Below are 115,962 nucleotides of genomic sequence, written 5' to 3' on the forward strand. Positions count from 1 at the left end.
ATGTGGCTTATGATAATTAACTGTGGGTGTGTGCTAATGGTAGTGTGTATTTAAAAACACATTTATTTTCGTGTGTGAGCGCATCTGAGTGTGCGCATGCACACGTCTGTTTGAGTTGGGGAGAGCATCTATCTGTACAGATGTACGTGTGTGTGAGTGAGTGTGTGTGTGTGTGTGTGTGTGTGTGTGTGAGTGTTTAACTACTCCACACACGTAACCCCATCTCTGCGTCCCTGTTTCTCATTTATTGAACGAGCGGCAGGGAGAAGGTGTGTGGGGAAATGAGAAAACAAGTGATGGGGGGGGGGGGGGGGCGCGGAGTAAGAGAGATGGTGAAATAAAGGCACCGAGGTTTATACAGGAAAAATGAAGTGAGGCTAGAAGGCTTGAGTAAAAATGAAGAGAGGAACATCAGAGAAACGGGGAAGGTAGAGAAGCTGGACGATGGGGGGGGGGGGGGGGGGGGGGGCAAAAGAGGAGGCAGCAGATTTATGAGGCCATTGGAATGTAATTTGGAGGCAGAAATTACTGTCAGCCTGAGCAAGGTTTAAAGTCACTGAAGCCTAAATCCAGGGCCTGCCTCTGTGTGTGTGTGTGTGTGGCAAGTATCACAGACAAATGGAGAGTAAATGTGACTCAGAATAATACCGCCGACGCTCTGCAGTTACTTGTCTTCACTGAAGCCACACCACATGTGTGCATGCACATTTTAACCCCTCCATGCGTGAGTGATGTGACTACATGGCATCGGAACCAAACCCAGCATTCATATTTAGTAGCTCATATTTCATCTATGCGTGGACACACACACACACACACACACACACACACACACACACAGGCACTGCATTCTTGTCAGGATCTACAAGGCTGTGACTCCGGCAGATTCAGTCGAGGGCGTCGGCGTGGACAGAACGAAGGCTGGAGGGAGAAGAGCGAAAAAGACAGAGAGCAAGGTAGAGATGGGGGGGGGAAAGAAAAAAGTGAGGGAGAGCCTCTAAGAGGGGCTAAAAAGAAGAGTAAAGAGGGATGTGACTAGCTTTTTAACATAGCAACACACAGCTTTCATTTAGCGTGGTAGGGAGGGGCAGAGAAGCAGAGAGACGAGTGGAATCCACAGAAGAGGGATGAGCAGCAAAGATCTGAGGAGAGGTTTGAGGCTGTAACACACACAAGAGGATGTTAATATTTACTTGCGTTCATCAAGACTTGAGGAGATGACGAACACAACGTCGTATTTTGTACACGCACTGTCAAAAAAAAGAAAGGGGTGGAAATAAAGAAGCATTTCTAACCTGATAAACCTGCCTTTCAAACTGAAGCCCAAAAATATACCGATGAGTTCAACATAAGAAACAGGCATCGACTATGTTCGCAGTTCATAAATCTACGATAGGACTGTAATGCTATTGCTAGACTTTGTTTAAGTGATGGGCATTGTCATGATTTTTAGCCTGATCCCAGCTCAGTGAACACTTCCTCTGCACAGGGAGTGGAATTCCGTGACTGTTTGCATTAAACCTACGCCTAAGTGCTTGATGCATCATTCAGCTCTGGAAGAAGTAAATCACAAATAAAACCATGAGCTACCTCTTGTAAATGAATTATTTTGTCGCTTGCAGGCCACCATTGGTGACACAATCCTGTACGGAAATGTTTGTGCTAAACATTAGTTTCGGTATTGCATCCTCTGGAGCACCGGGAGGCGTGCAAACATAGAAGTCAACGAGAGTTAGCAGAAGAACATCATTATTCAACACGCTTCATTCCATTGGGAAGTCTGGTGCCTGAAGCCTGGCGGATAAGTAACTTTTATCCTTTCAGGAGAATATTAATAAGTTTGCAAGAATATGCAGAACCTCTTCTTCCACAATGCGATAATGAACACATTCCTTCTGCCCTGTTCTTGACAAGATCTGGAGACATTTCCTAATAATGGTCTAAAGCCTTTTAAGCAGCAGGACATATTATATAAATCTGCCCTGGGCATTCACACCAAGGCTTTCGTGATCCAGGCGGTTTCAACATCCAGCACTTTGTGTGAGACTTGGAATATTTAGCTTGTTCATGGAATATGCTGAACACAACCCTTTCATAAACAAAAGCTTTTGATTTCCACCTGGTCTCGTTTGCACGCGTGTAGAGATAGTGACGCGGATCAAAAGATAAAATAACACAGAGAGGAGATCGCAAGTCCTTGCTTTTGGTGGATAACGCACCCAGAAATTGATGGTGAAACGATGGAGAAAAAGGCAATAAAACTAGAATAAAAACCCAGCTTTAAAGACACGGGAAATGAACTGCAGAAAGAGCAGAAGTGGGGAAGTATAGGCAACCGTAATAAACTCCAACCTGCTGCCAGACGTTACATTTGTGTTTACCTCCAAATGAAAATTGTTGGTAGCCTCTGGCGTTTAATGAACTGGGCCAGTTATCCCAGCGCCGCTAGAGCTGGTCAGACCATTTGTGTTTCCACTTGCTCTCCATGCTGAAATGAAACGCAGCTTTAATCTGCCTTGTCTCAGTCATTCAGCCGGTATATTTTAAGAAGCAGCAGTGATTTAACATAGCAGTACGGTATGCTTTACAGACAGCAGTCATGTAGTATCGTTTGTATCGCTTTTATCCAATATGTGAACCTTTTGATGACTTTTGTTTCGGTTGGCAAATATAATCTGCAGTAAATGTTTTATTTTTATTTTTTAAGAAGGTTAAAAAATGGCAACTCATGGAGTATGACTACATTAATGTAAGGCAGCACTCTGGAAAATACAGCTTCATGACAAACAGGTTGATCATCGGATAAGACATGGAATGCAGGTATTTTTCCCCTCTTCCAGCACGACGCTATGATGCACATCGATGTGAAGGACGTTACATAAGTACATTTACATCCTTCTCTGTTCAGAAAGCTGCATTACGTTTGAAAAACACACTGAAGTCAGAGATGTACATAAAATCTCCTCCACCGCCTCCATGTCAGTTCCTACTCTGCATGAACTGAGCTGGGAAAGAAACAAGATGATCTTCCTTTAGCTACGTCCGCTGCCGGCATCACCTCGCAGCAGCAGTAAAATCAGCTGATTTCTACTCTTCCCTGAGTGTGATACACAAGAAGAGAATCCAAAGCTAGTTCATCTGTGGAAAATGAGTTACTTTTTAACATGCATATGCATCAAAGTCGCTGTCTGAATTTGTTCAAACCAATAAAATGTATCTTTGGAATTATCAGAGGTAGAAAAAAGTAAATTCACTTAATGACTTCCATTACATTGCATATGTATAAATAACTAGCACGTAGTCCAGTAGCTTGATGCCAAAACACGATGGACGTTAACACAATAATTAGTATTTATCTTACTTAAAATACTTATTTATTTTTTACACTTCAGGTGATTAATATTTAATGATGTGTGCTGCAGGTATAGCTTATTCATGCTCACTTTCCAATCTACAGGCCTGCTGCTACACGTTCCATCTACCGCAACCTCAAACGATCAAATCAAAAAAGCCCCGACTCCATTCCCCAGTGGGTTTCAAAATACAGACACTACTTGGAGGCTGGCGATTGCAGGCCAGAAGAGGACAGCACATGCAGAATGTATATCTTTAAAGTCACTGTTTTCTTTAGGAAGGGGTTGTAAAAATAAAGTGTTTTTTTATATTTTGATATCCGATGAAGGATTTGAGTTCAAAGACTGTGTAAAGCAGGAGGGAAAACTGTTCCCCGTGGACGGAGAGCCACAAGGGACATAAAAGACCTCATAGAACAATTACTCTGATCAAACACGCAGTACCAAGTGAAGAGAGAGGAGGCGTCTAGATAACTGCAAATACTAGTGGGACCACGATGAAATATTACAGATGAGTATTTCATATCTGGAAACTGACATGGGGATTCCTGCTGATGACTCCGGTTACTAATTGGCTGCATTTTCTTTAGCTGATCATGCGGTTTAGCCTTACAACGGGTTCTGACCTGGACTGGCTTCATGGTATTTGAGGGTTAGGGTTTCTGTTTGATGTTTGATGAGTAGAACCCCATAGATAGTAACGTTAGTTCTTCTGACTAAATAGCCGTAGCAGCTATGGTATCATTTGCCTTATTTCCTTCAACACATGTTGGTACTTCATTTTCTCTCTTTGTCATCATGTTCCATACTCTGCTTTGGGGTAGCTCTTGCCTTTTGCCATTAAACTATTCAATTGTTGATACTTTAAAGGCCATTACTGCGTTGGAATTAAATTAATCATTGAACCTCTTGTTCATAAGGGGTTTTTTTATTATAATTTTTTGGACATATTATACTGACAATATTTTTAATCAACCTCATTGATTTCAAGAGGTGCATGTTTTTAATTTTAAGTCAGAAATATTCTAATAGTTAATACCTTTACACAAGAGGGTCTAAGGCCAAACAAACAGTTTTTTTTAAACAGCTTTTAGATTGTCCAGTGATTAAACTAAACCATAAACTCTCTGATCAGATCGATTAACTATCGGTAATTAATAATGTCAACGGCACAGCCAGACCTATTACACATAGACATATAGATACGGTAGTATATATCAGTTACTTTTTGCTGAAAAAGCATGATAATCAAAGGTAAATCTTTACATTACACCTTTTCCACGCTTGCCCCATCCTCGTGCAAATATGTATGGAGGAAATCTCTCTCGCATTACTTTCCTTATGTCTTTGTCTCGTTCCTGAAAAGCAAAAGGGAATAAATTTCAACAGCGATGAGATGAGCGCAAACCGCGGAGAGGCAAGCCGAGTGAATGTGAATATTTATTGGATGTGCCCTGAAACCCACTGTAATGTGAAAAGCAGAAGAGAGGGGAGAGAATAGCGATGGAAAGAGAGGAGTATACCGTAGATGGAGGCGGACACCGAGACAAAGTGAGCGCTGGAGTTTTAGCCCTGGAGGAAGTCTGTTCAATGAGTGAATGAACAGCAGAGGAGTGAGTCAACGAGAGAGAGAGAGAGAGAGAGAGAGAGAGAGAGAGAGGGGAAAAAACAGCTTAGCAGTGGGGATGACAGAGAAAGTAGAGGAAATGATAAGAAAAGAAGTGACGACGCCCACACTGAAGGTGTTTTGCATAAATATGGTGCGAATAATGAAAATGCTGGCGGCTTCATTTTAAACACAGCAGCTAATAATTACAACAGTCAGACCTCATACTGTGGGCAAGAGAGACAGCGAAGGGATTTTTATGCAAAAGTGTTAAATAAACTCTATAATCTCCGTGGGGGGGGGGGGCTTGTGCGCTGACAATATATTCACAGCGCTGCAGGTGTAAATCAAGCTTCTTCACACACTTGCTTTCACCTTCAATTAGGTGTAGACAAATACGCAGGTTTGATGGTGAGCATTGCTAGTGTGGCTACTGACCGAAAAATCCTTCCAGTTAAATACTTTTAAAGGTGGATAGACCTCGGCTTGAAAATAATTCACTGTTCCTCTCGCCACCTATGCAAAGCAGCATTCTGCAAAGTCATTGCAGCCGGCGGACTCCTGAAAGTCAGCGAAAGCGTCGTGGATGAAGGCTTTTAGTTGGGTTGGCAGCTGCTCCTGGAAGGGTGAGGTGGCTTTCATTTCACGTTTTACAGACTGACACCCCTGAAGCTGTGAGTGTAATCCTCCCACACCATCCTGGAATGGTTTCTCTACAGAGACGTCCGCGATGAATAAATAATATTCATAGAAACATATTTGGTAGCTGCAGTAAAGAAGCCTCCATCACACCAACGGTGGCTAGTGTGACCTGGTCAGCACCCGAATGACGCGTGAGCAGCTTTAAGGCGGACCCACTACAGCGATCTCCAGCAGTACCGGAGGATTATTTTACATTTACAGCACACATAAAGAACAACACCAATCTGCCTACAGTATTATATGCCGGGAGATGCTCTGATTCACCGCATCGCTCAGTAAAACGCTCTTTTCCGGACACGCTGCAGAATGCAGACACACTGTCTCATGACAGTATGTGGATAAATATTCCCATTAAATATGACTGAGGGTTTTTCCAGCTCAGAGCGTTTACACTCTGCTGCAAATGAGGTATGCACAGGAAGTGTCTAAAGACAAGCAATTACCCCCCCCCCCCCCCCCCACACACACACACACTCTGCAGTCCACTGGAAAACACTCTTAAGATGGGTCACAACTGTTTCTAGCTTCAAATTGGTGCTAATGGTTTTGGACCACATTGTGCGTGTGTGTGTGTGTGTGTGCGTGCGTGCGTGCGTGCGTGCGTGCATGTGCCCTCCTGGTGACAGTCTCAGGCATGCTAAGGCCGGGCTCCATGCTAGTCAGAAGCTTTGCTGCTTCTCTTCCACCATCACTTTATCATCTTTCTCTCACTCTCCATTTCATCATTATCTCTAGAGGAAAAACGGTGATTTCATAGGAGCTAAACCTGTTTAAAAGAAAAGGCGGTGTGTGTGTGTGTGTGTGTGTGTGGGGGGGGGGGGGGGGGGGGGGGGGACTTGTGTCAACTCTGCAGAATGTGCCGTTGCTGAGTAAAGCGTCTGAGCGAACTCCTGCCAGTGTTTCCTTCAGCATCTGTTCTGTTCTGGCTGTGTTTACCTTTGTTCCTCATTATGAAGAGACTAGGAGCACACGCCGAGAGAGCTATAGGGTAATTATTGAAGCTTATTCAGGCATAGACTGAAGCACGATCCCTGCATACCTGAGAGATCGATTGGAATTCAGCACATCAAGTCAAACCGATGTCTCTGCCGGCCCACGGTACAATAAGCTACCATCTTGTCAGACGCTGACCACTGTGCCGTCCTTCTTGAACACAACTCAGTAGCTGGCTGCACATGTTTCTTTCACTCTTTGATCATCCAGATGAAGTGACTGGAGTGATCGTTGCGTTTCACTCATTGGTGCCTTGGTAATTGCTGGAACATTGGCATTTAAAACCAATTAGACACGAGTTAAGATCCAAATTTAGGGATTTGGTTCAGTGCAGCTCGCGATAGCAGTTCTATAATTCTACTTAATTGCTATGTTTTCCTGCCATCGTGTTCAACTGGTTAAAAAAAACATTTGAAGCGCAGAAAAAATGTAGAAAGACGGCTGATCTCTGTGACGCCCAAAGAAATGAGACACAGAAAGCGCTGCCACATACAATGCAGGCACTAAACCACGTGCAGTACATCGTCACATCTGAATACGCATGATATGTCATTGGACAGTGGCTGAGTTAGGAAGTATTTGCTAGCAAAAACATAGTTTTTAATCCCAAAATCCACAATTTAAGTTTTTTTTTTTTAAACCAGCAGTACATTTTGTTGCAGACGAAACAGTCAAACTGCTGAAACAGGCGGGAAGTCGGGAACTATAGTGTAAATTATACAGAATGTAAAAATGTGGACAGCCTTGGAGTTTGTTGCTCATTAATGCATTTTCCATTTAAGTTGAGACGAGACTTAACTTGCGGCCTTGCTATAATGGTTGGACATTTGTTCTATTATTCTGTTTGTGACTCCAATTACAGCTCGTCCAAATTATTATTGGAGAGGGAAATATTTTACAGGTTAATATCCTTTTTTCATGCAGCTATAGAAACACTGACAAAAGGACAAATGTAAGGCAACGTAAAGCATCCACGTTCCAAGATGAGGTTTAGTCATTAATACTTTTACACTCGGTCCCTCTAAATCAGCTTTCTCCTAGAAACACTTTGTTTTACATGAACCCGTCCAGACAAGCAAACCTTTCTCTTCGCTCTCCTTCCACCTCTGGGCTTGTTTCCTCCATAAATCGTCTCTCTCTGGGTTAGATATCTGTCATTAGCCTGCAGTGTGAATGATTAATGACACAAAACTATTTGTTTGTCCCATGAATGTGAGGCGATGCAACTAAATGTTTCATTTGTTCTTGCAGAGACGAAAGCCCAGTATTCTTTCCCCAGCTTGCTTTTCTCATTTCTACAGGCATTCGGCTCATTTTAACTTTCAGTATTCATCTAACGGTGTCTCTGCAGTCGGTGTAAAGGCCGGTAAGGGAACAGTGCTCTGACGTAAACGCGTCTTTGAACCTCTTTCTGTGTGACTCCTACACTCTGACCTGCCTGCATCTCCCACACGTTTCCTCTGCTGCAACAAATGGACCATAACACACACACACACACACACACACACACTTGAAGTGATAATTCAATCTACGATGGCCTAATGCAAGGCCGTTGTGTTTTTCTGTGTGTTTGTTCGTGCCTGTGCGTCAGAAAACCTCTTGAATGTGTTCTTGTGTAACACATTTCTTTCAAGTTGTCTTTTATGTTGTGTACTATGGGATGTTCTTAATGTTTGTGTGTGTGTGTGTGAGTGCATTCATTATCTCTTTTAAGGACAACCTCAGCCGAACACGACAGAACATCAATTATATAAAGGCACAGTGGGTTTTTGAGACATGCAAAAGGAATAAAATGGGACAAGAATTACTGCAGTAATACATGGAATATTTTCTTTAATGTCTGAATACATATGCTGCCTTTGCATCGTAATCTTTAGTGCAAAAAGGAAAAGCAAAAATGGCAAAAGGGGATTTTAGACTTGAAAACATTTTGTTTTTTGTGGGTAAGATATTTATATTAATAATACATTACCCATACGTTGTATTCTTTGTACACCTCCTTGGATCTGAGTTGTTGTATTGCCCCAAACATTTACATACAATGTGTATCTGTCTGTGTTGAATGGTTGCATTAAAAGCTCTTGCAAGCCCAAGAAAAGCTTTGGAGTTTCATCAATATCCATAGTAGATCTGGCAAAAATGAATTTCATTTGAGTGTTGCCCATCTGTAACTGACACCTCGGGATTACGCTGGAACACAAATATATATTCTGCCTTTAATTGGTCTGTTCTGCTTGCGTCTTCTATTTGTTGCAATCATATATCCAGATTGATTTTCACCAATTCCAATATTGGATCAATAATTAATTAAATGGAAATGCTCACAGACAGTCACCAAAGTTGACTGGCATTGATGTACCTGCTCGGACCTGATTTTTCTTATAATGCTGGCTTCTACTGAATTATTTACATCCTGTAGAGAGACATTAAAGTAGAATGTCAAGACCGTAGGCTTGAAAACAAAGCTGAGGGCAGCCTTTGAAAGTTACTAATACTTGGATGATACACTGGGAGGCTCTAAAGATCATGACGTTGGAATTTTGTGAATAATGAATTAATGGGTGAACGGAAATCATTTAGGAATGCACATTAGATAAGGTCACACAGCCTCAGGAGAGTAGACCCACTGCTCAGATATATAAAGCCTAGTCTGCGCCTTCTTCTTACACCAGCTGCTCTGGCACAGAGCGATGACCTAGAGTCTAGGTCCTAGACTCTTGCATACATGCTGCTAAACTGAACACAGCGGTGCACGGGAATAGTGCATTCAGCGGTGAAGGAAAGCGTCGCACAAGCAGGGCATATCGCAGCGGTTTACATCTGAGAATAAGGCATGGGTTGCATGCGTTTGTGCATTCATTCATTTGAAATGAGGTTTTTTTTTTAGTGTTGAATGGACAGAAAATGATTACAATTCTTTTCATTCGGCATCTCTCAGCTACCTGAGTAGATATTTCCCCACGGCCAGGCCCAGAACAGAGCGAAAGGAGAGTAGATAATGGGTTTCATTCACCACCCCGCCAGATACCAAGTCATTGCTAATGCTGCTCCTAGTCTCTTAGGCGTGGAATTCATTCACTTTCATATGAAGACAATGCGCTTGTTGCTCCGCATCAGTGGAAAAATATGAACTTTGCAAGGTTGAAAATCAAATGGATGTCAAAACGACACGGAACGAGGATATTCTTATCAATACACATCACCGTTCCCTTCCAGTAGAAATAAAGTCTCCACTGAGAACACTAGCCGACTTCCCTACCGGTTTACCCGGATATAGTACCATGGAGAAAGATTCAAAAGCGTAGTTGTTTAAAAAGGCACGTAACAAGTGTGGTATTGTCTTTATATTTGCATCGGCAGCCTGCTTGCACATGCTAAGTCAGCAATTCTGATACGCAAGGACTAAAAGCTGCTTAAAAGATTGGATTAATTGGTTTTAGTTCAATGAAGGACCACACGTTCTACTGGACTGAACATGTGATTTAAAGCTGACTGAAGCTCTGTCAGCTGCGGGTTTCTAGCACGCTGCTTCTGAGGTGTAAGCAGCGGCCTTTCTTCGGATGAATGACGCCCATAACAGATCGCAGGAAATGAAAAATACAGCCTTGCAGACGCAGAGGCGACACTGACGTCTGTTTGACGACGAACACCTCCGCTGTTTTTTTCCAATTTGCCAATCTATTGTGTTTTTGTGTGTGATTTCTTTTTTTTTAATCTTCAAACCCATTCCCGGTTTATTGTGTTTCAAATGGAGAGTTATATAAGCATCGCTCCTCTCCTGCTGCTGGATGGGTGAATATGAGGAGATCAAAAGGGAGGCAATGGAGAATGAGTGTCTGGAGCCTTCTCCTCTTCTTTATTCACTCCACATTGTGCCAGTGTGCGGTTCCCTGTAGCTCTACGCCATGGCCTGGATTCTCAGCCTCCCTCCCTCTTTGGGACATCACACTGTAATCCCATGGTTTTTTTTTTTGTTGCTTTCTCTCTTCTTCTAGCATTTCTTTGCCTCACAATCTCTTGTCTGTCATCCATCCATCCATCCATTCCTGCCTTTCTTCTTTAATCCCATGTTCCGTAGCACTTTGGCCCTGCGATTCTCACTCTAATCTGCTGGCTCAATATGGCTCTAGTAATCCTGTACTTGTATGCTTACATATTTACTGTAGGTAGAGATGTTAGGGTGATGCAACATTTTGTTGGTGTACTGTACGACATGGAGCATGAAAACACATAGGCCCTTGTGTGTGTGTGTATTCAGAGGACACGTCCACTGGGGAGTCTTGGCCCTTCTGACAAGCGCGCACACACACACACACACACACACACACACACACACACACACGCCACTGCTTGCATGAGGGATACAGGGAGGCAGCAGGAAAGAGCGATGGGAGACACAGGAGAAAACATGCAAGTGGGAATTCCGTCTCTTGACAAAGTATAATCTCTCCCTTTGATCTCCCCCCCGACTGAAGCCCTGCTGTTTAAATCGCTCTCTGTTTTGGCCAAGTAGCTGCACAAATCAACATTCATACAAAAAAAAGCGCGCACATTTTCCAAGAATATAAAACCTGGTAGTTACGAATATCCCATCAGCAGGATCAATCAGAGTCATGTCAGCCCCTCGCCATAACCGGGATTAAACCGCGAAGCTCTCTCTCCTCCCGGTCCTCCCGTCGTCGACCCGAACAGATCTCGTACCTTCGTGGTCCGTTTTCCGCCTCTCTCCAGCTCGCATCCGCCGCGACATCCTCGTCAAACCATTCGATCAACTTAACGGCTGTTTCCAAGTCCCGGTCAGCCGGTGAGCGCTCCGCGGACGCGCTCGGTGCGTGTGTGTGTGTGTGTGTGTGTCGGTCTGCCGCACCGGAGCTCCGCGATGCGCGCTCGTTATCTCCCAGCGTGTTGGTGCGCTCTGGGATCCACTGTGGGTTAATGAGTTGTGTGTAAGTGTGTGCGTGTGCGTGAGAGAGAGAGAGAGAGAGAGAGATGGAGAGAGAGAGACTAACCCGGGATAAAGTCACGTGTTTCTGTCTTCTTGCTCGCGGTACTCGCTGTCACCCCCCCCCCCCCCCCCCCCCCCCCTCAGTCGACATCTAACCTTCGACAACTTTCCCTGCTTCAGCCCCAGAAACGGCTCGTAACGTTAAAATCGCGCGCCGTGCGCGTTTCTCTTGCCGTCGGAGGCTCCGGACTCTCCCGGAGCGCAAACCAGCGGCGGGCGGTGGCAACTAATCTCCGCCGAAGCCCCCCCGAAGTGTCCGGGGCGCCGTAGACTTTAAAATAAACCGCCTGTGTTTAGTGCCAGCTTGACAGGTGTCGCCTCCAGCGCGCGCGCGCCAAGGCTGTGCGCATCGTTCTTTTCGTGTGCGTGTGTGTGTGTGTGCGCGCGCGCGCGCGCTGGTGCAGTCTGGTCTTGTACAGAGGCGCTCTGAGCTCTGTTACAGGGGTTCAGCAGGTCACCACGGTCCACCAGGCATTTAGACTGACGCACACGCCCACGCACACGCACACGCACACGCACACGCCCACGTGCTGCCAGTTTAGGCCTTTTAGATGGAGAATTAATGGATTTCAGTCCGAGCAGAGAAGTCTCCTCACTCTGAACTGGAATGGTGGAAAAGAACCCCGGCTTTGCTCTGTAGGCTTATGTCAGAGTCGGTTTGAGTTAAAACACGCAGGCCGTGCACAGGCCGTGCACGTTCACACTGAATGCAAAGTAAACATTTCCTGTGGCCTAATTATATATTTAAAACAACAAATTATTCAAGAAGCATGCAGAGACACAAATCCAAGCTGTGCTGTGTTTGGACTTTGTGAAGTAAAAAAAAAAAAAAATTCAACTTGGGCAAGAAATGTGGGCAACACAAATCTGCAGAAGTCTCAAGGTCAGAGGGAAAAGAAGGAAAAATTCACTGAGCTGTGGGCTCCTATGGATGACGTTGTGACCCCAGACATAAAGACGTTAGTCGTCGTGTTTGCTTCAGTGATCGCTGACGCTGAAGGAATAGTAGGAAGACATTTGTCGGGCTTTTTCCATCTCGTTTGGGTTTGTTGCTTTGTTTCCCGGAAGAGAAAGGCTAATCACTTGTACCAGTGATGGGATGAAACTCAAATGATCCGTCAAAGACATTTATCGGAGTAAAGCAGAGTATATAAACACGCCAAAGCGGCTGGATCACAATGTCTGTTAGCACATGGCTGGGAGTCGATGCCGTTTCTACTAAACTAACAGACCTACCACAGCTTAACCCTTTATGTGCTGCGTAAACAACAGTATTACATTTAGAACAATTGCTGCGACTCACTCTATCTCCATCCAAGCACACACAAACAGAGCAATGCACCCAGATTTGTGTGCACAGGTGTAAAGGGCCCCAGTGGGGCCTCTTGGAGCCCTGGTTGCAAGTGCAGCTGCCCTACTAGCACCCTTTGACTCTCTTCCAAAGATGCCTTTCCAAGATTTGGTTTGATTCGGGGGAAACTCTGGAACCTGACAGATTTTCTTTTTAATTCAGCAAATATGGAATATTGATATTTCAGACAATATTGGCTTTTAAACAGATACACAAGCCTGTATGTATAATTATTGATTGTTTGGGATATGACAGTGAAGTGTTTGAATAGTAATGATAATCGCATACTGTCATGATGGGGGGATGCTTTTGGAGGATGATTTTAACATCAGTTTGAGTTTCCTTAATGAAAATAGCAGTCATATTCCTTCTGGAGCGATTCGTGCATCTGTGTTAAATGACTGTAATTTATGGTGTAGCTTTCCCTCATGGTATCAGTTTAAAAACCCTGCACAGGCAATTATGGTCTAAAAGCAAAAGTCGGTTAAAGCTTGCTATCCTTTAGCTTTCTATCTTTAAAAAAAGGTAAAACATTATATAACAGATGACTATGATGATGATCATCATAGATTTACATAAAAAAAAAAACCTGTGCAGTGTCGCGCTTGAGTTTGTGTCCCTTGACTGAGCATCCAGCCTCGTTCTTGGACCAACCTGAACTAAGTATTTGGCCTAGCCACTGTATAATAGCATTATAGGAACAGCAATGTATTACTTATAATATAACAATAAACGAACGGAAGCATACCGACCATAATCAAATAAACTATCAATATGCCTGCGCTGTGGGCCTAAAGCGGTATAGAGTTCTCCTGCCAAAAAGAAACTCTCTCTCTACGGGGAGGAAATTAAAACAGCAGGAACGTGTATGGAATCACGCAGATTTCCATCCTTCCTCCTGCGTGAGCAAAGAGGTACACTCACAACAGATTCTATGTTCAGTTCATTACTTGATGAGCTGCTCTTGTTCAGAACCTGCTGCATCCTTTTCCCCTTTTTTTGGTGCAGCACCCTGTCTGATAATGCATTGCTGCCTACATTGATATAATTTAGAGCAGTTGGACTTTTAGACCCATGCACAGTGCTGCACAATGTTATGTTAATTGCTGCAATGCCTGGTTTGGCCTGATTGAAGCGTAATGATGAGCATGAGTTAGAAACAACGGCTAAATGCTTGGGATGATCAAATACTGATTTGATACGATGACTATGTTACAATCCTGATCAGACTGTTTGTAAAACATTAAATATCCTGTACTTGATATCTGTTTCTCTTTTGAACAATCCAACCGCAGTCCTCATTGTTCCAAGTTTGTAAGTCAAATACTGTGGGTGTTTTCCATTTGTCCAGCCACATCATGTGTTTGTTCAACCCTCAGCCACAAACTAGTCAGAACACAGAAGGCCAGCAAATGGTCTCCGCCACATATTGTCGTCTGCAGAGTTCAGAAAAATGTATTCAGTTGTGAAGAGATAATCCCAACACAAAGATGAAGCAATTTAAAATTCTCAAGTGCAATGATATGCAATTTACGTTTAAATCCAACTTGAGTAAAACTAAAGCATCTCTTAGGAGCTAAAGTTATTCATTATGTATGAAAAGGCCAAATCTCTAATTAAATATTTACTTGAACTGGAAGGGAACTTAATAGAGCATATTCCCAAGTCAAAGGCCCGGCAGTCCCTTTTGGTTAAATTAAGGCCTCATCCAAATTCCAGTAAGATGTGTGCAACACTCAAATCTTTGCCAACACGGTTCAGAATTTAGGATTTTTTTGGGGGGGGCACATGCTCCATTCGTCCATCGAGTTTCATGACAGTCTGTCATGTATCATATACGTAATTTAAAAAAGAAAAATGCTTGTAATGGCCAATGAAAATCACTCCCTTAATAGAGGATCCATCCCAAAATGTGATGAATTCTTCCATGAAAGATGGTTGAGCCGTCCACCCAAATGGGACTTGATGAAATGTTAAAGAATGTCGAAAAAAAAATCCTTAATTTGTGCCTAGACCCAGTTCAATATCTCTTAACATCTTCTCTGTCATTTGACCAACCTCTGAAGGTTTCATTCTGAGAAAGCACTTTTTTCACTTCCTCCAGAATTATGTGTTGTTTTTTTCACCATTTCCATCATAATGGATGAACTCCCTGATGGATTTTGAGGAAAACTAGTGGAAGGGAATGTACCCCCCCCCCCCCCAAAAAAAATAACCCATTTCCTTTCCTTTTCGGAGTGGATCTGGAGGGGCGGCAGAGTTGTTTCCTGCTTCATGATCATTGCGTGGGTTCATGACGAAATTGACGGATTATCTTATAACTGGGTTTTGGGCTGGGGTGTGTGCCATGGAAGAAATCATGGTCAACGCTGCAAATTAGCAACGTTGGGCTAATCACTCCTCAAAGTCTTATTTTGTCAGTTTATCAGCATCGTTGCTGAAACTGAACACAGTGAGATGTTTGCGTCGTTGTGAGGAAACAACTTCTATTTGTGCACTGTGTGCTCTCAGTACGTCAAAGCCGCAACCTTGGGTCTATTTTATTAAAGTGGGACTGCAGGAAGCTTGAAAGCTGTGAGATTTTCCAGCTACATTTGGCGCCAAAGAAAAGCAATAAAACACGGATCTTAAAAATCCAGAATATCCTCATCTTTTAGCCTTTCAGGAATAAGAAACCTCTACATTGATCTCTGTGGGTGGAACAGCCAGAAGTTAATGCTTAATGTTCTTAAATGCTTCAGAAATACGGTGAATTGGATTGTTTGTCATTGAACACAAACATGTGTCATTTTAAGGCTCAATTACGCGGTAATATAATCTCATTTAGTCTCTAATGCAGCTGTAGAACCGTGCTCCCATTGGGGGTCTGCCTTTTCAGTAGCTTTCTCCCTTTTTTCCAAAAGGACTCCAGCAAATTGATCGGCATTGTCATGTGAAGCAACTAAATGTCTAGAAATTAAATGAACCCAAAAAAAGGGCATAATGGTGGTTAGGATGGATGGTGTGCAGAGAGACGGGGTGGGAAGGGCTGTGGAGAGGGAGGAATACACAAACAGGTTGTTCTGGGGCCTGGGGAATAAGGGGGGGGGGGAGGGGGGGTGCACAGAGCAGCGAGAGGAAAATAGGCTGGAGGACGACAAACGGGAGCAGGCTTATCACAGAGCTTCATGCAAAAGGAGATTCTAATCTTTTTATCATCATCATTACTGTGCCTGACCTTTACTGGAACATAATTCCCCCCCCCCCCACAACGATGCGTTAAAGTGCTTATTTGCTGTTTAGCTCTCATGACTTTTAACCACCTGTAAATGTGTAAAAAAAAGAAACGTCTGTAAACTCTTTTATCCTTGCTTTAATGTCACACTCAGCCTCTTCCTCCCTTTTCCCCTCGTCTGTCCGGCTTTTTAGCATTGAACTCCGTTCCTTTACTCATGCATCAGTCCATCCATCCCTCCATCCTTCTTTCTTCCCCCCCCCCCAATGCGATTTGACTTACCTTCCAAGAAAAAAGAAGCGTACACTCCACCTTGTTGCTTTTTTGGTCTCCAGCAAATTTAGTCCTGCGCCTCACTTCTCCACCCTCAACTCTCTTTCACTTTGTGTCTGTCTCTCTCACTCAAGCGTTGTCACCCCTCCCTATCTCTCTCTCTGTCTCCCTCCCAGTGCCATCTCTTCATTCCTCTGACACCTCACGCTTCTTCTTCCCCCATCATCTTACCCACCCTCCTCTCCGTCGCCCTCTCTCTGTATATAGTTGTGTAAGTTATCACCCTGATCCCATCCTCACTGTCTGTCTCTCTCCTCTCTAATTAACGAGGTTTCAGTAACAAACCTTTGGGCTTTTTGTCGTTGCCATGGTTACCCAAACTCCATTTACACTTCCATGTGTGTCATTTGGCAAGTATGGAGTATATCCGTGCACATCTTAGCGATCACATGCTCTCTTGTGTGCCGCCACGTGTGTGAGTGTGAGCATGTCTGCGTGTAAGTGTCCACATCTGCATAATTGTGCACACACATGTGTTTTGGCTGCTTTGATGCCTTTGTCTGCACAGGGCTCAGAAGCTCATTTATCATCGATCGACTGCTCCTTACATGAAACAGTCGATGATTTTATAATCTGAAGAATAAAGAAAGCAAGGTTCATGTAAAATGGGAGTGAAAATAGAGGATTCTGTATTGGTATCAGGAAAAGTAAAATTTGAGAAATGAAAATGATCAGGATCCCTGCTTCTTGATTTTCTTGTGCACCCAACCATTAATTATTATGAACTCATTACGCAGTGTTCATAGCCGCCCACCTATGTCCTTACGTGTCCTCTCACTGAGATGTCCAGCAGCTACAACGGAGCGTGATTACAGAAGAATCTACTCCTGCCAGGCTTTTTGGGCCGACTGGCCTTGCTTTAGATGCCCGTTGGATGCCTCGTGTTAAGCTTAAAGTAGAGCCAAGCACCCTCCAGTAAGAATCTAGAGACAGCTTGACCTTCATTATTATGGCTAACTTTAAATTAAGGACATTTCTCCATCTTAGCAGTGATAAATAAATAAATATTACATTTAGACCTACATTTCTTCCCATAAGAAATAAAAGTTATGTTTAATATTGTGCCCTATATCCTTTTGTAGTTATGCCACAGCTCTCTAACACTAGTGTAACTCGTTATCCTCTACGTGAAGTCTGAAGTTTTAACACTGTAGCTCAAATTACAAAATCAAAACTATGAAATCGGAAAGCTTCTCAGTACCAGGGGCTCAAGTGGGATTTGGCATCTGGGGGAATATTACGTTCTTGCGTAGCAGCGAGAGCCAGATTAGGTCCAGTGTTTAATCAATTCATATTTTGCTGCTGCAGTTTAATCGTTGATAGTGAAACAAGTCTGGAGTCTAGACTTCGTAAAGTAAATGAATGATTTATTTATAACTAACCCGAGTTGGCTGACTGACTACTCCCTGCTGCTACTTAAATGATAGATAGATAGATATACTTTATTTATTTATCCTGAATATACAAGATGGAAAATCACTGTTTTTATAACATTAAATTCCCATCATATTGAGATGCACACTTTCAAATTAGGGAGAGGACGTATTGATTTGATGCTAGAGAGTGCTTGAATTGCAGAATTTAGTGCATTAAAGCCTAAAGCTGTGGGATTTACCTTTTGATGAGGCCGTGATGGAAGGTTACCTTGTTGAAGAGAAGGGGATTCCTGAGATGAAAAGCTGTGGGATAGAGTTTCAGTGTTTCCCTCCCTAAATCAACCTGCCTGATATGCTATCTGAATGCCCACTGGCAAAGAGGAACTAAAATAAGAACCCCACCGTGTGTTTGGACGTAACTCGCAGAACGAGTATGTGGGCGACAGATATTTCCAACATGATCGCAGCTTGCCAAAAAGTATTTTTGTGTTGGTGGTCATGTTGGATATTTCTGGAAGCAGGTGAGAAAACACTTTCATATCACATATGTCAGAAGCAGTCACGGCTTTGTCCCTGCCAGGAGTGTCATTCTTTAAACATATGTGGAGGTTGGTTCAAGCGAGGATTTGAGACGCTGCTCAGCGTGGCTTCCAGCTTTCATTTTCAACTTCCCTTCCTAGAAAAAGAGGTTCTTGTTATTTCATTCACGCCACTTTCCCTTTGTTATCCAGGCAGAGAGTGGTTTAGAATTGACTATCGCTAGAAGGCAGATTTGACCATGCTTCTTTTCTTTTCTTTTCTTTAAAATTTTGATTATTGAGCACCTGATTTGCTGCTGCCAGAAAAAACTAAACTACTGTTCAGATTTCCTTTTCCATTCATTGCTGAATTTAACTCTTGCCGAGATGCTTTTTTTAGGCGTGGTTTAATAATTTTTCCTCTTTCTTTTAGCCAATAAGACTCTGCTGGGTGGAGGTGGAGGTAAGTCACAATCTGTCTGATCTATTTGTGTGTCTCTGTTTGTTTGTCAAGCTACTTGTTGATTAGTAACACAGCTTTGTAGTGCAAATGGATCTTTCTGGACACCAAACAATATAACATCTTCTTTTAATCAAAGGATGTAGTTCCGTGTGCTATCAGAAGCGTGTTTGTGCGTTGTAGGTCTTTATTTTCTTTGGTGTTTGTTGCTGTTGTGGGCAGCTCTTTGTTGTGACAGGTGCTCACGATGCTTTTGCATGCACTGTGCTTTGCCTTTGCGGTTTTTTTTTTATTTCTGCTAGCGGGTGTGACAAAGTTGATCGTTCATCATTTATAGGTGTTTGGTGTTGTGCACCCATTTTTCAATGTTTTGTTTGTTCAGTGCTTTGCTGCCTGTGTGTAATGTGAACTTTTGCTCCCTCAACATTGTAATCGAGGAACATTCACTGACATATGTAAACACACATGTTTCCGCCTGCACTGTGTGTGTGTTTATTTTGTGTACTTGTACATCTTTGCAAATTTCTGTGCTGTGTTTGCCTGTGGTTGTTTTAGTTTTCTTGCTTTGGGCAAATAGCTTTTGCCTCGCAGACCGACTGCCACTTTCAACCTTTGAATGTGTGTGTGGGCGTGCGTGTAGTTTTCCTTTCCAGTCTCCATGGTGACACATCTAGTGACACACCTGTATGCTTGTGTGTTCTTATGCATCTGTTTGTGAGTCAGTTCAAAGCAGCATCTCTTCCCTCCTTCAAAAGTTCATTTGTTTGCCTGAAGCACCGACTCCTTAGCGTGCACACACACACACACACACACACACACACACTCACACACACACTCACATACACACTCACACACACACACACACACACACACATGTCATCAAGCCCCTGATGGCTCGACAGAGACAGCTGGTTTTTGGATAGGTGTGAATGTACTGTACATGTCAGAAGGTGAGCAGTCGTTCTTTTTAAAAACCCTGTTACATTTTTCTTTTTTTTTACTTTACTTAAAAAAAAAAAGTCAAATCAAGCTGAACCGTTGCACATAGTGGAAACACGACATGGGTAACATCTGTGAAGGCACCATTAATGCTGAAAGGTGTGTGCAGGTTTGTATTCCATCCAGATCATCTTGTTATTTCGGAGATGACAATGGCAAGCCGTTTCCTGCACCTCTCAACGGTGTGACTTCAGAGTACACGATTTGCGGTATTACACTGGGCAGCCTGCAGTCCAGACTTGTCCCCCATTCAATGTGTGTGGGACATTATGAAACAGCAGATATTAAAACAGTGACCTTGGTCTATTGAGCAACTGAGGACCGAGGAAATGCAATTCCTGTTTGAGAACATCAACAATTATCTGCTCCTCTTCTCAAACTGAGTAAATAACAAACAAACTCACACACATTTCGTAAAACATAATGGCAAATAATACAACTACACCCACTTTATGAAACTTGTTACAAATCCATTGAAAATATATTTTTTAAAATTACTAGAATGTATCAGTTTGACATTGAGAATCTTGTCTTTGTACTGTATTCAATTGCATTTACGTTAAAGAAACAAATCATTGCTGTGACATAATAATAAAGATTACGATAGTCCAGTTCAATCCCAGAATGTGTTTATCGTTTAATTCGATCTGCATTGGTTGGAGAAGACTGCACAACAATCGCCCTCTTTGACTGTTCCTCTGTCTGTCACACTATACCAGCTTCTCCATTACGTTTATTCCCTTCATCACTCTCTTATTATATTTCCTTCTCGCCATCTCTTTTTCAAGCTCTGTCCTTGGGGAGTTTGCTCGAGTAGGAAGAGCCTGCAGAAGGGTGTTAATTAGAGAGGATAGAGGAAGAGTGGAACAAAGACGAGAGGGACTAGAAAGACCGAGAAGACGAGAAAGAAAACAGCGATGAAGGTTCAAACGATACAAGAGCCGATTCCTTTTTCCCCAAATATTAACATTATACACCGCCATTCAACAAAAACACACAACGCTTTGAGTCGCCAAGCATTCATTCATCTCAAGTGAGTCGCGCTTTTCATCAGAGACGAGGAAAGAGAAGGTCTTCACAGCACTTCTCCTCGGTCCCGAGGCTTGTGTGGTTAAATGTCACTCAGTTCCACCTGTGCACATTGAGCCTGGAGGAGTGCGGCGCTCGGGCTGTGCCTCACCAACACGCTCAGACAGAAAGCATTCACCTCTGTTTAATGCGGCTGCAGTCACTCACAGAGTACGAGAGCAAACCTTCATTTATGTGTCAACACACACACACACACACACACTAGAGGAATCAAAAACTCACCACTGTTTTTATTTGAAAATCAGCTTGTGAGTTTGTGTCACATCAAACCAATAGCTCCGTGCTAGTTTTATATGAACTTTTAATGATTATTATAATTTAATCAATAACAAAACAAACACGCATGAAATGAAAGCACCACGAATTTCTCAAGTGATGCAACTGGAGCACAATCAGCCGTCAGTGTGTCCTCCATCGGCATTAATTACAGCTGCACTCCTCCTCCTCCTCCTCGTGCTCCGGCGCATCCTCCAGATGTCATTCTGCAAGGCGGCAGCCCCCAGTCCTCAGTCAAAGCTGCCCCCACTTGCTGCTGAGTGAATGGAGGGATGTTCACGCTGCACGTTCACTCACTCAGCCAGCACCATTGGTTTTTAATGGGGCCTGAAGGTCAGGGCTCATCACTGGCCATCCTAGAACTGTGAGGTCGTTCTGCTCACACACGAGTCCTGTGATGGCGTCCCAGCAGCACAGCACTAATGTGGGTGGGGTCAGACGCTATCATGTCTCAGAGGAGTGCTTACTTCTTAGTTATGTAAATGGCCTCTGTGATGATGTTGCCCTGGTGGGGGCTGATCAGAACCTATTTCTGGGGTGCAGACGTGTGAATCCTGATTTGGGTTTGTTGTTTTGTGGAATGGCGAGCGTTCCGCTGCCTTGTTTCCAGCTTGTCAACAGAATAATCATGCCATGTCACCCTGGCTGAGACGTTCTTGCAGAGATGATTTTTCTCAACATATACATAATGTAAAAGTTTTTATTCTGACTCCAGCGACGATGGATTTTATCTGCTGAAGCTACCAGCACAAGGATAGACAGGAGTATTAGACAGAATCAGGCTGCATGGTGGTAATTATACCACCCCCCCCCCCTATTTCACCTTGTGTCTGTTACCTAATTGGAGCCACCGCGTCTCTATTCATTCATTCATTAGAGAGTAGAGAGTCACGATTGCAGCTCGCACCACTCTGCAGTGGATGGCTTTTTCCAGATATGTTGCAGAAAAGGTGCAACATTTCTTCTTCAAGTATCTCTTTCAAAAGAAGAAAAAAAAGCAGCAAATGCAGACCAATCACAATGGTTGCTGTCCATGTCGTAGTTCTGTAGTTAAAGTATAAATATATCTTTGAGCAGAATTTGATTTAATTGAATGCAAATAACACATGCAGCATTTTATGAAAAAGATTTGAAGTAATCCTCACAGCAACTCCTCACCTGCTATGATGTATTGTACATGAACAATAACATCTCACTGATCAAACAGAGAAGCAGTGTTACAAACGAAGGAAGCTGCTATCAGAGAGTCTGCTCAGGGTCTGTGGGGACAGAGTTCACAGGATGTGAGACAGCCATGAAGACGATGCCTGTCAGTTATCGGTTTAACGGTTTCGAGACAGAGCGCAGAACACACACACGCACAATCGAAATTAAAATTTCATTCACTTGCATTTTTCATTTTTATGTTGAAAGATAAATTCCTCACACACTTGCAGAGCTACAAAGCACCACGCACTGAAATGAAGCGTCCTGACATCTTTAATCAATCGTCCGACATGAGGACGGGCTTAGATGCCCTGTATTGACAGTCCTCTGCCCCCCCCCCCCCCCCGTGTGTCTGCAACCCCTTCTCTGCTTTCATCTTGTCTGGATGAAGAGAAAATTCAGGCTGGTCTGCTTGCCTTTCAGCACAAGTGAACAAGAGAGCATGAATTGTGAATAAAGGGTGAGAGCAGAAGATTGCTTTTGGGGAGGCGACATGAGATGAGCAGCAAAGAGCACTTAGTATGTCCTTCACAGCTGCTGCCAGTGTCTCGGCCACGTTCGCTGTTTCACTGGCAGCCGCTGTGCCCATGCTAAGTTCACAGTAGCATTTACCAGGTAACGGGCTGCATCTTGCATGTACACAAGGGCACATACAACTGTGCAGGAAGCAGTGTGTGTGTGTGTGAATACATCTACCAACAAACCCATCCTAAATGTTGCCTAGGCAACAAGCTGACTGAAGTAAATGAGTCTTCTGGCTCTGCTGAGGGATTGTAGGGAAGCAATATGCCAGCGTTCCGCCCCATTTGTTTGACAGACAGCCTGTTTGGCCTATGAGAGGTCAGCTGGCAAGGGCAGCCATATTAGTATTCCACAGGAGAGACCTCTGGATTGGTTTCCTGTAATGTCAACCTACCTGCCTGTGTGTGTGTGCATGCGTGTGTTTGGAACAGGAGGTGGAGGAGGCTCACAGGAGGGGCAGCGTGCCCTGCCATGTAACATTGCACTTAGGTGTGTATGTGTGCATTCCACTTTTTGTTTCTTGGTGGGGGTCACAGGCTCCTTGCCAGGTAAGCATTTCAGCAATTATCACGTCTCCCTCCTCCTCCTCTCTGGATCCCTCCTTCAGTCAATGCAGAGCCTGTGGAAGGGGGGGGGGGGGATAATACCTCGACTGGTTGCCTGCCTGTTTAGCTGGCTGGTGAACGGTATAAAGAAGCCAAAATACACATTTCTGTCACACCTCCATTCATCCATTGCTTTTTTATAATCAGTACTCTGATTAATATTCATTTTCCCTTTTGTTTACCTTCCCCTCCTTCTTTTCAGCTACAGATCCACTTGCTCTCTCTATCCAAAAACAATTTCTTTGTTCATAGCTGCTCATTCATTCCCATCTCATCTTCCTCGGTCTCTCTCTCTCTCTCTCTCTCTCTCTCTCATATATATATATATGAGTTGTTCCACCGCTTCTTTATGTCTTTGTCCCGTCTCTTGATCTGTTATATCTTATTGTAATGAAAACTAAATGATTGATGCTGGGTTTTTTTGTTTTTTGTTTTTACATGGAAATTACTTCCTAACGGATTTTTGTCTCTAGTAATATAAATTATGTTGATGAATAATTCATTATAAGCTGTTGATGTGTGTTGGTAGCGTTAGTCACTGCCAATAATGGCTGATTGTTGAGTTGTCCAGGAACTCTATTTGCATGTGTTGGGAGTCAGTGAAGTATGAACAAGTATCTTTCGACACGGCGTCGGTGCTAATTTGGATGGGGCTTCCCTTGTCTCCACTGTGTAACTGAGGGATGCATCAATACTGAAAGTATACTGAGTCAATGTGAGTTTTTTATAGGCTTTATTTATAGATTATAGACTTTATTATATCCAAATGGATGTTGATTTGCAGTGAAGGCACAGATAAAAGAACCATGCACACTAAACAATTTAACAAGACAAATCACAAGCACATCAGAGAAGTGCAAGTGTCACACAAAAGGAGGATATTTCATACATTTCCCAAATAAGAATGAGCTACTGCTGTATGCTGTCTGTCATACTGGGGTGTTTAATCACTCAATGACTCATTTCCAACACAGCGTACAGCCATTTTAGCTGCGGAATAATTAGACTGCACTTTGACATGCTCGTCTCATTTATGCGGCCTGTTGGAGATGGCAGCTCGCTGCTCTGCATTACAAAGCCGTAATAGAGCATCACTGTTGTTCCATCTCAGCGCGAACAGGAAAGGAGCAACACTCAATAGGTTTCTGTGTAGAAGCAGAGAACAAGAGATGCAGTAGCAAAAACGGGGACATTTTGACAATTGCGTGTGCTACCCACAAGCAGGGCATTTAAGTAGCTGCTCGTAGCAGCGAGCAGCCCAGCTCACAGAAGAGGAAGGTCAATCAAAGATGACTTCAAATTAGTTAAAGTTAAAACACATTTAGAACCTGTCATGAACACAATCACGCTCACACGAGTTCATTTCATTTCCCCAGTGCGTTATTAAAAACATATCGCATCATGTTCAGGCATGTGCCTCTTGTCCAACTAACGCCTGATCATGATTGCTAAAAAGCGGCAGCATGGAAGGCATGAAAGCGAACAGGTCTCAACCAGAGCAGTCGATATGGCGTTTACATTTTGTCGCCTCTGCCGCTTCAGAGTTTTAGGAAACGTCATTCCAAACGTTGCAGGAAGCATCGATAGGCGGGACAAGGGCCAGGATTTTCTTTTTGAAAAGTGGCTGAGGAAAGCTCATTATAATTCATGAGGAATGCATTACATGAATGTTTCACAATCAGTGTTGGATATTTTTATGTTTGAAGAGCACTGGAGAAGAAAACGCAGAGACAGACTTTGATTGCTTTTATGATAGGCCTCCCTGTAGCAAAAATAATTCATCTGCCATGTATGGCGGGAAACACACGACACTGCCTCCTCCATAAATAACCGTTCTCTTTGCTTTTTTTTAAAAACAATTTAAAGCAATATGCAGCCAGTTCAACGAGCAAATTGCAAAAAAGTAAGAGCTGTCAGTAAAAGGAAAATGATCTTTAAAAAAATTGTCATTAATCATCCAACTGCACATGTCGGGAGAACGTTATGGGTGGATGAAACAAGCAAACTTTAATTCAGGAGTGCACACAGCCAGCATTCGTGACATGTGCATCTTAATGACCGTTCTCCCAAATGAACTGTAAAATAGTTAGCAGTTAGCAGCATAAAGCAAAACCTCGTCTGACATTCCTGCTGGAGTTGATCCATAAGAGCTGCTTTGTTTCAGTCTAATGATTTAAATCCGTGAACCCACTAATCTGAGCAGCCGCTTAACTAACTTTGCCCTTTGAGCTGTAGTAATCATTTACTGTAAAAGTTGCAGCTATTACAGCTTCTCCCATTCACAGGCCGTCCTTAATGAATTCAACTGTACTGTGCCTCCACTGACGAAGTGCCGCAGGTGGAGCTTTGCTTCTTTATTTTGCACTTCCTCAGCTTGTGAATTCCCCTTCATTTTTCTGACTGCACTGAAGTGACAGGACAGTGTCTAAAGCTGCTTAGCAGCATGCGGCGCTCATGCTGGGCTATTACACCGGCTCCCACTGAGTCAGAAGGTACCATGATGTAAAAGAAAGCCTTCAGTGGATGTAGTTAGAGAGACAGCTTTATAGAGTTTGAGAGCATGGAGGAAATGAATGGGTGTGTGGATGTGGAGTGTGGGGGGGGGGGGGGGGGGGGGCTCTTTGTCATCTCCACTCCTCTCTAAAGTGCATAAAATGCAATTCACCTGAAAGGGTTCATGCTGGAGTTTAAATTTAAAATAATGTCATTTGCAGGTAAAAGAGTCAGTTGCATTTATAAGTTGGTCATCACTTGAGCTTTTAAACAACATGAAGGAGAACGCTGTCATATCTCAAATTATATCCGAGACCCCCCCCGACAAAGAACATTAATGGAACACCCTATAATAACTGAAATGCACTTTCAGTTGACAGAGAGTGTGGTAGTACTATAAAGCAGCACACACACTGAGGAAAGCAGCCGGGTGATTTTGTAGTAGAAGCTCGAGCACGAATTGAAGCTCCTTGCATTGGTAGTAAAACTGAGGATAACATTTTGTGAGTATTACAAACTTGTGTCTGCTATAAGGATAAGGTTTATTTCAGATATCTATTCCCATTAAGAGAGAGACAAACCTAATTACCAAAGGAGGGAAGCATCAAGCTGTACCAACAACACATTAATCAGGTTTTTAGATTTTATGGTTCCGTGGTTTAGACGTCTGTTTGACTAATGTCGTGAAATCTAAATTTACCTTCTTCAAGACAAGTTGCCTGTCCTTGACTGAATGCAGCACTGCCATTTTTAGAAAATAACTTTAAGCAAAGAATGTAAGACTTTGCATACAAAAGTCTTATTCCCTTCAGATTTCCGTTACAAATTTGTTTGTGAGCATTTGCTAATCCATCCAGACCAGGCAGATGTAGCACATCAAGACGCTGATGGAACAACATCATTGTTGCGCAGGTGCGCATTAGGATGGTCACAATGAAAGGACAATCTAAATTTTATCATTCGTCGTTATGGCACAGATGTTGTAAATTGCACGGTGCACCAGAGCTGGTTTCCATGGGCTGAATGTTTATTTCTCTACCATAAACCATCTTCAGCAACATTTCCAAGTATTTGGCAGCAGAGCCATCCGGCCTCGGGTCACGTGTAACCATCCAAACCCCGGACAACTGCGTCCCGCCTCTCCTTGCTGTCTCATGAACTCATGCAAAATTGGAGCAAAAACAAGTTGTTGATGAATAATGTGCACATGCGTGTGTGTGTGTGTGTGTGTGTGTGTGTGTGTGCAAGCTTCATTGTGCGTCTGTAACTGCAACCACACATGATAGTACAGCAGAGTATTTGCTGAAATAAGCAGAGCTGTCAGTTCAAAAAACATGTTTCTATAAAAACAAAGAGTAAATGTGAAGATGACCTCCTCCTCATTATACACACACACACACACACACACACATGCACAGACGCACACACAGTCAATCTCACGTCACACATGAGACAAGAAATTAGATAAAATTCTGTTGGTTCGTATTTTGGGTTGAATTTCCCTTTCCTTATCTCCTTCTCGACCGTTTTTACATCAACAGCTCTCCCCCTTTCTCCCTTATTCCTCTCCCACCCTCCCCCCTTTCCCTTCCAATCTCTCTGGCTTATCACGCTTACGCTCTTTTTCCGAGTCTTTTGCAAAGTTAATTTGTGCACTGCGTGTGTGAAGAGTCCTTGAGGTGACACACACACACACACACACACAGAGAGAGCTTTATTTGTGCCCTGAAGAGCTAACCGGCATGTCAGAGCTCACCTTTCACAGCCTTGCGCTTGTGTTTAGCTCACAGTGCGGCCCAGTTCAGGATGACGCAGCGTGACATGGCTCACTACAGTTCAGCGCCGCATGCGATGCGTTGGCTTAAAGGGTGACGTTCAGATAACAGCCGGCCCCCCGCTTGGAGCGGCTCGGTTTGATTAACAGCTTGTTCCTATGCAGTCAAACTGCGATAGGTGCCGTGGGTCACCACACCGAGCTACAGCATATGCATGGGCTGTCGTGTGATTTCAACAGCGATGCGGTCAGATCGTCTACAGTGACTTTCACGTTGTCGATAATTGAGAGGAACTGGAAGATATTGTTGTACATGACAATCCAGAGCGTCCCGAGTGCTGGCTCTGTAAGACAGTTCCAATAGTTTGCCTCAGGGCCTTCTCACGCTACATACAATACAATACAACACTGGCCTCAGCAACTAATTGACCAAATAGTCAAAGCCAGCTGATTCCTTAATAAGACATTAAAGCAAGTCATTAACTAAAGCAGTGGCCCTAAAATCCATTAAGCACACTGACGTAACGAGGCTGCTGTGTTGGTCATTTAACAAATGAAAGCAGCATTTGGGGTTAGAAAAAAAGAGGCCTGCTCGAGATGATGAATTTAATTAATTATATCATCCAGGTCCTTGTAGTGCTATGCTTTGGCGTTTGTGATTATGTCTGCTGAAATTCACAACATTTGGACTCAGTATAAGTTGTCATATTGTAGTAAAGTAACGCACGTAGGCCAAGTTTGAATCGTCTTTCCTCTTCTCTTCAGTGGACGGAGCGGTCCACCGTGCTGCAGGCCCGTTGCTTGTAAAGGAGTGTGCTTCCCTCCATGGATGCCTGACTGGCGAGGCCAAGACCACCTGTGGCTATGGCTTACCAGCAAAGTGTGAGTACAGAAATGTGCGACTGCGTGCCCAGTATTCCAGCTTCTCCGTCGAGGCTTGCTTGATGTGAGTTCACTGGGCGGCTTCCAGGTGTCAGAGAGTGTCACGGTGACACAAGCTGTTGCTGAATAAGACCAAGCTGCACAGCTACCTTTCCCTGAGATAAACAGCCTCATGAATAAAATGGAAGAAAAAAATAATAATAAGGCAATTCTGTTGTCCGAGAGTAGAAAGCAAGTAAATCCGAGTAAATAACATCGTGTTTTGTTTCTCAAGAAAAAAACGGATTTGTTTAACATGTCTAACATTTTTGTTTAACATATTACTGTTACTGCCAACTGGCAGTGGAAACTTGGCTGGATATCCATTTAAAATGTCGCACGGCCGCCTTCTATTTTTTATAAACGTGAATGGCCTTCAATTATTAATTGGCACTCCATTCTTCTGAGTGTAACATGATGAAAACCGAAGATTAAACATGACAGCAAAAAAGCTTTTCAAGGTGTTTTCCTTCAGAATAAAAATGCCTGAAACCCAACCCCAACACGTGACTGCTTCAAGTGTGCGCGATGAGTGCACGACATAGACATGAGTAAGAAGAGATGAAGAGCAGTTGTGAAAACCAAGTCTGTTCCTGTTTCTAGACAGGAACAGTTTCTCTCTTGGCTCTAAAGCTGTTGAGGTCTTTCATTTAGTTTCATCATTCTTGTTGCTACTGATTTTTTTCTTTTTCTTCATTTTGTTTATCTTTAGCAGAGTAAAATATATAATATAACACTCTTGTAACTTAGAAAATTGTTCTGACACTTTGAAGGGAAACTGTGCAGGCAGCAAGCGCATTAAAGCTGTCAGACCTTGGTTGGCAAGATTAAAGGAAGGCTGCAATTATTTATCGTGCTTCTGGTTTACTAATCTGCAGAATATACTCATTCATTTTCTTGCCCACTTTATAAAGCTAATATCAGGGAGGCATGATGGAAATGGTGACTGAAGAAGCTATCTCAACTGAAATGTGGGATCCCACGGTCAAATGTTATAGGACCATTGGATTGTAATTGTATATTATTGATAGAGAATCTGGTGAGGCCAGCTATGATGCCAGTGGCTCTGAGGAAAAGAAAGGAGGTGGAGCTAGATGTGGAGAAGATGAAGGTGCTGAGGTTCTCCTTGGGAGTGACCAGGTTGGAAATGAGACAGTAATAGGGACAGTGAAGGTTAGACGTTTTGAAGACAAGGTCAGAGAGACCAGACTTCGAGACAGGGACTATATCGGTAGAAGGATGCTGAGGATGGAACTGCCAGGGCTAGAGGTTGACCCAGGAGAAGATACATGGATGTAGTGAGGGAGGACATGAGTGGCTGGTGTTGGGGAGGACGATGCAAAGGACAGGGTGATTTGCTGTGGCAACCTCTCACGGGACAAGCCCAAAGTACAGTATAGATTGATACAAAATCTGCCTGATAATATCTCTACATAGAGATGATTCTGCATCATTTACGTCTTACAAAGATAAACTTGACGTTTTAGTTCACTCTTATTCAAGGTTAGTAGATGCAAATGAGTCCGTCCGGTTGAACAACATTACCTCTGTAACGGAAGCGTTCTCGCAGCTCATTTTATCAGTCTTGGATGACTGGCTCGATGTTTCGCAAATTAAAATGTGTCTATTTTACAAGATTGTTTGTAATGATCTCCCAAAGTACTTGAGTACCTACTTTACTGGAACTAGAGAATACCATAATTACACCACAAGAAGGATTTCAGCTGATTTGGGCCCCTGTGGGTTCAGTAGTTGAATTAGAGAGGACACCTTCCTGTGCTCAGCAGCCATTCTGTGGGCCACCATCGAGCATTAAGATGATTAACTCTGTCGGTAGCTTTCAGCCCTCTTTGAGAAACAGCCAAGCTGCTGTCTGCCCTCCAAAAGGAGCAAAATAAAACAATAGTTACTAGGCTGATGATTCAGTGCGCAGCACCTCATCATTGTACATTGTTATTATGATTTTATGGATTCATTTTTTTATATATATTCTTTTTGTAAGATTCGCATCCAGATGTCTCGTTAGGATGGCGTTTCCAGACACGTTTCGACTGAGGAATCTGGGATCACACGTTGTTATTGCGTTGCATTGGCATTAACACTACAATAAGTCCCCGTATGCGTCTCTATATTGTACAGTCCAGCTCAGACTGGTCACCCAGGTGTAGCGGAGTCGGCTGCAGCGTGCAGGAGCCTGTGAGTTCATGAGAGCCTCAACAAGCTTTGCATGTTAAAGTGACCACCCAGGTGTGTGTGTGTGAGAGAGAGAGAGAGAGAGAGAGAGAGAGAGAAACTGAAAGAACAATGATGCTGATGTCCTATGCATTAGTCCATGGATTTTCTTGCAGACAAGACGTCTGCAATCGCCTCGTCTACAGACGCTTTATCCACCTAGAAGTGCTACAGGTGTACCCGGAGTCTATCCCAGCTTGCTACAGGCGAAAGGTGGGGTACACCCCAGATGAGACGCCAGCTCATTGCCGGGCAACACAAAAGACAAACAAACACACACGTTCGCACATACCTTCAGACAATTTGGAGTGATCTATTCACCTAAGCTGCGTGCTTTTGGACGTGGGAGAAAGCCAGAGAATCTAGACTCTGTAGGTCCTAGAGAGAACCCATGTAGACCCGGGGAGAACATTCAAACTCCATACAGAAAGGGATGGGATCGATCTTGCTGTGAGGCATCAGCGCTGCACACACTGCGCCACCGCGCCCATCTTATGCATCATTAACGTAAAGATGGAAAAAGAAAGTGATGATTTAAGGCGGGGGTAGAAAGAGAGGGGTGGGGGAGGGGTAAAAATAACCAAAAATAACATGAAGTATAATGAGGAGCAGCGATGGTTGTGAGGGGAGCTAAAAACACAACGGAAGAAATGAGTTCTTACATTGCCGAATGTCCATCGTTGGTTCAGCTGTTTAATGTTGAGGACATTGCTGTTTATGCGTGGATACTGCTGGCCCGTACGTGCATTAAGTTTTATTTGTGTGCACGTGTATTTATCTCTGACAATTTTCCTGATTGTAAATGGTGGTAGCGTGCCTCTGCTTGCTTGTGTCTATGTGTCTGTGCTACCTTTCAGGTAATTCTCTTACCTGCACTATCAGCGTGCGTTCTGGGACTGACTGTCTAACTTGCACAAATTCTCTGTGTAATTGTATGTTTGTTGCATTTGTGCGTGTGCTTGTTACCCAGCATGTGGTGCAAAATGTTAAGTCCCAAGACTAATATCTGCACCGAAGCTTAAACACTCACAACAGGACTTGATTACCTCTCAGCAGGAGGGAGAGATGTGAGACAGCAACAACAGAGGTAAGGAAAAAGGAGGGATAGCAAAGCAGGCAGACAATCATGTGAGGTATTGCTGTGCGTGAAGGGGAGAGAAGAAAATGATGCTCGACAGGAGAGAGGCAGGAAGGTTGAGAGACAGGTCCGTTCTCAAAACCAATACTTTGATCTTTATTTGTACGGGTTAGTCATCAGAAGTGGAATTTGAAGAGTGCCTGAATCACAAGTTGCAAAACAGTTCAGAAGAGCTGCTATCATCAGTCCCCAGAGAGTGTCCATCAATGATTCTGCAGCCACTTAGCCAGCAGCAACCCAGTACTGTAACCTAGCAACATCCACTGCGTTCTCTTTTGCAAGAGTCACATGCAATTTGGGGATGTTGACAAATGGCAGCTAGAAAATTCTGAGCAGACCCTTGCTAAATTCAACTCCACTGGAACTTCAAGTCGTTTAATTAGCAATCTGGCAAATGTTGGGTGTATCAGCTGCTATAATTAGAGGGATTTGAATCGGTGTGTTGTTAGTCTGTAAACATGTGCATACGATGAATGTGTTGCTGACATGTAAGCTGGCTGCATTCTGTGAGAACATGCACATTTGTAGGTGTATAATTTTGTCTCGCTGTCAGAGAAGGGATTGTGAACCGTATGCGTTGTCCCGACGACACGGCGTCTCAGAGCTCACCTGTGTACCGACTAAAAACCGCTGCAACCACGCTCACCTGTTCCCCAGCCAGCCCTTGCTCCCCTGCGAAACAGGAAGAGATACAGCATCTTGTCTCTTTGGGGAGAAAAGGGGCCGTTGGCAGGTCTAGAGAGACGGGGACACATTTTTCAACAACAAGAGATTGGAGCCCTAATTACTATATCTGGTAAAGACAGCACTCTGCTTTATTTTCATTTCATTTATTCGTTTATTTAACAAGGACAGCGCACATTAATAAACATTTCTGTAAATGTGCCAGAATTAGCCAAAAGGCTATTAGTGACAGAGACCTTTATAACAGAGACTTAAAGGCAAAGACAACCTTTAATTATTAGCTGATCAACTGATGTAACACCATCACAGCGCTGCAAATACAGTGTAGAAATCGAAGACAGAAAGTGCTCCAGACAGCACAGGAGTTTTTCCACACACATAAATAGAGGAGAGATATTTTTCTGAATGTCATGGTTTTGAAGGTTTTAATGACAAACATATAAAAAGAAGAGGATCTTAACACAGATCAGTAAACTCAGTTCAAAACTAAACATTTTATCGGTCACAGTCAAAACGCGAGACCATTTTTATGACAGCCATTTACCTCCAGAAGCTTTACAAAAGCCACGAGTGGCGTTCTGGCCCGTCGGGACTGTCATCGACTCGGCATCTATGAAGGTATGATGAACTCGTTAGCAAAGAGTTCATGATTTACACATGCAGCAAGACGGATGTCTCATTCATTCCTGATTCATCTGCAGCTGCGGCCACTTGGGGAATGTAATATTGATTTTTGACATCGTACCTTTGTATTTGTTGTTGATCAGTATCCTGAGGCCAGTATCTGGCTCCTAGCAGCTAAATACTTCACTACTTTCAAAAGGTTTTTGGCAACTGCGTCTGTGCGGTGAGTTTTTAAAGCTTCTTTCTTCAGAAAGTAAAAATAGCTGCAGGTGAACACAATGCCAAGAGGAGAGGTGATAATCACATCACCTCAAAAAGGTAGAGGATGGAAAACCAAAACAAAAGTGTTGATTATTGAGCAAACTGTGTAATTTCAGCTTACACTATAATAAATTCTGCCTGAAGGTTGTCTATAGATGATACATATGTTTTCCAATTTCTTTTTATGTTTTGAGCCCAAAAGATCTAAAGTAATGTATCCTGAGGCTCAGGCTTGAGAAGCTTTCATATTTATCGCAAATATTTCTCTCCGTCATCCTATATGCAGAACTTTTTATATACTGCGGTCTCTGGTGTTGAGGTGGAATTGGAGGAGTGGAGGAAACTGTGAGGATAGCAAGAGTAACACAGTTAGAGGTGGAAAAAGATGGAGGGAAAACAAGATGGAGATGAAAGGCGCAGATAGAAAAAGTGCTGAAGGAAATAGAGAGGTACAAAGCAAGAGATATCACTCTGTCAAATACTGGCTGTTGTGCTCTCTCCCTGCCTCCGAACTCTGTTTCTGTTCCCTCAGTGGCCAATTACTGCTAATTAAAATCCACACTGCAGCTCGCCCAGACTCCTCTTCCTCTCCTCCAAGACCTCCATCTCTCTGCTTCACCTGTCACCCCATTGCTCCTTCTTTCTCTTTCTTTCTTTGAAGACATCGTGCGTGCCTGTTGCCATCAACAGCTTCGGGGTTTTGTTTCCTTTTGTTCTTCCCATCCTCTTGCTCACCTTTCTGCCTCGTTTCACCTTCTCCCTCGTTTCCCTTTTCTCCATATCATATTTGCCCTCCCCCATCTTCTGCCCTGATTTTCCTCTCCCTCCCCATCGCACCTCTTCTTCCTTCCTCCCATCATCAGCATTGAGGTTTCTTTGGTTGTGCAGACACTAGACAAGGCCCTGAGCTAAAGACTGTAACACTCAGATGGTGATACCTTGCTAGTTCAGGAGCTCCCCCCCCACCACCTTTTTTTTTTTTTTTTTTGACAAGGCTGTCGACATCTCTTGCGTCTTCCTGCCTCGGCGTCAGCAGTGTGAACCTCCTAAGTGTTGAAAAGCTTCATCAAAGCTGCTGCTGCTGCTACTGATGATGATGACGATCACAGCAACAGCAGCAGCAGCAGTCCTGGTGTTAATTCATTCTGTTAATTCATTTGCCTTGAAGCAGCTAAAGGGATTAGAAGGAAAAAAAAGTTCCAAGTGTCGCTTGGCTCTTGGAAGTAGAGTTGGAAAGAGAGAGAGGGACTAAAGAATGTTGGTGCCGCTCTCTGATGTAGAGAATTATGTCAGCTCCCTGCAGCAATGGCGTCTTCCCTTCTCCATCCAGTCTTTTGGTCCTGCTAAGAATTACCGCCCCTCTGTCTTTTTCACAGAAAGGTGGACAGAGATAGGGTGAACTGTAGGGGGCTTTACAAGACCCGAGCCTTCCTTTTGTGCCAAAGCCAGAGCTTGGATTTAAGAGCTGTGTTCGCTTGGCTGAGCGCAAACTGAGGCCGAGCCCACAAAGGACCAGCTCGCCTGTTTCCTACGTCCTGCTTTAAAGGCAGATAAAGAAAGGCGAGGGACAGATGGGAGTCAGAGAAAGGAGAGTGAAAAAAGGGGTGGGATGGGAGGATGGATGGAATGACGGAATTGGGAAAAACAGGAGCGAAGACTCGTTTCCCTCCCAGGTAAGAATAGTGAGAGGAAGGAAGGCGTGGCCGGAGCCTAAAAGAGCACCATAATGACAACGAGCACAAACAAAGAGGAAAGCTGGGCCGGGCTCACCAGATGGAACTCAGTCAAGTTCTGTTAAGGTTCGTTCTAGCTTGACGCCCGTGAGAGCAGGTCCACACACTGTAGATAAATTAACTTAGCTTACCTCTGTGTTACTAAGCGTTTCCCTTCCTTGTGGTGTTATTTTTTCCCATGACTGCGTTTCCTTTCATTATGTTGGTCACCCGCTTTATTATTGTTTATGCCAAAAAGATCTTACAGTGTGATTGGGACCTAATAAATCAAGTGAAGCATTATGCTTTATAAATGCGTCTTTATCTAATCTGTTACAAACAAGCTTTTTGTCTTACACCGGTGATTGTGTCAGACTGAATTTGTGTTTTCACATGTTGATGAAAGAAGCTTCTTATCGTATTCTAATCCATCTGATAAAGAGCTGCAGGTGGAAAACAAGATAAACCCAGAGCGGGCTTTAACAGTCTGCGAAGAGAAGCAATGTCTCAGAGAGGAGAAGACTGAAAGGGAGATACTCCTGCACAACTTGAAATTATTCTTTTTATAACATAACATATTTTTATCACAACTTCCAAACAAATATGAGCGTTGGATCCACAGGAACCTGTTTTATTGCACCAGAAATATTTCCATTGTTTGAAACCAAATAAAGAAAAATTCACATGTGAACCGCCTGTGGTGGAAAGCAACAAAACACATTTAATTACCTCCACCATTGAGAGCTGGAAGAGGTAATGTGATCAGTTCTCTCTCTCTCTCTCTCTCTCTCTCTCTCTCTCTCTCTCTCTGTGTGTATTTGTAAGCAAGGTAACTAAAAGTTTTGAATAGATTTCAATTAAATTTGGTGGAAAGGTGAATACTGGGGACAGGAAACAATGATTAGATTTTGAGGCTTAGCTAGATGATGGTATGAATCATGGGATTTTTATTTATTTTATTTTATTAAATTTACTAAGGCAACACCAAGACCTGTTCTAACCTGCTTTGATTGTCCTGTTGGGCAATGACATTTCTCCCCGAGTCAAAGTTCTCTATTTAAGACATGTCATCTTCAGGCCCTGTCATGATGTTCAAAGTAGAATTTTGCCTGGCATAAGTATTCACTCTACGAGGCTACATTTACATTTTGACCACCTTCTTAATCGTGTAGGCCTCCTTTATGCAGCTACAACATCCCACAATTCACCTGAAGGTGTTCTTATCAGGTAGCAAGAGGCTAGCAGCAGATCTGTTAAGTCTTGTAAATTGCAAGGCACCTCCATGGAATGGACTTGTTTTTCCAGGACATTCCATAGATGGTCGGGTGGAGTTACATATCGTTAGCCTAATAGCGTAATTGCCTGAGTCTTGACGATGGGGAATTATGCTATGAGGCTATGGGAATGCTTACAATCACCTGATTGGGTCACTCTGCAGGTAAACAGGTTAATTTGTGACAAGCAATAGTATCATGCTTGCACATGAAAGGGGGAGGGCTTGAGTTCATTCACAGGAAAATACAGTCAGGTGCCAGAAATTCGAAATTGTAATTGAATATTGGGTAAAATATATATATGTGTATATATATATATATGCACAATTGAGGCTGAAAACATTTGACAAAGGACAAAAAACAATGGGAAGAAAGACTGAAGAAATGGTTTCTGAGATATGTCACCTGAAAGCTCACTCAAGCGGCTAAAAATAGAAGCAGACTAAAACATTAGATCTGTGTGGAGCCATGAGAAGACAATTAATTCCCTTAATGACACCATCTTGTTACATCCTTTTATTTCTGCAGAGGTTTAACAGCACCCGATCGGAGAGTTAGTGGAACCAGCGCTTCATTTGGTGGCAAATGAAAATGTGTCTGTTCTGGAAATTCTATAAAATGTGTGCCACATTTAAATGGAAACCAGTGGCCGAGTAACTCAATTAATTCAACCAAAAAGACTCCTGGAGATGCCTCATGACCCCCATGGAACACCTCATACGTCTAGCATCAGCGCATCCTCACTGAAGCCTGCAGTATGTGGCTAAATGGAAGGAAGTCGCTGCAGACAGATCTCAGGGTCGTGTGGAAAAGTAATGCTTTTTACTCTTTAAAAGAAATGTACAACTAATATTCATATTACTCTAATGTTTTGAGTGTCCATTTACTCGTGTACAATCTGCACATTTGAAAATCATTGAAAGAAGATAAACAACCTTCAATCAACAACCTCTGAAAAGCTAACTGTGTTGTATTCGTCATTAATTCTGATATTCATATTATAGTCACGCTGTTAGCTGTCCTGCCTAGTAATGTTTAAGCACTGATTTTATTTCTCCAGAGCTTCTATATCATTTATAATGATGAATTAGAATCATCAAGATAACCAAATCTGATCCAAAATTGATCTCAACAACCACGAGATCCAATTTTAGTGTCAGTTACACACATTTTCAGAACACACACATGCACCTTGTCACTTCAACAGTGCTCCTCATATACTAGCTTCTACTGCTCCATAATACACTATGCAACACACGCTGTCCTTCACACATAAATCCCTCTCACATTCTAACATGTCCCACTCGCTTGCCATCTCCCCAGTGCTCCCCCCCCCCATCTCTCCCTCCCTCCCTCCCCCTCCGTGTTTCAGGGTAATTTCAGCCAGCAGCCATAACACTGGGCTGGAGAGGAGGTGCTGTTGATGTATGGTGGAACTAAAGCAACCCTGCCGATCGATAATGTAAACAGCAGTGAAGAGAAGCCGTAAATAAGGCGGAACTGTCTACCTCGGGTGACGAGGAGAGGAGAGGAGACATGGGGGAGCGGGGCGAGAGGAATGTGTTATGAAAGGAGGAGAGGGAGGAAGTAAAAGTATGAAGGGGTAAAGAGGATAAGGCAGGGATGGAAGTGACAAGGTAGGAGAGAGGGATGATAGAAGGAAAGGATAGAAAGGAGGTGACAGAGTGATGGAGGGGATGAGGATGGGGGGGTAGAGAAGAGGAGGGATGGCAGGATGACGTAATGGTTATGGAGGAGGTAGGGAGAAGAGTGTTGACCAAGGACGCTGAGAAACAGAAAAATGAAGTGAAGAAGCATGGAAGGAATTTCACAGCAGCGTTATGGTGACATTTAGCTGATGAATGACCAGCTAGTGACCCGCTGCAGACACACACCAGTTCTGAACCTGGCCTCCGCTGCGCGCTCCAATGCACCAGCAAGGCTGAGATCACATGACCGCTCTGGGCTCCTGCCTGAGAAGCTTGGACCTGGTGGAGCGTAAACACACGAACAACGCTAGAGGGCGCTCTGAGAGTACAGGCCCCCTCCGCGCCAATTTACGAATCCTACTGTGGCGATGCTGTAACCTATTGGGTTGGCATGGCGATGATGTTTCTCACGTGTCCCTCAATGAGAGAACCTTGACTACATAACACTTTTTACGTTTCGTTCCTTCAAGCGTAACGGGCTGTTTCTGACGTATGTCGTAACATCGCACGATTATATTTTCTCAACCAAATGGAGTTATTGATGACGAAGATGGCGCATTGTGCTTTTAATTTGAGAGAACGATGGCTGGCTGTTGGCAGATGTCAGGCCTTCAGTTAGTGTCTGTGGTCCCACACTTTGCATCGCTTGTCAATGCACTAAGCATGTTGAGTTGTTGGTGGAGCCTTTTTTTGGGGAAACAATTCTGTCGACTGGCTTTTCAGCGACAAGTCAATGAGTGAGAGGCGAAATCTTTTTTTGTTGTTGTTTTTTGTTGGATGTCGATCCAGCATCACTAAAACGTGGATGAAGGAGTCCATTGTTGTACAGGATTAACGCTTGATTGGGAACGAGCATTTGCACTGACACTCGGCATGGGATCAAATCGGGACATGAAGGAGAGTCGCAGAGCAGCGACAGCGAATCTCCGCTTGTGTGAATTTCAGTGTAAAACCTGTCACACGGTGTTCCCTTGCTGGACCTCATCCATCCCTGAATATACGACGGATATGGTTATGACGGAAAAATCCATAGCAATCATGGAAGAGGCTGTGCTGTTAAAGTGTTCTGCTGTTAATGTATTGAGCATGTGGTTTAATGCATGAATATTTGATAATCCGAATGCGAGAGGTGGAAATCATTGTCTTATGGCTATCTAAGTGTAAAGCAGGGATCACTCTGTCCTTCATCGGCAAAGTGTGATTCACACAACGCTCTTCGCATCCTCCTCTGTGGCGCCGACATTCATCCACGACGTCTGGCCTTAAGAGGCGACACGGAGGCGGATGCCTTTCTGGTGTCCTGCTGTTGCTGCACAGCGTCTCGTCTCCTGTTTGATGATGGGATGTGGAGAATATTCTGCTTAATGTGTGGCAGAACAGAAGGAAATGCACGATGGCACGCATCCGCTGTCTGGAACGCCCGGCCTCACAGGCTGCAATGCATATTTTTGTCCACTTTTTAAAACTGCCATGTTGTCATTCCATCAACATTGAATCAAATGATTGAAAGGGCTTGCTTAGAGTCATTCACTGACAGAACGATAATAGTTCAGCTCATCGTTCTGGTTTTACATCCTTAACTGTTATCTTGCGCTCTCATTAGCATTTTTAACCACATCAGGCAGATGTTTTTCCAAATCTGCTACAGTTTACCTTTGCATCGGCAAACGGCAGACACACACAGCAAGTGGTTGGAGAATATTGTGAAGTACTTAGCAGCTAATGGGCCACGTATTTCTCTCAGCAGTTGGTGGTTTGTGTGTGTGTATGTGTGTGTGTGTAGGTGTGTGTGTGTGTGTGTGTATGTGTGTAATGAAATTTTCAGGAAATGTTGGGAATTTTACCAGTAAATTTTGGTGACGATCCAGAAGGGATTCTGGATCACTTTAAATTCTTTGTTAACATTGCAGTCAATAGAGCTTCAAAAATTGTATCTCAATATCTCAGTTGATTATTGACCGATGTTTATCGAATTTGACACAGTCGCGTAGGGCGGGGACCTCTGGCTTACCACCGAATTTCATGGATCGGATTCCGACTGATTTTAGGCAAAAATATTCAATTTTACTTTTCATGGTTGGTGTATAAAGATACCAAGAATGATTTAGAACCTTTTGGTTGACCTTTGTTGTCAATACGCTCATGTCTACTCCCTGTATTAATTACTAACTTAACAGGTAGATTTAAAAATGTCTCTGTGCTGAAAATGTAAAAGTTTTACAATTGGATTTTAAAACTGTCATAATCAACCAGAAGTACTCGTCTCCTTTCAGACAGAGGTATCAGTCATTTCTGTTTTAGTGGGAATATTTGTAAACCATCGGATGAATTTGTGTAATTAAAGAGCCCACCGAAAATTACTTTGGCCTTACGGAATCTGAAATTCTGGCACTGCGCCTGCCGTGTTGGTGTCCGTCTTAATCCATAATTAATCATGGAGATAAAACTATGAATTGTAAAAGAGATCAATCTGCTCTGGCACACAAGGTGACTGCTGATGGAGGGACTTGAAACAACACCACTGCCTGAGCTGGGGTGGCGGGTCCATTTCAGCACTGAATACAACAGGAAGTAGATTATTGTCCGGGTTATTTGGCATTGATTTGCCCTGGCCACTATGATGGTGGAAAATTAAAAGTGTGCAGCTCATGGTGTGAATTTCCAGAGGATATTATCTCTGGTGTCTACTGCAAATTGCCTCCGATAATTATATGTAGGATAATTATATGTTGGCAAAACGTAACTAAAAATGGACTAACGTCATACGTAGTCTCTACATCCCTCAAAGATTCATGGGATCTGTAACACCAAACTGCATTTCACTGAAAAATTCATTAATCCACCCCGTAATCTGGATCTACGCCAGCACGACTATTACAAGCAGCACTGTAATAATCGTTAGGCAGGTGCCTAGTTGCCTAGCAGCACCAACCAAGTTATCCTAAGCAGTTAGGGTAGTTTACTTTTCAAAAAATGACTTTATATTTAATGACAAACACCCATAAGATTATTTTACAGGCATCTCAGGCTTTCCTGCCCAATTATACATTTAAAAATAATTTGCTTGCAGCCTCTGAACCAGTGACAGCAGTTCCTTTATGGCTTCCCCGGAGTGTAGTTAAAATCAAACACTAAATGCCGTTAGTGTTCTGTGTACAGTGCCGGTTATAAGAGAAGGAATTATTTGCTGATCGGTAAGTTCATGTTATCTGTTTTGGACCCTTTGAATGTCTTCCCTTTTCTGCAGCTTTTCTTTACAGCTACCTGCATGAAAATAAATCATGAAGTCAAAGCAATAAGTACAGTCTCTTGTGGGTGAAACAATACTGCCTGCAATGTGGAAAAACATGGCCTGCCTCCCACATACCCTGCTCACAACAACAAGAGAGCAGAGAACAGGGGTATCTCCCCTGATGGCTGACGATCCCTTGACATATCTACAACTAAAGTTTACTGTCATTAAATGACAAACGCACTGTTTTCACTCCCAAGATTTCTTTTTGACCCGAAAAGCATTCACCAGGACAGATCAGCATTCATGGTTCATCTGTGGCTGCAGGATGCGGCTCGCAGGCTCCCGCTGAGCCCAGCCAACTTCTCTCTGGTGTTGGCAGGTTTTATTTAATGGCTTAATGGATGGATGAAATTTCCAAAATGATTCCACCATCCAAAACAGTAAATCAAATAGTCCACTCCGCTGAATGTTCATCTGGGTGTGGCGCAGTTCACGCCCACCATTGCTCTCAAATCAGCCGGCAGCCATAAAAAAAAAAAAGAATCATCTGTTATCCACAAAGGTCGGGTTTAATTTCAAGAGCCGTATGTCAGGTGACGCATTCACGCTTGAAAATGTTACATTTAAGTTACATTTAATCATTTCTTTTTGAAATTTTAGTCACATTTTGACTTGGATGCTGATGCGAACGCTGCTCACACATGAATATGAGCACATCAAAAATTTAGTTCCAGCTATGATAGCAGTTTCACAATTTCTAGTATTTCCAAAGACTAGTGGAATGCCAGTGTTGATACAGGAAAGAAAATGCGTCATTATCACAATTATTCCATTATTGTATTCATCCTTACTTCACATTGGGGACACCATGGTAAGAAAGTCTTATTTCTCACTGTCTGCAGATGTGATCCACACAGTGGGACCGATTGCACAAGGAGGAGTGGGAGAGAAGGAGAAGAAGGCCTTGAGATCATGCTACAGTAACAGTCTGAAAGAAGCCACTGAAAGTGCTGCACGTTCAGTGGTGAGGACAAAGGGTCAAGGTCAGACAGGCGTCAGGACGAAACAGTGGGGGGGCGGGGGGGCAGTACAAATAAGAGTAAAGAAAGTAAGAAGGAAAGAGTGAGAAAATAACCGTGAAATCTGTGCCTAAGAAAAAAAAACATTCATCACAAACATTTTTCAAAGGCAGAAATTTTCTAACCGAGATTGTTGCAGAGAGGGAAACAGGTGCTGCTGGTAGCGCTGTTGAGTTCTAAGCTTTCATGAAACACGCCGGGCAGGCGGTTTCACAACTGAATGAGGTGTTAGAGTCAAAGGAAGGCACCACAGAGAACGGAAAGGAAAGTCAGAGGCGTGACAGAAGATAACAGGCCCATGCTGGTTGTGTGAAGATGAAGGTTTTTGTAGTTCTTGAGCTCGAGTAGAACTACAAAGAAATTCTCTTTTCAACAGTCATTTATTTTCACTTATTTTCTATTGCACTCAAAATAATGTCAAGGTTTATTTGAATGTGTAATCAAGTTTCACACCTGAAACCTGAAGGATTAATTTTTTTAAACTGATCAAGTTTGTTAATTAAAATCCGACTTGTCGAGGACAATCGGGCGGGTTGTTGGCACCAGATAAACGGGACTTTTGTGGCCGGTCAGACATTTATTGCTGTTTACACACGACGGTCAGCAGAACTCTAAATCTTGATGTGGGCTCGGTAACCTGCCGTTAAAGACAACCTTACTGTTGTTGTTAGTTTATTTTTCATTTAGTTTAATGAGCACCTTACAGCCTGAGGAGTCATGACTGCTCCCGCCGTTAGTTGCCAGCTCTGCAATCTGGTAAAACAAACAGATCGGGAGACGCAGAGAGCGTCTTGGCATCTGCTCGCGCTGCAGTATTTGACAGCAGGCTGAGATTCTGCCAGATTTGATTTACTTTGAAGTTCCCTGACTTTTTTCCTCAGCCAGTAGTGTGGCATAAGGCTGCCTGACATGGCTCTAGACTACTTAATGTAAATCGACCATGGATTTTAAATCAAAATAAATAAATATTTTTAAGGTTGAGGTTTACAGCAATGTATTTTACATCTTACCCGAGTGTAGTTCAACTCTTAGGGTTTAGAATTATTCGAATCATTAAACATTATTCGAAGAAAACAAAGAGTTCACAGGAAAAAAGACATGCTATGTTATTGTTATTGATATTTAATTTATAAAATTGCTGTATCAGCATTGTGTTGATTTACGGCCACTGCAAAAAGTTTACATTTAATTATTTGTGCCTCGCACTAAAGGACTTTTTTTCTAGCGCTTTGAAAAAGTTGTTGGTCTCTGTAATTGTTCCAGCGAGCCGTCCTGGCAGCTTGCCTAACTTTCTAATTCAATTTTCATGTATAAAACAAAACAAAGAGGAAAGGCTTGTACTATTTATAAAGCTCTCCAGTATTCTGGAAGCTATTGGGAAGCTTTTTAGAGACAAGCAAGCTCTTTGTGTTTCTCTGAAATGTGTGCATTTGAGACGCAGTGACAAAGAAATATCAAATTAATATATTTAGAATGAGAAGACGTTTGCTTGGTGTATGTCACTGACAATGAAATTATTGTGTCAAAGTTTCCCTTATCACAAATGTTAGGTATATTTATTTATCTAACACTATATGCACAAAAGTATAAAATACGTGTATCAGCTGGTCGTGACCAACCACCAGTAAGAGCAGAGAACTGGAACTAGGACTGAAACGAGACACAAATGGACATGGACATGAGCAGATAGAGGACGTCATGAAGAACTTGTGCAGGTGGCTGCGCTGAAGGACAGCACGGAGACCATGGCAGCGTCTACCGCAGCAGACAGGACCCACGGTGCAGGCTGTGCAAAGCTCCCCCTGAGACAGTCCCACACGTAGTAGCATGCAGTAAGGTGCTAGCTGGGAGGCACACACCGAGTGCACACGGACATCTGTGCCGAGTATTAGTCCCGATGGGACGCGCCATCAAAAGCGGTTGGGAATAACAAAGCCGAGATCCTGTGGGACTTCAGGTTCCAGAATGACAAGCAGCCGCTGGCTATTCTACCAGACACGCTGGTTGACAGCCCGCAGAGGAGGGCAGTTGTGATAGATGTGGCGATCCCCGCTGACAGTAACATCAGGAAGAAGAAACATGAAAAGATGGAGAAGTACCAGAGGCTGAAAGAGCAGCTGGAATAGCTGTGGAAGGTGAAAAGCATGGTGGTTGCAGAGGTTGTCAACATCTCTGTCCAGAAACAACTAAGATAGTACAAAGTCTCCCAGGACTGGGGGGGGGGGGGGGGGGCAAGAATGTTACCATTTTAAGAATATAAAATATTTGCTGATGAAGGCGCTGCTTCCCCGTCAGGACTCTATGACGAAGGATGATCTACCGTTGGGTGTCAGAATATAACGACGGACAGAGGAAAAAAGCCTTCCATATATATATGTGTGTGTGTGTGTGTGTGCGTGTGCGTGTGTGTGTCAGAGGGCACGCCTGTTTGCGTGGAATAAAAGGTGGCTGTTAACTGATCAACGACAGGCGGTAAACACATTGTCACCTTTTCTCTGCAGGCTTTTCCTTGCATCTCAACTGGAATCTACGGTCAGTGACGTGTGTGTGTGTGTGTCATGCTGTTTTCATGTTGTGCGGTGTGTGCGACGCATCTTCGTATTATTTAAAGCGTTTACATCTCAAAGATCTAATCTCAAACTAATGGTTTCTCTTCCACGGCACGCCTGTTTCCAGTGTCAGTCTCTCTGTTTTTAACCAGCGTGCCCAGACGCTCGGGCCATTCCCATTTGTCACATTATCTCCTGCAGCCCAGAGGTGGTTCTCAGATTAAGGTCTTGGATTAAAACCAGCAGATTAAGATAGATTAGGCTGTAGATTGTGTCAGGCTAACTGTAATCCCTCTTCACACTAGCAGGAGAGGGAGTTGAGAATAGTGCTTACACACTCCCTGTGGTGGGTTTGAGTGTGAGGGCATGTTGTTGACTCTCCTCCTTGCGAGATAGAGGAAAGGGCTCGCTGTGTTTTCTGTATCTTCTTCTCGACTCCGCCGCTTTCATTGGGAGTGATTTTAATGAGGATGGATTAACAACATTGTCAATCCACCTCCATGTTGCGTTACAGAGGTTAAATCATGACGCTGGTACCTCCATTTATTTATTTTAACTCGGATCGTTCTCCCGCATTAATCACATTTAAAATTCCCCAAGCGCAGCCGTATTTAACGTGACTCATTCTTTAGCTGCCGTGTGTGGATAATTGAAGAATTCCAAAGAAGCTCTTTAAATAACATTTTGAGACCCATAATTTAGCTTCTCTGTTAAATATTTGTTGTTGTCCTCTGTTCAAAGGTTCAGTATCTCCAAGATATCAAACCAGAAATGAAATCAAATTCCCGTCTCTGTAAATCTGCATGTGATAAAGCTGACTACCAGATAATCTGACATCCTGCGTTTGTTTAATCTTGACTTTAATCCACCGAGGTCAGGAACAACAATAAGAAAGAAACGGTCTTTCTCTCTGTCTTCCTTGTAGCTACAGGTTTGTTGTGTTGTGTCTCGCAGGAATATGCGACTTGTGATGAGCCGCCCCGGACGTATCGTGTTAGAACAGTGTCGACAGCGACCTTACTCAGACACACAACTCTGTCGCCACACCTGCTCTCGCAAATTGTGTGTTTATTTTCTCTGCCGCCTCTGTGATCGTGCAGGATATCCACCTGAGCAGGCTGTGCATGAAGCGCTGGCAGCTGTGAGGGAGTATCTGGATGATCATCACGACAAGGTAGGTGTGTGTGTGTGTGTGTGTGCGTGATTGCCAATTTCTCCCTACCGTTTCCTCCAGGTATTCTTGCTTTCACAGCTGTTGTTTTTGTTTTCAGGTGGGAAAGAGGAGCGGGGTGTACGGATAAAAGATCTACACACAAAAGCACACGGCGACACACACACACACACACACACACATTGACGTTCATGTATTCAAATACACACTCCCGAGCTCCTACTATCATGCTCACGGCCAAGTCTGCGTTTTAATTGGCTCCTTGCGGGACTACAACCAACTAACACAACCGTGCACACACATGCGCTGCCCCTCCGGAGAGAAGGCAAATACAAAATGATGGAATAGATGACTGGAGGCGACGGCCGGGGGGTGGGGGCAGCGGCAAAAAGGGAGCCGGGGGCAAAAAGGAAACTTTCCAATCTGCCGTTTGCATGCTCTGAACTGTCCTTTTTCTACCCGTCTGAATACCCTGCTGTACGGCCTCCCAGAGAGGGTGTTGACAATGTTATTGTTAGCGCTGGAGTCTCCAGAGTCTTTCTGGCAACACCAGCTGGTTTATGTCATCAGCAGCAGCAGCAAGCTAACAAACCAATGCTAACCGTCACCTGCCTCACGATGGAGGGAAACAGCCGAGAGTCTTTCAAGGGCTGAGAATGAGAGGCGTTCATTTACATTCTTCGCCGTAATCGGTTTGCCGGTTTTATAGTGAAAACATCTGACGGTTTATTTGCATACATACAATAGTGCGTGCTCTGTTTTCCTTGCTGCTCAGTGTAAGACCTTTACTGTGACGTGCAACCACTTGTTTAGAGAAAAAAAAACAATTATTGTGTTTTATTTAAGGTTTTAATTATCCGTGTTGTTTTTGTCCTTTTTTATTAATATTTTATTCCTTGCTGGCTTCTTTTATTCATACGTACACATTTATCTGTAGTTGCAGTGACTTGATATGACTTGATATGGTTGTGCTATGTACGTCCATCTTTGTAATTTTTATTGGTGTTTAATAGATGACCTCACCGGGCTACTGTCTTTACACTGTTTGAATTGTACCGTCTTAATGGCTGAGTCTGGACTTACTTGAATATTTCACGTACAGTAATGTGAAAAACCTTGCCCCTTCAGTCTCACACACACACACACACACACACACACAATGTTTCGTTCTTCACTTCATTGATTGAAATGCATTGCCTAACCTCTTACATCAACCCACCATTAAAACTGTATGTCCAACGCCAAACCTTAAAACCACATGAGAATGTTCAAACCGACTCGTATACTCATTCTCTCTCTCTCTCTCTCTCTCTCTCTCTCTCTCTCCCCCCCCCTCCCTACATCTATAGCAATCTATCCTGAATATGTAGAGTAATAAATAGTGCATAGTGGCATGATCACAATAGGCAGCTAATAGAGGACTAATGGACTGATCCATTAGCTGCTTCCTCTAACGCGCCGTTACATTGTCCTCCCTGCCGTTGATGATTTCACAGCTATTGAATAAGGTCATAATGTCAGACATGATGCATTTGTCGTCTGTCTGTTTGTCTCAGCTGGACAGAGTCGTCTTCTGTGCCTTCTTGCCAACGGATAAGGAGCTGTATCTGCAGTATCTCCCTCTCTACTTCCCTGCTGGTAAGCCTGCCTCTCTCTCTCTCTCTCTCTCGTCTCAATCATCATCATTTTTTTCCCTCATTTTTATTTCTGTCCATCTAGCCTGACCAATGACAGCAGCTTGTTTTTCAGGTAACCAGCATGGCTTTATCAACAGGAACTAAATGTGTCAGATGCATCTGAACATCTCCCCATTCTGTTTTTGCCACCGTTGAATCTGCAGTTAAACCTAGAATGTTGATGAGGGACAATTTTATATACACAGTATATTGTCTTTACGCTGTGGTCCATTGAATTGAATGGAAGATAAGGAATTGATCTCATTCCATTCTAATAATATTGAAGACCGCGTCCCAACTCGTTTAGAATCAGGGCTTTGGTCAGATTTAACCCCCCCACCCAAAGTGAAATATAAATACTTTGTGTGAAGTGATCAGGAAGGCAAACCCTGGCCTTTCCTCTATCGAGTACTTTTCATATTTTGGTTATAAATTGACTGTACTTGAACTTCAGTTAAATGAAAATGACTTTTTGTCTTCCTTCCATTCCTAATGAGCGCTGCTGACCTTTAGTTAGCTAGTTTAGATACTGTCACCATTATGATGTGGAGAACCCTCTTTCCTGCAAAGGTGAGAAGGTTCTGGTTTATTTATTTATTTCGTTGTTTTTTTTAAACAGCCATGTTTCAAGCCTCCAGGGCCCCCCAGTCAGTCTGCAGTCCCCGTCCCGCCTGCTTTTCAAATTAAAATGGAAAGAAAGTCATTTTCCATCGGTTCAGATTGATGGGTGTGTTTAAATTAAGTCTAGTAAATACGTAAATGTTATGTTGGCTGGAGTTGTGACATGATGACTTCGCCCATTTGTTTTGATTGCACTCTTGATGGATAGTGTTGTAATGCCAGGCAGGCTGGGCTTCTAAGCATGATCAGTCATTCACCCAATTATTCAAATCAAGCATCGGTATTACAACTGCAGCTTTAACCTCTAATGCCTTGCTTTACCGCAGCTATAAATCAATCTCACTTCCAGATTACATAACACTTGAGATCTTTTTTTTTTTCAACAATGTGATACTTTTTTATTTTTTACCATTAAATGTTTTTATTTTATTTAATGGTAACTGCTGCAAAAAAACCATGTACAAACAACAAAACTGTCAAGAGATGCTATAAATGTTTACCTCATGAATGAGCTTTTTTTTTATATCAACTTCCAACTTACTTAATCCTTACAAAGCTCTTAGAATCCACCGATCATTTCCATGTTTCCTCTTAAGCGAGTTGTGAGTCAGAAAAAAATAGTAATGTATTCATTGAGATACGAACAAGCGCCAAAGATTTACCACAAAAATCAAACCTTCACACACTAAAGTGTCAAGAAACCCTTGGCAACATAAAGAAAGGCGTCTTAGAGCGGCAGCAGAGGATTATGTTTAATGTTAACTGAAAGAGGAAATGTCGTGCTGGAGGCAGAAAAAGTAAGCCAGAAGAGCAAAGCATCAATAATGTACAACTTTAACGGCGTGGTGTCCACAGTTCAGGGGCGATTCTATAGGTAATGAATGACCGTTAAAAAACATTATGCTTGCATTCTGAAAAACAGGAGTGGAACTAAAAATCTGAAAATGAACTGACAATTTGAAGCATTTTAAGGAGCTAAAGAAGAGAGCTGAAGCCAATAAACTTTGCACCCTTCTCTCTCACATAAAAACTCATCGTCTTCGTTTTCATGACTTCTTCCAGACGGAGCTGAGCCCATTCCAGGAGGGAATTTCTCTCTCATATCAATGCAACCCTCAGGGAAAATCAATTACCACATGATGGGATCTTAAACTGGGATGCGGCTGCGCTGCTCTGTCCTTATAAGAAAAACCTCCATTGTTATTGTAGGGAGGGTTTTGGAGATTGCTTTTAAAAACAATAACTAAGCTGGAGCAAATCTTGAAATACAATATAATTTCCATTTGTGAATGAAATTAAAAACAATGTTGGCATTATTTAGTTTTTTATTATTGTCAATAAATCAAATGCAAATGCCAGAAGCAACAATTAACTGACAGACTGACAAGTATAGCCTGTGTCTGAGCTATAGGTGTGCTCTGCTGTCCAGAAATGATCACTGCATTTTCAGCATTGCAGATGTAGATTTTTAAAATGTTGTGCCTTCTGCTGGAAAAAGAATAAGACTGGAACGTTAATGAGTATAGAAAGACGGACCGCTACGTTGTTGGTTTTTGGTCTCGTCATGCTTTGTTGACAGTAAAACTTGAAGCAAGAGAAACTGGGTCAGTCAACAAAAGAACTGTTATTTCCCCAAAACGCACAATGTCGTTTTAATCAGTGTGAGCTACAGTAGCTTGTATTTTTCTCCACTAACGGACATTCAGCAGATTATCTGCAGCATTCAGAGCTGCTCTCCAACCCGTCACTATAAAACATTATGCATCCGCAACACCTGGCGTGCATGCGCGTGTGTATGGTGTGTGTGTGTGTGTGTGTTGGACAGAGAGTGACTAATGCTACCAGATCTCTCTGAAGCTAGCAAAAGCAACGATGCCGTTGCTTCGGCAGGGCCGCTGTAAACTCGCCTCTCTTGTTTGACACGTTTTGCATGTTTTCTCCCACAGATGCCGCAGTCAGGAGTAAGCTCTGAGGTGATTGGTTAGATGTGGTTGCTGTGGACACAATCACCAGAAGGATCAACATCCAGATTACTTCCCTTCTTCTCTGCCTTCACAGGCTGAAACCATCTTTAGCAACAAGTTGACTCCTAAATGAACACATTTTGATAAATGTGCTCTGGCTCTTGTGCAGATTTTGAATAGCTGAGGTTAAGAGCGGTTGCACGATCAAGGTGTGAAATGATATTCCTAATTGTCCGCTTGCACCTTAAAGGGCTCTGTTCATTATCTGTGAGCAGTAGCATCAAGCTAGCGGCACCTTGTGAATTATTTGTTGTTTGAATAAAGCGATTTCAGTGTGTGTAAATGCACGTGAGACCGTGACGAGGCTTATTAAAATGAATCATGCATGCGTCTGGTGTTCATGAATTGATTATTATTTCTCTGCTTGCGATACAAGCCAGTGAGTTGCGATATGAGGGAACGTAGATAGAAAAACCCAAAACTGCTGCTTCTAAATATGATTGAAATCATTGACTGGATACTTTTTTGGCCTAATCATATTATCTTCAATGAAAACGTAATCATGCATTTCTGTTTATATGTTGGTTCCCTCTGAGCCTGCGATTGATTAAAATACATCTTCCATTAATATTCACGGTTTTTCACTTTCGGAACTTCATTTTTATTTGACAGCCGCTGCACCTGTTCCTTTTTTAACGAGCAACAACCAATGCGTTCCCCGTATTTATCTGATTTTATATCATATACTGTCCAAATTCCATCTACCTTGTCCGCCTGCCTGTCAGAATGCACCATATGTGTTTAAATGTGATACTGCAGTCTGCAGTGTATTTGCATTGGAGGTAGCTGCCACGTGTCAGTGGGACTCAGGCTGTGATTTATGTGAAGCGAATTGAGTGTTTAGCGAGCCGCCGTCCCGCCCCACAACTGTAATCTGCCAACAAACGTCATTAACGATTCCAAACACTCTGCCACAGCGACGCAGGCGCACGGGGGGGGGGGGGACAAAGGAAGCAGAGGGGTAGCTTGGGGAAAATACACTACAAAGAATAGCGAGAGGAAATTGGGAGAAAGATCCTTTTTCTATGAAAGCTTCATCTGTCGCTAAGGGGATTGTCTTTCCCTCTCTTGAGCTCTTTGATTCCCTGGTTTCTGCTTCCTCTCTATCTGTATTCCTCCCTGTTTCACTCTACAGGATGGTGGAAAAAAACTAAACAGATGGGAGGGAAAGAGACAGAGGAAGGATGTAGGAGTTTAAACATAGAGGGTGAGGGGAAAAGGTGAAGGGATGAGAGGATGCGTAGCCGGCGGGAGGATGGAAAGATGACGGGAGAAGAGTGGTGGAGAGCCTGATGAACTCATCTAAGGGCGCTCTGGGTTATTTATTTATTTAATAAGCAACAGACTGTGAAGCTTCTCTCAAACCAGTCAGTCTGAGTAATGAGAGAAAGACGGTAAGAGAGAATGAAAAGACATGGAGACTCATTATTCTCTGAGTTTCATCACTGTCCCCATTTGTACTCTCTCTCTCTGTGGGACTCAGACATTCCACAGCTCTGTTTGAGATGACAGATGAAGACCAATTACACTGTTTGGTTAACTTGAAGGCTGATTTGCTGCCATCTTCCAGAATGTACACTGATAATCCAGTTGGTCTAAGAAATGACTCGCTTCACATAGCGCTCAAATCCGTTTTCGTATGTCTGTGTGGAACTTCATCACAAATGTTAACTATTGTGTGAAAAGTGTGTGTCTTGGACAAATGTCCTCTACTTGTTACGTTGGAATGATCTGACTGCAGTGAACAGTCACTTCAACATAAATGTGTGCTTCACATTGTTCATTTTACTGAAAAGACACCGATAATCACGACTCGTCTTAAGTCGTGATTTGTCATAATTAACTTGACTGTTCTACAATAATTAAATTAAGCGCACAATTACAATGAACCCAGATAAAACTCTGGGATAGATCCTAGACAGGATCCCACACAAAAATGTCTTCTAATAAAAACAAATAACCTGACTATTAAAGATGATCAGCTTGGTGCTTGCATCAAATGAGGCACAGAGTTCAGTTTTGAATAAGTAAATGAGAAATGAGAATTTCCATCTTTGACAAAGTCAGCTAGAAATTCAACTAATAACCAAATAACTTAAAACACATAAAGCTTTCTGAAAAAAGCGTGCACATATAAGCTTTACGATATTTCCTCTTACTTAGATTTCTGTTTTTGTGTCAGGTTAAGAATTATTTTAGGCTGATTACTGCTGTTGCTGACTTTGTTCCTTCAGCCTGAGACTTTACTGCCCTGTCAACATTTTCTTGGCACTCGAGCATCTTTGTTACTCTTCCGCTTGAGTTTCTTTCAGCTTGGGCACGGAGCACAATCTTCAAGTTGTTGGTCCATCTTTTAGTTTATTGCTTTTTCATTGTGTCTTTTTAATCTAAGTGGCTCCTATTTAGAGACTGTGCCATCTCTGGTTTTGCTGAAATGTTCTTATGATGAGAATGAGGAGAATCTGTGCTTTTGTGATGTTGCTGTTCGTTGTTTTGAAATTGCTTTGTGTTGTTTCTTGCAGCACACGGTCTGGTTTTCATCGTTCTGCTCAGTTTATTGTGTTGTTGCACACCTGAGCACTGCTGCTAATTGTAGTGTGGATTAATCTTCTTTACAGCTTTTCTCCTCCACGGCAATGTTTAAGTTACTTTTAAGCATTAATTATGCACTTCACCCAACCAACTGCTTAAAGATCGGAATCCATTCGGAGGATTGTAGTAACAGTCCATAGAGAAGTCGTTCATATCGGGGAAAACTCTGCAGTATAATATATGTTGTAGAACAATCGATATTTCTGGACTTATATGTTAACCCATCCATCCATCCCAGCTGTCAACAGTCATCCAGTGCGTGATATACTGTGTCTGACCGGCTGTTTGCTCTGGCCTGCAAGCCTCTGAATCTGCGGTTATGGGCTATTTCAGTATCTCACTGATGGAGCTCAATAACTTGCAGGGTCTGCGGGCGCAGGGTTGTGGCTCTCCTTCAGACTCAGGCCGTCACACATTCAGGGCGTGACCTCAGTGGTTGACATTTCAAACTAAGGGCTACACGTTGAATCAACACTTCAATAAAAGTGGCAGAAAGAGGTATTATTGCAGCTTTGATGTGCATTAAACCACAAAATAAATGATGGTTTAGGGCACAATTACTTATTCACTTTTAATCACAATCATAAACACACCACAAATGTTGCTTCTATCAAACAAATCATCATCTAGCAGAGACAATCACCACCGTAGGATGTGAGGGTTTCAAGCAACATGATAAAACTAATGGGGCGACACAATTTTAAATACTTTCCAGAGAGAAACATTGGCCAATTTGAAACCGACAGATATATGGACAATTTCCTGTGCAAGATGTTTGATTAATGGCTTCTGAAAATGGCATTCACTATGTTCCACTTGTGTTTTCAGTCATATTTATTCAGAGTGGGTGAATGAGCCAAATAAAATCTGTGTGAGAGGTTTAGCGTTCACGCCTGTCATTAATGTCACCAAAGAATTTTATCAGCAGAAAGAAATGTGCCTATTTTCATCTATATTCTCTCTGATAACTTTGAGGACTTATTCTTCTCCGTAAATGTAAAAAAAAAAGAGCTTTAAAGTTTATTTTCTACCCTGGAAATACCAACAGTGGAAAAAACTCTGAAGAAAAAGTTCATCTAAAAATGCATCATCTCTAAGTAAGATGGTATCCATTGCCTCAGCACACTTAGGGAATGCTTGTGTTAAAACATGCAGTATACTACTGCCCACGAGTATTTGAACTATGACTCATCTGGCTCTTTACTCCACTGCATTCGATCTGAAATGAAACAACAATGACCTTTAACTATAACTAAGAGGTTTTAACGGATGCTGAGTGAAATGTGTAGCAACCATAACCACATAATTTTTTATTTCATGGGCCATAGATCAGGATGAATCTGACCACTGAGGTGAGATTCTCACAGAAGCTCGCTGGTTGCCCATTTATTTTATTTTTTATGTGAACTCTTGAGGGTGTCTTATGTCACAGGATATATTATGTGTTTTCCAATATAGCTAGCACACATGTGAGCAGCCTCAGCCACTATTCATTACACAAAACAGGAGAAAGTGTTGGAAATGTTACAACCGATGGTCATATTAAAATGTCAAAATACTGCATCGCTGCGCTTTCAGGGACGAGAGAGAGATGTCAGATATTGAATATTTCTACGATATGTAGCTCTACTCTGGAACATAAACATGTCTCCTGGCTTCATTCTCCACAACATTCCTTCCAGATTAAAATATGGCTTCCTAGAAACATCTCGGGAAGGTATAGAAATCACGTGAGGGAAGAGATCTATTAACAAAGTGGTCATACACAGCGCTCCATTGGGCTGATGTCAAACAGATTTAAGGGGGGGGGGGGGGGGGGGTCCGTGTTGTGTAAGAGCATCGACACTTATAGAAAGACATCAGCCAGCAGTCTGGGTGGAGGAGAATGTGGCTGAGAGGCAGGAAGGGTGATAGCGAGACAAGAGAGGGGAGGACGACGTTTACGGGCGGGGGTTGATGGCGAGGCTAGTAAACGGCTTGTGAAATGAAAATGGCTCTTTAGAAGAAACCAGGACATTTGGGAGCTGCGCTGGATCAATGTCTCTGATTTACCATCTGAAAGCCTGTCAGGGGGAAAGAGAAGCAGAGGGTGGAGGAGGAGGAGGAGGTTGGACAGACAGGTGTTAGAGCTTAGAGGTAGAAGCGTCTTTTGATGGAAGGAGAAAGAGGAGGGACACGGAGAGGTTTTGGGGGGTAAGGGAGACGGGGGCTTTGGACGCAACTCATTTTACTTTGCAGCAGCAGTTGATTGGCGCAATTTCAAAACACTGTTAAGCTCGCTTATTTACATGCTTAACATCCAACAGACTATAGTTGGATTCTGTGCTTGTTTCTGTGCTTTTTCCTACAAGGGGTCGCTTGGGATGCTCGTAAACGAGAACTCGTTCTCAAACATCTTACCTGGTCAAATGAAGGTCATAATCTATCCACTAAAATCAGTGATTTGTGTGAAGATGGGCGCGACTGCGTGCAAGATGGTCACACACACACACACACACACACACACACACACACACAGACGACGTTCAGGGACGTCAGGCTGGACGTCTCAACAAGAGTGTGTTCCTGCATCCTCGAGATACAGAGTCTGGGGTTGAGGGTAGGGGGGGGGGTATTTTTTATTGTGAGTGTTTAATGTATTAAAAGGGGCCGTGGTAATGAATTATAATCTTTAATGCAGAAACCGATCGATACCACCAAGAGAATAAATCAGCTTTTACTGAGAGCGTCAAACCCTCTTAATACACTGGGGGAGAGAGAGAGAGAGAGAGGGAGTGCAAGAGGGAGGTGGAGAAAGAGAGAGGCGAGCAACTAGGACAAACGGTTTGGAGAGAAGGACCAGTCTCAAGTGAAGCAGGAAGAAAGGAGGAGGAGGAGGAAGTCGAGGAGAGTGGAGTGTGGACTAGAGAGAGCAGAGTCACCTTTGGGCTAACCTCATTGAGTAAAAGCCTCCTGAAAGCCCAGCGATGGTGACAGCTTTGTGAGGAGGCGAGGTCAAAGGGTCAGCCGGTGTGTGTGCGTGTGTGTGTGTGCGCGCACACACACACACTTCCGACTTGCTTGTCTTCCTCTCAATGATCCCTCCAGGATTTCTGTTGCCTCGACCTACTCTCTTGTGTCAACAACGGTCCAAATGCAAGCAATGAATTACAACTTTTTAATTATTCAATAAATGTGGCAGACTTCAAAGACGAGCCTGGCTTGATTTGAACTCTGACAATGGTTGCTCAGATTCCCCTCACAGAAAAGCACCGTGGCTGGAAAGCAGTCTAATGCACCTGTTAGGGTTCAGGATGCCTGCCCTGTTCAGTTTAAGCACTAAGTGGTTTTTATCCTGCAGGAGACTCTTTAGTCAGACATGCTCTTTAAAATTTGACAGAGGAGGACTGATGAGTGGGGGTAAAAAAAAAAAAAAAGAGACTAATTGAGAAAGAGGAAATGGAAAACCCTCGCAGAGAGAGAAGGGTTAAAAAAAAGATTAAAGATTTGTGTTAAAAGCCTTAAATACTCAAAAATAAAGAAGATGAGCCAACTGATCCAGCTGTGACGTCAACCGAGGCGTCATTCGTGGCTTTAATCAGGCGTGAAGATCACACTCGTTTCTGCCAAAACTTCTTCTCTCACCAATGTTCTGGCTCATTTTGTGTCGCTTCTGCTTGTGTTGCTCAAGGACAGGGAATAATAGCTTCCTCAGCGAGAATATGTGACGGCTAAATCAAAAAAAAAAATGCATGTTTCTTTTTAAGTGCCCAACATTCTGAATTTCCTGATGATGCTTTGGTACCAGATTATTGTGAATGCTTTTGAATTGAAGGCCTTGCTCTCAGCTGTTTGTGCTGACTGACTGTGTCTGACGGCGTGTGATTGTTGCGTTGTACTCATAATAAGACTGTGAGTGACTAGCAGAACCGGCATCTCGCTATCGCTCTGCTCCCCACTCATTCGGGCGGCTTGGCGAGCAGCGTCCCCACCATGCATCACAATTCCACAAACGCAATGTTCAGAGCCCAGAGAAGAGACCTGCTCTTGATTAATGTCGCCATGACAACTACATAATTCATGAATTGTATTAGCGATCCATTTGTCATTTCACGATCCTGAATCACGATTCAGGATGTGTGTTTGGGGAGGGCCTGGTTGGAGAGAGAGAGCTATGGGCCTGCCATTTCCCTTAGAGTGTTATCTTCAGTGCTTACACACACACACACACCCTCTACTGGAAATGCTGACATGTCCTCATCCAAATTTTGGAGGCGGTGGTTCTTCGGACGCTGCCTCTCTCCTAAGGGGGCCCTTTAAGCATCATGATGAACTCTCCGGTCTGCTCATTTGGAAAGCTGCATGCTAATTGGCTGCTCTTCATCCACCCGTCTGTCTACTGGCAGAGAGTCCTCATCGGCTCAACACGAGAGAGACAGCAGTGAAGGAGGACTCTCATTAAAGCACTGCCGCAGATCATTTGCTTTTATATCCATGAGTCGATATTTACAGAAACTCTAAAATGAAACCGGAGTTTCAACCGGATGGGAGACGGATGGGGGGCGTCCTCCGTATTTGTCCTGCTGCACACACATCCCATCTAAGGTGGACAAAGAATTATCATTTATGCATTTGTTTTTTTGGACACATACAGCCAAGCGCAGGGGTCCCCAAACTACGGCCCGCGGGCCGGATCCGGCCCATTTCCACATTTGGCCTGACCCCCTGAACAATACCAGAGACCCAAAATAGAATTTGCTTATTTTCCTTTCCATACAACACGAGTAGCCTCCCTTTTATTTGGGACAATTTTAATGATGGTCACATACGGCCAGAAAGTTAATGTTCCGGTGCTCTGTAATATCAACTTATTACATAGTAATTACTTTGTAATAACAGGGCAAGTTTCCTCACCTCCACGGTGGCATAGTTGGCAGCACTGTAGAGGGGGGCAAAATGGCCCTGGTATCGAATCCCACTACGGGAATGAGATGGAGCAGGGGCAACAGGGTAGGCCCAGGGCACACCTGAGCGGAGTGGAGTGGACCAGTGGTCCAGTTCACTCCGCCCAGGTAAGGCCCTGGGCCTACCCTGCCGCCCCTGCTCCACCCCCACTCCCACAGCTGGATGCGAACCCAGTTCCTCTGGCAGTAGACCGGTAACCCTACCGACTACGCCACCGTATAGGTGAGGAAGCTTGAGGTATTCTCAGACCACAGCGTGTTGTTGTGTTGTTCTGTGTTGCTATGTTGTCGTGTCGTTATGTTGTGCTTTTTCCTTTTGTGTTATGTGGAGTGGGCGTGTCTCCGACCAGGTGACGTCGTACTGGATTCAAAACCGGTGCCTCTGGTCTAAAGTCAACAATGCTACTGTCTATTTATCCTAACGCCTGATAGGGTAGCCTCTAGGTGGTGTAGTGGGTAGTGCACTTGACTCCCTGCTAGAAGATCCTGGGTTCGAAACCAAGGCGTGCAGCGTTCGGGTTTTTTACAAGAATTTGAGGTTTGGTCCTCTGCAGCTGTATTGGATCAGCTTATCGATCCAGTCGTTCTTCGCCTCTGCACTTCGTGATAATGCTGGAGAAAGACTGAGTTTGGGTGTGAGAGGCATTGCGTGTGTGACACTCGATTCATGTCACTGTGTGCAGTTGTGATGGTGAGATGAAGCCTAAACTACAGCCTGCCTCCGCATTCGGCCCCTAAATGTTTAGGCACCCCTGCCATCATCACACTTTTCCTACAAACTGGCCCCGGCCCTCCATCAGAGAAGGGAAAAGTGATGTGGCCCTCACAGGAAAAAGTTTGGGGACCCCAGGCCAAGCGTCTACATTTCACGGGTCGCCACAGCAAGTAATCGCAACTCGCACTGCAGGCTAGTTTTTACAGCACACAACTGGGTTCCACACTTTCACCGCTTTATTATGAGTACCTGGCATCGAATGCATCTTCCTTTTCACTTTTTCCGGTGTCATCGGTTTGTATTCTTTTTTAGACACTTAGTGAACTAACCTCAAGAGGAGGTGGCTATCAGGAATACAGGATTCTTTTGTTCAACCTACAAAGGTTTTATAGAAAAACTCTCCGAGTTGATGAACAAAATAATATGAGATGATCTGCAGTTAGAGCGATCCGACAATGTGAATGTAAGAAGAGAGCCTCTGGTTGGATGGAACGATCCATCCTTGTTAGTCAGAAGAGTCTGTGGGACGGGTTCCTAACCAGTGCCTCTGGCAGCACCTGGGCTCAGTGGATCCAGATTACAAATCTAGACCTTGTTGCACATTCGCTCCTTTAGTCTCCCGACACACACACACACACACACACACGCAGCAGCTGTCGTTTATCCTGGGTTATCTCTTTTGCGCACAGCTCTCCCTAATGTTGTGATCTTTTATGCATAAATTGCTGTTGGTTTTATTGGGTAATTTATTTTTGTTTAACCCTGTAGAGCCTGCGCACAGCTCATTTGTTCATGGCCCCAGAGTCATCTTGTGACACTGTCTAATAAACCTTTATTACATTTCATCACTTTTGGGGCTCCTCACTAGGGAGTTGGTTCATTCCTCTCAGTTCAGCTTCAGACGGAATGAATTAGTCCTTTGCAATGAATGAAGAATGTCATACTCACGAACAAAACATATATATAAATGTATATTTTTTAATTAAGTCGATTGATACTTTCTTGGCGCATTGCATTGTTGTCACCTGAGGGTTGATTGTCTAATTATAAGCACGATAGATTTATCATAAATAATGTCATCTATATTTTGAGCGTGCCGAGACCGTGCACAAAGCTGAGCACGCAGCGAGTTAGAAACGACAGTCTTTCCATCTGAACACATTGATGATCACTATTTCATCTCTTTGCTATTTTCCGTGCTTTCTGAAAGTAAACACACAAAGAAACATCTTCCTCATTCCACTTTCTCCTCCTCGCCCCTGCCTTGAGCCTCCGTAAGGCTCTCCTGATTGGCCAGTGGTGCTTCTGCTGCCCTTGGTGCACTTGCCTCGCCTTTCCCTCCCTCCCACGGGACAGCGGAGGTGTTGTGGTTGGAGCGCAGCCGCAGGCGGGCCACTGGTTTGTGGTCACCTGGACTGAAGGATTGAGAAACCCCTTTTGCCAACCCAATCCCCCAACCGTGACGGGATCCGAGCTTACGGCGGCCCCCTGAGCCGGAGCGCCTCATTGAGTTCACGGGAGCTGAGATGTCCGGTTCAGCGTTTCTCGTGGGAGACGGAGAGACTGGAGCGCTGCGGGGGTCTGGATCTGTATGAAATTAATTAAAGATGGTTATTATTTACATTTCATGTGCATACAAAATGCATTGTAATATTTATAATCAGTAAATTATTGAATAATCAGGATAGAAATCTGAGAATGCTGATACAAATCTGTATGTAGAATCTGTGTTTGACGCATCAAAGTGATAAACAGTCACATTGTGAGTTTAAAAAGCTTAAATAGTCATGAACGGTTTCAAAGCAATGTGAAAAAATAGCACAACCAGTAACATTCTCATCTCCAGCCGCTTTATCCAGATAGTTTTACGCTGGAGCCAATCCCAGCTGATTACTAGCAGAGGCCAGGCACACCCTGGACAAGTCACCAGTTTATCGCAGGGCTACACATTTTATAGATCTACATAGACCATTAGGGGTCCTAATGGTTTGGACCCCTTCTTTTGAGGGATGCACCGCTGTGGCGACCCCGTGATGAACAGCAGGGCTGCAGCTACGTATTGATGCGGCCCGCGCAGACACACCGGGGGCAGGCTCTGAGCCTATAAGCCGCTAGCTCAGCTACAACAAAGAGATGGAGCGTCTAGCAGAAGCTGATCATGGCGGCTTGGCTCTGACTACCAGTTCCTGGAACGCATCTACGTCCCTGACACAAGCTTGTTCCATGCTGTCGTGTAAGGCATGTCTCATTAATCTGTGCACTTTAAATGTACATTAGCAAATACAGCCTGCTATACGTGCACAGACCTCTATTATTATTACACTACTCTACAGTAATGTCTGCATTAAATTGTATTTATCATTAACATATTTTGAATGCAGCCCTTTTCATAATTCAATTAAATAGTAATTAACTTTGCATTCATGGCATAAACATAAATATTGTTTAATGCATGTCTGATCAACAAGTGTGCAAGAGAATGAAATAATGCCACACACTGCAAGCAGTTACACAAAATGGCTGCTACAAGACAAAAGCCCCCAATCATCTAATTAATTTAGAGTAGTTACACTGGAGTATGAATTATGTTATTGTTATATGTATTGGCTACACTCATCTTTATCGTATTGGATTAAAAACTGGACTCATTTTCTGCTCCATCCTCTCAGTGTATGTTTGGGTCCCTCTTTAGGATTTGTCCTCTTGGTGAGGAGGCTATAGAGCTGCCAGTTTTTGTCCTGACACATTTTAGCAAAGCTGGGATTTAGGTGGAATAATAGAAAAACACAATGACGGGGAAAAAAATTAATTAAATCGGGACACTAACAGTGGGTCAAAGAAAGAGAGAGAGAGAGAATACCCCCCCTAAATGCTGGCTGTGGCTTAAATACTGGCTTTTCAGATGTCTGCAGGGACGTTTTCTCCTATCGCAGCCAGTAAATTCATTCACCAGTCAATGTGCATGAAAAACAGAATGAAGCCTGGCAAATCTTTTCCTTTCAATATGTGTGTAGCAGCGAAAGCCCACCTCAGACGGCGTTCATGCTGCACAGAGAGATCTCAGGAGAAGAAAGTGGCATCAACGCTGACCACACTTGGTAGTCATGAGATGATTTGTATGCATGCCAGTAGCCTCGCTTGATGGCTTGAGAATGTGAGCGTGTCTTTGTGAAAACCAATTGGCTGTTTGTGTGTGTGTGTGGGGGGGGGGTCTCACCAGAGTGAGTTGTGTGCGTGTCTGGTGTAAATTCAGCACCGTCGGCCAGGTTTTCCACACTGCCCGCGGCGGTGAAGAGGGCACGTCCCTGTCTTCCTCCTCCTCGGTGTTTGATTAGCTTCTTCATTCTATCTGCAATCCAGTTAGATTTCCTCGGAGGACAGAGAGGACAGAGACCGTTTACAAATAGGCATGAGCTGGAAGACGCGTGATATGCAGGAAGAAGAAGAATCTAATTCAGGATCATGCCAAACGTGAGAACGGCTGCATCTTGTTCGCAAAAATTAATTTTGTTTGTTTCCTGACATGAAAATTCACAAAGAAGGTGCTAACTGTCAGGTTTTTTTTATGAGAAATGAAGCACATTTTGACACATCAATGGTAACAATTTGGCAATGTTATAATTAAAATGTCATTACCATATTAATTTGCAACACTTGGGGGGGCAAAATGCACAGTGTGAAATCCCGTGAACAATTCCTTCACAACAATATTCATAATTTAAATATAATTTCAGTACGAAATGCCTGACAAAGCAGGTGCATTTCCTCCAAGGGAAATAATCCGCTCTGTTGAAGTGGTAACAAGTTACGGACTGGTGGCTGCACCTCCACAACAAAACATCTTTATTTTATCTTCTTGTCCTGGACTGGATTGGATTAGCAATATAGTGACCTTTAAAATGTACCATCCTGAAACCAGAGTTTTTAGAGGAAGAGAAAACTCAATGAAGGGAACATTATTTGAAGTGATGATAAAACTATATATCAAGACAGGAAGCAAAAAAGCAGGTGTTAACTCCCTCGTAATACAGAAAGCAAGTCATCATCCACTTGGGCAGGTGCTGACCACGCTCGCTACGATGAAAGATTATATACAATTGAGACTTTTCATTGCTTTTTATTGCACTGTGAGCTCAAATCCTTTGCGACTTTGAATTGTTTTTATGTATGAACCATGCTGCATAAACACGTCTAACTTTACCCTATCTAATAAATCATTGCCTCTGTGCATGTGTATTTTTATTAATATACAATACTTGGCCTTGCTGCCTGGAGATTGCACGCTGGGCTCGAGAACTCTGTACTGATCCATGATCTTTTCCACCAGCTTCTGCTTCTCCCTGCGGAGCTCGTTCAGCTTCTCCCTGAGGGAAATCAGAGGAGCCATCAGAACAAAACTGCTAAGATGAAGATGAAGAAAATGAACGTACCGGGAGACGTGCTTTATTCATTTCATGCATTTATCATCCTTGCAAGGTGTGCATGTGGCGTGGCTCGTCTTGTACGAACCAGCTGCTCGTAAACCAGCCCGCTGCGCTGTTTGAAATGGATTATTTTTCAACCCGGCCGATCAGAAAAGATGCCGCATGAGGAGTTTTAATGCACATGAGCAGAGGGTTGTGTGTGGAGAAACGGCAATGCCGAGCTGAATGAAACCGGAAGCGCAGCTGAAGTCCGTATGAGCCGCCTGATGATCGCTCACACACAGCTGGGAGCTGAAAGGTTTGGGAAGGTTACTAGAAATGAGCAACAGTCATTTTCAAGGCTCGTGTCATTTTGTTTTTGTCATGCCCGCTGCTCTGGGGAAATCGTGTTAGCTGATGGGCACACAGTCAGTCTGCCACTAAAACACAGGAACAGCTCACATCTGTTTGAAAGAATCCTAAATTAAATTGAAAGTTCTGCACGCAACACTTTGAAATATCACACAGTAAATTAAGGAGATTTTTTTTTTGTTCATTTCTGTTTTGTTTCATTTTTTTCTTATTGTTATTCTGCTTTTTTCATCTCATGGTCAACTAGGTTTAGCGTGTTAGCATGTTAATATAAGCATTGAGCTCTAAGCCTCAAGGATGTTAACAGCTATAGTTATAATGGAGGCTTTAAAAGTTGTAATGGAGGCTTTAAAAAAAAAAAAGCCTCACTCACCAGAAATCACAGTCATAAAGGGGTCTGATATGAACTATCATGCAAAATGTCTTCTGGATCTGATCCAGAATGAGGTCAGAAAAAAATATTTAATTTTAACATTGAAAACCCATTTATGGATTAAAAAAATCTGTTAAAAATACACATCAACTCTGATTCACTTTCACTTTTCATGGTTGGTGTATAAAGAACAATTTAGAACCTTGTCGGGGTTTGTCAGGGTTTGTCGTATTTTTGCGTGATGAATTCCCCCCAGAATTAGTTTGGAAGTGCAGAGTGGCTGCATCATTCGATCAGCATCCCTCACAACAAAAGGGGTTTGTGAATCAAATTATCTAAACTTCTTCAGGGAAAATAAAGAGATGAGAGGACGGAAGCCCAGATGTCTGCGTAGTGTGTGGAGTCTGGCTGAAGCAAGTACGATTATGCTAAAACTGATCCAGACTGGACATGTGATGTCAGCATTTTCACATTATTATCCCGTTCCCAACTTTACCTTCATGAGATTGTGTTCATTTTGCCACTGAATGACAAACAATCCTCGTTTGGATTCATGCGCTGGTGTTATTGTGGACTAATGCTATAATGCCATTCTGTGGTTAACCACATCCCAGTTACCCTGGTTCAGGAGAGACGCCCTCTTCCTGCTCAAACAGCCTGAGCTGCAGGAATAAACGACGTCAGTATGAGTGAGCTGCTCTAAAAAGCTTGGATTGTTAACCTTAATGCTTCATCAGAAGACTCAGAGAAAAGGTCTGATCAGGGAACACAAAACCTTTTTGTACTCAGCGGTGCTTCTTGGAGCCCTGCTGTGCTTATCCTTTCATCATTTTGTTCCTTACAATGACAATTTTTTTCTGAATACTAATTCATGTCTTTAAAAAGGCTTCAATAATATTCACGTTTTGCACCAATAACTCAAAGTGTCTAGAGGTCTGCCCCCCCAGCGCGCTTCAGAAATCCTCGCCATTAACCTTGATGTTAAAGTTGTTTCTCTTATCCTTCATGTTGTTACCCTCGCCGAAGCGGAGGCGAGGGTATTGCAATTGGGTGCGTTTGTCTGTATGTTTGTTTGTCTGTTTGTCTGTCCGAGCGCCTAACGCAAAAACTAGTAACCCAATCGACTTGATTGGGATTTTTACACAAGCAAGGTTCTGTCCGTGGCTCGGTCCTCCCCGAGAATGGCGTTGATCCGGATCTGGATCCAGATTCTATTATTATTTTTACATCTGGAATTGTGCCTGTGCTGTAAACTGCCACTTTAAGAGGGAGGGACACGAATGGCATGATGGGAAAAAGAGTCCAGAAGGAGTCTTGTAGTACGTTCCGGAGCAGCAAGCTAGAGCAGGTTTGGCCCCTCTGATCCGGAAGCCCCGTTTACTGTCTCACAAGATCGAATAGTCTTTTGGAGGCGAGGGTCTGCAATCTCTGATTGTCGTTTTCTAATTGTTTTTAACAACCATATGTACACATAAACAACGAGCGCACCCCAGGAGTCTTAAATAGTAAGGGAGGCCGCTCAAGATGTAAAAACAGCAATGACATCTTATCACCTTAACATTTTATTGGGTGCACTTGGCAAATCGCTGTTAATTTCTGCAGCAGACAAATGAAAGCATTAGTATTCCTTTGAAACCATGTCTCTGGCCGTCTGATTGATCCAGAGCTAATATTTACTCTTTTTATTGCTCCTTTGGCTTTTCAGCAGCTAAATCTTCGGCTTCGCTCAGCGTCGTCTCTGTCACTCGGTGCCGGTGAGCTCGCACACACACATCTTTAACAGGGTATTGCTGGAAACCGAAAATGATGACGATGACTTGAAGACCCTCAATCGCTCTGTATCGTTCAGAGAAGTGGCAGTCATGTGCGAGATCACATGACATGTGGTCGCTCCTCCCCCAGTGAGATCGTCGTTCTGGTGCTGAAATGTGAGTTCATCTAAACTTTTGTAGAGTTGTAGTTTGCCCTTCAGCAGAATAGCCAAAATCCCATATTTTGGAACCACCCTTGTTTTTAATTGTATTCTGGGTTGATCTTCTTTCATTTTGACAATGGAGTTTTTGGTTTGCCATACACACATAAGTTAAATTGAACAAACTCCAATCAGCTGTTTTGTTCTGTCGTCATCTCAGGGTTACTCTCAAAGTTTCAGCTTCTGAAACAGATCCCTTGTGTGTGTGTGTGTGTGTGTGTGTGTGTGTGTGTGTGTGTGCGCGTGTGAATATACACTCACTGATACTCCCTCTGCTGTGAGTAGTGCTGGTCGCGGGACTCCAGGCTCTGCTCTAGTAAGGTCCGGTTCTCCTTCAAGAGACTCTGGTTCTGTTCCGTTAAATGCCGGTTCTCCTCCTCCATGTTCCCCTTCAGCTGGGTCAGCAGCTGCACAAGAAGCACACTTGTTTTCGTCGTGCTCATCTCATTACCAAATTAGCCGTTAAAGTTGCGTCAAGTAGAGTCATGTCACATGACCCAAGGTTACAAACAAAATATTTGCCTTCAGGTTCTTTACGATCTACAAACCTTATGCCTCCATATCAGACACAGTACAAGGATTTCTATTTTGGCTTGGTAAGCGTAATTTTAATCCGGTCCCTTCTGCTGACATAAACTAATGATGTTTGCCTGCCTTTTACTGTTTCACCCTACGGTATCACTGTGGAAGGTGACAAGTGTAGTTGGTCCATTATCACAACATCAATATTGAGATATAATATTTGCTCAAGTCATGGCAGAAATGAAAAATTGTCCGTCATATTTTGTGCCGTGGATTGTGTAGAGTCGGCCGTTGCATCCAGCCATTGAGAGCACGTACAGCTTAATTATGTTTAAGGAAATCCCGTCTTGTTTGTTGATCGCGTTGGATCATTAGGGTTTCAAACCGAGTGGCTGAGCGACACCACTGAGGGTGGGCTGGGTTGACTTTTGTTATGAGGGCGAGTGGAGCTGTCATTTCATAAGCATGTCTGAATAGAAATGGTCTAAATGCATTTATGGTAATAGGGGGGGGGGGGTGTTTTGATCGGGAATGCATTTCCAGCTATGAAATTAAGCGACTGCTTCTAACATCTCTCTCTGATGCACACCTTCTGCACAGGTGGAAACCAGCACGATTATTAAAACCCCATTTTAAAATGATGAGGGTATTTGTCTCTCTTTGTCTGAACTGCAGCTTCAATGCAATTAAGGAGCTAAATTTTAATGTGGTGCTTCAGACAAAGGAGTAGAATATGGTGTTACACAAAACAAATGCTACAGTTCAGTGTATGAAGCTCCTATAAGATCATAAAGTCGTTTTTACATTGAGCAAAGTCATCTCCAGTGTTATTCTTCACCTTTCAATAAATACACCGGTGAATAATAAAAACTGTAGAGAACACAAAAGCCTCAGTTTGTGTGGTTTTAGTTTTTACTTATTTATCCGGGTCTTACAGGATTGGCGTTTTGGTGTCTCTGGCCATGTCTGGGATTTCACTGGTAGATCTCTGTGTTGAATAAAGTCAGCCGGACTTGTAGGGAATGTTCCGCGTTCTCACAACTGAAGCCTCTTGGATGAGAGAAGAAATGTATTCGCGCTTTTCCGACAAGTCCAGTTCACTTTATTCGACACTGAGATCCACCGTGACCTGGATGATAGAATCTTCACTGGTGTTTTGTTCAACACCCGCAGGATCGCACGGCAGCTGAAATGATGAAATGAAGTCTAAACTGAGAAAGATGTTTTTCGCACATGGCACAGCAGCCATAGGTCAGCTGGTAATAACAGAGTCCAGGCTTATAATAAATAACCCCTCCAGCACGAACGCCAACAGAGGTGCCAGGACATTGCTGTTTAATGTCTGCATGAAAACTTCATCCTCGCCCACCCCATGATTAGCTCCACTGGAACAAACATCCTCAAAAAAACAAGGCCTTGAGGATTTGAAGCTAAAGTAACTTACAATCGTGTACATTTCTTACATTTATTCTGATATAAATTGCCGAGTGTGCTGACCACTGTTAAAACTGTTGTGTATGTTACAGTTTAACTGGGGAAAGAAAGATAGGCTAGAATTAAAATGCACGTCATGAGTAACGGCCTCGATTTTTACTTTCCAATTATTTTCCCCTTCTTAGCCAAAGAGCCTGTCCAATCTGGCCCCATCATAGCGTCGCTGCAGCCAAAGGTTAATTGTGAGAGCACGCCGGCTCCAGCTGCACTTTTGATCTCGTCCTTTCCATTTTCCCTCCACACAAAACAGTCTAATGGAAAGACTGAGCATCTGATTGAAATATCAGCAATATCGCATTTTGATTAAGCTGGTTCTTGATTTTTAGCAGCGTTTTGAATTAGCAGACATTTTAAATGTAATGGATGAAGGAACGAAAAATACAAAAAGAAATGTTGCACGCTGTGAGAAATGGTGTATTACCCATTAGCATTAATCTGCTACTACTTTGACATTTAAAAGAATGGCTCCATAGCTTGGAAAGTGAGTTCATTTATTTTCTTGCCAAGAGTTAAATGAGAAAATCAATGCCATTCTCATCTCTGAATGGTTAATATGAAGCTACTCAAAGTTAATGTTTTGCAATTAGTTAAGCAAAATGACAGAGCGGAGGGGAAACTGCTAAACTGCTTCTATCTCTATGTAACAACCCTCCTGCCAACACCTGATTATACAATGCATTGCCTTTGTTTAATGTGGGCAAAAACTCAAATGTGTTTTGCGCTAAACTATTTCTGGCAGGTTGCGGTAACTTCCTGGAATCTCTTTTGGTTGACAGCCAACTACTCTGAGTTTAAAAAATAAAAATAATAAAAATAAAAGTCCGACACATAAATCACTTGTAAAACTGCACAAATATGATAAATGTGTTAATTAGTGAATTTAAAAGGTGTTGGTTAGAGAATTGTTACATTCAGAGAGACAAAATCTGTTTCACCTTCTGTCCAGCCCATCAGATGTTAAATTAGTCTGGCTCCAGCTTCACTATACAGACATATGGCAATAAAAATTGTGCAACATCATGGCGTAAAAGGCTTTAAAGGATCAGATAATTGTGTTAACAAGCAGCTGAACAAAACGGCACAAGGTAAAATCTGCTGCTTAACTTCTTAAACTCTGTACTGGAAGCAACGTTCCACTTGCTGCGGGCACATTTTGTTAAAATATTTAATGCATGTTTGACAGCACCGCATGGAAGACTTAAGCTGTTCTGAAGGCAAATATTCTCATACAGTTCATTCAGTTTCTGTGTAGACCGAGAGACATGGGACCTTCAAGGGCTTTAAAAACACCTTATTTAAAAAAAAATAATAATAATACTTTTCTGTGTTTTAAAATGAGAAAGAATCAAAGATCAGGTCTGCCGGCTTGCTGCAGGCTGTTCTGGAGTTTTGGACCCCCCATCTGACACCCCATTAAAAACATGTGGACTTGTTATGACTGTAAATTGAGCAGGATGACATCAGTTCTAGCCCTGGAGGAGAGTTAATGCTGTAATGAATGCTACTGGATAGGATGAAGAAGTTGGTTCAGTAGTTTGCGTAATTGAGGGTCTGCGCTGTCTGACACCGCATCCTTCCACCAAGTAGCTTTTCTCTCATTTTGCTGACAAACCAACCAACCAATGGATACGGATGGATGGAAACATAACCTCCTAAGTGGACTTGATTAGCACAGCGGTGCATTCTTTTAATCCCTTGATTGCATTTTTGATATGTCAAGCTTAAGTTGGCTTTAAATCAAGTGTTGGAAATCGGCCATGTACTGTTGGCCACTAATGATATGATAGTTGCTGCTCCCTGACCACAGCTATGGAAAATGCTCTCTTCAAGTCAAGAAGTAATAAATTTGGTTTAATTGCCCAATAATACCTTACATCAATTTTGTATTTTTATCTCTGCATGTACTCTAATGTATCTCCATTGTAAAGAACTAAATTCCATTGTTTTGCATGTCAATACATGATTCTCTGGGGACTGCAATACAAAAAAACACAACCATGTATTTGCATGTGTGAGTACGTGTGTCTGGTTAATACCTGGTACTGACTGGTGAGGCGAGCGCTGCTGAGGTCCAGGCTCTGATTGGTTTCCCTCAGGGCACTGAGTTCCCCCTCCAGTCGCATCCGTTCCAGCTGGGTGGCGCTCAGCTCCCCCCTCAGAACAGAGCCCTGAGCGAGCAGCTCCGCCTGCATCGCCAGCCACTCCGTCTGCTGGGCCCGCAGCCTGCGACGGCGACATGCAAGGGCTATGTTTGTCACTGCCGCTGTGAGGTGGCCTGTATAGCGTGACTGTAAATATCGTTGTTTGGTTAGTCCGCTCTCACTGAAACTCAGCAACCTCCCACAGAACGACTGGTTTCAAAGCCGGATGTGAACCCACAGGAAGAGCTGCCATTTTCTCAAACTAAATGGTTAAAGGAAGTTGTGCAGGGTCAGTCAGGTCTGTTTAGTTTTGTAATGAGAACTGTAATAAGATTAAACTCTTAATGAGCGCTGTGAGCATCAGTTGGTAATATTCAGTAATAAACTTCGGGCATTTTATGTTCCCAGTGTGGATTCAAAGTGTTCTGAATTAAAGCATTTTTTTTTTACAAGTTCAAAATGAAACTGTTTTTATTATGATCCATAAGAAACCAATAGAGACAACAGAGTTTCCCTGTATCTAAGCTACTTTCCTGAACTCTGGCTATTTACACAACAGAACTCCAGAGCAGGGTGAGCTGGGGCAAAACGGTATATAGTGCAGTTACTAAATGTAGGCCGCTGTAGCACAACCACGACAAACGGGTCTAAGGAGAAAGCAGTAGCTCCTTAAGCCATGGCGCGATCCCAACCCTAAACCTCAATATGTAACAGTATAACAGAAATGCAGAGAGAAAGACGGCACAAAAGGAGGCCATCCCTCTGCACACGTCACCAGAAGGCAGCATTCTCCATGCAGGATTTTTCTATCAGTTATGTATCCTGTACTGAAAAAGGAGATGCTTCCCACATGCAGCGACAAAGACGAGGTCCCACATCCCCACTCTCGGCATCCATTTATAAAAATGTGATTATAGCAGTGTGAGACATTTTGCAGAGAGCGGGTGATGGATGGGAGGCTGGTGGTCCCACGTAAGGTCTGGAGCGCTGCAGACTGACTGAGGGCTTGCATAGCAGAGTAGAAAGCCACTCACTCATTTTCCACACATTCTCTGAAGATCACCACCGACGACAGCCTCACTCATCCATTCTCCCTTCACGTGTGTTTATGCAGCCATCTGCCCTGTTCTCAAGCATGATGGGCAGGAACAATATCGGAGTGCTGTGGGCGGAGTTATCAAAGGCTGCCGCCATTGCTTTCGGCATAGTAATTGTGCAAGCTGGTGCAAAGGCTGTTGTGTTGTTGTTTGACTTGGGAGATTTGACAATTTTTGCTAAGTGGAAAATGTGACTAGGATAGGAATTCGCTAATAGAGCCGATGTGTTCACAATCAATGGGTGTCCTGTCCGATTGGCCACGGGCGTAAGTTGTGAGTAAATAATAAAAAGGAAGCACACCCCTTTCTAGTGGTCAAGTCATTGAGGGTAGTTGTGATGTGTACACACGCACAGGCTTTCTGTAGCTATGGTGAGGTTTAGCTTTTTGTGATATTGTGTACATTTGGTCTCACAGTGTAGTTTTCCAAGTGTCCAAAATAACTTTTCAACACCCACACCCTGCCATCATCATCTGATGTGGACTGAGCGAGGATAGATTTCCCAGAATGCCGTCTAGATCATCATAACAAGGAAGACCTTTTTTGCGGGTGCACCACTTTTTCTGATGACATCACACACCTTTACATGCTGCTGTTGCAGTTTCTTTACATTCAGTTAGTCTCTCTCTCTCGCTCTCTCTCTCTCGTAAAATATATTTCAGCATTTTTGGGTTTTGCCCAGCTCACTTTTTATTTCTGTCAGATCACTATTTTGGCTGGCAGTATCTTAGACCTAGAGGACTTGGCTTGGGTACCGGAGGGTGGCCAGTGAGCAAGAACAGCGCAGACCTGGTTCTTCTTCTTCATCATCATCTATTTAATACCTCTGCCCTCATGTTAGTGTGGCTTATTTTTAATTTAATTTAATTTAATACATGAATCTGAGATTTATCATATCGTGTGTAGAAATTGTATACGCTTTTTGAATAGTATTTTAGTTGGGTACTTTATATTATTTGTGTTTAACTGCAATGTTAAATGCTAAATATTGTTGCAACCTCTTGGAATACGTTGACCTTTTTGTTCCCTTTACCGAGTTGTCTGACTACAGATATCGGAGCGGTAGCAAGAGAACAAGCCAACGGGGGGGGGGGGGGGGGGGGGCTGATGAGTTATTTTCAGCCCCCTGATCTAAGTACAGTCATCAGAGTGACACAAAGTCTTACATCCTGAACATAAAATATAATTTATGAATTCCCATTTACATTTACTGACTTTCATGTACCTGTGATTCATAAGGAGTCTTTAAATGTATTACTGCCTACGTTCAAAGCGATGATCAGATCTCATGAACGTGACGCTGGTATCGTATTTGTTACCTCTCATTGTCTTCTTTCAGTTTCTCCAGCTTTCTTTCTCTCTCCAGCGTCCTTTGAGACTCTGCCTCCATTTTCCCTTTCTCCATCTTCATCTCCCTCTCTCTCTCCTCCAGCTGGGCTTTACCATCCAGGAGCTCCTTGTACCTTGAGAAATCAAACACATCATACAACCCAATATAATAGATATGTATATATATGACATGAATCTACCATTTTTGTTCCTTTAACACAGAATCATGCAGTAGCCGTCATCTGCACGTTTGGGTTTCTCTAGATCGCTTTTTCAACCATTTTGCCTGCCATTGGAGATGCAGTCAGGTCTGCATTATACAACAAATGATGAATGAATTCACATCTCTGCCTCGGGTTGTTGGGCGTACTTAATCCAAGGCAAACAGACAATGTCTAGCTGATTGCAACAGAACCTACGACAATAATAGCCCCTGGAAAAGCAGAGAGATTGACTTGTCTATTTCCACCTGAATATGTATTACATTAGAATCTTAGATAAATACACACTTTTGTTAACGTGGTTAGTGCGTTTTCACCTGGCCTCCAGCTCCCTATGCTGGACCTCCAGGCTGCGGTTGCTGCTTCTCAGCTGAGAGTGTTTGTCCAGCAGCTCCTCCAGTTCCACCTCCTGCCGCTGCTGCAGCAACACCATCCGCTCGTGGTCTCTCCTCAGAGCCTCCATCCTGGCCACTGAATCCTCTCGTTCCCGTGCCCATACCTTGGACTCGGCCTCCTGAGCAGCCAATCGTGCCTCACTCTCACTGCAGCGTGCCTGCACTGCTGCATGCTGGGAGTTCAGGGATGCTTGCTCGACCTGTGTGTGTGTGTGTTTTAATCAACGTTGTCACTGTCGTGTCACATATACGTCTAAAGTCTAGCCGCCGATGGATTTGTGTGTTTGGCCACCTGCAGCTGGGTGTTGAGTGTCTGTAGTCTGGTGCAGGACTCCTGCAGGCTGAGGGAGTGTCGGCGCATTGCCTCCAACTGCTCCTTCAGATGCTCACACGCCTCCTGGGACTGGGACAGCCTCAACAGCAAATCCTCCTGTCCTGCAACCGCCACTGCTTTCTGAAGGAGAGACATTTCATGAGGGAGACCACAGCCATGTGACTGGCAGCTGCATTGGGGGGGGTTTACATGGATTTCACATTATGCACCAAATGTCCTTGTGTGTCCTTGCCTGGTAATCGCAATACTTTCAAATATTTATACAGCATTTAATTTATAAAGGTCAGAAAATACAAAAAGGCTTCAGATATATATTACTAATCAAAGTCTGTTTGAGTATTGCATGTTTTCAGTGGATGAAATATTTACAAAGACTTCTACAATTCAATAATTAAAACTGCACATATTGTTATAAGTTACTCATGACAGAGCAATCTGCTCCGTGGAATAAAGGAATGTGTTGATTTGGCATTATGATGAATAAATAATAAATGAAATAGCGAAAACACATTATATTCCAAAGAGTCTGGAGCTCTTCTATTCTATACCACAAATCATTACATAATTATTTATTTTATTTTGGACAGATGATGTTATTATACATATTGAGGCAAACCTACATGCAGCGACAGCCGCATGAATAATTTGAATTTCAGAAACTAAAAAAGTATTTGTCATTTTCCTGGTTCCAATCTCTAAAATGTGAGGGCTGCTTGATTTTAGGTTTTAATAATTCTGTTTGAATTTAGTTGTAATTATTTTGAGTTTCCTGAAATAAGTGCGTCTGCTTTTCATGCTTTAAGTACAAACAGATGCCTGGAGGTGTTATTGCCTTGCTTCATCCAGCCTAATCTAAAACTTTCCTCCTGCAGCTTCCTCCTTATCGTTTGATGTTTAAGTTTATATTTGTGTGTGTGAGAGAGAGAAAGAGAGAGAAAGTTTGAGAGAGAGTGAAAGAATAAAAAAGAAAGAGCCACAGCACGAGAGCAGCAGAGGAGATATGGGAGATTAACAGTCGGCGAGGTGACATTATAAAAAATGATGAGCAGAGATAAAGCAATAGTTCTGGAAATAAAGTGCTGCACTCAGGGAATTAGGAGCCTTCTGTGAGCTGATGGTTACGAAGCATCCAACAAGATTTTCAACATAATAAGGACTATCTACTGAACGATGCATAAATCCTACAAAGAGATGCTCACAAATATACACGCAGAGAATACATTCAAACAGATACACACCTGCTTTTTCAGCTCTATCAGCATCCCGCTCAGCTGCTTCTCTGTCTCCCCCGCATCATCCTCAGGGGTCATAGAAAGGTCACAGCCTTCGCCAGCTCCAGGCGATTGATCCAAATGTGAAGTCTCGTGGGTTTGTGTCTGTAAAGTGTGTGCTTTGTTTGAGGAGTCTGAATTTGAATTAGATGTAGCGTCCACCTCCGCACTTCCTCTACTCGTTCCCACCTGCAGAAGAGACTCACTCCTCTTAATGCACAGGGACAAGGACTCTATTCTCTCCTGTGATTGGTTGAGAGAATCAGTTGTTGTCTGTAGTTCAGCCTCGGCATGTTGTAGTCTCTGTATCAGACGCTGAACTTCAGCAGACAGTTCCTGGGACAGTGCCTGTTCATTGGACAGTTCCTGGTTAACAAAAGAGATTTGGTGTTCAAAGATTGGAAAAATGTTGCGATGTCCTCTTCGGTAAGAATACAAACAGAATTCATATAACTTGGAAAGTTTCCTGATCTGCCGTCATGTGCTCAGCTAAATACTACAACTGTGGGCCAATCTCATCAGGAATACTAAGTGTTTTTATGGAGGACAATCTGCTCATCGTCACAGTATAATAAATTGGTCATCAGGATTTAGTAGACAGAAAGAAATTCATGTGTTCAAACAGGAAATTATTCCCCTGCACTGTGACACGGGTTACACTCAATTAACCTTAACAAGAAGAAGGTTGAATGCCCAACAGATGTTTCACGTGTCTCACGCGAGAAGCCAGAAGTAGCGTTCATGCTGTGGACTCGGCCTTCTCCTGCTTCGTCGTGGGAATTGTTCAGTGAATTTGATTTTAGACACAGCCGTTGTAAATCTGGCGCTGGTTGCATTTTTAAATTCGCTTCTGAGAGCACATGAGCTTTGCGTCATGTTACAGTCAAACAAAGAACTGAATGCTGGAGTATGCAGAAGCTCGAAGTGCATGTTTACAGGAAACATCACTGACTATAAATATGTCTCCTGTGAACAGATCTCAGTTTGTTAAAATAACTCTGCTATACGAGTGAGATTATTCTCTTCAACATTCCTGCAGCGATGATTACTGTCAGTGACTAAACGGTCACACACACACACACACACACACACACACCTGGGACAGGGAGTTCATCTCGGCCTGGCTGTCTGCGCACTGCTCCTGGAGCTGCTGTTTACTCTCCTCCATGCCTGCTAATTGACTGCTGATTTGTTTTTCCAGGTCTTGCAGCCGAGCACAGAGCTCCTTGGATTCAGACAGCTGTTGATGCATGCATCTGCATACACACACATACATGTACGCACAAACACACACACGTGCCAGCAGTAACATAAGTCAGACACAGATTAAGTTAAAATTCAATTTATAGATAAATTCCTGCAGTGTCCAAACAGCTGTCTCTGATATCTGAGGTTAAATGCATACGTCGGCGCGTTGCTGAGGTTAAGTGTGTGAGCATGAGTGTGTGTGTGTGTGTGCACCTGTGTTCAGCATCCAGAGCCCGAGCTCTCTGGTTGCTATGCTCCAGGGCCAGGGTGGTGCTCTCCAGCTGCTGCCTCAGCCTCGTCGCCTCCCTCTCTCTCTGCCTCCCCTCTTTCCTCTGGGTGTCCAACTCTGACTGACACACGTCCTTCTCCTGCTCCAGCCTCGCAGCCTCCAGCAGGGCCTGGTCTCGCCCCCTGGCCAGAGATTCAGCCTCCAGGGTGGCCTCGCGGAGTTCTGACTCCAGCTCCTCCTCTCGACGGCGAAACGTCTCTACAGTCCGACCCTGGCGTTCCAGCTCCGCCCTGAGAGTCTGCACGGTGAGCTCTAACTGGTTTCCCTGACAAAAGAGAGATGGGTGACTAAAAGAAGCCCAGAGAGATGTTGACCTCTAGCAGGACTATGCAGAGAACAATATTTACCTCCGTCAAGGAGGTTATGTTTTTGACGGCGTTTGTCTGTCTGTCAGGTGGATGGATGGGTCTTGATTTTAAAAAATCTGAAGACGGGCCTTGGTCTGACTTAGATCCCATTAATTTTAGAGAGCAATGTGGATTCAAAAATCCACATCCATTTATTACAGGAACTGTTCAGATCATTTAATTACAGTAATTTAACGTGTCATTATCTTAGATAAATAAATAAAAATATATTATCGTTAGAAAAAAGAACTGAATACATTTACATAAAATAATGTTTTGCAGTATTGTGTGAATCGATTAAATTAGACTTCGACTATTGTTCAGTGATTAGTTTTGGTTTCTCACCATATCTACATAATGTAGATGAGTTGCACCTTGGCCTTTGCTTTTCACCTCTAAAATAATGAAAAACATACTGAATAGGTCTACCTCAAGCACAGCTAGGAACTAAGTGAATGATTTTAACATTTAAATTAGTTAGCTGACATGCATCTATAAACTGAATAGATTTATCTACAGATTGAACAGTGTGTTGTCATGTGCAAAACTAGATTTCACTTGCTCTGACATAAAGACACGCTGAAATATGCATGCTCGCAGGCACGCGCGCGCACACACACACACACACACGATACGTGAATGGAGGTATTCATGAATTCCTTTTATCACATTTCCTTAGTGCTGACACAGCACTGCTTCTGTCCCTTCGTACCAATTTGTGGGATGACTGCAAACGGCACAATGAACACAGACCACAGAACTCTGCATCCTACTTTTTTGTCTGAAACTGAAAAAATCCTGCAAGGATAAAGGGAAATTTCATCTTTTTAAAGGCTTTAAATATTTAAGTTACAACAAGATTTTCACTCCTGATTTCTTCTCTGCCAGTCTCTCGTCTGTATATTTTGCAGGTGAAATAAAACTCGTTCTCTCAATCGTGGCGGAGTGAAAAAGAAATTTCACTCTCAGACACTTGAATGACCTGTTTTGCTTCACACTGTCAAACCCACCTCTTGCTGAACAAAGTTTCCTCACATTACATGATAACATTGTTGGAAAAGAACATGCTTATTTAACAAGTAAGGCCTGAATTTAATGTAATGAATTGAATGCAAGTAAAATGACAGAACAGCTGAAGCTACAGAAGATTTTTATGTTCCAATTTAATAACTCTTTCATAACCCATTCATCTACCCCCCCCCCCCCCCCCCCCATCTGTTTTCCCTCAAGTAAAATGACATCTGCTGTGGTCATAAATATGTTGCTGTCACAGCATAATGTGCATGTTTGTGTATTTCGGTGCATGTGCAGGCTCCAACCTTGCGCTGGGCGCTGCGCATGGCGTCCATCGTGCCACGGAGCATGTCCCGGTCTCTCTCCAGGGCAGCCCGCTCTCCCTCCAGGGTGGCGATGACCGTGGTCTGCATCCTGTGGAGATCCGCTTGGCTCCGCAGACGGCACAGTTCCTCCTCCATTACCAGACCCTCCAGCTGAAAAGCCTGAGAGAACAACGTTTGTATATGTATGTGCATCCACTTTTAACATTTTAATTCTGTACTTGATATGCAGCATTTATATGGGTCCCTGGAAAGGTCTGCATGCGCTGCATATAAAATGGTGCTTATTAAAGCCCAAACATTTAACGGACAACGATCCGTCTGAATATGCAATTGAGTTACGTTTGATAAATTGCAAGCATAACCTAAAGAGCCTTTTGTCAATAAATGTGTCTATAAGCAAGGGTACAGTTCAAATACAGTCTGCACAAGTGATGCCTTGAGCTATAAATTCTACCTTCAGCCTGCTAACTTGCTCCCAGGAGTGTTTTCCATCTTGTTTTTGTGTGTTCGTGAACAAACATTTGCTAATTAACACTTAACAGTGGAGGCCGATGGACATGTAATGTCTCAGAGCTGGTAAGCAGTCCATCCTCAGGGAGACATTTTTGTTGTTGTTCTTTTAATGCTTCTATTAGATTTTGAGATTATTTAGAGGATAAGTGTCAATGAAAGAGGAAAAGAAAATGGATCAACAACATCAGCAGGCTTCATTGTAAAAAATAAATAAATAGAAAATTAGAAGTTGATATTGCAGCAAATCAATGTCACTCCATCCATCAGCCATCCAACCATCCATCATCCATCCATCCATCCAACCATCCATCCATCCATACCTCTATCTGCCTACGGGCAGCTCCTAAGCCCTCTGCAGTTTTCTTCATGTGCTGGAGCTCAGCCTCCAGAACCATCAGCTTCTGCTCTGCTTCCCAGCTTCTCTTGCTCTGCTCCCCCAGCTTGAAGCGCAGGTCTTGGGCCACCATCGCCTGTCTGTCAGCCTCCTCCTGTGCTTCGTGGACACTCTTCATCAGAAACTCCACATCAGGCCCAGAGTGGAAGCATATGAGCTGATCTGCAGAGGCGGTCCCTGAATCGTCTTGAAAGCTTTGTGGAGGTTTTTGGGTCTCTGATCTTGTTGTTACTGCAGTCTCTTCTACCTTTATTCCTCTTTCTGCCTCTTGTTTCTCTCTGTCTTTCTGCCCTCCCTCTGCCTCTCCTCGCATTTTGGACTCAACCTTCTCATCTCCATCCCATTCCTGAACTTCGATTCCCTCTTCCCCAACTCCTGATTCCCTAGGGATCCCAATGAGCTCTCCCTTACTCTCACTCGCCATCATCACTCTCACCTTTCCCTCCCCCTCTTCCCCATAAGATTTGAAATCCTGAACTACTTTTTGCACCTTCTCCTCCTCTCTTTCTCGCTCCTTGATTCTTTTGTCTTTTTTCCTGTCTTCTCTGTGTAGCATTTTGCTTAGCAGTTCTTCCAGGTGCTGCTTTAAGGTGGTATTTTCGTTCTTCAAGTTTTGAAACTGAAAAACAAATTAGTGGTAAAATGAATGTATTTTGGCTTTTAAAAAAGTAATTGCTAAAAACTCCAGACAGCCCATATTAAGCAGTAGTCATAAATGAAAGTAAAACAAAGACAATATAATGTAATGCACTAAAAAAAATCACTTATTCATGTTGGGCAGGGGTCCCGAAACTACGGCCCGCGGGCCGGATCCGGCCCATTTCCACATTTGGCCTGGCCCCCTGAACAATACCAGAGACCCAAAATGGAAATTACTTATTTTTCTTTCCATACAACACGAGTAGTCTCCCTTTTATTTGGGACATATGGTCACATACAGCCAGAAAGTTAATGTTCCGGCGCTCTGTAATATCAACTTATTACATAGTAATTACTTTGTAATAACAGGGCAAGTTTCCTCACCTCCACGGTGGCATAGTTGGCAGCACTGTAGAGGGGGGCAAAATGGCCCTGGTATCGAATCCCACTACGGGAATGAGACGGAGCAGGGGCAACAGGGTAGGCCCAGGGCACACCTGAGCGGAGTGGAGTGGACCAGTGGTCCAGTTCACTCCGCCCAGGTAAGGCCCTGGGCCTACCCTGCCGCCCCTGCTCCACCCCCACTCCCACAGCCGGATGCGAACCCAGTTCCTCTGGCAGTAGACCGGTAACCCTACCGACTACGCCACCGTATAGGTGAGGAAACTTGAGGTATTCTCAGACCACAGCGTGTTGTTGTGTTGTTCTGTGTTGCTATGTTGTCGTGTCGTTATGTTGTGCTTTTTCCTTTTGTGTTATGTGGAGTGGGCGTGTCTCCGACCAGGTGACGTCGTACTGGATTCAAAACCAGTGCCTCTGGTCCAAAGTCAACAATGCTACTGTCTATTTATCCTAACGCCTGATAGGGTAGCCTCTAGGTGGTGTAGTGGGTAGTGTGCTTGACTCCCTGCTAGAAGATCCTGGGTTCAAAACCGAGGTGTGCAGCATACCGATGTTTTACAATAATTTGAGGTTTTGTTGTTTGGTCCTCTGCAGCTGTATTAGATCAGCTTATCGATCCAGTCGTTCTTCGCCTCTGCACTTCGTGATAATGCTGGAGAGAGACTGAGTTTGGGTGTGAGAGACATTGCGTGTGTGACACTCGATTCATGTCACTGTGTGTAGTTGTGATGGTGAGATGAAGCCTAAACTACAGCCTGCCTCCGCATTCGGCCCCTAAATGTTTAGGCACCCCTGCCATCATCACACTTTTCCTCCAAACTGGCCCCGGCCCTCCATCAGAGAAGGGAAAAGTGATGTGGCCCTCACAGGAAAAAGTTTGGGGACCCCTGATGTAGGGTTTTCACATTTCAACAATTCAATGTTTTTTTGTCATTAATATGGAGATTGGTCCATTTGCTCATTATTTATTTAATACAGCGCAGCTGCATTGTCGCTGCTGTGTTATTGTCTCACGGTTTTTAAGTAGAAAACATGTTTGTCTGTGGCGCCGGTCCGTTCATCCAGCATAAACTGTTAGTTCAAACAAAAGGCCTTGAGCTTGTCTTATACGGCTGCAATCGTTAATTATGTTAATTATTTATATTATATAGTTCATCTTTAAAATATCCATCACATGTTTGTCAGGGTGAAAACTGAAGTATGTTGCTTTGAGGCACCTTTTAAATGACAATTAAATAAAATAAAATAAAGCAATAATGAATTTTAATTGGACTAACTGATAACACAAAATAGGATATAATGAAATAGTATCCTGCCATGATTTAACATTGTGTCTCATTTCAAAGGACAGCCTCTAAAGCTTGTATATTTTCTTCATACGTGTTGAATTTGTGTCTATTTCAGCCTTTTTTTTCCTCTCAGTTCACCTCTCTGAGTGTGTTCTGGTGCTCCACCTCCAGGCAAGCCAGCTTGTCTTTTGCATCCAGAGAATTGACCTGCAGCAAACAGAAAATCAAATTGGACAAGGCAGATAAATTAAAAATACAACCAAAGGACATGGGCACAAAGGAAGCATTAGCAATGAAATAAATGAACAAAACTGCATCAAACCAAAAACAAATCAAGCATTTCTTAAAACCTTCACAGAGATTGGTGTGTCGGAGTTTAGTGCCATAATGTGGTTTCTCTTATAGCAGAGGCTCAATCACTTTCAATGTTGCCAACTTTGACATGGGAAAAACCCTCATGGCTCTCACCATCAGAGAAGTCACATACAAAGTCAATAAATCTGAGATCGCATTTTGGGACAAGGCCATTTAAGACCTTTAACGTTAGCAATAAAATGTTTAAATCAATTGGATATAGAACAGGGAGCCACAAGGGAGACGTGATCGTGCATCTTTGTCCTGGAACTTAGTCAAGCAACAATCCAGCAGGTTGCTTAATGTTATCCGACACATCGCCAAGATTAGCATCAACAGAGTAGATGGAGTCTGGGAGACAAAATAGAATGACATCAGATTTACCATTGTTACATTTTCAGATATTCAGGGACATGCTAACTGTCGCTCTGCTATGGCACAATTCTTATGTGAGTGCTTGTCTTAATAATGTTTGATTTTGAAACAATAGTTTGCATCCTTAAAGTATTCTTTCTCAGGGCACAAGGGTTTATTCCAGACTTCCAAATCACTTTATAAATTCTTTATAATACAAAACAACAAAATCAACAACATAAAGAGTTTGCTGTCAATCTGAAGTATTGGAAACGTGACTGCGTAGTATGTGTCAATCTGGACCTTAGAATAACAAGGAGAGATACATCATTGACTCTCAGAGCAGTGAGCTTTGGATAAATAACGTAGCATGTGGCTTCTCTGGGCTTTAAAGGTAATCAATATCATCTTGAAATTAATTCTAAAAGCCACAGGTAGCCATTGTTGTTATTCAGCCTTTCTGTAGCTACTGCAGATTTAAATCGATGGATTTCATTTTTTCATGTTGGAAACCCAACATTCAGCTGGAGGACCAGAAAGCTGGTTGACATCACACCGGCCTTCGAATCACTGCACTGGATGCCCATGTTTCAGATTTGGTTTTAAGGTCCTTGTAAGGGTTTTCAAATGTTGTAATGGTCTTGAACCTTCTAATCTTTTAAGATTAGAAGATCAACCCTTACAGACCTTGAGGTCTGATTAAAATATATATATATATTTTAAGGCAGCCTTCCAGCATCATGGCTCATGTTTATGTAACAGCCTGCTGGAGAACCTCAGGGCTGCAGAGAATATTGATATTTTTAAAAGCAGGCTCACCCATATTGTCTGTTAGCTCCTTTTTTTTTTTTTTTACTGATTTGACTTTTATTTAAATATTTTTGCCTGTTTCATAATTTTGCTTACTTTTGTTATTTCAATTAGGACTAGGAAGTGTTTTTTAAATTTAATCTCATTATTTTGTATTTTATTTTATGTTCTTTATTTTAGATTAGCTTTTATCTAGACCTAGACCAAATTATTCATATGAGATAGTGGAAAGTATATTATTTACATAATAACTTGTTGTAGTTGAATATAATCTTCTAAAGGCCAGTCATGTCCTGTTAGCTATGATCCTACATCAACATTTAACCTCAGAGAACTCAACTGCTATAGATTATTTCTGCATGTTATAACTCTGCAACCCATTGAACCCTGACCTTCTGCAGGGCCTGCAGCTCCTCCAGGCATCTCTTTAGCTCTGTGTTCTCCTGTTCTGCCCCCAGCAGCCTCAACACCGAAGCCTCGCCCACTTCTACGCTCAGCGGTTTCTGATCTGAGACGTAGAAATGGAGAATGGAGCATGGAAAAAACACAAATCAGAAGTGAAAGTAGCAAAGGGCATAGGGAAAAAAAATAATACGTTTGACTTATTATTTAATTAAAATGGCTTAAATAACAAGGGGAAGAGAGGTAGGTGCTCTCACAAATCAGCTCACGCATCTCCTCCTCCTCAGAGTCCAGTTCTGACTGGAGGAGGCGCTGGTGAACGGGCACGGGAATGATGTCGCTGCTCCTCAGGTCGGCCTCGAGGGTCATGTTCATCTCCAGCAGCTCATCAACTCGCTGCCTCTCGGTGTCCCGCTCCTACACGCACCCACGCATGCAGACAAACACACATTTACTCATCGCAAGAAAAACACATTCAGTATACAAAATGCAATGTATTTCTTTCAGTAGATGCTTATTCAAAGCTTTAAAAATACAAGTGCAAGTTTAAATCCAAACCATTGGCAGACAGACGCTCGCATACCCCCAAAACAAAAAGACAGTTGCACTCACATAAGCATGGTTACATTTAAACATTCAATAATAGTCACCGCTTCAACATCTATGATTCTCTGACGCAGCAGAAGATTGTCCCTCTCGAGCTCCCTTAGTGAGGAGCAACGCATCCGTGCATCTGCCAGCTGTTCTTCCAGAAGAGCTTTGGTCTCCTGCAATGCTGCACACAGCTGCTGCGGCTCCTGCAGAGACAGACAGTTCATTTCTTCATTTTTCATGCAGGTGGAATGGATTTCACCGATGGACAGTCTTAGGCTAGCTATTTCCCATTGTTTATAAGTCTTTAAGCGTAGCACAGATTTAGCTTTATATTTGCCATTAAGAGTCAAGAGTAGCACCTTCTAACGTGACTCTTGTCAAGAAGGTAAAATAAAATAAATTCCAAAATGTATGAAACCTGAAGCAACTCCAGGAAACTAAATGTAGAAACAAACACAGCATCTGGGATATATGCTAAAGATTGTTTCAAAGTATTATTTTAACACATAAATCAATGACTCTTATTTTACTAGGTTTTTTATTTTTATTTTACAAATATTTCTAAAGTCCCAAAAATCTTTGCAGCATAGGTGATTACTGATAAAAACAAATCCAACAGGAAAACATGTGCAAATAATTAGATGACCAAACAAATAGTAAACACAAGATTTATATAATAAACCAAAATTAGCCTTTTTCTTAGCAGCATCTCAACATTTCCAGTTCTCTGCAATTAACTTGTGCCATGTTGCCATTCAGAAAGAGTCTCCTTTGCAACAGACCACCACCAAGTATTTAGTACTGCCTCCCCTGGTTTCTACAGCCTCACACAGGTTAGCAGTTAATTTCGGACAATAAATCATGAACCAAAATCATAAGTAAAAAAAAAAACCCCGGCAGACTAATTTAAAGTGTCACTAGGGCGCAGTGTGAAGGCAGAACAAATCAAATACGACTGAGAAGGTGACAGTGAGGACACAGCGAGGTGTTTTACAAGGATACGGGCACATTTCCTGCCTCAGAACATTTATACTACCTCAGAATAAATCTCATTTGGGTGTAAGAGCTCCGCTAACTGAAGCCATACTCCTGCTCTTTGTCAATGAAACAGCTCCAGGGTGTAAATCCTGGCGACATCACACGGTATCATCTCCTTCTCTGGCTCTCAGATTCCCTGTTATTCATACGCACTATTGATTGAAATGCTCAGGGCCGCGAGAGGGTAGGCAGCAAAGCACTTCATTTTAATAAAATAAAAAATAGCTAGTCAGAAAGAGGGGGATCTTTTTCATCTGACCGTGTGTGTGTGTGTGTGTGTGTGTGTGTGTGTGCACCTTCAGCTGAGTGTGTGTGAGCTCCAGCCTGCGTAATCTGTGTTTACAGGTCTGAAGCTCAGTCTGGAGCTGCTCGGCTCGTGACGCTCGTTCTCGGGTGCAGTCCAGCTCGTCCCGCAGGGCGCGCATGCCCCTCACTTCACCCTGCAGAGAACGGTTCTGCAGGCACAAACACACACACGCACACGCACACACACACACACACACACACACACACACACACACACACACACACAGTGTTTTTGAGGTCACAAAAATTATGTAAACACATTTGGGAAATGCAGCAACGCAAATGAAAAAAGGTGTATGTGTGTGTGTGGGGGGGGGGGCTTATGAAAATAAAATTTCTGTTTCCTTCTATAAGGTCTTGGTTAAAAATACAAACAAATCATTGAAAGGGGGGCTCCTCTGTGGGAACATGTGACATTATATGACCCATCTGTTGTCCTGCATCAGTTCATTTGGGAGAGAAGTTTACCACCATGTTTGTTTAGGACAGAAATGCAGTTAGCTTCAAGGTTTGCAATGTAGTTCCTGCTAAATGCATAACCTTAGAGGAATTCACCTCCTGGCTATTGAACGCCACCTGTGCTCTGTGCTGTTGGCTGTGCTGTAATGTTTTTAAGCCCTGATATAAACTCTATTGCGATCGTTGCCAATCGAGTTGACTGTGTGTAATTAAGTCTTTCAGTCGACGTATGTCTCCTTCTCCTTGACAGGAATCCAGCCGTATCAGTCAGGCTGTACCTCTTTGTGAAGTTTCTTGAGCTGCTCCTCCATGGTGTGAATCTCCTGTTTGTAATCCAGTATCTGCTCTCCTTTATCCTCCCTAGAATGCAGTAAAAATACAATAAATGTTATTTGTTTGGCATTTTAACCTTTAATTGATAGGATATCTGGAAAAGTAGAGATATTCTGCAAAGGGCTAGGGGAAAAATCAAACCTGCACCGATTGAAATATGGAGTGTACCAACTCGTAAATAATTTATGGTTAATTTTAGAAATGCTACCTTTATAACACTGTTTAATTTAATACAATGACAGTGACTTCTATTACAGCATTTAGTCCCTGATTTGTACTAACTTGTTGCTGAGTAAGAAGTCACATTTTTGCATGTTTTGTGCCAAAATCTTCGGAAAAAAACTTTCAGGTTAATACATTGTAACTTTTGTTTTGACATTTTCCTTAAATAGTACAAGCACACAAGCACACACACTCACAGTTGTTGTTTGAGGCGGCGGAGTTTGGCCTTGCTATCCACCAGCAGGACCGCCACACTTTGGGGCGGCTCCTCCCTGCGGCCACCAAGGGGAGCCACGGTTGAGTCAGCGAGACCCTCCCGCTCTTGCCACAGCTCAGCCATCCTCTGGGAGACAGAGCGGGAGTGATGGATATGGAAGCGGACGCAGAGGATGGAGGGAAAGAAAGCGTTGGACAGGAGGAGAAACAAATGGGATTGTGAGAAGGAGTCAGTTAAATGTTAGACGCTCAAAATGATCAACCTTTTGATGGGAAGTTTTGTTTGCCAGTTCCTTCGCCACTGACGGCTGTGGTGCTTTTAAAGTGCACACGAAGAAGCTTTCAAACTATTTCTGCTGTCAAAAATGAATTTTTAGTTTTCTGTTTTATTTTATTTAAGCAAATTGTCTTTCAAGTGGTTATTGAATGCTTGAATTGAACCTTCGTATCATCGTTGCTTTTTTTGAGTAAGCCGAAGGGTTCTGAGCTAAATCCAATATCTTGAACTCTAATATTAGAGGTGTGCCTCAGAGCTTTGAATATTCTCCTCCAAACAGGTGCCTTTTTCTCAATAAAATATAGTAAAAGATTTCAGTGGGCCCACTGTGGGATTCAGGATGCAGTACATACTTGAATAAAGTAAATAAGCCTAAGACCTTATATATGGGGAAATGAAAAAGTTTATAACCAAATAACAAAATCACAATTTTCTTTATAGTAACTGCCACAACTGCATTCCACTCCCATGCAATATTTCTTCAGTGAAAACTTCCAAAGCCATTTATTCCAACCTCAAATCCCAGTGTACCCATGTTTTCAGAAACGTAATCTGTCATGTTGTGATACCATTTCTTATTAATAGCTGTGAGATGTGAAGAGTTACTGCAAACTGAATAAAAGATCTGAGATGCAAGAAATATAAAATGTTCATTAACTATGTGATAAAATTGCTCAGAAGAAATAACATGTCATATTTTCAGTAAAACTATACGAGTTATTTAAAAAAAACATTTTATCAAATGTCCTTTGCGGGATTTCAAGTGGACGCATCGCCGTTGAATTATACAACATGGATATTAATCTGCAAAGATTCATATTAAAAGCACTTTAGCACAAAACAGAAAACAGTATTGTGCACATGAATGTGATGCACCACTAACGGGTCTGTGTGTGCTCCATTAAGCCCTTTCCATTCAGTTGTTACTTAATGTGCCAGGATGGAGCATCTCACATTAGTGTAAAGCATTAAAACATGATTTAAAAGAATAGTCTAACAATGCAATGCACTTGCTGAAAATATTTAGATAAGGGGATTTAAGATACCCTCATGTCTCTCTACTGGCTTTATGCCAAACTACAACAACTTAGTGTTTTAATGTACAATCATGGGATTGGCATAAATGTTCTCGTCTTGTTTTCGTTAAGAAAGCCGCTCCATATATTTCTAAAAAGGGTCAAAGTGTTCCTTTAAATGTGTGCATGCATACCTCCAGTTGTGAGTCTCTTTGTGCCAGCAGGTTTTGAATCTGTTTGGTCATGGAGCTGAACACCAGCTGCAAGTCTGTGCCCTCATCCTCCACCAGCTCCTCCCACCGCAGCGGCAGCACCACGCGAGGATCCTGAGTTACCTGCAACAAGGACGGGTCAGCAAGCTGTTAGAATAAGATCGATTTGTGTCTGGGAAATCTGGCAGGAAAACGGCAGATCTGGGCACAAGCAATCCAGGCAGTGGGAAGACTGCGGAAATACTAACTAGAGATGCACCTGTGTGCAAATTGTTGCCACATTAATTTAGGAAGCTATTCAAGAACTATGCCCAAAAATGCTAAACAAATTTTCATCTAACAGAATTCTCCTCAAATGGATGATATATGAGCAGCAAGCTGGGATGCATGATCCACGCAGGAAGGACACCGCTCGCCTCTGTGATTTATGACGCCGAGGAACCGAGCACAAGAAACATGCTGATACTGTAATTCAGCCACACCGAGATGCAACACACTGTTTTTGTAATGTCTGCAATTATTCATGGGGAGTGTATTTAAACAGTACAATTTAGCATTTAGGCCCTACGTGAAAGAAAAGTGGGGAAAAGCAGACGACGTGACAGAGGTGGAGGTGGAGCGGTGGAAGTGAGGGGTGGAGGATCCAGCCCACGGTGGCAGCGGGGGACACTCAGACGTCCTTTAAAGGCTGCAGGCAGAATAACAAGCAGCTTTTCACTCTCACTTGAAGTCTCAACAGAAGCTATAACAGTTTCACTCTCTCTGTCTGCAGGTCAGCAGTGAAGGAATCAGAGTAAGGAACAAAAATCCTCTCAGAAGTGAATTCCTTGGATGATTCCTCAACGCGTTGATGGTCAGTCTGTGAGGATGATTGAAGTCATACCTGCTGGATGCAGCTGGCGATCGCTGCCTGAGTTTCAATGTCCAGAGACTGGATCTCCTGAATGAACGTCTCCTTCTTCTCACACTGCAGACACAGAGCGAAGAGATGAATGTAAATATATGCTACGCTCGGAATGATGAGTTGATCAAATCATGATTTTCATTCATTTTCAAGCAACACTGAACAGTAAATTGCTAATCAGCGCCTCTGAGACGGAGGTGATGTAATTGCCGGCGTTCGTTTGTGCGTCCGTCCGTTATTTTGCAAGATAAGAAAGTTCCAGACGGATTGTGATGGAGTTTCAGGAAATGTTGGGAATGTTACCAGGAACAGATGATTACATTTTGGTGATGATCAAGAAGAGATTCTGGATTATGAATCACTTTGAATGTTTCTGTAACATTGCAGTCAATGGAGCTTCAAAATATTTCCCTCAATATCTCGGTTGATTATTGACCGATGATTGTGGAATTTGACACATTTGTGTAGCGTGGTGACCCCTATCTCACCACCAAATTTCATCTGGATCGGACAAGGGGAAGATGAAGCTTATAAAACCTGGTCCTAAATGTAAAGTGAAGGAGTGAAGGATATGTCATTCAGGAATTATTTTTACTTTGAACCTAACTGTTGAATGACCAGACCGACCATAGGGTCAGCGTATATCCTGAATGCTCATCGAAGGATCACTGTGTGTAATTGTAATGGCCCCTCAAACACGACATGTTCACGTGTGACATCACCTGCACAGCACATCCTAGCAAGAGCAGCAACAGTCGCCGGAGTTCTTCCACAGCCGCCTCTGAGGATGGAGAAGTAACTGCCATCATCATCATCACCATTATCATCATCGTCATCATCATCTCCACAGCCCCGCCGCCATCCTCGTGCTATTGTCACCTTAATGTGTTTTACAGCTAGCAGAGATATGGACTCGTATTTAAAGTATAATTACTCTGCTGTTGGGAGACATGATAGGATGGTGTTGGTACCTGTTAGGGGGTCCTGCCCCAGTAGGGCAACATTTGGGAGGGGCATCAGGATCAACTGCTGCAGATCTTCCTGGAGGAGAAAATATGAGGTGAGCAGTGGGTGGGGGGGGGGGAGGGGGGGGGGGGTTCTCAAGTGACTGGCCAGCCTGTCCTGTCTGTCTGTCCACAACAAGCCCAAACGTACAACAGAAGAAACTTTCCACCCGCCTCCTGCAGTTGTGTAGTATAAACAAAGAACTGATATCTGATCAAATGTCAAACTGTAAAGAATCTTTGTTTGAATTGTGTTTCATGTGTTTCAGCATTGTACTCAGTATTTTATCAGCGTAAAAGAACAATTTGAAAACATGAGATAAAAGAATGACAATGCAGTAACGAAATCTCATCACCGTTTCAATTTGCTGCCCCGACTGTTAGATTGTGTACATAATATTGGTAATGTGAGATAAGTGTGTAAAAACATCCCAACTGATGTCAAAGACAACTCTAACCCGTTGCTGCCAGTCACCGCAAACCGGTCATGCTATCATGGCCATAAAGGCACAATGAGATTTTGACTTAGAAGCAAATTTAAATATGGTTTGATTCCATTTGGTTGAGTCATGCTGGGATGAAAAACTCATGTTTTTCTCTTAGAATTACAATTCAAAAAAATTACGATTTGGCTAATAAATATCATTCTCTGAACTTTCTTTACCCTCAAAATATATCTTTAAAAAATTCTACTGACTAAACTCTCAGCCCCTAAACATCCAAAAGACATTTTTATTAAAACAGAGCAGATTATTTCAAAGATCATGTGATGAAATTCTAAAAACCAAGCAGAATGTGCCCCCTTGATTTAGATGCTCTTAATTCCCTTTCTGTGGATTAACTGAACAACCACCAAACCTGCGGTCAGCTTGTTCATTGACCTTTAGTTTCTGCTTCAGGACAAACATCCTGGCAGATTTAAATTTATGCTGAATAAAGCTGGATGACGGACACCTCAGACATTCCCCACTCAAAAGCCTGGCTTACTGGCAGCAGAAACAAGAATATGCGAGGTGGACCTGCCGTGCTTTGCTCCTCCAGCATCGACATCTAGACCAATCAGACCACTTCTGCCTCACACTTTATTCATTTGGTTATTCTGAAAAATACCACGACATTCTTTTTCTCCTGTTAATTAAAAATGTTTCTGTCAGCGAGCCACAGTCTGGCATTGGCTAGCTCCCGTCCCAACTGTTCTGAAAGCCTGTTCGCGTCCTCCTGCGATCCACCAATGTAAGCAATTAGCAAGTCACAATTACAACGCTCTCTGTCACTTGCTGTAATTTGCAAATTGTACAAAAATACCATTTTTACAAAAGGGCTCCAGTGAGTTTGGTGTCAGCCTGATGTTTCGGTGTCTGTGGGGCACATAGCATGTTAGCCACTGTGGGGCAAGGTTCATTATAGCAAATGGACTGCAGCAGATTAGCCTTCAGAGAAATTGTAATGAAGCCGCTCCGTGTTTCTCGCCTGCTGACATTCTCCCATTGAAAATTCGCTCCTTGGCATTATACTATTGAAATGCATACCGATGTGTTTGTTCCTACTGTGCCTCATTTTTTTTATTTATAATCCTTCTGTGCAATTACATTGCTGAATCAAGACAATAAGATAAGTAATGCATGGTGCAATTATCCGTGTAGTGATTTTCCTGACATTCTCTCAAGTTTAATTACTCAATGAAATAGAGCTTTTTCTAGCAGCATCACAGTTCATGCCCCCCAATAATGCTAAAAAAGAAAGAAAGAGAGAATCTCAATACAGATCCTGCTCAATATTTAATCACCATATCAAGGGCCAACTGACATTTTGAGGTATTTTGTGAAATAAATAGCAAATTGTTATGCAAACGAAGCCTCCTTGGCAGAGGAAACAACGATGATCAAACCTCTATCACCCAGGAAGTCTGCATTTTTTCATCATCGTGTGGGCTGCAGTGGTGAGGACAATTAGAATCCATTTGCAACATAATATTTTCCAAAGAAAAAGGTCTCAGGACTTTTGTTTGGGTCGGTGCTGCATGAATTGTTGAATTTCAAATCTTGTGGGCTGTTGCTCATTTCCTTTATACATATGCAGAAATCCCAATGCATAGATGTTAAATCTATTATTATATTTGTGGACGGTTAAATATGATGGTTCACAGGAGAAGGAAATCTTTATAAGGAGAGTAAAAGGAGAAATGGACATCCCTTCATGAGAAGGATAAAACCTGTCTCCCTTATGAGACGTTAAAGGCTTAGAATAAAGAATAGAATAGAATAGAATAGAATAGAATAGAATAGCATCATGACTCTATAAAATATCAATACAACAAAGGAGAAGAGAAAATATAATAGAAATAGAATAGATTAATGCAGAAAGCAGGGCTTTACATGTGTAATGTATCATATGTTGAACGGAAAGCTCAGTCGCTGCATTAGAGAAACTGAGGTCACAGTGAAGACAATGAAGCCTTGCAAGGCTCTGGCTGTGGTTTTTACTTACAACGCACATAGAATATTACACATGCATTATACACAAACACACAAACATCAGATGAGTGTCAAAGAAAGAAGCAAAGCTGTGACCAACGTGGGACTAAGCATCCAGCAGATCCTTGTCTGAGTGCACCAGGTAAAATGTAACACCGACTCACATGAGTTCCCCAATTATCACCAGCACGTCGTGCTGTTCTGAGCGTTCAAGGGACATTAGTGATTCACTGAAAATTAGGAAGTGAAACCTTGTACACTCGTGTTCTTGTTTTGTGTGACAAGCTAAGCAGTGCGTGTTCACTGTTCAGTCCACCTGACGCGATTGGGAAGGTCTTTTTTCTTTCCGGAGAAGAAATGGCTTCAAATTGTCCTCGGGGGGGGGGGGGGGGAATTGTGTCATTTTGTCAAATGCTACAGACACCCACAAAATATGAAATGCATGAAGGTGTTTTTCACTTTCCTTCCTCTGCCCCATAGCCACAGCTGGAAAATTTTAGCTTGCCACTCCTCCACTCTTTCCCCCCATATTTCCTTGTTAACACACACGGACACATTATATGCAGATGGAAATTGTGTTTGTTTTATCTTCTCTTTTGTGTAAAATGCTCCGTCAACTCCTACAGACACTTTCCACAATCTCTTCAGGCAAAATATTTATTTTGTTGAGTCTGACAGTCGAGCGTTGTCTCGTCTGTTTTTACTTCCTCAAAGCTAGACAGCTGCTACTCAAGCCCTCCTCCAGAAGCCAGTCTCCCTCGGGATTGGCTGTGCCCCTAAATTATGTTTTAGAAGGATATTTCTAAAGAGTTTTTAAAAGACAATTCTATTTATAATAATGAGCTGCCAGGTATTTCAGTCCATCCACAACAAAGCCCCACAAAGCCAAAGGTTTTTCCTGACTACAAATGCGGCCGCCTCCACATAGAATGAACCACAGCGTAAATTAAGAACTGCATTGTGTCAGGTTCGGTTCTCCCTGTCTTTGTCTTTCTGTCCTTCTCCATCCTGCTCTGTCATCTCTCTGTCACACTCTCTCTCTCTCTCTCTCTCTCTCTCTCTCTCTCTCTCTGTTTTGATCCCTCCCTGTCTTTGTCCTTGGCTTTGTCTCTCCCTTTCTGCCATTCTCTTTCAATGTCTTTTTTTTTAGATTTATGTATTGATTTTAATATTTATTTATTTTCTTTATATCACTGGCTTGCTCTCTCTCTCTCATCTGGCGCTATACAAATACAAATAAAACTGAATTGTGTTGAATTGAAATCCTTAAAAGCTGCATTTGAAGTGACTAGACTTCTGTTCAGGGTTTGACGTTATTTCGACTCTCATCCTTCTTCAGTTCTAACCGTCTGGTGAGGATTACGGACATTTAAACTCCTCTGAGTTCATTAAAACACGAACAATTGGCTCAAGCAGCGCTTTCACGGTGTGTTGCGATTGTTGAGGACTGTTTGTCTAATGGCGCATTATGTGAATGTCATTATCGTTATTAGCAGTTTCACTTGATTAAAAGTGTGAATGGTGGGGAAAACGAGGAGGGGGAGCTGCTACGACTGAATTGTATGTGGCTGAGAGAAACCTCAGCTGTGGATTTAAATGTCAACCAATTTTTGTAAAAAAATAAAACTAGTTTAGAAGTTCAATGGCTAAATCTAAAGTAAATCTCCTGATTTTGGTGCTCTAAAACTTCCACCTGCTAACCCCGGTGACTCTCCCCTACCTGGTAGAAGGCTCTGAGGTGTCGATTCAGAATAGAAAAGTTCTGGATCCTCTGCATGTGATCGTCTCTCTCGCTGTCGTAGAGCCGCTCCACCTTGGGATTTGGGTCTCTGGGAGAAGCACAGAGCAGACGAGGTGGTGGATTTACGGCTTCTTTATCAAACAGCCCAGCACCTCTTCGCTCAAGATGAAAAGTAGTTCTGCGATGGTGCATTTAAGCTGAGAGTGAATAAAATTTTAATGAGCCAGAGAAGAAGGCAGCGAGACTCCACATGCAATTATTTATTGAAACAGCATGGCTTAAGTCAGGCCAAATTGATCAGCTGTTTGGATAGTACTGAGAAAGACCTTGTCTTTATAGTATAGAGAGAGAAATAGTTCATCCAGCTCACATTTTCACATGAAAATAAGGAATCAATGAAAGACAGCCAGCTGCCTGGTGTATTTAGGCAGTACCATTTCATGCCTCACTGGAAAAGTGTGGCAAATATCAATGAGTCATACATTCATGGCCTCCTTCTGCAGAGGAATGCAAGGTAAGTGAATGTGAAGACTGTTTCATCAAATTTCATGCTTGCAGCTCTGCAAAGCTGCACTTTAGTCACCCTGAGCTAAAGGCTAAGACTAGCATACGAATACTGGAAACGCCAGCTTACTCGGTTTAAGAAAGTATCTCGGCATGGTAACATTTGCTTGGTGTACTTGCACAGAACAAATAAATCAACCACTAAAAACCTCATGATGGCCTTCTATTGTCTCTGGGATCACTCTATTGATTTCAATTGATCCGGCGATGCGACGTGAAATCATATATGGTGGTGGGAAAAAAGGCCAAAGGATTCCTAAGGTCAACAGAGTTGATCTAAATTCATCTAAATGAATGGATCCAGAAGGAAGCCACTACAAATTCTACTTTAATGGTGTTTAGCATGAAGGCAAGACATCCAGGCTGTGGATATGAGCCAAGTTGCAACTAACTGTAATGTTTAAAAGGTTTATTTTTACATTTAACATTGTTCCACAAATGCATCAAAATTGTTATGAAAGACTTTGTCTTCATTCCACTTTGAGAATTAACTGGAATCCATCTGCAAATCATCCTTTGCCTTTGCCTTCGTCACCGCATCTATTGCAGTTAGGACATGACTGTAAGGTAACGAAGCAGGAAAATGCTGATCAATCTTACATGACCCTCATGACCGCATTGAGAAAAATCCCATTGGCCAGCCTTGTGAAGCGCTCCTGGGGACTGTGGGAAATTGAGTTGACTTCGATGAACTGACTGTAGAGTGGGACGCCATCCTCCTTCTCCATCGTCTTCTCAAACAGCTGAACCTGTGAGAGACAGGGATGTTGCGTATCTTTACACAAGTGCAAACACAATAGACAGAACAGGTGTAAAAAAAAATGAGAGAAAGACAAGGAGGAAGATGGAATCTTTGCTTTAATACTTGGAAGCACTTCACTGTGACGTGCAGCCAAACAGGAACATAGTCAAAGGAGGTGCCAATGCACACTGCAATAATGAGGTTTATTCCCACCTGTACCTTCTGAAAACTGCACTGGCAGCAAACCCAGAATAACAAGCTCCAGTTGGTTCCGCTGATACGGTGAGGAGGAGCAGCTGTGCAACAGTGTACAGAGAACGGTAGCAGTGGAAGTCCTTCGGCTGTGAACCAGAGTGACAGCCCTCATGTCACTGAATAAATGCCCTGCCCAAGTGCCCCAACCCTTCAGGGTCCCTCTTTGGAGGGCAGCAACCATATAAATATTACGCCCACAGGATTCAGCACATTATAACATTATATCATAAAGACCACTGACCACTGATATCACTGATTTTTGGTACATTAATTTGTGTTATGTTGTTCACTTTTTGCACATTTGTTTTTATTCTATTTTTTATTTATGGGATATGTTCAGCACTTTGTTTTTACTATTTCAAAATCTCAGCTTTATAGTTTGACAGTTTGCATTTGTTTTACTCACTGTTAACTTACCTGTTTGCTAATAAATAAATAAATAAAAAAACAATAAAGGAATGTAACCGTGTTCTCATTCGTATTATTTAAATTCTATATACAGAAGTTAGTCCTGCAGCACGGGCAGAGGAAGGGCCTCTATCGGGTGGAGCTTGTGCTCTGTCTGATTCCATCCAGCTGCCCTGTTGTAACTCATATGCCAAATATTGAAGATATTTTGTGAAGTGAAAAAGTGACCTCGAATCCGCATCCTTCCGCAACACTTTCCTGGCCAAAGGTTCACCACTTTACAGGGTTGTTTTTTTTTCATGCTATCTTGCAGACAAATGAACATACAACAAAGGAGATACATAGACTCCATTAGCCTTGGAACTTTCAAAGCAAGAAAAAAAAGCTGTTCATTCAGAGGCAAAGGAAGCTGTCAAAAGGAGAAGTAGGGAGTTTGCAGGAGGCCTTGACAGTAGCAAGAGAGCAGATAAGAACTCTTTTGCTGCTCTCTGAACGGTTGGATTACTATTTGAGAGAACTGAACTGGGAAAGGGGGCCATTGCATGAGTATTTGAGACCGGAAATGACACCGGTTTCACTGGTGAATTAATTGATCACTAATCAAGTTTCTGAAAGAAATGAGCTTTTCTGTGAGTCAGATTGATAAATGATAAATGACGTACCCATTGCGCCAGCGCACTTTCCATGAATTCCTCTATTACCTCCGGAATGTTAGATTCCATTGTTGTGTGAGGAGAGACGTGCACCACGACAGACTTTGGCTTATATATAAAAAAAAAAAAAATTAAAAAGCGCTATGCAAAAAATAAATGTGTTAAAGAGAGAGAATCCATCTTGTAATGAGCAGCTCTAAACATGACTGTGGCCCTTCCCCTCCCTCAACCTCTCTGACTCTTCTCTTCCTCTCTCTGGGTGTCAGTTTCATTGCAAAACCGCACCGGAATTTTCAACACGCACGTCGCCTCTTTGAGTCATGTGCAACACACTGCACAGAAGTCTTCACACGCACTAAATCACCGGTTAAATATGACAGCACGGGCATGAGTGTACGCAGAGTGAATAATGTTTTAGAAAGTCATTTTGAATATCATATCATTAGGGTTATTTATTTATTTATTTTAACACATACCATAATGTGCGACGTTTCGTTTCGAGATTATTTCTAGACTAGAATAGAAAGCCTTTATTGTCATTGCATAGTGGATATACAGCGAGATTAGGAACGAGATTAGGCAGCGTTTTATTTGGATGAAAGTCTCAGCACCACAATGTTCGTTTATTCTCGGTGTCTTACTGCTTTTCATGTGAATCTGGTTTGTCTAGAGTTATTGTCGTGATAACAGAGCTGTGTATTTACCGGTACTCTCAGTGTTTGTCAAAATAAAAGACGCGCCTAACCAAATTTAACCATTGTGCAGCAGCGACCTCTAGAGGCGAGAAGATTAAAGCTTCTCGAGAAGAGAAGGGACAGTTCTCTCTCAACTGCCACCTAGGGGTGTGCGTGTGCGTGTGCGTGTGTGTTATATGTTGTACTTTTTAAACAAAGCTTATTTTCTGCAAACGTTAAAATCATGTTTTGTGCCCTGTCATCAACAAAATAAAACATGAATCAATCTTTGTCTGTGACAGACTTTTATTTAAGAAGAATAAGCAAACATTTGAATATTACTGTAGTTTGAATAGATCCTGATGTACATATGCAAAATAAAGCATTTAAAAACTACATTTCTTTAGAAATAAACTGCAACATGTTGTATCAGCGTTGTGTTGAACATTCCTACGTGCTGTCAGGGGATGCTTGTGATACTGCTGTTGCAGCAGTTCTGGGATTAACTATCCCAGGATTATCAGATTGTTTCAGAGCCACCAGAATAGACAAGATGACAGCTTCGTATAGGGCAACACACTCGTACACACACATATACACACGCCAACACACACGCTTAATCCAACTCCTCTTTCTGAACTCAGATAACCCATTGTCAAGGGATTTACTCCTCTATTTTTCTGCAAATATGAAAAGAAGCCAACACTTTACAGCAGTTAAAAGTTTCCACCTTTAATACATAATTCATGATTCCATTTTTAGCAGGTTCCTAAGCATTTCATTTCATTGCAGTTTAGTACAAAGTCTACAACTGGGTGATGAATCATACAATTAGAGAGCATCGTGTGACTGGACCAAATCGGAGCCACTTTCAAATGTGTGTCTCTCTGTGTGAAATCTACACCCATTTAAAGGGACGGCAAGCTCTTCTAGTTAGAACCAAAAATAGTACACGTGTCCTGAACAAGTTCCCTGATGATTACTCATTCTGAAGGTCCTAGAAAAAAGAGGAGATGTGTGTGTGGGTGTCTGTCCAGGGCCTGATTAGATTTCCTAGCGTGTTGCCTGTTCTTGGCCATGTGGCTGCTGCACTGGTGGAGTATAACTCAAGTCTAATGTGTCAAAACCCTGCAGGTGTTCTATTAGCCACCCTCCGAGTCACTCAACCAAGTGGCCTCAGATACCCTCCCCCCCTTTGGATTCCCTCCTCCTTAGCTCATGATTAAATAACTTTCCCCTCTAGCTGGGGGGAGGAGGGGAAGCAGCTTTCTCTGCTGCATTATCAGCGCCCTTCTCTGCCTCTGCAGCCTCAGGGCACACGTCAGCAGCCTTGGCTTCAGCCTGATCGAACTTAAGCATGACGAGAACTTGGGCTTTGAGGTCTTCGAAGGTTTCCTTCACGCCTTTCTCCAGAAGATAACCTTCACTGTCTCCTTCTGGGCTCTCCAGGGCCATGGCTCCTTCTATAGCCGTCTGCAAATAGCGCATGCTCAGAAGTACTGATACCTGCGAGGGAAGATGCAATAAGGATGTTGCAAATGCATCTCAGTCTCAAATCAGTGTCATCATCATGCAATGTTTATATGCAAACATGATAGGCTGACAAAATCTGAGAGATATGCATCAGCTGTCATAAACCTAAGTAAGGTCGGAATAAATATGTGTTACTCTTATGCTGATTTACTTTGACTGCACGCACACACACACACACACAAGTAAGTCAATTCATGATTGTTCACTCATGTGTGCATGTTTATTTTCCAAGAAGTAAGAAATGATCTGTTATCCCTTATCGCTGCAGCCTGTCATGCAGAAACTTTGCTGACCCTTACCGGGTAAATCTCTGAGAACTTCATGCACTCTGTTAACTATTGTATTCCCTGTAAGTATTAATGATCAATGTACGTAACACACCTGAATCAAGATGACTGACAGCACACCAGGACCTGTTGAATTCATCAAATCCATGTAGTAGTCGGTGAGAGCCTGCCGACAGCCGCGGTGGTGCAGGTTGAGCTCTTCCGAATGGAAGTCATAGCTGTAGTGGGCATTGTTGTCAGTCAGGTGGTACTGCAGACAGGGGCGGGGGGAGGCGGGGTTGCAGCAGCTGAAAGGAACGCCATCCAACAGGTAACGACTATCCACGTTACTCCGGACGCGGCTGGAAACAGAGGGAGGACAGGCAATGAGGTATGAGATGATGGGCGGCATGGAGAGAGTAGAAGGTTTGCTGCTTTTATCAGCGGTGGGACACAAAGAATGCGTTTTCAGTACCTCCCTGAGAGTCGCCATGTCGTCACTGTTCTGTTTTACTCTCTGGATGGGTAAATGGCTGTTCAATGCTTTTCAGTCCGTCTTTATTTATAATACACTCGTCCCTTATATTCCCAACCTTCTTTTTCTCCCACTTCTCTCTCTAACATCTAACATGTCACTTGACCTGTTTGAATGTGAAGTCTCTGCTTTTATTTCTCCTTCTCTTTCATATAAGCACTCTATTTTGCTCTGTTCATAATTTTGTCACCCTGTTAGCTCATCCTTATTTTGTGATTCACTCACTCCTTGACATCTTTGGCAGTGAAGTCCAGGTATCTGTTGTTGACCCACTGCACTTCAAACCAATCCTTGAAATTGCTGTTTCCACAACAACGAAACTCCATCTGGAGACGATCGATCGTCTCCTTCTGGAAACAGCGGCCTGGAACGTCGGTGTCCTTGTAGAAGCGAATGCCATTCCTCAGGCCCACCTGACAGCGGAGAAAGAAGCGGCGAGCTTTACATGAAGATGCTATGTTGTTAGTTTAGTTTAGTTTTTCAAACACATATCTTTTTTCAGTCTAATCTAAAATCTTTTTCAAACAATAATATCTGATTTAGCAACAAAAATAAATAAACACATCTCTTTGACAGACGTTGCATTTTTCTGGTCGCATTGCAACATTTTAACAAAATTGAGAGCTCAAAACTTTTGATCACATTGATCAAAAATGTCAATGTTTTTTGTACGTTTTCTGTTTTATTGAACACACGTAATCTCTATTTACTCCAGCACAGATTATTTCCTTTAGAATCTGAAAACGGCCTCTTATGATGGGATTGAGCTCTTTAACTCAAAGCCATACTGACACCTACTCTACCGCTTGACCCTGTAATCTTTGCCCAACTTGGGGACCCCACCTTCAGGGACTCTTCGAGGCGTCCTTGAAGGGCATAGCTGAGCACAACAACAGCAAGGAGCAGGCAACAGATCAACGCAGCCACAGCAAACCAAGCCAGCAGGAGAACTTTCCAGCGTGGGAAGCGACTTGCGTCCAGGGAGTCCTGACACACACGACTGGCAACCCAGTTAGTGCCAATGGAGGCCAGGCCAACCATCATCAGGATGTTGGGCACCACATGGATCTCTGTGTTGTCCATCACCTCAAGAAAGGAACGTACAGTCAAAGATACAGCAGTGACATAAGCAGCAGTTCACCTGCATGCGACTCTTTCATTTCCTCGACCCACTTTAGTAGATAATCATCCTCCATTCAATGAATGTCATCTGCGTGGAAAAAGATCTTTTGCTGCCAAGTGATTCAATTAACTGCTGATGTAGTAGATGCAAAGCTATTATGGAAATATAATCGCAAATCTAATTAATTTGAGTAAGAGCAAAAATTGATTACGGACTGAGTTTTCAAAAGTATATCAGCCATAAAAGCACCTTTGCCACATTGTTGTTTTAAAATGACCCTCTATAAAAGCTCAGCAAAGATCTGGCTCCTTTTATTATAATCATAATCTTACATTCAACTTAATCAATTAAGAATAACAACAATCATCTTCTGGATGCTTATTGAGAATTTGTTTTGTTTTTTTACTGCATTTGAAATAATTAGTTTTTCAATGACCTGTACACTTTGTCGAAACACAAAGCAAATGACATGTTTGTTTATCTAGAGGAGTGAACTTTCACGAGACAGTTTCTAAGATCCTCCATCGCTAAACTAAATAACGATTTGCTGCACAACTGAGAGGTTATATAATCCTCTCACTGGCACTCAATGAACATATGAAGGCATGTGTTTGTGGCCTCCGGCTTTCCTGTGCAGCCCGCTGGATATCAATACATATCAAAATTAGCAGGGATCAATCCTGTCCAATGACTGTTTGGCTTGAACGAATGCATCAGCAATGACCTTCACCTGCTGGTCACGTGACCTGAATTCATTGAAAGAACAACTTTAAGTGATCACAAACACACAATATTACACAATACAATTTTGTGAGTATGAAATACTACATTGTGTATTTTCACAGAGGAATTTTGTGTGATGAAGGTCGAGCTGTAGTGCGACAATTTAAAAAAAAAAAAGCCACCGATAAGCAGCTGTGTTAAATTAATTTTGCATTAATTGTGCATATTTATCCGTATGGTCGTCTCTACCTCGGCCCTTCGGACCAGCTCTGTCTTAAGGTAAACCCCCAGACAAAAGACGAAGGTCCCACTCATCACTGCCAGCCACGACAGCAGCCATAAGCCTTGGGCCAGACGCACCCGCCGCTGCTGGTTGAACTTCATCTTCAACAGCACCATGGCTCGCTACCATCAAACAACACAAAGTCACGGGAGAAAAGGAAGAGGAAGGAGTTCAGCAAAATCTGGTCAAAACTTGGCTCAATGTAAATATGCTGCCTTTAATTTTGGTTAAACAAACCAAACAGAGGGAGGTGTCAATGTCTAAGAAGCAGAGTGGTCAGCGCAGGCCTTGCTCTTGTTTGGTGAGTTCGGCGGACGCTGAGCTCATCAAAGTTGTTCCAGGTGAAGGGGATAAGCAGGTAGATCCCGGTCAACTTCAGAGGGTAATCCAAAAGCTTTGGATTTTGAATTGTTTCAAAAAAACAGTTTATAATCCAAAAGACTGCTGAGAAAATAAGATAAAATTGTCTTTATAAAATTAGAATTCTAATAAGAAAATATAATTATTCCGTTTTCCAGAGATGACCAGTTCTCCGCTACGGTCACATCAGAAGGGCCCGTTCCAGCTGTAATCAGTGTCTTCTTGGTATGGCGTTGTCTTTTGATGGCGCCCCTCTGGGTTTAAGCATATACGGCGCCCCCATAAACAGCTGCACCCGAAGTTGGAGGACACCGATACTGGCCAAAGTCAAGAGTTTGAAGCGGTAATCTCCTGGCATAGTCCTTGGGATCCTATTAAAGCCCAGGGGCCAATGGGAAAACAGGCCAGTGTCTGATCAGCAAACTTTGCTTGATAGACGTGTGTAATAGGAGGGACACTTGGACAGTTATGACGGATGGACTCACCATGCAGAAGCCAATCAGCAACGTCTGAGGTTTGAGTCGGGCTGAGATGGTCCAGTTAAGACTTGGGCAAAGAATGTACGCAACATTCATTTTAAATCTTAAATCTGAATTGAGCTTTAAGAAAAAGCTACAATATCACAATGAATTAATACGCAGTTAAACTGTCAGTAAAAGTAAACAGATATTTTAGAAACGGGTAAATCCCCCCCCCCCCCCACCCCCCACCCCATGATCAAGCGCTTGACGATAACGGTGAGGGTTAACTGCCTTTTAGAGGTCAGAAACCTCAAGCGGATACAAGACTGAAGGTCAGCGGCTTCGATGGATTGGGGAGAGAGAAATAGAGTGAGAGAAAGATGGGGCGACTGAGAGAGAGAGCTGGGAAGAGACAGTAACAACAACAGCTGTTATAACAGAAAAACGATCATTTATAGGATTTATAGTAACTGCTGTACTGCAACAACACTGATGATAATGATAATGATAATGATAATGATAATGAGTGGGTGGGCCGTTCTAGGGTCTGGCCTCTGGGGGACTTTGCTCCCAGAGGTAGGACAGCCTGAGTCAATGGCATAATTAGGTTGCAGCGAGTCTTGTGTTACCAGCTCCGACAACACACCATGAATTGCGTTTAAAGACTGTGGAAGACTCATCATCACACATAAAAAAAAAAACATTCATCATTTCTAACATGACCGGAATAAAAAGAAAATGAAAACATTTTGAATGTGTTATTCATTTATTGTGATTATTTTTTAATGGTGGAGGAGCTGACACAGGTACATATTAAACTGTGGAATAGTCAAAATTACAGAAGTACATGGCAAGTGTTCACTGAGATGGGGGTTGTACAGAAAAACAACATTAATGTGTTGCTGCTGGACTCTAGCCAGTCTGCATTGTCGCAGCGTTGTTAGCATCTGTTACCGCTTTTCAAGGATTGTTTTGAAGTGCAGTGGGTCAACAACAGATACCTGGACTTCACTGACACAAAGATGTCAAGGAGTGACAAAATAAGAATGAGCTAACAGGGTGACACAATTATTAACAGAGCAAACTAGCGTGATGATGAGGGAGTATGCGTGGTAAAATCTCACACTGAGGCGTCTTCATGCTGCAATCATTTTGTTCAGTGTGAGGGTTATTGTATTTTCCGTATAGAATGTTCTCATGTGGTCTGAATGACACACATTTTAGGAATAATAGTATTTCAGTGCAAGGTGGAAATTCAGTATACAGTCGCCATGCCAAGATTTCAGACGGCATCTTCAGTCTGCTATCTTTCCCATATGTTCCACTTCATCCACGCCCTCCTGCCCACTCCGCTGCTCCTGCACACGAATAACTTCCTGATGAGGCTGCAGCTGCCGCAAGAATTCATCGAGGATCTTTTGGGCTGACACTGATGTCATGTCTACAGAGTCCTCCTCTGAAAGCGTTGCCTTTTCGCCCCTCTTCCCACTCAAGTTGTCACCAGTCATGTAGGCTTGCTGGAGGTTTGGGGGGGCATCAGTGTGATTAGCACCAAACAGAGACCATTGTTGGCTTTGGGGATGCAGAGGTTGTGGACTGATGGCATACCTGGCAGCCATATTCTTGAAAAGTGCGGTGCTGATATCAGCGACTGGGTGAGGTGGACTTTGGCTGGACTTCTCCTGGCCTGAGACACAGTCATTTTGCGCTGTCAGCGCCTCCTGTTTAAATGGGATAATGGCTGTTACCTGCAGCGGGCATGCCTCCAATTTTGACCAATCAGGTGCTGCTTCCTCCATTTTAGGAGCATGGCATTGGCTGGCTGTTTGTGGCGAGGTAGCAGGAAGGTTAAGTGTTGCAGGAGTCGTCATAAACTTCTGTATGGCCTCAGCCGGACTGACGTGCTTCTCCAATAATTCCTTGATCAAGCACGACGCCTGAAGTTGAAAGAAAAAGCATTAGCTCTGAATTGCATCGTGGCAACAGAAGAAAAATATCACTGCTCTAGGCTGTAGCAATGTTTTACAAGTTTAAAAAAAACACATTTTGTTTTGCACTTATCTAGGTCATTGTAATCCTAAGAGGTTATAAAAAGGAACACAGGTTCTTTTTTTAATTTTTAAGACATTTAACCTCTCATCTAAGCTGCTTTCTCAGTTATTGACGACAAACAAAGTTACTTGATGCTACATAATTTGAAATATCCAGAAACACCTCACTGTGTTTTGGCCCCAATGGAGACATTTAAAAATATATATTTTTAGATTATTTATAAAGTTGACAATTTGATGTGAAAGCTCAAACTGAAATAAAGTGTGTGACAAAGCAGGCTTAAAAACATGAGCGTCTGCAAACACACTCCTCTTTCAGACAGTCATGGGAATCAATAGAAGCTATCGTGTGAGAACCCATACGAATATGTGCGTGAGTGTCCAGTAGATGGCGGTATGCTCACGTTGAAGTTCTCCAGCACCGCCATGGTCCTGTGGGCGTCCTCCAGTTCTGTGCTCAACTGGGACACACGGTTCAGCAGGTACTGCCTCTCACAGCTCAGGCTCGCAGACTGCGTGCAAACACACACACACACACACACACACACACGCACACCCCACAGAAAGTTAAATTTAAAGTAAGTATTTAAAGTAGCTCATGTTATGAGAATACCCATGCTTTAAATATAGAGGTCCAATCTCACCGCTGCATGGGGGGGTTCCCCCAGCAGGTTTTTGGCCTGCTTGGTCCCAACGTGGGACTCTAGGAGGCTAAACACACACACACACACACACACACACACACACACACACACACACACAAAGCACCAGAGACGATAAAGAAGAAACCATTAAACATCATGCTTCATATGATTTTTTAGCCATGACCGTGCATGTCGTCATCTCACAGTTTAAAAGCAGTTGTCAAGGACATTCACAAACTCCATGTAAGTACTGACAACAAAACAAAATGCCAGTGACAGGTGAGCCAGCATTCTATTTGGAGCCCGGCGGGCTGCAGCTGCTGTCCTAAATACAGGCATGGCAGTGAGCAAGTCGTAACAACACGCTCACTGTTGAGTATGAAGGGACGGCGCAGATGGCTCGGGGGTGCCTTCATGAAACGGTCACTGCTGAAGTGCTCATGGGCTTTATCTAGCACGCCCCACGGGTCAATTCATCTGTAGAAACTACACTGCAAAGCTGTAGGTTCAGTTGATTGATTTTCATTGCTGACATGTGGCTTTAGGATCCATCCACATTGCAACCTTTCACTCTCATTTAGAAACACAGTGTGCTGCTCCTTATGCGACACATCACAATACTAAACATGGAAGAGACGTGTTCCTGTCCCATGTAGTCTTCAGTGTATATTTGAGCACGCAAGTCACGACGTAGAAGTGTTTATAATTCCTGTAGCATGCCGACATCGGTGCAAAAACCTTTTGTATTTCTCCTTGAGACGACTGAGTTCATCCCTGGTTCTCTTCAACTCCGCCTCCAGACTCTCGATGCAGACCACGGTTTGCAACAAATTCTGCTGAAGATCAGCATTTTCCTCCTGCAGTTCCCTGAAAACGAGGGAATGATGGGAGCTGGCGTTTAGATCACACTGTATTTACCTTATCTATTGCTTTAAGTGTTGCCTCTCACATCCAGACCGATGACAGTAGCAATGCACCAGACGTTTTGCAACAACTTCCCCATTCCATAAATCCTTTCACTATACATAATGGACTTTTTTTTGTTATTTATTTAATTTGCAGTTTAGTATTGTTATTATAACTCCCAATTAAAAGGGATTTTATTTTTAAATGTGCTACATGGGTTGCATGCCAGTTAGCACAATTTTAGCTATACTGCTGCAGAGGTCCGAAAACAATATTAAATAGATGCATCCAGAGACAATAGAATTATAAAGAAGTATTCTGAAATGATTACACTGGATACGGGTTACATATATCGAGACGTTTTCATTTGGTGCTTGTGTTATTTTGTACTTTTGTCTTTATCTGTTTTCTGTCACTGACAACACGGACATGTCTCTGTAAATAAGTTCCATTATTACAGTCAATCTGTTGAAGCAGGGTTGTTCAGGGCATTCTCATTAGTTTAATCAATAACCATTGATCCTTCACAAAATAGAAAGAGGAAAAACAACTGAGACAAACAGAGAAATGTATTTTTAGAAAATGACAACTCAAAATGTGACGTGTACAGACAACAAGCAAAGAAGATGCTTACCGGAAGTAATCTCCTTCACATACTGTCTCCTATAAACGGAATAAAGGACTTGTATTAAATGACAGATAAATGCACATGGTGCAGACATGCAATATACTCCACAGGGCAGCTTTAGCACTGCTCTCCAATGACATATTAACATCTGGCTTTAATTTAAGGGTGTCCACCTTCATCTTTCATCACCAGTGTAAAGCTTGTGACTGTTGTTGTACGTAGGTGGCCCTGCTTTACCAACCTTCCGTCCAGTTGCAGGAGCTGGAGCCCGGCCCTGCATGTATTATGTAAAAATGTTCTCAGGAAGGGTCACCAGTCCATTTCCGAGGCCATGTCTGATTGATTAAACTATTCAATTATGGCGAGCCAGTACTCAAATATTGATTAATTGATTACTTATACCCATCACAGCCAGGATTTTATTTTTTATTTTTACATGTGTGTGTGGTTTCGTTAATGTGGGTATGAATTAACTGAACATCTAACGGTTGAAATAAAGTCAGTGTGACCAAATCTTTCACAGCAGTCAAATAAAAACGGCAGGGTTATGTAATATAAGCTGTCTATAACGTCAAGAGAGTATAAGCCAAAGCGAGTCCTCACATAAGAACAATTTGCTCTTATCCTACCGGCCCCCTCTCGCATGTTGCCTAGTGCCGATTGCTGCTTGTTTGTCTGTTGTGTATTTACTCCATTACTCTCTTTGTCTTCATGGTCAATTCATAGAGCAAACAAACAGCCTTATAATTTAAACCGATGCATCAGGTAACTTCAAAGGCATCGTTTGCTGCATTGCTGAAGAATGACTCAGCCTGCAATGCGTAGAGCTCGACACCCTGTGACTCAGCTCGACTGCCTCTGCAAGGAGGCAACGCTCCTCGTATTACTCATCCTGTGCATTTGTCATGCAGACATCTCTTAAGTGTAGTCAAATTATACACGTTATGGCAGGGGTCACCAACAGAGAGAAAAAGGAAGAGAAAGAGACGATCGAGACGGGGAAAGAGAAAATAATAAGGAACAAATCGCGCTCTTCAAAAAAAGAAAAGTGGACAGCGAAAATAGATTATTTAATCCGGAATGGACAGACTCATATCTGTTCATACTTCCCACCGGGAGCACGAAACCAGTGGGTCTCAAACGTTCTGATCAAGGCCAAACTATTTTCCTCCATGTGTTCTTCAAATGTGGCTTTACTAATGAAGCTTTAAGTTCAGATCTACACATACATACACATGAAGGTGAACTCACCCTGCTTTGCTGAGAGTGTCCCAGAAGCTGTGAATGCTGACCGCTGTGCTCCAAGCTGTGACTACTAGCTGCGAAGGCTGCGTCTCTGGACGTGGGTGAATCGGATTTGGTGGATGAGGATTCCGAGCTGACGCCTTGCCCTACAGCGGCACCAGGCTGAGCCTTTTGAGGGTGAGTATGTGGACTGGGGGATGTGATGGGATGCTGCGTGTGATGGTAATGTTGCTTGGGCTTGTGGAGTTCATGGCCGGTGCTGGTGACATCTGCGAAAGGAGGCCCGCAGGCCATGCCGCTGTCACCTGACCCAAAGCCGGGAGTGGGTGGCAGACTCCTGCCTTTGTGGTTGCTTCCATCATGAGTACGGTGGCCGGGAGAGTCGGGGCAGCGGTGAGGTGAGGGACTACCTTGGTGGCTCTTAGCTGCATAGGAGATCATTTTGTGGGGGCTGGAGCGGTCCAAGTGTCTCCGCGAACTGCTGCGAACTGCGTCTTCCTGTCTGTTTTGTTGTTCTCGATCGTTCCCTCTAAGCTTCTTTGGTGGGAGCTCAGGCTTGACGGGGACATTTGCTTCTGCTGGCGCAGGCATCTTCCCTTTTGCCTTACTATTGTTCACACCCAGGATGGTAAGATCTGACGGACTCATGACTTGCTTTGTAATCTCATCTAGGAAGGCAGAAAATTGCAACTTCCCCTGCACAACATTTGCCCTTGCTTGCTCTATACCAACTTGTGTCTTCTGTCCACTGCAATCTTGTCCTTTGCCAAATCTTGGAGACAACACTTCCATTGATTTTGCCTTTCGAATGTCAGGATGAGGCTGCTTGTTCTTGAGGATACCTTTACTGGGGAGCTGACTCGAGGACACTGCTCTTTTGGGACACTTGGACATCCCTAACATGTCTTCCTTACTGAAGGCCAGGCTTCGGCTCAAACTAGCTGTCTCATATAAGGGCTCATAGTTAGTCTGCCGGATCCTGGATCGTTCCCCTCCAAGACTGCTTTCATTAGCTTGCAGAGGGCCTTCGTCGCTTCTGCTGTGACCACGATGAAGAGCTGAAAATCTATGCTTCACCTTCTTTTCTGAGCCAGTGTATAACTCACTAAAAACAGTGTCATCATTCCCATGTTGGACGGCGGCATAGACAATGGGCTTGTTGCCGTCATATTCCCTGAAACCTCTATGGATATCTGCAATGTTGGAGCAGGACAGGGAATGCGGCGGCTGCTCAGCATGACAAAGAAAGAAGGGATCATTTGCACTTGGCTCTGTGTACCAGGAGGAAGAAGTAATGGAGGAGGCTGAGGAGGAAGATGACGAGGCCCTGTGGAGTGTTACGGGTGTTTGGTTGCTGTAAAGCATCTCCTCCTCTTCACTGTGGTGAACATGACAACGAGGACCGTCATGGATGTAATGACCGTGTTGATGGTGATGGTGTTGTCCGAGACTTTCAAATGAATTTCTGTCAGTTTCATCAAACATTGTGTTCCTAGAACACAAAGATCCCGGTATGTGAACAGCGTTAATGTTGTCACTACTCCTATACTTAGATGCACACATACTGTAGATATCCGTATTGTATGTCAGTAGAAATTAACCACAACTTAAATCAAAGAAATCTGTAGATTTGATTTCAAAATAAGGTTACTAAATAAAACAAAAACTTTGGAAGAACATGACTTTTATTTCTGAACACCTCCTCCATTAGACTTGATCAGAATCAAATGGACCATCCTACCTGAGTGACTGAGGGTCTTCGCGATGGTGAGGGTGATGACGGTGGCCGTACTTCCTTTGCTTGATCTCGTCTGTGGCGCAGGGATTGTGAACCGGCTTAAAGAGTTTCTCCATCACCTTTACCGTCCCCAACGGCAGGATATGGATGTTGTCAAGTGGCTTTATTATTCTAATGGTACCGATGAGCCGTGTTGCGAGACAATTACACAGTCTTTTTTTCTCTATTAGGCTACAACTTGTCTATTGATGCCAACTGCAGGAATCACTTCGTAACAGACCTACTGTTCTCTCTCACCACAAAACAAGGTAAATCAGGAAGTGAGATATTTTGAAAACAAATGGTATAAATTAAAAAGATAAAGTAGATCAGGAAAATCCTGAAACGGTTTGCTTCATCTCCCAATAAATAATGTGCGTTGGCAAAGTATGTAGGTGCCGATTTGTTTCTACCTCCATGCATTAGCTCTTCTTTCTCAGCTGTTGACTGCAGAATAATGGAATCACAGCTTGTGAGCTGTAATGTATGAATCCCTGGAATGGGGGATTGATTTTGCATCACCCTTGGCAACAAATGTGGAGCTCATTGAACCAGCTGAAAGAGCGAGACCTTTTTTCCTCAAACGGGAAACAATCGAATCATAGAGCAGGATCTACAGCACAGTGATTTGACCTTCGCGGTGTCAACTTCATGTCATACATTATATATATCATTTTAGGGTCATTTTGTTTTTACCACTGTTATTTATATGAAAAGATAAAGAAATATGAGTGTATACAATAGATGCTGATCTATCTATCTGACCTGTTAATTTTGAAAAGTCTCCTGTTGCCATCTAACAACAACTACAGCATAAGGTGATTGTCTTCCAAACCATGACAGACAACATTTTGATGAGGCCATAACTAAATCTCTTCCAGAGAACCACACCCAGCTGTTTCTTTAATCAATGGCCTAGAGCTATCACGAGAAAGGTTATATAAGGGAAGCTGCCTGGGCTTGTCCTGAGTACTGTAATCAATGCTGAAAACCATTTACCAGTAAGCAAAAACAATACATGACATTTTGGGTCTTTTTTCACTGCACCATCTACTGGTGAGCAGAAGTAACTCCCACGTTGTCCTTCAGTTCCTGGTAATTTTCCACTCTGTCAGGGAAACATACTTTCTTGGCACTAGATGTTTCTAGATATTTCTTGCGCTATCACGTACACTCTTCGGCTGTACTAACACCGCATTAAGGCACCTTTGTTCACATTTAATTGTACAGTAAATTCTATACAAATGTGTTAAAGGCCTGTATTTTTTTCTTATCTAACTACACTCTGTGACACAGCAGCTTTTATGAAAACCAGTCAATCAAAAAGAAAAAACAGATGAATGAATATAGACAGCATGGCGTGAATTGGCTTTTTTCTATTCTTCAGTCACAAACAACAAAAAAATGAAGAGAAATGGGAAGAAAATGTAGATCCGTCAATTCAGCCAGTTTGATCCGGTTTGTAGGACCATGCAACGCACAAGCAAAGATTCATCCGCGTAGCCATTCTCGTGACGTCAGCTGTTCTAAATTTTCCTGACGCATGTGCTGAAAATGTATTTTCGGTAACTGCTGCAAGGGTCTCTGTTAATAGTATTCATCGTATTGGTCCATTCATTTACATCTGTGTTTAGTGCAATACTAAAATGACAGTGAGCATTTGTAAGCGTTTATTTTCGCGAAACAGTGGAACTACTTTTTATCGGATGAATATCTCGTCTTGCTGTGGCCGGAGCACCACTTCGTATATATATCTCTTACGACGCCATTACCAGCTCACACGACGCGACGTTGCTATGGTTTGTGTACGGTAGGAGTCGTGTGGGTTCAACAAAAGAGTATTTTTTATTTATTTTGAGCTTGGGGGGGGATAGAGATGAAGATAGAAAGATTTGCGCTGCCTAGCTTGATAGTTGTGAAGTTTTTACGTTTTGTGTGCGTTGGTTTTTAGGCAACTATCAGAGAATCGTTGGGGCCTCTTGAACGCATTTGTCTGTTTAGTTATCAATTGGCAATTTACGCCATAATTTATCAAGTCTTTTGCTTGCCGGATTTTGTTTAATAAACCTTATGACGTTATGTCATTCGAAGTTAGTTTCGGGGCGAAAGGAAGGGTCCGAATGTCGGGCGTTGTGGATTCTAGCGTTATCCTGAAGTTCCTATTTAATGTTTTTCTTATTCGCGTAATTATTACAATGTATTGAAGCCTTTTCGAGACATTTACGCGGAAATTATGCATTGGAAGAATCCAATTGAAAGTACTTTCCTTTATATCCGTTATAATTATTGGCGCAAGATGGGGGCCGTGACGTAGCAGCATTCAGTGAATGGCTATTGGTGTATTTGAATTACGTAGGACGTAAATCCGTTGCGTAGGGGCGTGGTCAGGAGATAGCCTGCAACAAGGACAAAAATGGCCGCGGCGGTAGCTCGTCATTTTGTGACGCGGTAGCTTTTGAAAATTACATGACGAAAGGGAAGCGAGTTGTTACAATTGAATGCGAAAAAACTTGGTTTGAATTAAAAGTCGACTTCGCTAATAATTGCATCATGCAATAGTCACTTAAGCTATAAAAATGAAAGACTGACGTGCCACGTGGCGCTTAGCTGCTCATATTATCAGTCATTGATTTAGAGGATAAACGCACCCAAAAGTAATTTTTTAACAGAATAATCATGAGGTGTAACAGTCATATCAAAAACCTGAATTTTGATTCAGCGATGTATGCTTTTTTTTTTTTTTTTTTCATGAAAGTGTTTTGTCAGAGCACAGAGGAATCAAAGGCTCACATCATATATGGACTTTAGTCAACTTTTTTGTGCTTAGTGAAGACAGAAGATTTTTATAAGAAAAAAATTGGGAGTGGGGGGAAATGGACTGAGTCAAATATCACAGGAAGCGGGAGGACCACAGAGGAGCCAGGCAGGACGTGACCACCAGGGGCGAGGGAGGACCGCAGAGGAGCCAGGCAGGACGGCACCAGAGAGCAAGGGAGGAACACAGAGGAGCCAGGCAGGACACGACCACCAGGGGGCAAGGGAGGACCACCAGGGGGCGTGGGAGGACCACAGAGGAGCCAGGCAGGACGGCACCAGAGAGCAAGGGAGGACACGACCACCAGGGGGCGTGGGAGGACCACAGTGGAGCCAGGCAGGATGGCACCGGAGGGCGTGGAGGGAAAAGGAGGGCCAGGAAGCGGAAGCTGTCCCAGGTGTGCACCAGAGGGCGCCAGACACCCAGCGCAGAGTAGCGTCGTTGCAGCCGTTCTACAGCCAGCCAGCCATTGAGAGGGTGGAAGGGCACCACATGTCTTCTAGCGACACAATTTTAAAGCAAGGCAGTGGTTTGTATGCTTGGTAGAGGTATCTGTAACTCTAGGAATTAAGTTTATCTGGAAATATGCGGTTGTTGTAGAAACACAATTTCTCGCACAGCTCTCTCTTCCTCTTTTCAGGCAAAGTAAAGCGTTTTGTTCGGTGGCCGTTCCTCCCGGTGTGCGCTGACATGAGTGTGGTGATGCTGCTGTGAATGCCTTGGTAGTGTGCTGGCAAGAGGAACATCTTATCGGACCTCCCTGCCGTCAGAAGTAGTTCGCCAGCAGCGGAGGAAATCCTTGGTTTTTCATAGGTCTCCCCAAAGACGTTTTCGGCATTTGGCGTGTGAGAGTGGATGGTCTCCTTTGCGGCCAATTGTGTGTGCACATCAATCCTTCAGTGCTTCAGCGGTACCGATCGGATCTATCCACCTTAGTCTGAGCAGTGAGTCAATGCATGAATCGTACATGTGGGTGTAACTGTTCGCACATTAATTACCAATGTTTGTAGCGCATACCTGTTTTGCAAACAAAAGCATTTGGAAGTAGTTGCCCTGGTTGGGAAATGATGGGGGAGGGGGGGGGGGGGATTTAAATGGTGTTCGAGTTCTTCTTTTCACAGGCCCCCCCAAGGCTGACCATCGAAAGAATCCCCCCTGTGCTAGTCACTCGTTACGAGCTGAGGCCATCTAATTTGTTTTATTTAGTGCTATGGATCGGCAGCATGTGTGCATCCACTGCTGCTCAGAGTGGCGGGAAGGTATTTGGTATTCAATACATCTAAATTCTTATTCATTCTACACTAGAGGGGTGTAAAATGGGGTTCATTTACATATTTTGGGTAATGGGAGGGGTGGGTTGGGCGTTAATGAGTCTTCTCCCAGACTTTACAGCTCAACGTTAACCAACGCTAATCGCATCATCCAAGTGCCCCCAACAAGATTCAAGCGGACACTTTACCCCGAGAACAACTGCAAAACTAGTCTCCTGGTGTAGCAAGGAGCTCTGTTTGCCCACGGAGTGTGGTAACAAGTCTCTTTACTAGAAGCCATTGTTAAACTGTACAGGCTGCAAGTTGCTTTGTGGGGTTGGGAGTGGGCTCTTTGTTTGCCTTTCGCAGATTTAAGTTGTTTGGCCCAAGCTTCAAAAATCTACGTTGAAGCCCGTGTCCACAGTTCGCAAGGATGGAGTCCCTCGCATTAAAGCTGATGGTATTTAAATGCTTCCTCGGGAAACGAGCGTACTTTTAGGAACTGCATTCATGGTAATGCATTTGTGTGCTTAAGACAGTATTGTAATACCATTATTGTCTTGTAGTTCTGTACTGCTTTGAGGGGGTTTTGTGGGGAGAGGCTTTTTCCTTTTCATTTTTTCAGCGTACTGTGTCCTGTGAGCTTTCAATGCCAGAGACCATCAGGAGCTCTGCTAACTCATTGTTATGTACACGTTTCCTTGCGCATCGAGCATCACGTAAGGTCACTAAATGTCTTTCTCTTAACATTCATTGTCTGGCCACGTGCCTTCATTGCACTTCCTTTGCAATTAGTTGCTATGCCTTGTATTGACAATACAATGAGTGAACTATCTGTAAAGGATTTTCTTATTGCATAATAAATGCATAGCTTCTTGTGATTGAATACAATTTTGGCATGCATCTGTTCTTTTGGGGGGGCTGTGGGGGGAGCTTTTCTTGTGCTTTTTCAGGTATGAGCTTGGATCTTTGTAGAGCACGGCTGTGATCTGCACGCCAATGACATCCTTTTCAAAGTGGAAATTGAAGGCAGATAAGTTGAAACCATCAAATGCTGATGTCGAAAGCAGAAATCTTGCAACCCCGGAGTTGGCGCCGTCTTAAATGGGCTCAGCACTTGCAGTACTTGACTTAAGAAACGACAATACTGTGATTTCTGTGATAACGGGAAGATTGAAAGGAGCCGTCATTGATTTTGACGTTATCTGCAGTAAAGCATTTGGGTAAGGATAACAATAGTCAGTTCTGATATTGTGACTCGGGTGTAGGGGTGTTTCTCTTCTGCCTCTGATCTTTCAGAATGGTGGAAAGGAAGACTGCAGTCTACATTTGACAACACGGGACTCGCCCTTCCTTTAGAAATCAACAAACATGCAGTTTGAACAAATGGAGCCAGGTTCTCTTTGATCATTTATAGTGTTGAGAATTTGGCCCTCAGCTGCTAGCCATTGCGCAACTGTGCACATGGCAAGTTGGTGACAGATCTCTTATGTCGCGCAACTGTGCGAAGCTTTTTATTTTAAATTCAAGCAGCTGAGTAGAGCTGTGCATGGCGCAGCTTTGATTTGTTCTGAAGTGCAGTGCAAATGTGTTAATTCATGTTGTGCAGTGGTTTTGGTCGGGTGTATCCCTATTCTTTTTTCACAGAACTCAGAGTGCAAGACTGGTTTAAGTGCGAGTGAAAAATCCTCTAACCCGGATTGTGTCGTAAGATGTTGGCTTAAACTACTTTAATGTTACGCAATGTTTGAGTTGCCTAAATAACATCTTGGAACTGGCTCTGTTAACCTCAGATCATCACTACAACAATGCTTTACTAGTGTGTTCCCCTCTGGCCTCGGGGCTCTATTGCTTTGCCTCTTCAACCATAAGATGAGTAGAACTCAAATCTTTGGGTATTCTGTGGTGGATGTGTTTTGTAGATTATTTT

The 115,962-nt window shown here is 43.0% G+C and overlaps 4 protein-coding genes across 4 annotated transcripts; 1 reads left to right on the forward strand and 3 right to left on the reverse strand.

Annotated features, from left to right (window-relative positions):
* The first annotated feature begins 18,189 nt into the window (after positions 1-18,189).
* Positions 18,190-51,115, forward strand: macrod1 (mono-ADP ribosylhydrolase 1). The gene is made up of 9 exons (XM_068740689.1): positions 18,190-18,238; positions 18,885-18,914; positions 28,641-28,757; positions 42,568-42,689; positions 45,246-45,276; positions 46,394-46,467; positions 48,021-48,102; positions 48,184-48,213; positions 50,708-51,115. The coding sequence occupies exons 1-8, from the start codon at positions 18,190-18,192 to the stop codon at positions 48,186-48,188; spliced, it is 510 nt and encodes a 169-aa protein (XP_068596790.1). The 3' UTR covers positions 48,189-48,213; positions 50,708-51,115.
* Positions 51,116-59,992: 8,877 nt separating this feature from the next.
* Positions 59,993-96,837, reverse strand: ccdc88b (coiled-coil domain containing 88B). Its single transcript, XM_068740510.1, has 28 exons — positions 96,768-96,837; positions 95,301-95,449; positions 94,116-94,224; positions 89,889-89,958; positions 89,640-89,698; positions 88,897-88,980; positions 87,996-88,136; positions 86,490-86,635; positions 86,016-86,097; positions 85,269-85,427; positions 83,991-84,137; positions 83,598-83,757; positions 83,331-83,446; positions 81,559-81,627; positions 79,017-79,709; positions 78,163-78,342; positions 76,421-76,761; positions 76,056-76,215; positions 75,149-75,325; positions 74,927-75,064; positions 73,647-73,808; positions 73,277-73,554; positions 72,729-72,872; positions 70,208-70,394; positions 66,417-66,562; positions 63,292-63,399; positions 62,253-62,404; positions 59,993-60,622 (listed from the first exon to the last, which is right to left on the reverse strand). Exons 1-28 carry the CDS (start codon positions 96,825-96,827, stop codon positions 60,270-60,272), a joined length of 4,770 nt encoding a protein of 1,589 aa, XP_068596611.1. The 5' UTR covers positions 96,828-96,837; the 3' UTR covers positions 59,993-60,269.
* Positions 96,838-98,671: 1,834 nt separating this feature from the next.
* On the reverse strand, positions 98,672-102,011 carry rom1b (retinal outer segment membrane protein 1b). Its single transcript, XM_068740444.1, has 5 exons — positions 101,862-102,011; positions 100,610-100,852; positions 99,992-100,179; positions 99,347-99,593; positions 98,672-98,938 (listed from the first exon to the last, which is right to left on the reverse strand). Exons 1-5 carry the CDS (start codon positions 102,009-102,011, stop codon positions 98,672-98,674), a joined length of 1,095 nt encoding a protein of 364 aa, XP_068596545.1.
* Positions 102,012-103,477: 1,466 nt separating this feature from the next.
* On the reverse strand, positions 103,478-105,457 carry si:ch211-276i12.4 (uncharacterized). Its single transcript, XM_068740667.1, has 3 exons — positions 105,412-105,457; positions 105,172-105,279; positions 103,478-104,653 (listed from the first exon to the last, which is right to left on the reverse strand). The coding sequence occupies exons 2-3, from the start codon at positions 105,193-105,195 to the stop codon at positions 104,012-104,014; spliced, it is 666 nt and encodes a 221-aa protein (XP_068596768.1). The 5' UTR covers positions 105,196-105,279; positions 105,412-105,457; the 3' UTR covers positions 103,478-104,011.
* Positions 105,458-115,962: the final 10,505 nt, after the last annotated feature.

The sequence above is a fragment of the Brachionichthys hirsutus genome, chromosome 6 (assembly GCF_040956055.1).
Source record: "Brachionichthys hirsutus isolate HB-005 chromosome 6, CSIRO-AGI_Bhir_v1, whole genome shotgun sequence".
Lineage (NCBI taxonomy): Eukaryota > Metazoa > Chordata > Actinopteri > Lophiiformes > Brachionichthyidae > Brachionichthys > Brachionichthys hirsutus.

What these genes read in the sequence shown, in the direction of transcription:
- macrod1 (XM_068740689.1), top strand. Translation starts at nt 18,190, where the DNA reads ATGGAAGGTTACCTTGTTGAAGAGAAGGGGATTCCTGAGATGAAAAGC. An exon ending in AAAGTGCTGCACGTTCAGTG is followed by an intron (nt 42,690 to 45,245) that starts GTGAGGACAAAG and finishes TTTTCTCTGCAG; the next exon opens with GCTTTTCCTTGCATCTCAAC. An exon ending in CATCTCAACTGGAATCTACG is followed by an intron (nt 45,277 to 46,393) that starts GTCAGTGACGTG and finishes GTGATCGTGCAG; the next exon opens with GATATCCACCTGAGCAGGCT.
- ccdc88b (XM_068740510.1), bottom strand. Translation starts at nt 96,827, where the DNA reads ATGGAATCTAACATTCCGGAGGTAATAGAGGAATTCATGGAAAGTGCG. An exon ending in AAAGTGCGCTGGCGCAATGG is followed by an intron (nt 95,450 to 96,767) that starts GTACGTCATTTA and finishes TGTCTCTCACAG; the next exon opens with GTTCAGCTGTTTGAGAAGAC. An exon ending in AATGCGGTCATGAGGGTCAT is followed by an intron (nt 94,225 to 95,300) that starts GTAAGATTGATC and finishes TGCTTCTCCCAG; the next exon opens with AGACCCAAATCCCAAGGTGG.
- rom1b (XM_068740444.1), bottom strand. Translation starts at nt 102,011, where the DNA reads ATGGTGCTGTTGAAGATGAAGTTCAACCAGCAGCGGCGGGTGCGTCTG. An exon ending in GCCTCGAAGAGTCCCTGAAG is followed by an intron (nt 100,180 to 100,609) that starts GTGGGGTCCCCA and finishes CTCCGCTGTCAG; the next exon opens with GTGGGCCTGAGGAATGGCAT. An exon ending in TGTCAGTCATCTTGATTCAG is followed by an intron (nt 98,939 to 99,346) that starts GTGTGTTACGTA and finishes CTTCCCTCGCAG; the next exon opens with GTATCAGTACTTCTGAGCAT.
- si:ch211-276i12.4 (XM_068740667.1), bottom strand. Translation starts at nt 105,195, where the DNA reads ATGGCGGTGCTGGAGAACTTCAAC. An exon ending in CGGTGCTGGAGAACTTCAAC is followed by an intron (nt 104,654 to 105,171) that starts GTGAGCATACCG and finishes TTTCAACTTCAG; the next exon opens with GCGTCGTGCTTGATCAAGGA.